Here is a 144,179-nt window from a genome sequence, read left to right on the forward strand (position 1 = left end):
AAACTTCTAGAGGGGTCTATGCTTCATGAATTTCTTGAGTGGGCATTTGAGTCAGGATCAATGAAGCATTGATAGTTGATGCCCTCAACAAATCAAGTGAACACACCAGATATTATCTGATCCAGATTCTGGATTACGTTACATACAATCCAGACTACAAACCTGTAGAGGGTCGGAGTCATATGTGACTCTCAATTTGCTGTAAGATGCATGATATTTGTCAATCTGTCAGCAAGGATAAAGTTTCTTTTGTTTGTTTTCTCTTCTTCAGACTCAACTAGAGGAGAAAAATGTCATTCAAGCCCCTCAGACCTCCATGCAAAGTTGTTCTGATATACACATAGACACGCACTTGCGATAAGTTGATGTTGACTTTATTCCTGTTCAGTGGGTCAGACCAAGGAACCACACCATTTATTGATGCCAGCATTAGGTAACATTCATTCGATGGAAAGGACTCTGGTAATTCTATTTAATTTCAAACAACACCTTATGCTCTGACACGGCAGAAGGGCCCGGAGTGGCAGTTGTACTCCTCATGTTCCAGTATGACATTCCCAAGGTAGGATTTGATTACAAACAGCAATAGGGAATTATGGGGAAAGAGATGAAGCACAGAGACCAGGAGACATAAAGAGATGACAATAACAAGGTTGTGAGGCAATCTGTGTTACTTTATCAGGCTGTCATCAGGCAAAGGATCCTGCTGGAATGCCTCCTTGCCTTCAGGATAGACACTCAGACCTGGTCAAGTCAGGACACTTCACAGGAGCCAAACTGTGCAGTTCCTCTGAAATGCTCAACATCCCATGCAGACTCAAATGCAATTACGAGAAATTTCCTGAGAAAACAAAATGAGAACTTCTAAGCTTCTGTGTATTTATTTATGTGCCATTGGAGATGTTTGGGATACAAGACACATGTCTCCTCCTACAACTCAACTTCAATCACATTTGAGCAATTATTCAAAGCTCAGCATACTCTAATTAGTTCCTTATTCTATTTATTTATTTATGTATGTATGTATTTTAAAGATTTGTTTATTTTTTATTTGAGAAAGAGAGAGAACAGAGCAGGCAGGGCACAGAGAGAGGGAGAGAAAATCTCAAGCAGACTCTGCACTGAGTGCAGAGCTGGACTGGGGCTGAAGGCAGGGCTCAGTCTCACAACCTGGAGATAACAACCTGAGCCAAAACCAAGAGTCAGAGGCTTAACTGACTGTGCCACCGAGGCATCCTAGTTCCTTACTGTATTTAAAAGTATTATTTATTTATGCATGTTCTCCTTACCTCCATTTTTTCTCTTATGATTTATACTAAATTTGTTTACTGGTAGCTATCTTTTTTTTTTCTCAGATAACTCTAAGTTTCAAGAGTTTCTCTTTTGAAGTCTTAATGCCTAGGATCATATAAGCAATAGTAATCATCATCACCATCCATGCATATATATATGCATATAATAACATACACTTGCACATGTGTCATATTGTGTGACTTACAAAGCACTTTCACACACGTTATCACATTTAATCATAATTACAACAATAACATCCAGCCCTCTTTCTCTTTCTCCTGGTTACCATGAGGTGGACACTTTACTAAGAGCTCTCCATGCAATGTTTCCAGAGAAGAAAGAGTCAAGGAATTCGAAAGGCAATGAGGAAATCCTTGAAGGGTAGTTGAACAAGCACTTAACTAGGCAGGAGTGGTCCCAGGAGGAATGGTCACACTCTGCTGTTGGTTTCTACTTATTTGGCACCGGTCAAGTGAGAACCTCAGTGTGCTCATATGCAAAATTAGATTAACACACACCTGCCCTGACTCCTTACAGAGTTACAATGAGAATCAAATTAGATAATATGTAAGAAAATATTTTGTGGCTTGCCAAATGAAGAATACATATTTTTATTGATTTTCTTTCCTGCACTTGACTTTTGCCAGCATTTGTAGCATTGTCTTAAACAAAAGCTTCTATTGAATAATAGAATAATAGGAAATTGAACATTAAGTAATAGAATTGGTTCTATTGAATAATAAAAAAGATGAAAATTTGTAGAATTGTATAAGCATGTTCTAATAGTCTTTTGGCCATTTTGCTTTACTTATAATCAATACATATAGGTATCTGTTTGGCAGCCAGATACCTGAATTCAATCTATGGGAGCTGAGCTCAAAAGGAAAATGAAATCTTGTTTCTTTTTTAAAATCTTTAAATTTTTTTCAAAGTGAAATCTGCAGATAACTTGCATACAAATCACATGGCATGATTATAAGCATTTCTGATTTCTCCACCCTACTTTTGTCTACTGAATTAGAAGCCGCAGGTATCTGCTTTGTTTAGAAAACACAGCATCTGAGACTTAGCTAGGCCCACTAGTCCAGGAGCCCAGAACATACTGGCTGAGGTTTGCAAGTTGTTAGAGGACATTCGTTGTTTCTTTTCAGCAGTAACAAGATTTTCCTATCAACATTATATTAAAAGCAGATACACATTCCTATGTGAAATAAAAGCAGCACTCCATTTGTGTACAAAACTTGACTTCACTTGCTTGAAAGCACTTTGAAGTCATGTTTTCTCAGCTTTCTTTAATTGGATGGTGCATTTATAAGAGAACTTTGGAAAGAGTATTCTATTTCAGTGTTATTTCTGGCCTCCATTCAAGAAACCAATAATCTCATAAGCAGTTAAATTGATAACCAAGCAGCAACTCTCCAAATTAGAAAGGGGTCTCAACTCATTTCAAGCTATGATATTAAAATCCACAAGATGTTAGCAGTCTGTACTATATGTTGAAATAAAAAAGTAGAGATTTTGCTTTTGGTCATTAGTGAATATGGGATGATAGAGTATTATTTCAGAAGTTACCAATCACCAACCAGCTTCATGGAACAGAGAAATAAAAGAGAAGAATCAATACTTATTCAACACACATTTATTGAGTAACAACTGTGTACCTGGCACTGGTCCAGGTCTAGAGCTGGAGGAGTAAATGAAGCAAATCAAGGTTCCTTACTTCTTAGCTCTAGAAAGGGAGGCAGAAAATAAAGAAAAAGCCAATATTTAATATTTCTAAGATCAAATGCACATTATAAGATGATAAGTGCAAAGGCCAATGGTTTACTCTGAATCTATTATGCTGAAATTTAAAATTCTGGAAACTGCAGAGTTTGAAAATGATATGCTTAATCACTCACATTTATAGTCATATTTACAGTATAGTCAAAATGCATATTTCATATATGATTGATCTTTTTTCCCTGAGGCCAGATCCTGTCTCCCTTGTCATTCCTGCCCTTCTATGATGATGCCCCAGAAAAGCAGCCAATCAGGAGACTAGTTTGTTTGCTTGTTTGTTTTCTCAGCACTTTTAACTCAGGAACCAAACCAGTATGAACTGGATAGAGCATCAGAGTCATGTCTGAACTGTACCCAGGGTCTATGCATAGTTAGCTAGTTTCAAAACCGCAAGCTAATACCCATACTACCAGCATGCCGTTCTTTTTTTTCCCCTCTGCTGTGTTATTCATATTTAGAGTCGTAATATGACCCCATCCAAAAACCCTGTTGCAGAAATTTCTTGGAAAAGAACATACAGTTTATCTGTGCCTATGAAGAACCTGTTAATTGGGGAAGGGAATGGGATGGGGGGTTGTAAAAACAAAATGAACCAAAAACCCGATGAAGAGCTATACATTTTCTTTGTATAACCTGACATCATTTTAGTCCAAAGTGGGAAGTCACCTTTTTTTTTTTTTTAGAAATATATCAGCAGCAAGGGAAGGATATTGCTATTCTGATCAGAATTCGGTCAGTAGGTATGTTTTGGGTTTGATTTAATTTTTCCTATTTGTCTTTCCGCCTATATAAAAATTTCCTCTAGGGAAAAATATGCCAAGGTTAAACTTTACATGGATTAACCAATTACCTACGCGTCGTAGCCTTCAGCAATTTTTATAATAAGACACCATCCACTTCATGCTAAACTGCAAAAAGTGATCCCTTTTTCATAATATTAATGCTATTCCATGGAACAGCACTATTAGAAAAAATCCCAGAAGCAAACATGGTACAAATTATGGAGCAGCTGCGGAGAGGTGGCTTCTAATCATATTGAACAAGAATAAGAACAAATAAATCAAGAAAGAAACTCCTCCACTTCTGCTGACCCACGGATGTCCATTTTAACCCTGGGTAAATATCTAGCAGCTCGCAAGAGGAGGGACACGCAGCCAGCCGTGAGGGTGACAGTAAAGCTCACCTGGGCTCGGAACACTCAGAGGGTCCAGAAGCACAGGAACTTTATTTTGAAATCCAGCTTACGTAGTTGAAACTGTCGGTTCCCGACTTTAACTCCTTGGCAGAGGTGCTAGCTGAGTGTGCACATTGCACAGACACATGGCAGCAAACAACCTCTGGGCTGTGGGCGAGGGACTCACCTCACCGCCGCTGGGCCCTGGGCTGCTGCCAAGGGCAGGTCGGGCAGGCAGTGGCACCAAAGCAGGCAGACAGGCATGACTTTGGGACAGAGAAAGGGCTGGAAGTTCAGGGTTTTGTCATCTGTGTTTGTTAATATAAAAATAGATTGTTGAAAGGTGATTGGAATTGGATTTTCAGCTCAGGCCACGTTATTAGGAAATGGCTTTGTGGCAGTAAATGTCATCTTTAGCTAGAGACCTTCAGAAAGCTGAATCGAGGTCAAAATCAAAACTTGGCAGAGGTCCCCGTGTGCTGCCCTTCTCTTGTGCCTTTTTTTTTTTTTTTTTTTTTTTGGTCCTGAAAGTGCTTTGCCAAACACTCCTCTCTCAAGAGCCACTTCTAGGGGAGAAGAGGGCCTCAAATCAGCAACTTTTAGGCGTAGAACAGCAGATGCTCTGTCTCAAACCTAAACATCGTCTTCTTGTTGCTCTATTACCTGAGCCCCCCAAATACTGCTTTCCATCAGCCATTTAGTTCCAACGAGTTACTGCAATGATAAGACGGTGTCCTTGAGTCTGGGGTTATTTCAAATAGGTGACTGTGTTCCACCCACATGCAGAAGGCCTAAAAATTGCAGAATCAGAGCATTTGCTGTGCTTCTCTGTGATACTATCTTCCAGGCACAAATATACTAATCTGTTAAACAAAGAGTCTTATCCAGTTCTGAAATGCTAAGTGTGTCTCACACTGGAAGAAATAATTTACAGTCATCTTTCCCTAAGTTTCATTTCAAAGAAAATGTCTTCCATTATTTCAAGAGGGAAAACTAGGAAATAGAAGATTATTTCACAAGGAGCCGTGGTCCTTTTACAAATTTACTCTTGCATCTCCATTTCAGGGAGGGATGCACGTCCCTTTGCCTCCCTGAGGTCATTGCCCTGGTTTGTGCCTTAGATGTGTTTATCCCATCATCCAGACAGTTCAAATCAGGAGTGAGGTGCATTCGAGCTGGGTTTCTCCTGCCAAGAGGATAATCCTCTACTGACCGGTCAGCATTTCCATCTAGCAAGTTTGACCTTTCAGAAGGAGATGCCGCTTTAAGTTTGCACAAAATAACCTTAGTGGTGAATGAAGCCCAAGTTTGGGGTGACAATGTTGTCCCCCTCACCGCCTCCTATTTCCAGCTTTCCTTGCCTGACGTGGACATTGCAAATACAGCGTCTCTTCAAGGCAGTATTTCGTTTTGAAAACATATAGAGTTAGAGCAAATTTTGCATAATTCTATTAAAAGGCTTATACCTCAGCTTTGCAAAATATTTGAGAAAATGTGATTCAGGGGAAAGAAAGTCTTATCTTCTGGCCCAGGAGGTGCTTCCTGGAACTAAGCTTTTTAATGTCAGGAGTGCATGGTAAGCACCAAAAATTAAAAAAAATTCGAGAGACTTGAAGGGCTTCTTTGATGTCCCTTCAAGTCCCCAGTGGTCTGAAGCTTAAGACAGAGATGCATTTTCTGTTTCTTTCACCACATTGCAAATTTAGACACTGGCGTCATATTACAGTATGGAAAGCATAGGTGTGTCTCTGTAGAATCTAGAATAAAATTTATTGGCTCTTTCCAGTTGAGGACAGTTCTTGCTTTTTGGTGTCATTGCAGACTTGAGAACATCTTCCATAGATCAAATGACTCTGTCCTCATGCTTATTTTGATCATATGATGCTGCCGGGTGTTCACAGGTTGACGGCCAGTTTGGCATCCATTTTTCATATTCAGCTTCTGAGATCATACTTACAGAACCAAGCACCTCCAACAGTGTAAACATTACAATGAAAATGCTTCTAAGTATAGAGCAGGTCTCCATTAAACAGGCTGCTGTTCCAGAAGCCAATGGCTATATGTTCAGATGATGTCATACAGTCAGGAACCCTGTAAGAGAACTGCACTCGTACTGTGAATGGAGAGTGCCCACAGCCCTCAGAAGCCACCATTCTAGAACTCTCTGGAGCCTTAAGCCTACCTTCTTCTTCTTTTATTCTTTTTTTTTTTTTTAAAGATTTTATTTATTTATTCATGAGAAACACAGGGAGAGGCAGAGACACAGATAGAGGGAGAAGCAGGCTCCCTGTGGGAAACCCAATGCGGGACTCGATCCCAAGACTCTGGGATCAAGCCTTGAGCCAAAGGCAGATGCTCAACCACTGGGCCACTCAGATGCCCCTGAAGTTTATCTTCTATTGGGACCTTCTATTGCATTCTTGGGGGATCCCTGGGTGGCTCAGCCAGAACATGTACAGTCTAGAAACCTCCCCTGATATTTGTCTTAATTTTCACTTCCTATTCACCTTAACTGTTGCCAGGACCAGACCCTAGCTTTTTAAGCACATAAACAAAAATTCAATTTTATTTTTTGAAATTACAAAATTTATAAGTATGTTGACAGAACAACTTTTTTTTTTAATCCATAGGTGATTTTGTGATTATAAAGTTCTGGGTAGATTTATCAAAATGGAAATTTCCAAACATTTCTTTATCTGTGCTTCTAGGATTACCTAGCAGCCACTGCTGTGATAGCATCTAGTTAGCAGCCACTTTTGTCTCCACAGTCTCTTCTGCCTACCAGCATAGCAAGGTGAATCATACTTGATTGTCAATTTTGAAGATTTTATTGGGTCTTAATTGTATTTCATATCTAATTTAAAGCCTTTCCGGATGGTTTTGTGATTCTCCTTATCTAATTGACCTTAGGCTGCATTCCTCTTTCCTGCCAAGTGATCTTCCTTGCCATGTTTTCCTCCTATCTTGCTATCCACCTATCTTGCTATCTACCTCCAAATTATATTCAATCAACCTTTAAATTATTTAGATAAAAAACACTTAGGAGAGCTTTTATGTCATTTTAAAAAGCAACTTATATTTAATTCCTAATTGCTCTGGGAAGTTATATACATTTGATCATCCATTCATAAATGTGTATGTAGTGCTTTGGTGCTTATAAGTAAAATTCACATGCTGAAGATTATGCAGACAGAAGAGTGCTATTACCTAGAGTTCCCTTTTTAGGATTAACATTGAGAATTGTGTTCTGATTACATAATTCATAGGCAAAGTTATGTTACTCTACCTGACATGGCACAAATATTTATAATATCCAGCCAAAGTTGCCACCTGGGGACACAAAGAACAAAGAAACAAAAGTCCCAATCAAATTAGAGTTTAATGAATCCATCTCAGGCCAGCTGTGAACTTCTGATGCCAAGGCATTCTAATGAATAAACAGAGGAAAAACTTGGAGAACAAAAGTCTTCATAATTATTTGCATTCTTGGGGATCCCTGGTTGGCTCAGCGGTTTAGCGCTGCCTTTTACCCAGGGTGTGATCCTGGAGTCCCAGGATCGAGTCCCAGGATCGAGTCCCAGGATCGAGTCCCACATCGGGCTCCCTGCATGGAGCCTGCTTCTCCCTCTGCCTGTGTCTCTGCCTTTCTCTCTCTCTATGTCTCCCATGAATAAATAAATAAAATCTTAAAAAATAAAATAAAATCTTTAAAAAACATTATTTGCATTCTTTTGGTAGCTGTAATCACAGAATCTTTTTTATTGTCTGTTGCAACCTACAACTACACTCATGTTGGTGTATTTTTAAGTTGTGCTTTATTCTCTGTTGTGAGTTAGCTATGATAATTATTAAAATCAGCAAAATCTCCTTCTGAAATACATGAAGTATAATAGATATATGTATTTCAACTTAACCAGAACTTGCAGATGAATAGCAGTTCCAGGTTGGTTTTTATATAATTTAGTATAGCCATTACTAGACTGAAAGACACCACACACAATATACTATATTATAAAGTATGTAGCTAAAATAGAAATATTAGAAAATCTCATAGCTAATATATTTATATATTTGTTCTTTATTCTTAAATTCCAATTTCTAAGGTAACATTTTTTTTCCTGATTATTAAAACAACACATCCTTGTTTTGGAAGAGATGGAAAAGACACAAAAATAAAAGAAAGTCAATAAGAATAATATAATGCTACAACCCAGAGACATCCATTCTGGTATTTAAGAGTGCATGTTAACGTTATTAACTGTTTTTTGTAATTTTAAATATAAATATAGTTAATTTAATTACATATATATTTATTTATTGGGTTTTTTCCCCCTGCCAGTTAGTACTTTTCAAATCACATTTTTAAGAGCTGCATAGTATTTTGCAATGCATATACTAAAATTTTTAAAAATGACCCTTATACCCAATAAAAATTACTGTGGGTACTTACAGCTTCAAGTCATAGTTGCAATGGCAGGTCATTTGGGCCTTCCGTTTCTTATTTAAGGTAGAGCTATTCTTTTCTTTGATTTGCATGGATTACCATTAGACATTCTAGCCTTTTTCTATTTGTTCTTCTCCATGTGCGAGGTCCCACCATTGTCCATTGTCCTATTTCTGCCTATTTCATGCATTTCACCTTTCTGCCTGAGTATGCCACCTTTGGCATAGTGTACAAGAGTTAAGGTAAACATCAAGGGAATTAAAAATGATTGAAAGTGACTTTTCTGAATTAAAATGACTGTTTAAGTGAGAGGTACACTTTCTTCACTATTCAGCACAGCTGTTTTGTCCCATATAACTATTATGATTTTTCCTCTGTGGCATTAAGTAGATGGATATGTGCTATTTGGAAAGAAAAGAGAACAAGAAATTAGGACAGTATGTGGTGATGGCTTGGGCTCAGTTCTCTTGGAAGCATTTTACCCAGAAGTCATGGTTTCTCTTTAGTCTTGGGCAGGGTAGGCCATGCTGTAGTAACAAATTAATCCTGAAATCTTTGTGGCTCAGAGAAGAATAATTATTTACTGCTCACACAGAGCAATGATGGAGACTCATGGAGACTCCCCTTCATCCATAACTCACTGATGAAAACTCCGCCTCCATTTTGTGGTGATGCCATCTCAATATGCGGCTTCCAAGATTGCTGTTATAGAGAGAAGAGGGATGTAAAGTCACACCAGTTCTTAATGGTCTAAGCCATTAAGACACATTACATGTGTCTCTCAATCTCTTGGATAGAACTAGGAACATGGGAAGGGGTGGAAGGCTGAGAAATATCCAGAGTACATGGATATTTGATAAGTGCAGTCACTGCACCTTGTCACATATCAAACTACAGAAACAAATTTTATACTTCTCTCAGTGAACTAGACAGGGAATCAAAAGATTACTGGGATCAGAGAGTCTAGAGAAACCAGTAAATCCATTAAGACCTAAGAATCAGAACGGTCCAAAGAGTACTAATGGTCAAAGTGGGAACTAACTGACCAACATGACTACTGGATAGTAGTTAACCAGATAGAGTGAAACCAGAGAGAAGATGTAGCCCATAAAGCCATGACCTTATGCCTTGACTTGGATTCTTTGCAAGTGTGGTTCCCAAACCTGGTTACTTAGGTTTAGAAAACTTCAGAACGAGCTTTAGAAAATGTTGAGTTCTGGCCTCACTGGAGAACTACTGAATTAAAATCTCTTAAAGAATATCTGACATATATTTTAAAGGCTCTTCCTGATTAGTCTGGTATATCCAGGGTTTGAAAACCATTGCTTAGAGAAGAAGAAGAAGAAGGTAGATGATATCCTTAGGAGGAGGTTCAATGACAGAGTACTTTATAGAAAAGCAAAGGGAAAAGCCACACCAGAAGTGGGCCCAGTTTATGGTCCCATTATTGGGTGAAGATTTGTATTATAAAGGGAGGTATATTCAGCTCTGAATCATGGTAACCTGAGAAGAATCACCTCAACCAATTATCTAGTCAGATACTTAGTACCCACATGGATACCATTCTTGACCACCCAGTAGGTTGGAAGGCTTTTCACTTATTTAGTCATCTGTCTCTTGGTCAAAAAATTACTAGGTAGCAGCACTGTCAAACATGCAGAGGTGTCTAAAAACAAGCCAATGCAGGTAAGTCACCAGCTTCATACAAAGTAGGAGAAGAAAATCTGACCTTTGCCTGATGGCTGGAGTTTTTACTCATCATACCTGTTTTTGCATATGACTTTTTTTATATATGTCAGGAGATAGCAAGACCAAAGCCTAGGGTAAGTGCCTAAGTACTGAACAAAGTAGTAAGTAAATATGTTCAAAATGGAGAGCTGAGTACAGAGTTTGAGTGATGCTAAGGTCAATTAATGGATTCCAAATACAAGATCACATAGCTGAGTAACAAATGCATTAAATCAGAGTTGTGAAATGGGAATCAAAACCAGGACTGGACAAAGACAGATGAGTTAGCTGGAGTCATGAACTCAAGGAAACATGAACAGCCTGTCTTAATTACAGTGAAAGTCCAGCTAGTATGTAGTTGCTTTAGTGTCACCAAAGAATGCCTTCCTACTCCATATTTTTTAAGCTGCTGGAAGCACAACTGACTATAGAATGTGCCCTTTTAGACTTATGGCTTTTTCTAGAAGACCATTTCCATGCTTTAGTTATAACCACAGTCATGGTTCATTAAGACCACAGCAGTGGGTTTTGAAAGTAATTCATCTGTTTTCCTTTTACTCCATATCACTCTGCATTTGCTTAGAAGTCCTGCAGATGGCTGGCTGGTCAAACTGGAACATTAAGGTTTGGGAGATGGCTGCTTCTTAGCCATGTTCTAGGGCATTTGGATATTTCTAGACTAAAAGAGAGAAGCCCAATAGAAAACATGCAAGGAGACTTCTTCATCTACTTGAAAAGAAACAAACTTGTTCTGTGTTGCTCCAAAAAGGCCAATACTGGGATTGCCCAGGTGGCTCAGCGGTTTAGCGCTGCCTTCAGCCCAGGGCCTGATCCTGGGGACCCAAGGTTGAGTCCCATGTTGGGCTTCCTGCATGGAGCCTGCTTCTCCTTTTGCCTGTGTCTCTGCCTCTCTCTCTCTCTCTTTTTCTCTCTCAATCTGTGTCTCTCATGAATAAATAAATAAAATCTTTTTTTTAAAGGCCAATATTTTTAAATTCCAAAGGGGCAAACTCAAAACAAAACATCCTAAACATTATCCAACAATTGTCATTGGCTTCCTAGGTATTATTGAGCTACTGTACTTGGCCAAGTTCTAAATTTTAGGGCTGCTCAGATTTTAGTTTGGGGATCTCTTTTCTTTCTACATACTTTTTCTTTAGCATGTTGTTCAGTTCCATTGCTTTAAATGCTTTAAATGTGATAATGAACCCATTACTTTCTCCATCAAATATCATCTCTAGCTTCACATATTCAGCTGTCTTTATGACCTTTCACTTGAAGTTTCATGAACATCTCAAACTTAATATGTGAAAAATAGAATTCTTGATTTCCCTTCTTCATCCTCCACCCCAAAGTCTTGTCATCTTTGGTTTATTCTAGCTCAGTTAATTATACCATCATGTACCTGTTATTTAGCCCCCAAATTCCAGGCCTACCCTATACTTATCCCTCTCAAGCCATGGCAAACCAGTTGCTTCCAAATGGACAGAGAACATAAGTACATTATTCATTGGATTCCCTGAGACCACTGATACACAGTAATAAATATTTGAAGAATGAATGATGCAGAATGAAAATCTGGAAGAAATAATAATGATCCCCCCCCCTTTTTTTTTTTTGCTAAAAAACGAGCTTTTTTTTTTTTTTTGCTACAACTTTAGATTGCACTTCCTAGCCCTCCACTTTAAAGACCAAAAAAAAAAAAACTTTCTAAATTTCATAGAAAATCTAAAGTTGTTCTAGACCCACACAAAAATTTTACCGGCTATGATAAATCTCTCTCTCTCTCTCTCTTTTGGTGAGTTCTAGCACACAAATTCCACCTGAGGTGATGATAAAAATTTCCCTATTTTTATAAGTTTTGATACATTTCAAGATAAGATTCCCATCTTCTTAATATCCAGACTAAACTAAACAGCTTGGCAATGATTCCTGAAGCCATGCTAGCAGATAAACACCGCAGGACACCATCCCAGGACTGACTAGCCACACAGACTATCTAGTGACTCTAGAATATTATTCTCAATAATCCCAAATTTACTGAGAGCTATTTTAAGTACCCTTGAACAAAAAAGACCTTATTACAATTAGCATATCTTTCAAAATAGACACACCAATGCCAAAATTCTCTGCCAATCCATATATAGCTCTTTTGAGTCCTTGATTCTATTCCTTAGAGTTATACAATTATATGGAATTATTTCATGCCAACTCCACTATTCCACCATCATTTTTAAAAAGGAAATTAACAACGATGCCCCATTTGACAAATGTTTGCAATAGGAAAGGAGCACTGTCATAGTGAAATGATAATTGAAACAATGGGAAAGCAGTGTCAATTCTCAAAGCAATTCATGATGCTCAGATGCTTCCATGTGAAGTCAGGAGATTGGGGTTGAGGAAGAAGCACCAAGAAATCTTGACTTCTTTTCTACATAGCTCAGAGAGTTTTGCAGTTCTTAAGCATAACTGTTATTTTTACTGTTTGTATATCTGCACCAGACGCCAAGCTAATCATGACAAATTGCTCTTTAAATTCACAAGGCAACACCATTCTGAAACATTTTCAGAAATTATTTGCACTCCCATAATGATAGCAGGTACTTACCCAATGCTTACCAGGTGCTGATCTCACTAGAGCTAGGGTTGGACCCCAGGGGGTCTAGCACCATAAAGTGCTCTTATCCTTCACACTGAACTACCTTCTCCAAGACAGGCTATTTTAATAAGACCCCTACTTAGAGGCCTCATCTGTTTGCAGCTCACAATCGTGTGAAAGCAAAGCCACAAATCAGATCATCTCCACCACTGACAAGGGGCTTTTGAGTCACTAACATCACTTACTGGTCAACTGAAATCCACAACTTTGAAAAGAATATCACAAGCCTGGCTCATTTCAGGGGTAAAGGGAAGATGAGAGCCTCCTACCCCACCTGTCCAGGTGGACAGAATTGCAGAGGAGAATCTTGAAAGAGGTGCGGTGTAAGAGGCTAAGAATTTTGACTTGTCCTCTCCTATTTTAGGGAGTGTTTCGAATTAGAATTTTCATAATTATATTATGCAAACAGTCTTTTTCTTCACTTCTCTAGATAGCACTTCATTACCCTACCACTTTAGAAAAAGTTGATTTTTAAAATAAAGTTGATGTTTAAAATAAAGGCACTTGCTTTATTTAAATGTTTGGTGTTTCTACTTTGGGCCAACTGTGTAGACAGGATGGTAACAGAAGGGTGTTTATCCCATCCTATGGCTTCAGTGGCTCCCATAACAGGGACAGGCACCTATGGAGTAGACGAAGACTCCCAGCCAGGGAGGTGTCTGACATACAAGAGTGCCTAAAAGGCAGAGCTTGGGGAGACTGAGCCTCCACCTGCCTCTACCTGCACATCAGAGCAGCACTTCTCCAGCTTCGAGATGCATGCAAATCACCTGGGGATCTTGTGAAAATGCAGGTTCTAATTCAGCAGATCTGGAGACAGGTCTGAAGCTCTTCAAAGCTCTGCATGTCTAACAAGCTCCCTAGTGAGGTCAAGGCTGCTCAAGGCTGCTGGCCTATAGACCACACTTCTAGTAGCAAGGAGCTAGAGGCCACAGTGACTGGGACGCAGAGGGATTTTTTACACCTGTACATGTATTTTCATTGCCCCTCCTTGTTTATTCTCTTGGTCTCATATCCAATTGCATTGGGAAGAACCTCCCTCCCTCTGGTCATATGTCCTGAGGGAACATTCATTCATAAAAATAATACTGAGGCCTCTCTCTGCCTATCACACTCAAGTCATCTTAACCAATTGCCTCCAGACTTCCACAACGTGAGTATATTCTCCACGGTTACCCTCAAACCACTGGCACAGAGAGAGGAAGACTGTTCCTCTTCTCTCTGCTGCATAGTTTGAGTCTGGGTGGATGGTACTTTTATGTGGCCCCAGGGACATCAGCTCCCTGGCCCTGGGACAGCTCTATAGGTTCTGTCAGCTCCAATATTGCTCTCCACTGCTATGGGTAATAGAGGATATGGCCTATTCAAAGGTGATGCTGGGGGGCGCCTGGGGGGCTCAGTCAGTTAAGTGTTTGCCTTCAGCTCAGGTCATGATCCTAGAGTCCTGGAATCGAGCCCCACATTGGGCTCCCTGTGGAGCTCTCTCTCTCTCTCTCTCTCTCTCTCCAGCGTTCTCTCTCTCTCTCTCTGTCAAATAAATAAAGTCTTTAAAAAAACAAACAAACAAACAAAAGTGATGCTGGGCTCAAAGCTGAAGGAAGACTCCAGAACGAGTGGTTCTTTGGTCCCATTGCCCAGAAAGATCAATATGCTTCTGCAAGCACAACGCGGGTGAACCCTCTACTCTGTGTCTCTGAGTTTACCAAGGGAAATGTTTGTGGGTGTGCCTCCATATCCAACTTAAGTTCTGGTTAAAGGAATCATTTAAGAATCTTTCCCTCATTGAAACGTCAGCAAAGAGGATAATTATTTGCATTGTCCAAACTATTTTCATAAAATCTCCAATGGAATTAGGAAACCCAAATATAGATGAGGTGCAATGGAACTGTCTTCCTGAGAGAAAAAAGGTAATTATAGAAAGGCCCTTCAAAGAAAAGTGGTGGAAACACTTGTTAATTTTTCCTTGAGACCTTCACAGGGCCAGGTTACACAGAGAGGAAGCTGGAGGTCTGGATAACCTATTACTTCTTTTCCCAAGGCAATTCCATGACCCGAGCAACCACCTTAGAGAGCCAAGACAATGAGTGGAATCAGGCCATGCTGAAGGCCAAGATAAACTGGGCTAATGCTCTGACTGTTCTAAATGGCTTGGAACCCAGCTGCCACCCCTATGAACATTGGCCCCCCAGACCCAGTCCCACCTTCCTGGCAGGCAAGATTCCCCCACATGCTACCACCTCAGAGAACCGTAGGACAGAAGCTTCTATATGTTGCCAGATTACAACATTTTTCTGTTTCCCTGGATCTTCTTGCATTTCTCTTCAAAATTTTTTTAAACATGGCTCAAAAATCAGAATCATGTAAGAATGTACACTGAGCAGCATTGTGCTCTCCTTGTCCACACCCACTCCTGCCCTCTGGTCCACTCTAAGTCGTCATTGAGTTTCTGTTTATATTATTTCATTATGCACATATGAATAAATATTCTCATCCTTTTTCTTATTAAAAAGATAGAATTTACTGTTCTTTATTTTGCTTATTTTTCACTTAATGTATTCTAGAGATTTCTCCATAGCAGTATGTAGAAATCCTCCTTACCTTGATAGATGCATGGTATTCCAATATATGAATGTGTTAGGGTTTTCTTTCTTTCTTTTTTTTTTTTTACTAAGCAAAGATCTAGGAGTTTATTTTTTTAATATTAATTATTGAAGTATAGTTGACATACAATGTTATATTGCTTTCAAGTGTGCACTACAACAATTTGACAATTCTATACATTACTCGGTGCTCACCACAGTGAGTGTAGTCTATCACCATACACCGTTATTACAATATTATTGACTATATTCCCTATGCTGTACTTCTCATCTCCATAACTTCATTATTTTATAACTGGATATTTGTGCCTCTTAGTCCCCTTTACCAGTTCTGCTCATCCCTTGCCAGGACCCCTCTGGCAACCACCAGTTTGTTTCTGTATTTATGAGTCTGTTTGTTGTTTGCTCTTTGTTCTGTTTTTGATTCTACAAATAAGTGAAATCATATGGTATTTGCCTTTCTCTGACTTATTTCACTCAGAAAGGTACCCTCTATGTCCATTCATGTTGTAACAAATGGCAAAGTTTTATTCTATTTTTTCTATTGATTTCATTGTACATACCTACACCCTATACATATACATATGTATACATTGTACATATATACACCCTGTTTCTCCATTCATCTACCCATGGATATTTGGGATGCTTCTCTATCTTAGATATTGTAAATAATGCTGCAATAAACATAGAGGTGCATTTATCTTTTCAAATTAGTGTTTTCTTTTTCTTTGGGTGAATGTGTTAGATTTTATTCAGTTTACTGGTTGCTGTACAGTCTCTTCTATTGCAAGCAATGCTGCAAGCAGCATCCTTTTGCATATGCAATTTTGTTTTTGTACTGTAACCAAAGGCCAGATTCTGAGACAGGTTTTCTTGACTTAAAAAGTAAACGTATCTGTAATGTTGATAGATATTTCCAATCTCCCTTCCTTAAGAGTTGTAATATTTTATTCTCCTCCAGTAATGTGTAAGAGTATCTGTTTCTCTATAACCTTGTCAAGTGAGTGTGCATCAAACATTTGGATTTGGCAAATTCAATAGAGGACAAATGTTATCTTGATTTTAATATTCAACCTCTTATCATGAGTATGACAATATATTGTCACATCTATAAGGGACATTTAAATTTATTTTTTCTGTGAACTTTTTGTTTATGTCCTCTTTTTATGGCTGAATAATATTCCACTACATATTTTATATATATAAATAGAAAATATATATCATATCTTTATCCACTCATCAATCAATGGACACTTAAGCTGCTTCTATATCTCAGTTATTGTAAATAGTGCTGTTACAAAGATAGAAGTGTCAAATATCTTTATATTTGCAGAAATGATTTATGGAGTTTCTCCTTAAACATCATTAAATTTGACAAATTATATTAATTTATTTCCTGATGTTGAGTAATCATGGAGCAAAACTAACTTGGTTATGATGGTGACTTTTTTTAATGTATTGTTAGATTCTGATTATAATCATATGTGATATTGATCTATAGTTTTTTTATGTTAAACTTTAAATTAGATTTTGGTATCAATGCTATATTTGCTTCATATAAAGATTCTGCTTTGGACAATCTCAATAGCATTTAAATTATCTGCTCTTTAAAGTTTTAATAAAATTCTCCTTTGAACCTGGCCTCACCCCATATGTTTTATTTTCTAGCCAGTAAAGGAATCAATATTGGCTGTTGTTTAGCATAAAGTTTTGTTTCTTGCCAAAGCGAATTTGCAGAACCAGATATCAGTAAAGTCAAAGTAATGAAAGCCAAATATAAAGAGCAAATCTAGAAAGTGGTAAGAGGGGAAAAGAACACTTTACATGTGAGAGAACTATTTAATTCAATTAATAATCAATATCTTTGAGAAACTATGGAGGCCAGCAGAGAGTACAACATCTTTTTATTTTAGTTGTAATATATTTGACATATAACATTGTGTAAATTTAGTGTGTACAATATGTTAACTTGATATATTTGTATAATGGAGCATGATTGCCATTGTAGTGATAATTAGCACCTCTATCACATTATGCAATTATCAATTCTTGCTAGGAGACTAGAACTTAATTATTCCAACCAATTAATATAATGAGACAACATCTTTAAAGTGCTGAAAGAAAAAAAGAAAAGTTTCAACCCAAAATTCCATATACTTTATTAATGGAGAAATAAAGACATTCTCAAATGAAGAGAAATTAAATAAGAGTACATAGTCCAAGCAGATCTTCACAGCAAGAAACCCTTGAGGCTGGAGTTCTGAAGGAAAAAATGATAAGTGATGGAAACCTGGATCCACAAATAAGAATGAAGAACATCAGAAATGGTCACAGAAGAGCATCAGTCTGAGTAAACAGAAAAGACTTGATTTTTGCTTTTTCATCTTAATTTCTTTATAATCAATATCACTGTTTAAAGCAAAATATATCATTATCTTATGTGGTTTGTAACCACATACTATATATAATAACTGAATATATATAATAACTATATATAATATAGTTGTAATATATATAATAACTATAATATAAAGGATCAGAATATGTCAATATGGACCTTGTAAGTTGTACATTTTCTATATTTTATATGAAGCTTTAATGCATAAATGTATGTGAACTCTGACAAATTAGGGATATATATATTGCAATCCCTAGAACAACCACGAACATGAATAATGCAAAGATGTACAGCTAAAAAGCCAATAAGAAAAATAAAATGTGGGACGCCTGAGTGGCTCAGCGGTTGAGTGCCTGCCTTCAGCCCAGGGCATGATCCTAGAGTCCCAGGATCAAGTCCCACATCGGGCTCCCTGTAGGGAGCCTGCTTCTCTCTCTGCCTATGTCTCTGCCTCTGTGTGTGTGTGTCTCTCTCATGAATAAATAAATAAAATCTTAAAAAAGAAAAAGAAGTGTAATTCTGAAAAATAAGAAAAATCAGGAAGAGGGAACAGAGGAACAAAATACAGAAAAGACAAATAGAAAACAAATAATAAAATGACACATCCAATTACAAACATATTAATAAATAAAGGTCTAAGCACTTCAATTACAATATACAGATAGAATGGATTTTAAAAAAAGCATGACCCAAACATATACTATCTGGAAGAGCTGCACTTTAAATATAAAGACAGAAGTGGATTGAAATTGAATAGATCAAAAGGAAAAGTACCATGAAAACAGAGATATAAGAAGGCTGCAGTGGCCATCTTAAAATAAGATTTTTTCAGAATAATTCTATATTTATTATTATTGTGGCTATAAACTGTCTTCTTATAGTCAGAGGTTGTTCTGTGCTATAAAACAAGATGGCTTATGATTAAACTTAGCTAAAATTTAGTACAGGAAAGAAATAACAATGACAAATCAGAAAAAATAAAAGGGACCATAATAAATAATAATATAACACTGAAAGTAATGGCAGCTCTTTTTAAAAGATAAAATAAAATTGGCAACGCTTTAGCTACATTAGCTAAGAAAAATTAAAGAAGCCTCAAAAACCAAAATGGCTGCATTACTCAGCCATTAGAAATGACAAATACCCACCATTTGCTTCGACATGGATGGAACTGGAGGGTATTATGCTGAGTGACATAAGTCGATTGGAGAAGGACAAACATTATATGGTCTCATTCATTTGGGGAATATAAAAAATAGTGAAAGGGAATAAAGGGTAAAGGAGAGAAAATGAGTGAAAATATCAGTGAGGGTGACAATACATCATGAGGGACTCCTAACTCCGGGAAACGAATAAGGGGTAGTGGAAAGGGAGGTGGGCGGGGAGTTGGGGTGACTGAGTGACGGGCACTGAGGGGGGCACTTGGCGGGATGAGCACTGGGTGTTATCCCATATGTCGGGAAATTGAACTCCAATTAAAAAACAACAACAACAACACCAGAATGAGAAATGGAAGAGAAAACAATACAGCAGATAACCGTAGAAATACAGAGTGATAACAGGTTACTATAAATAAATATATACTAACAGTAAGATTCTTAGAAAAAAAAAACCCAGATAATTCTTAAAAATTTACAAGTTACTAAGATTGAATCATGAATCTTGGATCCAGGAAGTAGGAAATCTTAGATGAATAACAAGAATGGAAGTTGAATTAGGAATTAAAAATCTGCCAGCACAGAAAAACCCAAGACCACGTGGTTTCATTGGTGGATTCTACCAAATATCTAAAAAAATTAATGACAACCTTTATCAAAATCTTGCAAATAATGGAATAGAAGGAACGCATCCAAAATTAAAATAAGATTTTAAAAAGACTTAAAGAGGGCAGCCGGGGTGGCTCAGTGGTTTAGCGCCTGCCTTCGGCCCAGGGTGTGATCCTGGAGACCCGGGATCGAGTCTCACATCGGGCTCCCAGCATGGAGCCTGCTTCTCCCTCTGCCTGTGTCTCTGCCTCTCTCTCTCTCTGTGTGTCTCTCATTAATAAATAAATAAAATCTTTAAAAAATAAAAAAAAGACTTAAAGAATGTCACCAGAGATAAGAAGGACATTACATAATAATAAATCAGCCAATTCATCAGAAACATGTAAGAGTAATAAATGTTTATGTGCCTGATATCAAAATTTGCAAATACTGTAGACAAAAATTATAATTCCCCAGTCATCGTTGGAGATTTTAATACTCCTCTTGAAAATTTTTTTCAAAACCTAGACAATATAAAGTCAGAAACATACAGAAGATTTTTATAAAACTATCAACACCTTGACCTAATTGACATTTATAGATCCCTACAGCAGATATTTTAAAGAATATATGAGAAGAATCCTTTCAAATGTAATATGGCATAGTACATTTGTCAAGGTGGAGAATATATCCAGCCACAAACAAGTTCTATTCAGATTTTCAAAATGATGAAATCATACCAAATATGACAGAATTAAGTTAGAAACCAATAGTCATAAGGTATCTAGAAAAACTCCAAATATTAGGAAATTAAACATTTTAATAAGACATTAATTAAAGAAAATAATCACACGGAAGTTAGAAAATATTTGGAACTAAATGATAATGGAAATGTAATACATCAAAATTTGTGGTTGATAGCTAAAGCAGTGCTTAGAGGGAAATTTATCACTTTTAATACTTTTTTAGAAAAGACAAGACCTAAAAATCAAAGATCTGCATTCCAATCTTATGAAATTAGGGAAAGAAGCAAATAAGCAGAAGAAAGGAAATCATAAAGATAAAAGCAAAAAATCAATCAAATATAAATTAAACAGAAGAAAAAAGTGTCTCTTTGAAAAGATTAATATAATTTATAAAAATTAATACAATTTATAAATATATGAAACAATGTGTATAACTACAACTTATAAAAAATATAAAATTGTATACGAGATACAAATTGCCAATATCATAACCACGGGGCATGATTTTATATTCTACAATTATTAAAAATGCAAAACAAGACTACAATGAGATATCACTTCACATGTTAGAATGGCTACCATCAAAGTAGATAAGAGATGACAAGTGTTGGTGAGGATATGGAGAAAAGAAAACTCTTGTGTTCTATTGGTAGGAATGTAAATTAGTGTGACCACTATGGAAAACAATTGGGAAGTTCCTAAAAAAATTAAAAATAGAGCTACCAGATGACCCAATAATCCCCTTCTGGGTATAGAAATAAAACAACTATCCAAAAGAAATAAAATAACTATCTTAAAAAGCTATCTTACCTCCCTGTTTATTGTGGCATTTTTTTTACAATAGCCAAGACATGGAAAAAACCTAAGTACCCACTTATGGATGAATGGACAAAGGAAATATAGTGTGTATATAGTGTGTATAAATATATATATGTATATATATACACAATGGAATATTATTTAGTGACAAAAAGAAGGAAATCCTGCTATTTGTGATGATAACATGGGATGTATCTTGAAGGTATCATACTAAGTGAAATAAGTCAGACAGAGAAAAACAAATACTGTATGACCTCACTTATATGTGGAATCTAAAAAATCCAAATTTATAGAAACAAAACAAATTGGTGGTTGCCAGAGGTGGGAGGTAGGGGTGGGATGGGAGTAATGTGGGAAGGCAATCAAAAGTTACAAACTTCCAATTACTTTTTTAAAAAAGATTTTATTTATTCATGAGAGACTGACAGAGAGAGAGAGAGAGACTGAGAGACAGAGAGAGACAGAGAGAGAGAGGCAGAGACACAGGCAGAGGGAGAAGCAGGCTCCATGCAGGGAGCCCGACGTGGGACTCGACCTGGGTCTCCAGGATCGCGCCCTGGGCCGACAGCGGCGCTAAACCGCTGAGCCACCCGGGCTGCCCCAAACTTCCAATTATAAGATGAAAAGGTTCTGGAGATACAATGTACAGCAAGGTTACTACAGTTAACCATGTTCTACTGTATATTTCAAAGATGCTAGATGTGTAGATATTAAAAGTTTTAATCACACACAAACACATACAAACTATAACTTTATGAGGTAATGGATGTTAACTGAACTTGTGGTAATTATTTTGCAATATATACTTACATCAAATCATTATTTTGTACATCTTGAACTAATACAATGTTATATGTCAGTTATATCTTAGTAAAACTGGAAAATATCTGAAATAAATAAATGAATAAAAATAGTCATACTTTAAAAGATCATAAGACAGTGTTATGCACAGCTTTTGCCAATAACTATGACAATCTAAATGAAATAAAAAATGTTCCTAAGAGAGGCGTGTGGGTGGCTCAGGCAGTTAAGTATCTGATTCTTGGTCTCAGCTCAGGTCATGATCTCAGCGTCCTAGGATCAAGCCCTGTATTGGGCTCCATGCTCACTGAGGAGTCTGTTTGAGATTCTCTCCTTCTCCTTTTGCCCTTCCCCCTGCTGGTGCAAATGTGCTCTCTCTCTCTCTCTCTCTCTCAAATGAATAAATCTTCAAAAAATTCTTAAGAAACACAAATTACCACACCTGATCCAAAAAAGAAATTGAGAATTTAAATATCTCTGTATTAGCTACGGAAACTAAATTCAAAATTAAGAACTTTTGCACAAAGAAAACTTTAGACCAGAGGTCTTCACTAGTCATTCTTATTAAATGTTTAAGGAAGAAATAAGACTATCTTAAACAAATTCTTTTAGAAAACAGAGGAAAACGCTCAATAGTCAACAAGGTTAGCATTATACTGACACTAAAAGACATCACTTTGATATGCCATGTGAACAGAAATGCTAAATTCTTTAACACAATTTTGCCAAATTAAATCCAGAAATATGTAAAAAGGATCATACTTTATGACCAAATGAGGTTGAACTTTTGAAAATAAATTAATATATTTCACCACTAACAGTGTAAAGACAAAAAATCCAATTATTTCAATTGATGCAGAAAAAGCACTTCATGAAATTTCAGTACCAATTATGAAAAATACTGTTTTCCTAAACTTGATTTAATATCTATGCATACTTACAGATCACATCATATTCAGTATGAAAACAGAATGGTTTCTCTTAAGATAAAAAGAAGATAAGGATGTCTGACTACTTTCACTGTGTCTATTCATCATTTCACTTGAGTCTTCACCAAGGTAATAAGCAAGAAAAACTAATAAAAAAAAGCATACAGATTGGAAAAGGAGAAGCAACGTTCTCTTTATATATAAAATGATGTGTATATAGAAAATTTTGAAGAATCTACGAAAAGTTTCTGGAACTAGTAAATGAATCTGATAAAATTGCATGATACAAGTTCAATAAACCAACTCTATTGTGTTTCTACATACTAACAATGAACAATTGAATTTTTAAAACTATTTAATTTAAGATTTGCATAAGAATAGTTTGGGATAAATTTACTAAAAGATGCGTAAGATCTCTACACTAAAAACTACACCACCTTGCTATGAGAAATAAAAGCAGATCTAAATAAAAGGAGAGATATACATATTCATGGATTAGGAGATTTAAGATCACTAAGATGGCAATTCTCCCTAAATTGATTATACATTCTAGACAATACACATCAAGGTCCCAATAGGCTTGTTTGAAGAACTTAAAAATCTGCTTCTACAATTTACAAGGAGAAGCAAAGGTATAGAAGAACAATAATAGTTTTGAAAATGAAGAGCTAAGTTGGAGGCCTTACACTATCCAATTTCAAGTTTTACTGTAAAGCTATAGTATTTGAGACAGTATGGAAATGGTTTAAAAATAAACAATTACATCAATGGAATAGAATCAAGAAATAGAGCCACACCCACAATTTCAATAAAAGTGCCAAGGTAATTCAATATGGGAAGGATAGTCTCCTACACAAAATATGCTGAAACAATTGTATATCTCTATAGGCTTTTTAAAAATTAACTTTGACATTTGCCTCAAATTATAAGCAAAAATGAACTCAAAATAGATCATACATCGGGATGCCTGGGTGGCTCAGGGGTTGAGTGTCTGCCTTTGGCTCAGGGCATGATCCCGGGATCCTGGAACCGAGTACCACATTGGGCTCCCTGCGTGGGGCCTGCTTCTCCTTCTGCCTGTGTCTCTGCCTCTTTATCTGTGTCTCTCGTGAATAAATAAATAAAATCTTTTTAAAAAATAGATAACAGGGATACCTGGGTGGCTCAGCGGTTGGGCACCTGCCTTGGGCTCAGATCGTGATTCCGGGATCGGGGATCGAGTCCCGCATTGGGCTTCCCGCAGGGAGCCTGCTTCTCCCTCTGCCTATGTCTCTGCCTCTCTCTCAGTCTGTGTCTCTCATGAATAAATAAATATATCTTTTTAAAAAATAGATCATAGATCTTAATATAAAAGCAATAAGACTCATAAACACATAGAAGAAAAATATTTGTGATACTGAGCTAATCAAAGATTTTTTAAAAGATTTTTTAAATAAGTCACAGAAAGTCCCAATTATAAAAGGCAGCACTGATAAATGGATCCTAACAAAATTAAAACTGAATACCCTTAGAAAGACACAATGAGAGAAATTAAAAGGCAAGCTGCAGATTGAGAGAAAATATTTGCCAAGCATATGTCTATCAAAGGGCTTGTGCCCAGAATCTATGGAGAATTCTTGTGATCCAATAGTAAGTGATCCCAATGAAAAATTTGGCAAAAGATTGATTTGAACAAATTCTTTTTGTTTGTTTGTTTTATTCTATTTTGTTTTGTTTTCGACAGACAGTGAGAGAGCACAAGTGGACGGAGAGGGAGAAGCAGGCTTCCCACTGAGCAGGTAGCCCAACGTAGGGCTCCATCCTAGGACCCTGGGATCATGACCTGAGCTGAAGGCAGACACCCAACTGACTGAGCCACCCAGGTGTCCCTGAAGAAATTCTTCACATAAGCAGAGACACAGATGACAAGTAAGCATAAGAAAATGTACTCAACATCTTTAATCATCAGGGGAATGCGAATTAAAACCACAGTGGTATCCTACCACATACCCTTTAGGATAGCTAAAATTAAAAGACTGGCAATAGCAAGTGCTGGTGAGGAAATGTGGAACCATTGGACTCTCATGCAGTTTTACTGGACCTACAAACCATTACAGTATGTTTGGAAAACAGTATGGTAGCATTCTTGAAGTTTACACATAAATTTATCATCTGATTCAACAATCCCATTCATGGATATTGAAGTGATAAATTAAAGATATGTCCACATAGAGACCCTTATATGAATATTAGAGCAGCATTATTCACAGAAGTTGAAACAACTGAATTCCAATTGATGAGTCCACATTATGAAATACTCAGCACTATCATGGAACACAGTATCAATATACATAGCCTGAATGAGCCTGAAAACATCATGTTAAGGGAAATAAGTCACACCAAAATGCTATATATAGTATGATTCTTTTATATAAAATTCTAGAAAAAACAAAATTCTAGTGTCAGAAAGAACAGTAATTTCTGAAACCAAGAATTGAAGGAAGACATGAACTTCAAAGAAGCAAGAGGGACTCTTTGAGGGGGATAAACAGTGTATATTTTTATTTGGATGATGATTATATGATTATATAGAATTGCCAAACTTATCAAACTGTGCAATTAAAAGGGGTGCATTTATTTTATGTAAATTACATGTCCATAAAGCAAGGATGGGGTGGAGGAACTTCAAACTGAATTATATTAAAAGTATATCATCAAAATTTGTGGGTTTAAACTAAATAAGTTCTTGAGGGAAATTTAAAGCTTTAAAGACTTACATAAAAAAAAGGTTTTAAGTCAATAATCCAAATTTTTGTCTTAGAAAAAGAGCAAATTAAGCCTCAAGAGGAAAGGAAATACTAAAGAGCATAAATATATAAAGTAGAAAACAATACAGAAAACTTTACAAGCTCAAATTCGATTCTCTGAAAAGATTCTTAAAAATTGATGAAGTCCAAGCAAGACGGAAAAAGAAAAATACAATGAACCAAAGCTATGACTGAAAGAGAGAATATTCCTGAGATCCATCAGCCATTACAAGGATCCTAAGAGAATACCATAAATAACTTTATGTCAATATATTTAACATCTTAGATAAAAGCTAGCCAGGTGAAACAGTAGTGGAGACTATCCTGCAGAAGGAGCAGCTCGTGCACAGACGAAAATGTGGCCCTGTCTGGAATGGCATGTAATTTTGACAGGAAGGTGGAATGCAAAGGAATGAAAAGTCGGACTGGAGAGTTCCGTGGAGGTTGACTCACACGCTTGGTCCTGCAAGCTGCGTTCAGGTCTCTGAATTTTATCCTGGGACCTTAACATATATGTGTTTTGGAAAGATCTAGGCAGCAGGATTAGGGAGAAAGGGAGAGTCAAGCTTCTATTGCAGTTATGCTGGCAAAACAGAATGGGTGCCTGAAGCAAGATGCCGCAGCAGAGAAAGAGGAGAAAGGTGAAGAGAACCAAGTTGGCCTCCCCATCTACCTACCAAGTAGTTTCTTACTTTCCTCTGCTGGTGCAGAAGAGGGTGTAAGGGGCATCAGTGAGTCGCAGGCTTGGACTGACATAGCTGATGGTGCTTCCTGAGAGGAGAGACCAGAGGAGCAGGGCTATGTGATGCTCCTTCCTTCCCTTGGATAGAACCTCAAGCGTGTGCACTTCATCTGCTCCTAACAAGGATGTGATGCTCAGTGGGTATCCACATCGTTATTTCACATGTAATTCTGTCGTGCTTCAACAGGAATATACCATACTCTTGTCTACTTCTTTGGTCAGACAATTATCCACCCAGGAATAATTCTGATATGAATTTGCAAATTAAGTTCGATGGACAGATGAAATTGACTGATTCTCTAACCAAAAGCATCTTCCCTGGCCAAATGAATTCTGTTAGTTGAGCTATGTATTTTTAAGAGCAAGAAAATATGCATGCACAAAAAGCCCTGTCCCTTTTTCTTTTTTTTCCTTTCTTTTTCTTTTCTATTTTTTTTTAAAAAGATTTTATGTATTTACTTGAGCAAGAGAGAAAGAGATAGAGAGCAGGAGCAGTGGGAAGGGGCAGAGGGAGAAGCAGACCCCCAGCTGAGCATGGAGCCCAACATGGGTCTCAATCTCAGGACCTGAAGACCATGATGTGAGCTGAAAGCAGATGCTTGGCCAACTGAGCCAGCCAGGCACCCCTCTTCTTTTCTTTCCATTCTTTTTCTTTCTTCTTTTTGATCTTCATCTCTTTTCTTCTCTTTCCTCCCACTATCCCTCAATTTCTCCTCCCAATTCCCTCTCTTTCTTTGTTAATCTGAGAGAAAAATTTCTCCAAACTGGAACTCTTATCATTGATTGGTTTTAGCACAAACATGAGCTCTAAAATCTGGAGTCAGGTAGACATGTGATACTGAGCTTGACATTTCCATGGGGAGTTCCATCAAATATCTCCTTCTTACCAGCTCCTGCTCTTCACATGACCCACAGTTTAACTTCTGCAGAGATTACATTGTCTCCCCCAGGTGATATGCAGATACAACCTCATGGAAAGAAGTTTAAAAATAATTGTAAGCTCATTAGACATGGCAGGATCCAGAGGAGAGGGAGCTGAATGGATGAGGGGAGAGTGGATTCAGGAGATGAGAAAGGGCACATGTTTCCACTTACAAGCAAGGGCTTTAACACTGTGCCAAACAAAGCTGCTGGTGGATCAACGTAGAGCAAGCACATGAGCACACACCACTGCATTGGACTTTGACAAAACAGTTTGGCTGAAGCAATAAAACAATTTTAAGGTAACCTTTGTGGGGACTTTCAATCATTGCTCCATTGCAATCAACACATGATATACAAGGCTGATGAAAAGAGCAATGTGCTGGGAAGCCGGCCATGAACTCAAATTATGGGTTTTCCATTGACTTGCTATGAGAATTAAAAAGACTTTTTAATTCGCCCGACCTTCAATGTCCTGAGCCATCAAAAAATAAAACAATACTTGCTACCTCACAAGATTTTATGAGAATATACTGAGATCTATCTTGTGAAAAATTCCCCAGTATAAATTATTTCTATTACCATTATTATTGAGAAACAATGTTCAGACAGAGAGTATTTAATTTTAGAAAAGCAAGGCACAAAAAAAATAATTTGTGGCAAAAAAAATTCTTCTGTATAAAATGCTGACCTCCTCCTAAAATCTGACATAAGATAGTGAGCATTTTAATACTCAGTGGAGACCATTACTACAATAAAATCTTCCTGCACAGCTAATTTTTGGTTTGGTTTTTGTGGAATAACCATCACATGGAGTATCAGTTAATGGAATAAAAGCTGGAACTATGAAAATAGATTTTAGTTTTTTTTAAAAAAAATATTGCAAAAGTCATTTTGGCAGTGGAATGAACTTCTTGGCAGATATGATAGTAATAGCCCTTTGCTGTAATTGAATTATAAGAAGCATTTAAAAATTTTAGCTTTGGAGGGGAATTCATTTTTATTTTTTTCAGCATGTATTTAATTGCTGAAAACAATATTACCTAATTTCATTTCAGCTTCTGTAACTCCTAAGCAAAAATCACGATACTTATGTAAATTTACGTAAATAAGATACAGAAGGTCATTGGGAATCAAGACCTATTTATGCTTTCATCACCAAATTGGAGCTGTAGCTCCAATTCTGGTAATGAATTTGGACAACTCTCAAGTTTCAGTTTTTGCTAATAAAGGCTACTAAAATAAACCCAAAACCTCTGAGTAAATTCAGTACATCCTAGAACATGGCCTCCAGGCAGGCAAATCTGGTTCACTGGGGATGATGATTTGATCAATGATAAGTGAACAATTACAGTCCATATAACTAGACCCTGAACATAGTCATATTCAAATATTTAATGGAATAAATATTAAAACATTCCTTTCTAATAATGATGACTAGATCTCAGAAACAGAAATAGATAGCTAGGGTTTAGTTTCTTTAAAATTCATATGCAGAGATGTAGGTTATATTTTCCATAAGACATAGCAACCTACTTAATGTTAAACTCGCTAGAGAGATTAGTGTCTAACTTGACAATTAAAATGCAGACACACAGGCACGCACACAGAGTGTACTGCAGCTGCTGCCCTTTGTCACTTAGCTAGTTAGAGCAGAGGACAGTTAACTCCACACCACTCTGCTGAACTGAATCTGGCTTTCTGTAGGAAATACCACAGTTATGATCTTTACAATGAAGAGCTCAAAAGCAGGGAAATTAGTTGTTTTGTCTACTTCATATTGCCATCTTCTGATCAGCATTGCACATTTAATAATAATAAGAGAATTATGACCATGTTAGGGGCAAGATAGTTTTATTACATCTATTGTTATGGGAAAACTTAATTTAACCATCGTGAAAAGAGACACAGCAGCACATGAACAAAGCCTGGACAAAAGAACACAGGAAAAGGAAAAACAGTTGGTGCTGCAGTAATGCGGCTGGGAGTGAATTTCATTTTTGTACATTTTGTTGTTGTTTTTAATGTTTTTTGTATCTTTAAACCCCTAATAGAGTAAGTAGAAAGTGCCTTTCAACCTAGGATATATACACAGAGAATTTTTAGTTATGGAAGCATAAACTCGTCTTGTTTAATTTTGTACCAGCTGTGAAAGAAATGTTAACACAAATGATACATAAAAAAAGTTGTGTTTGGGGAGTAGGTGGTTAGCTTAATCTGAGAACAATTTATTTTTGAGCATTACCTTCATCCATTTCTATAAAAGCCTCATGGTAGGAACACACAATCTAAATTCTTTGCTTCAGCAGATTTGTCAGGATGGAAGGAGACAGTTATGTTTTAATCATGAGATCACATTATTCTAAGAACTTGAAAACGATATATTTGATTTTCTTTAAGAATCTCCTATAATTGAGGGTTATTTTAATAGCTCGATAACTTGCCTTACCAATTCTGGGCTCTCACTCTCCATTCCTCTTGCCTCCCGATGTAGCAATACAGGATACATCTTCTCGAGTCCTCTTTCCTCATGAATGCTCTCCTGCTAAACACTTGGGTGACTTCCCAGTGCCTGTAGAACACTTTTGATAATTGGTTTTTTCCCCCAAAAGCTTTCTATAATTTGTTCCTGCAAAAACTATACAACCTTCTCTTCTAGATTTCCAACAAAAAACTTCAATTTCTCCTACTTGAAAATCTTCCCACAACTTCCTGCTTCCTTAAAAACTACCCTGTCTTCCACTTTAATTTCTGGACCATCCAACATGAGTCTTACCAGAGAATCACAACCCAAATTGATAGTTCTTATTTCTGAATTTCATGAAAATGTGTACACTTTTATCACCATATAAGCATAAATAGCCTTGGATTATTTTTAAAAAATTAGTATGTGTTTTCTTATTACTTTTTTTACCAGATCAATGTTCCTTAAAACATCTGCTTTTTTATTACATTTATATTGTATCTTTCTAACAGCTATTATTTCCCAAGAGTTGTTAAATTGTAATAATGTGGCCTAAGTAGACACTCAGTGAATGCACTTTGAATGAATGAAGGTGAAGATACTGTACCCAACTAGCAAGAAGGATTCTGGCTTCAACTTTGCTCTATTTTAATCATAATGATGTTGGCCAAGTCAGTTACTATTTTTGGTTCTCCTTTTTTTCATCCCTGAGAGGAGCCAGGTGTAAGAGCTAATCTTTATTCAGGCCCGTCTCACTTCTAGTGACTATCTGCATAACTCTATCGCCAAGCCTTGTCTTACTCAGCTGACTCACCTTACTCACATGGGAGCATTCAAATAGCTGGAACAAATTTAGGGAATAGGTATGAAGACACTGACCTCAGGGACTCTGACAGTCTGGCTGTGTGGCCAAGGTAACAGGCACTCTGGGACCGAGCCAGAGATCAGAGTTGGAGGTGAAGTTTATAAAACAGATATAGGGACTTTAAGCTCGAGGGAGAGAGACAAGATTGAATTCTTTGGTGCAAGCTCTTCTGAACTTTGGTACAAGCCAAAGTTCAGACTTTAAGCTGCCTGGCTGCTTGGAGAGTGCCAGAGGTCAAGATCCATCAGAGGCTAAGGTGGGGGTGTGGTTATAGGGTGGGGGTGTAGGTGATACAGTTGAGGCTGCTTCTTAAGACCCAGAGATCCCAGCTGCCCTGACTCATGCATACTCTCGGAAGAATAAAAGTCTGAGGGCCTGGGCATGCAGGACTCAAGCCCAAGCTGGCCTAAGGAGTCAGGGCAAGAATGGAGTTCAGAGCCAGCCCAAGCAGGCCCTGCCTTGACACCAGTGAGGGCCACCGGCCACAGCCACAGAGGCCCGAGCTTGCATCATGACTTGAGTTTACAGATAATGATTAGCAGGTAAGCAGCAAGATTCTGCTAATGCTGGAGAAGGCAAGGCCCTTTATATCCTTAGAGAGCTTTACTACATTTACCAGAGGCCAGGAAGGCACAACCGTCCCCCAAATTCCTTTACAGAGCTGTTATCTGGCGACAGGGATGTGCCAAGGGTGTGTGAGGTACAGTCCCAACAACTGCCAGGGCATCTTCAGCTAAGTTCTGGCTAAGCATTCCTTCCAGGGGCAGGGCGTCTCTGGTGATGATGGGCTCACCTCCTCAGCTAGCCGGTGGGCACACGCACACTAATGTGAATCAATGACCACCAAGGGTGCCCCGTAGTCTCCCTCTCCTGGTGACCCTCCCCTGCTGCCTGTGGGGAACTCTGGAATGGAAGAAATAGAGACACTGAGGGGGTGGAGAATGTGGCAGGGATCCTAACTTTTTGCTTAAGGAAGCTCTTAATGAGTACCCACCTGCCTTCAGGGAACAAAACATAATTCACTTTAGTCTTTCAAATGCAGTGCTCATGACCAAATCCTGCCACCAACAATCTGTGTCCCAATGCGTTCTTCAGCAACAGCATTTTCCTGTGGACCCAGTTTCAGAAGTTCTTTCCTACAGAATCTGTTGAAGATGACAAAGAATCCAGATACTTACTGACCACATTTTATTTCTTTAGTGAGCAATTATGACATTTCTTGAGCTATTTAAATATGTTCTCTGAGTCAGGTAAAGGAGATCGTCATAGTTAACCAACAAGTCATTCTTGGGTACTTAACAATATCCTAAGCACTTAATCATACTTAAAAGTGACTATTAATGAAGCTTATAAACCATTTGCAACTCTGAAAGTGAATTTCTCTGTAGGCTTAGAGAGTATTAAGCCATTTAGATTTTACCACACAAATATTATTCATGCTTTAATTCCTGAGAAAAGAGATTCAGAAAATCAGGTTAATACTCAGTTGTCTTTTGCTAAGTTTCGCAAATACTTACTCCATCTGGGAAGCCCTGAGCTTAGGTTAAATGTTCCTGAAGTCATTCCCAAACTTCGTAACCATTAGTGACCAGTTTTTAATGATTATTAAAGAAAATGAGAATGCAAATCAAAGACATTAAAGAATAGCTTTGCTAGAATGCTGGCATTTTAGGCAAATAGGTTTTTTCTTTTTTCTCAAGAATTACTGATACATAGGAAAATGAATCAAAAGACAACCTATCCAAGATCTATAAAGAACTTATTAAACTCAACAGCAAAGAAACAAACAATCCAATCATGAAATGGGCAAAAGACATGAACAGAAATCTCACAGAGGAAGACATAGACATGGCCAACAAGCACATGAGAAAATGCTCCTCATCTCTTGCCATCAGGGAAATACAAATCAAAACCACAATGAGATACCACATCATGCCAGTGAAAATAGCAAAAATTAACAAGACAGGAAACAACAAATGTTGGAGGGGATGTGGAGAAAGGGGAACCCTCCTGCACTGTTGGTGGGAATGTGAACTGGTGCAGCCACTCTGGAAAACTGTGTGGAGGCTCCTCAAAGGGTTAAAAATAGAGCTGCCCTATGACCCAGCAATTGCCCTGCTGGGGATTTACCCCAAAGATACAGATGCAGTGAAACGCCAGGACACCTCACCCCAATGTTTCTAGCAGCAATGTCCACAATAGCCAAACTGTGGAAGGAGCCTCAGTGTCCATTGAGAGATGAATGGATAAAGAAGATGTGGTCTATGTATACAATGGAATATTCCTCAGCCATTAGAAACGACAAATACCCACTTTGCTTCGATGTGGAGGGACCTGGAGGGTATTATGCTGAGTGAAATAAGTCAATCGGAAAAGGACAAACATTATATGGTCTCATTCATTTGGGGAATATAAAAATTAGTGAAAGGGAATAAAGGGAAGGGAGAGAGAATGACTGAAAATATCAGTGAGGGTGACAAAACATGAGAGACACCTAACTCTGGGAAATGAACAAGGGGTAGTGGAAGGAGAAACGGGCGGGGGGTTGGGGAGACTGGGTGATGGGCAATGAGGGGGGCACTTGGTGGGATGAGCACTGGGTGATATGCTATATGTTGGCAAATTGAACTCCAATAAAAAAAAAATTAAAAAAAAAAAAGAAAGAAACAGGAGACAATGATGGTTAAGAATGAAAAAAAACCTATTTCATTTTAGTGGTGTTTTGTTTTTAAAAAGGAAGAGGATTAAAATAAAGCACCTTCTCACCTGTTTCTTTTAAAGGTTTATTTATTTATTTATTTTAGAGAGAGCGAGAGTGTGTGTATGTGTGCTCGTGAGCAGGGGCGGGGCAGAGAGTGGGAGACCAGCAGACTCCTGGAGGACCCGGGAGCCCGACAATGACAGGGGTCCCTCCCCGGACCCTGAGGTCACCACCTGAGCCAAAACCAAGAGTTGAGCACTTAACAGACTGAGCCACCCAGGCACCCCCACCTTCTCATCAGTTTTTAAAAAAAAAGACTGAATGGTAGAACCCATTTAACAAACATAGCAACACATTAAAGCCTTCAAGATGGTAGTGAGGAGCAGGTAAACAAAGAACAAAAGAGGATCAAGGGGAAAGAGGACAGACTAGGAATGTGATCCACAGTTCCTCAAGATGTGACAAATACTGTTTTTTAAAAATAAGCAATGCTTTGGAGCAAGGGTTGGCAAACTTTTCCTATAAAGGGCCAGATAGTAACTGTTTTGTATTTTGCAGACCATATAACCTTCTGTTTCATATTGTGGTTTCTTTCTTTCTTTCTTTCTTTCTTTCTTTCTTTCTTTCTTTCTTTCTTTCTTTCTTTCTTCTTTCTTTCTTTCTTCTTTCTTTCTTTCTTTCTTCTTTCTTTCTTTCTTCTTTCTTCTTTCTTTCCTTTCTTTTTTTAAACAACCCTTTGAAAATATTTAAGACATTCTTCTCTCATACTTGTACAAGAACAGACAGTGAGCTAAATTTGACTCACAGTTGGTATAGTTTGCTGACTCCTGCTCTAGATTTCAGAGTAGGACAAATGTTGGCCAGAATCTTATGTAAAATTAAAAAATAATTATAAAATAAATAATCTAATAATATAAATAATAAAACAATATTTTATATAAATAATAAGTAGTGATTTCATGGAGATTGGCAAATAAAAGAGTTCTTGACATTTTTTTAATGGAGAAAGGTATACATATCCACTTCTTAGAAAGTGGAAATCAACATGCAAAATTTCACTTTCCCAAAATAAAGGATCCTCTTTCAAGGAATGCCTTTCTATCTGGTGACCTTTCACTAGGCCAGCTCAGAAGGCTTTGAAAAGCTTGTGTATTTCCAATAAAATCATCCCTGAGTACCGCCTCTGCAGGCAGGGTACTTTCTGCAGCTTCTGTCAAAGCCTTCTAATCTGAAGTATTGATTTCCTAAACTGGACTCTGAGGGCACACTCTAGAGGTCATTCAAGTTCTCCCCCAAATATTTAAGTTTTTGTATTTTCATTCCTAAAGATAATAAAAATAATTGATCGTTTGGGTGATCACTGTCAAAATGAGAATGGTCATAGGAGTCCAGTGCCCACTGAATTCTGGCTAATAGGAGTAAGAATGAAGAACAATGATATTATAGCAGTATTGTACCAAAACCCAAAAGCTACAGGTCAGATACCTTTTTAATACTATATGTGTGTGTGTGTGTCTGTGTGCGCGCATTTTATATATAGTATAATACAAAATCTTAATACATATATATATATATACACACAAATCAATAATAGGCTCTTTTGAGTAATATTTCATAGAACAAATTTTGGAAGCTCAATAATTCAGATCAATCATTGTTGAAATTTACTGCAATTAATGGAACTTGACTAAACTTAAGCTACCACTCTCACCACTCTTCCTTATACTATCAAATGTTCTTTTTTTTTTTTTTTACTATCAAATGTTCTGAAGAAATGGTGAGTACTTGCTCATTGCATGACTTTTCAAAATTTAGCTTTATTTTCTTTATCTAAACATTGTATGTGATTATAACAGTGCAAAGAGATGTTTGTTTAATTCTTAGCCTTTTTATAACTGAATTTGGTAGCATTAAGGAATACACATATTTTCAAAGTATGAAAGTCGGTTCAAATTAGATAACTTATTTTGCACTTTTATTTTTTATTTTTTATATTTTTAAAATTTTATTTATTCATTCATGAGAGACACAGAGAGGCAGAGACATAGGCAGAGGGAGAAGCAGGCTCTATGCAGGGAGCCCAATGTGGGACTCGATCCCAGGACCCCGGGATCATGCCCTGAGCTGAAGGCAGACGCTCAACCGCTGAGCCACCCAGGCATCCCTATTTTGCACTTTTAATGGTAACAAGTATTTATGTAATTATTACTTAGCTTAAACATAACTTAGTAGCTGACTGCATTCATATGCTATGCAGGATTTCTAGTTAAAATATCAATATACCAGAAAGTATTTTGAATATGTGGATCTCTAGTTTACTTGTCTTTCTTTTTTCTTAAGATTTTATTTGTTTATTCATGAGAGACACAGAAAGAGGCAGAGACATAGACAGAGGGAGAAGCAGACTCCTCGCAGGGAGCCCGATGCAGGACTCGATCCCAGGACCCTGGGATCACGCCCTGAGCCAAAGGCAGACGCTCAGCAACTGAGCCAGCCATGTGCCCCAAGGGAAGAATATTTAAATAGCTTTTTCAGATAATTATGGATATTCTTCTTTGATACTATGTCAAAACTCCACAAGAGATAGTTTCTTAAAGATTAGTTGCAACGTGAAGTCAGAAATTATATTAATGCATAGCTATATTAAAATTCACTCATCTAAAAAAATTCATTCATATATCTGGCACCTTAAGCATTTTACTCATGGCTTTTGTAATATTAAGTATTGGTCACCTGGAAAATTTGGTTCAAGAATTACACAGGTCTGGGATCCCTGGGTGGCGCAGCGGTTTAGCGCCTGCCTTTGGCCCGGGGCGCAATCCTGGAGACCCGGGATCAAATCCCACGTCGGGCTCCTGGTGCGTGGAGCCTGCTTCTCCCTCTGCCTGTGTCTCTGCCTCTCTCTCTCTCTCACTGTGATGCCTATCATAAATAAATAAAAATTTAAAAAAAAGAATTATACAGGTCTTATAAATGATCATACATACCTTTATACGCTATCAAGAAAATGACATCTGTTAACATCATCACTAATCTCGTCAGAACAAAAAGCTATGTGAGTTTTGGAAAGTTGTCAAACTCAAAATGGCAGCTACAAATTTTGCAAAATTCTAATTTTCACTTGAAAGTTCAAATTTTATCATTCACAACAAATACTGCCAAGTCTTTTTTTGAAATGACAGACATACTTTGTTCATTTTCAAGAAAATGTCTGCCAGATGCCAAAGTCTGAAGAGCCATAGTTTGTCTGCCAGTTGTTCTTTCAAGTACAAATAGTGTTCCTTTTAAAAAATGGCTAGTTCAGTGTGCAAGTAATCTCCCAGGTGTTTTTCCTTGAGACAACTCACACTGCAGTAGGCAGTATTAGTGTGTTCCCGTACTTCTATCGTATCAGACAGAACATTGTCTCAAAGGTTGAGATTTAATAAAGTGAATAATGTTTATTCATGTAGGACTTTCTTAAATAAGACTGGCTCTTTTTCCTGTTTTAAATATGAACGTATGGCAGTACATACCTGCTGCAATGACAAATGGCATAGTTTGTCACCACCTCTCTGCATCGGGGGAAGGTACCCACCACTGTATTTGCACCAGCTTTGGTGCAAATGTCCAACAGTGAGAAAAGCAGATCCTAGTGTATGGATTCCATAGACCATCTAGTAGGATCTTGGAGACTTCTAGGGATCTGTAGATCATACTTAGAGAATTGCTATTTTCTACCATTGGGAAATAAAAATTACAAATTAGGAAGGAGAAGAAATAAAAAGTAGAAAATATTGAAATACTGAGAACTCTTGAAATTCCTTTCTTCCCAGATATTTATTCAAGCACCTGAAATTTCTTTCTTTCTAGAAATTTCATTTAATTCACTCATGCAACAGACATCAATTGAGTGCTTTCTGTGTCCTGGCTCTGAGCTATATTTTCGAGACACAGAGGTGAATCAGAGTTCTCTGACTGGAAGTAAATTACAATCTAGAAGGGGTAAATGTGATAAGTAAACAAATTCATCCTAAAGGGCATTACTGGTTCTATAGTAAAAGTATAATATAAGAAAGGGAATGGATAACTCAACCTGAGGATGATGAGTGAAAGTTTTGAAGAAGTGGTGCAAGTTGAATTTCGTTGGTGTAGGTACCCAGCTGGCCGGCAGGGGCAGACTGGGAAGAGTAAACTGAGGGCCAAAGGCAGTGAGGCTGGAGTGGTAGAAACTACAGGTCACAGAGGCTCATGAGGCATTTGCAGGAATTCTGTGAACATCCAGGAGCCACAACCAGATTGAGGAATAATAAGATTACATTTGAGATTTAGAAAGATTACTTAAAACACAAATGATGTGTCAGAGAAAAGACAAGGGTCTTTGCAGGACTATTGCTGCCCTTCAAATGATAGATGGCCCAAGCCTTGTTTCCTTTAGCTGTTTTCTTGCAGAATTCTTCAAGCAGGAAGTGACACTGAACTCCATGCTCACAAAGACCTCAAACACAGGAGACACACGTCAAACTCTCCTAAGGGCTCTCTTACCCTGCTCCACCTTGGTGATGGAGCTTCTGCAGCTCAACAAATATCAACCAGCTATGGAGCTGCTTGTCCCTCCTCTCCCCACTCCAATCCTTATCAGGCATTGTGGTGGTTAATTGTGTCAATTTGGAGGGTGTTTTTGGATGTGATTAACATTTAAATTGGTGAACTTTGATAAGCTGATTGCTCTTCATAACATAGGTAGGCTGCATCTAATTAGCTGAAGGCCTGAATAGAACAAAATTACCAGTCTCCCTGAGCAAAAGGAAATTCTCTAGAAGACTGCCTCCAAAGTCCATGTGCACCATCAGCTTTCCTGAGTCGCTAACCTCCTAGCCCACCACTAGAGAACTTAGCTAATGCAACTATTATCTTGGGGGTTGCCTGTACTTGGCATGGGTTCCTTGATGGAATAACAGCACCTCCTATTTTTATTTTATTTTATATTTATTCTATTTTAGCATGACCACATTTTCCTCTGACATCTTGGTCCCAACATGGCTGTTCAGTTACTTCGGCTTTTAGTATTTCTAACATGGATTTACCCAGTATGTCTCCTTAGAATGTAAGTTACTTATTCCCTATTTTTCTCATCGTTCAATTTTTAAGTTGAACTAAATCAAGTGGAAAAGTTCCATTTAATAAGCCTTTTTAAAACCTGATATCTTACCTAGAAAAAATAAGATATTTTAGATAATTGTTTATGTGGGCTCTTTGGTTGCAAAGAAGAGATTTACTTATGCTATCTTAAGAGACAGGAACAGAGTATCATGCTCTGTGGAATGACACCCATGGAAATAAGGAAAACAGGAATCTTGACCAGCTTTCTTCTTCAAACATTTAGAATCTAAATCAGAATCTAAAAGAAGCCTCACAACCAAGAATCACAAGAACAGAAGTTTCCTGTGAAGACTAAAACAAGTTTATGTTCTGAAAAGTGAGTCAGGATTCTACATGGTTCTAATGACTGTATTATTCCCTTGCCTTCTCTCAAGTATTCTCTGTGTAGGTATATTCTACTACCATCTAGCTCATTTTCATAAGATAACTTGTTCAAAGTCTCAAGAGAGAGCATCAGATTGTCTAATTAATCACCATCATTCTTAGATGCCAGAGCTTTTGCTGTCAGACCACCACAGAGGCTGTCGGTCTAAGATTGGCCGCCTTTGAGTTAGGCATACACCCTAGTCCAAATTTTTCATAAAAGATTTTATTTGCTTGCTTATTTATTTATTTATTTATTTATTTATTTATTTATTTATTTCTGAGGAAAGGACAGAGGGAGAGGGAAAGAGAGAATCTCAGACTCTTCGATGAGCATGGATCTGATGCAAGGCTCCATTTCACAAGCTTAAGATCATGATCTGAACCTAAATCAAGAGTTGGACACTTAATTAAATGAGCCACCCAGGTGCCCCCACCCTGGTCCAATTGTCTATGGGTAGCACACTGATGTGGAATAAAAAATGGCCACCTAGAGTAACTTCCTCAGCAGAAACTGTGGATTTAGCAGTCTCCATCTGAAGAGATCATAAGCATGGCATGGCAGCCATGTCAAGGTTTGATGTGTTCTATAAATTGACCATTTTAATAGATACAATCAACTTTAGAGAACCTTAGGCAAAAGAATGAAGGAATCCTCTATCTCCTCTCTGGGGAATAATTTATCTCTTCATGCTTTCTTTCTCTCCTCTGTTCTATTCCATCCTTCTCCTCATGTTCAGTGCTCTGACCAGAGTTCCAGATGCCATTGCCGTACCTTCACCTTCCTAGCTTCACAGTACACCTCTTGTCTTCCATCTCCTTTTTGCCCAGAATCCTGCTTTCTGTGATGCTAATCAATGAATGCCTAATGAATCCATGAAAATGTTATCAGCTAGAGCTAATGAGAGTATGAAGTGGATACTCCTGAAACTGGGGGCAGGCCAATGTAAGAATTGAAGACCAGGAAATCTCAAATGGGGGTGTGGTGCTCCACAGAGGAAAAAGAGCTACATGTAATGCCATATAAATAGCCCCTTAGTCCACCCACATGTCGAGTATGCCCAGATTGGGTGCAGCGGAACCTAAAAAGTTAGCAAAGAACTATAAAATTGTTTGTGTTCTTGTTCATGAAGTAATTAGAAAGTTGGTAACTTCATCATTCATTATAAGTCACTCATTAAGTCAATTATTTTGTTCTAGTATATTACTGCATATCTAAAAACAATCCAATGGATATCTTACTTTTAGGCCCATTCTTTTCCCTTCTCACCTATTGTAAATTATATGAAATTAAAATAAATAATTGTTTCATTGATCTATTAACATTTAATAGAAACATTCAATGAAATGCTAAAACAAATAAAAAGAACACCAACTATTTGATCATGACCATGATTTTTCAGATGCATATATTATGTGTGTACAGTAGATAAGCTGGTAGTGCTGTTGAAAATTAGTATGATGGTTATTTTAAATTTAGATCTTTACACACTTGTCTCTAGATTTGAAGTTACTGTAAACAGAATAAGAGTTTGTCTTCTCTGTCCTTTGCAGAATTTGAGAGTGATGGAGGGGGAATAATTATGTGTGTGACAAAGGTGGGGGCTGTTATGCTACCCCACACAGCTTTACCAAATTTTCCTATTCAGGGAAACTCAAAAGGAAAAGAACAGTAACTATTAATGAAACTCTCCATGACTTGTGCTTTTTGTAAGGAGATTATAGATTCTCTGATTAAGAAAGCAAACTTTTCATCTACTTTTTAATTAAAAAAATAGGTAGATAATAGTATGGGGATTTTTTAATATAATAATTATATTATACAAGTTTGGATTTGAATTCCATATTTACCAGACATGAAGAAGTTATTACAACTTCCTGACCTTGGTTTCTTCACATGTCAGATTGGGATATACTTGTCCTGTATGGTTGATATGGAATTAGAGATAATAGTGTCTGTCAAGTGCCCGGCACATGGCAAGTGGTCTTGGTATTGTTATTTGGAGAAGTGATATGGTAAACTGTTTACACTGAAAAGATATTCACATTCTCTGAGTTGGATGTTGCTTGAAAGCCTTCTTTCCTGCCTGGTGGCTGACTTTCCCTTTTCTTATTGTTCTAAGAATATTTCTCCATTTGGCCCATTGTAAATAGTAACAATTGTTTAGTTGTTCTATCAGAAGAGAGAAGCCTTCCTGGAGCCTGGCTGACAGAGCTCCCTGTCTGATCTGTCTAACAGCTTTGGAGCTGGAGACAAAGCACAGGGCTCTCACTTCCTCCTCTAGGAAGAGAACCATGTCCCCAACCAAAATAGATCCTCATAGTCTTGCAAACACCACCCAGAATAAATACAAAGGAAATGAGGGCAAAAATCTACTTTGGAGAATATTGAGACAGAATTTTTCCCAAAATAAAGTTTTTCAGGGCTTGTAGGAAGCAGTAATGGGTATTACAGCACATGAATCATTGTTGTGTCAATTCCAGATTATAGATTAGTAATATGCTATGTGCAGAATGGTTCTATTTTGACTGCTTGAACATGTATACATATATATATATATTACATCTAGAGAAATATGCTGATGTGGCTGCATTTATAAACAAGGATAGCTTGGTCAAAAATCAGCTTGTACCTAGTACTAACTCACCCATGGAGTTCAATATAAAATTGGTTAAGATCTTGGCATTAAAAAGAATAATAAACTTCAACTCTTTCTTGTCCATAATAAAGCTTGAAATTAAACCACATGATGGGGACACCTGGGTTGCTCAGTTGTTGGGCACCTGCCTTCAGCTTAGCTCATGATCCTGGGATCCAGGATCGAGTCCCATATCGGGTTCCCTGTGAGGAGCCTGCTTCTTCCTCTGCCTGTGTCTCTGCCTCTCTCTCTCTCAGTCTGTGTCTCATGAATAAATAAATAAATCTTAAAAAAAAAAAAAAGACGACATGATGCTTTCTGTATCTTCATACATTTTAAAATTAAAGCTGGATGCAAATGCAAATTAGTGATAAAGGTTAGGGTAATGGGGGGAGAGATGCCAATGTTAAACATTGCATTATAAGAATAATAAGTATTTAACTTTTCAGTTAAATTATTGTTAAACTCAATTTTTTCCTACTCAAATAAGATAATGATCTTTATCAGTCATAAATCTGAGAGCTTTATTCCCTAATTGGCTAATTTTCCTATTGTCTGGACTTTAGACAATATTTAAAGCTGAAAAAAATGCTAATTTTAATATAAATTCAAGGTCAATGCATTGATAATATTATTTGACAAAATTTGAAGCATGTCAGATCATGTAAGTTCCAGACGTAAAAACTCCATTTGCCTAAAAATGTCGTATTTCTTCATTCATGAAAAAAAAAAACAACTTATAAGAGGGTAGCATCATGGCCTACTGTGATATTATGAAATATCTGGAGAAGAGAAACATCTACTATAGTTCTATTATAGTTTTGTTTCAGAAGCAAGGGGAAATATTTCATTGAACAGATATCAAAACCCACTATAAAGCTACTAGAATCAAAGCAGAATCAAAACAGACAGATCCATGGAAAAGAATAGTGTTCAGAAGTGGATCCAAGTATCTGGGAGTAGATGTCATTGGAAAGGATGCATAATATTAATTATACATACAATTCAAAGTAAATATAAGTGGGATTGGAATAATTGGCCATATATAAAGAAAATAATGTCAACCCCTGTCTTATATTCAAAAGTAGTTCCAGACATATTGAGAAACTGATATAAAACAAGGAACATTATTAGAGAAAAATTAGGAAAATATTTGTATAGGATTGGGGAAGCTTTCTTTAACAAGATGAAAAATTGAAGGTAAATAACTGAATAGTTTTTAAAAATTACCCATACTATAGATTGCTGTGTAGCTTGTTTACAAAGGAAGAAAATGGGAAGAGTCAATTAAATAAATATGTGTAACTTTCGTGTAGATGACCTTCCAAGAGAAAATATTTACAACACATATAAAACAATGGCTTAATATACCTGCTACACAAGGAGCTCTTGAATTAATTTTAAAAATGATAGCAGTGAACAAGCAATTCACAGCAGAGGAAATACAAAGGGCCAATAAGCCTAAGAAAAGATGTTTGACATTCACGTCAGTAATGAGGGAATAAATATAGAAACACCTGGTCATCATTTAGAGGTGAAGGGGCAGTGTTCCTGCCTGCTTGATTTAACTTCAAACAAGCCCTGGTATCCAGCATTGGTAAGGCTTGGGGGTAGTCATTACTCACGAATGCTAGGGGAAGTCCAGTCCAAAACTGCTTCAATCCAAAAGTAATCTGCCAACATAGCTTAATATATAAAAATGCAAAGAAATTTTGGTCACATTCTCAGTTCTGGGCAGTTATTGGACAGAAATAAAAGTAACGTATATAAACATATGTACAAGTATGCTAATTAGAGAAGAGAAGGAAGACCTGCGTGTTGGGAAGAGCATGGCCTCTCCAGATGGACTCACTGAGGTTCAAGTCCTAACTTGCTGTGACTTTAAGTAAGTTATTTAATCCTTGTAAGTCTCAATTTTCTCATCTGTAAAAAGGAAACAACAATAATATCAATCTCATGGAGGTCGTTTTAACACTGAATGAGATAGTGCTTAGAACATTGTCTGGTAATTTTAAGACCGTAATTAACATTGGCTGTGATCATTATTATTTGTAATAACAAAAATAACCTGGATATCCATCAACAAGGAAAATAATTGAACAAATGCTAATATTAAACCATTGTAAATAATGAAACATATCTGTATGCATGTATTTATCCAAGTTATATTAAGTAAAAAAGTACAAGTTGCAGTTTGATGTATAATGCCAATTTTGGAATAAAAGCAAAATTAAATAATTCCTCTACAAATGTGCCTATTTTGTGGTAAGATGATAATTTGAGATATAGACTATATTTTTTTCTTTCTAATGGTTTACTTTTTACCTCCTTCTACTCTTACTCCCTTCAAGCCCTTGGGCTGCTCTGGGCTTGTTCCCAACAAAGTATTGATAGACAAGAGAAGCATCTCAGCAACCAGTTTCCAAAACGTCAAATTTGCAAACATTTGAGGCTTTGAGAAGAGAAGGGGCTTCCCACTGCCGGACTGAAATAAAAATACAAGTATATAAAACACTGTACAAGGATGCTCATGAAAGGTTAGAGAGGAGATGCTCCCAGCTTGGAGAGAGACAAGAATGTATTGAAAGGAGAGTGGTGAATGTTGGAGGTGAGCCTAGAAGAGCGAGGTTGATGCCAGAAGTCACAGATAGACCCTGCACAAATGGAAAGTTCCAGTGAGGCTGGTGGGATCTAAGTCCAGAGGAAAATTGAGCCTCAGTGGAGGCCAAGGAAGTTGGCAAGAGTCCATGGAGGAAACGGCTACAGTGAGCTGGGGCTGGTACGGCCTCAGGCAGCCTGGCAGAGATTGCCATGGCTCAGGCACAGAACCACTGCATCAGACAGGGTCTGACAACAGGAACCAACACACCTGTAGGGACTGGTGGCCAAGGCTCAGATTGGGTGAAAGATGTCTCAGTATCATCCTGGTTACCAAGGAGCAACTGCTGTCCATGCTCGACTTCCCACTAATTCCTTGGTACTATATAAAAACCCCTGAAATATAGACACAAGTACAGGTAAAGAGAGTGTATTTCATACCAACTGAGACTGCGTGGCCACCTGATGAATGGGATAGAGGCTTGAACTAGAAATTAACCTGAGTTAAAGAAAAATTGTTATATGTCTTCTTTATCAAAATTGAGATTCATCAAAAAAAATTGAGATTCATCAGTTTCATGCATGCTTTCTAGATAATTAAAATACAAATTGGTAAGAGTGATCACCTAGGGGCAAGAGATTATATAACTGGAAGGGGAAAGCAGAGAATATTAGCTTTACTTTAGATACTTCTATAGTGTCTAAATAGTTAAAATTAGTAGATATTATTTTTGTAAGTTAATCAACTGAAATAGCATCAAAGGCAAAGAATAAAAAACAAAGTTCAAAATCATTTTGTAGTAAATTATAAAAGATTCAGAATTTTTATTTTGGGCAAATTGTGCCTCGATTTATTAATTCTTAAAATGAGGGTATTGAGTTAAGTGATTTATATAATCCCTTCCTTCTCTAGGATTCTCCTAAGGCAGTGATTTTCCTGTTCTTGAAAATGTACAACAGAAATGGTAGAAAAGAGCCATATTTGTGAAAGATTTTGGATAAGCAAAGAAGCTTCTAAGTTAATGTTCTAGAGATAAGGACTACAGGAACCATAGTGGAAAACCAAACTGTTCTAAGAAATAGGGTTTTGACCGTCAATCTCAGCCCTGCCAATTATTCTTGGCATGACCTCGGGAGCAAGACAGTTTAAACACTTTGGGTTTAAACTCTTTAAACTTCTCTAAAGCAGTTTCCAAAACTGTCTGTATGTTAGAATGAGCCAAAGATTAAAAAAAATACACATGCCATACATCCAGCAGAACATGTACATGTTCATGGTGGAACATTTGGTAGTAACTCAAAACTAGAAAAATTCAAGTGTCCATCAAGAATAGAATGAATGAAGAAATCTTGTGATTGAATACTACAGAGCAGGTGTCAGCAAACTTTTTTTTCCGGTAAAGTGGCAGATAGCAAATATTTCAGCTTTGACAACTATATGGTCTCTGTTGCAACTAAACTTTGTCTTTGTATTGTGAAAGCAGCTGTAGACAATGCAGAAACAAATTAGCCTGGCAGTGCTTCAATAAAATTGTATTTACAAAACAGGAGGTTGACCTCCTACTACGCAGAAATGAAAACAAACAATATGCAATAACATAGATGAACTTCACAAATACACTGTTGAGTAAGAGAAGCCAGATACAAAAGAACACACACTGTGATTCCATTTATATAAATTTCAAAAATAGGCAAAAGCAAGCTATGGATGGTAGAGTCAGAATACAGTGGTTATCCTGGGAGGGCGGTGACTAGTACAAGTGGTGACTCGAAGGGATTGTCTTCTGGACTGGAATGCTCTACTACTGGATTTGAGACTGTGTTCACTTCATGAAAAGTAATTGAACTATATACTCATACGATCTGCACTTTTTTTCTGACATAAGCTAAGCTTTACTTCAGTGAAAAGTTTACGTAACAGCAGATATTTCAGGGTCTCACTGTAGGAGTCTGGGATAGTTGGGCAAGGTTGTGGCCTGAGGATCTGTCCTAATCCAGCCTTGAAGAGGGAAGCAACCTACACAAGGTTGCTTTATTGGCAGAGCTGACACAGAGCAAGCGGGTGGTGTTGGGCACGGGGGTGAGTCAGTTCTGCAGAAAGAGAGGACACAGTACCTGTTCTTGAGAATGGACTGGTAATTAGCTAAAGGAAGCCAAGCTTACATTCCAGACTTCAACGCAGAGTGGTATTTGCACTATCGCCTAAATATTCTCATTGGCTTCTGCCACCTGGGCAGCATCCAGTTCAGAGCTTTGCAGATTTGCAAAATTGCTGGGAAACTGCCAGAAGGCTTTCAGAACTCAGCATGAACACAGCAGCCAGTTCTCAAGGTCGATGGTCTCTGTATTCTTTCCAGCTCCTTGTGGCTCTTATCAGCGCATTGTGGTAGAGCAGGAGCATCCCGAAGTTTGGGCTCAAACAAATACAACTTCCCATTTTAGTTCTACAACGTAATGGAGAATTACTGAATTTTACTGGATCCTAATTCTTCTCATACGTAAGAGAGGCATAAAATCATCCTCTCTAAAGGTTTTTTTTTCTCTTTTATTAATTCAGTATTCATTGAACCATCATTTACGTGCCAAGCACTATTAAGTCTTTTGCGAGGATTATCTCACTTAATCCTTGTCAGTGAGGAAGGTTTATTTATGAACCTCATTTTATACTTGAAGAAATTAGAAATTAGAGAACTTAAGTGACCTGTCCAAAGTCACACAGGTAATAAGAGGTAGAACCAATTTCCCACTGAGCAATTCTGACTGGGAGCCTCGCCCTAAACCACAGTGACAATGCCTGGCAGCTATCCCTGTATCTGGCCCATAGATGCAATGTCATAAGTGTTAATTCTGAATTTCCTCTTTCCCCAAAGAGTTATGAATTGGAGCTGAGGCTTAGCAATCAGAAAATCTGGCTTCTAGTGGCTTGGTAAATCACTTTTATTTCCTTACCAGTATAATGAAAATATTGGATTAAGTAAATCTGAGATGTTTCTTGCAGGATGAATGAATTTGTACTCTACAAATGCTTGCTCCAAACAATGTTTTCATCCTCAATTTTGTGATAATTTTGCATTTGCTTCCATAATCTGAATTTGTTGGGATATTTTAAAGATAGATACTAATGCTTTACTAGCAAAACCTCTCTCTATCACACACACATCCACCTACAGTCACCTCACCCCATGCTACAGCTCCTATTTGTCCCTTTTCTTGTGACACACCTCACCCATGGCTGCAAATTCCACAAGGGCATGCTGGAAGGGGCACCTTTGGCTTGGTTTGAAAAGCAGAGGTTTTTGTTAATTTTTTTTCTGGCCTCTGTATCTGTTCTATTTTATTAATGTATGCAGTGTGGAAGTTTCTGACAGAAGCTCTCCTCAGACCTAACATGGGTCCTTAAAATGCATCTACAATTGAACAAGTGATTATTGTTAAAACAATCAATGTATTTTTGACATCTTCCCAACTTGGCAGATAATACTGGATTTTCTACAAATTGAAAAGTGATGATGGTCATGAACTTGGCAGTGATACTGCTGATAAAATAGAACCCTATCCCTTTATGGAATAGTTTCTAAGAGAAGCCAAGTTGAAATGTAAGCATCAGATTTGGGAAACACTGAAACAACAAGTAGAGGGCAGGAATGGTAAATTCACAAGATAGACTAAGGATTGCATTCATATCACTTATTTCCCTGAATTTGCCAACATCAAAAACTCAATATTTAAGAGACGATGAGTTTTGTGCAAGACACTTACAGAAATAAAAAACCAAAGTAATTTGAATAATAAATCAATATTTCCTTCTTGATACAGGATTAATAGGGTTTTGCTATAACATTTGAAATAAGTTGTAATCTGTGGAACGTGCATAGAAGCATTGCACTTAAAAAAGCATACCATAGGAAACACTGTTAATGTTGGAAAGCACAATAGCCAGTAGCGTTGAAAGATTTAGCATTCCAGTAACAAGACTTGGAATTCCCAAACACAGAAAAATTGTCATTTTTTTTCTTTTGTTTAGTTTGGTTTTATTCCAGGAAGTTAGGAGACACTAAGCGAGACAGTATAGGGGACAAGTCATGATGTGTACACTTCCTGTGAGACAGGAAACACTCTCAGGCCCTGCACACGACTCCCTACAAAGTTTGCTCTTTGTTTTCAGTTCATCCATATGTTTCTTTGTGCTTAATTCTATATACTGTGTCCAGAGGAGACAGAGAGAAAATTGCAATAGGACAATACGGCTGCAAAAGAAATTGCTCTTATAGGACCAAGGGATCAATAAAGATGCTTAACTTGGAGTTATAAAGAGATATTCAGTATAAATAGTAAGGCTACTGTAGCTTCACAAAGGAATGCATAATGCAATTTTTTAGCTCCCAAATGCTAATGATTTTACACACACACACACACACACACACGTACACACACACCTATACATATATACATATACACACATATGTGATTGATTTTCAAGTGATTGCAGATTTTTTTAAAGGCGAGCACTAAAAATAAATTTTAATAATGAGTAAACTTTGAATTTGTGTTTCTGAGCCCATTTTGGCCATGTAGACCTTGTGAATTAATAATCCAGAATACTTGCTTCATCATTTTGACACTGATTCATCCTGTTTTTTAATTTACCTATCTGGACATGCTATGAAAATTTCTTCTTAAAAACTGGAATTGGCTTTAGTATAACTATCAGATTCCATTCAGTACACTAAAGGTATGCTCCTGTTGCTACAAAAAAAAGGAAAAAACAAAATACATGTATGTATATGTGCAGATATAATGCATTTTTATATCACTAAATGATGCTAGCTGAAACTTGCAAATTTATAGTAATATGAGCACAAAATTATGGTAAAACTCTTTCTGCCTAAAAGTATTTCTGATGAAATTGTAGCAATATTATTTCAAGCCAAACCAGAGAACTGCAATAGAATGGTATGTTTTAGCCCATTTGCTATAGATGGTTTATATTGTAAAAATCCCACTTTTCTTTAGTTTTATTTTTAAGGCACATATTTGGCCACTGGTTAAGGTAGTGAAAAAGCAGCCTCCAGCATGTGAAAAGGGAATTGAAGTGTTGGCAGGGCCATGCTCCTTCCAAAGCCTCTAGTGGAGGATCCTTCCTCACCTCTCCCAGTTTCTGATATACCCAGAGATTGCTTGGTTTATTGCAGCAAAGCTCTAATCTATATCTCTGTGTTAACCATTTTCTCCATGTGCCTGTGCCTTCATATCATGTTCTCTGTGTGTTTGTCTCTCTCTTCTTATAAGACAGTGGCCTTTTGGGATTATGGGCCACCCTACTCCATATGACCTCATCTCAACTAATTGCACCTATAACAGCTTTTATTTCAAATAATGTCACTCTGAGGTGTTGGGGTTAGGATGTCGACCCATCTTCAGAAGGGAGATACAATTCAACCTGCAACAGCTGCTTTAGTAGGTACTTTAGATGCTGAGATTATAGAACAGGTAAGACAAAGTGCATACTCTTTGAGTGCAAGGAGATTGACATTAAATGAACAAAACCCAAGAGTATTAGTTGGTGATAAGTGTTATGTAGACAACTATATAATAGGGACCTACTTAGATTGAGTGGTTAGAAAGATGACTCCAGGACAACCTTTGAGCTAGAGTCCCCACAGGAAGGAAGCAGCTGTGCAAAGATGGACAAACAAGGATTCTGGGCAAAGGAAATCCATGCTCCCGGGGAGTTAGGGTGAGGGGGGTGGACTCTGTTCTTGTCCCACTGCTCACAGCAAAGTCTGTTAGCACAAATAATTTTCTTTCTTTCAATGAATTTATATATTCCTTCAAAAATTAGCTACCTAAGTTTGCACTTCTGGTAGATAGTTTTCTGTCCAGTTACTGACCAATGGAACCACAACTCTAGCAATGGGATTGTCCACGATCTGAAAAAAAGCATTCATCTTTAGTTTGAAGATGACATATTTTTTATGGGCTATGAGGCTATTTTTATAGTTTGACAGTTACATTCCAAATATAATTGTCAGCTGGAATATCATTGTGAAGAGTTATAGAAAATAGGGAAAGTATTAGTGGCTAGATAAGTTCTACTCATGTCTCCTCAAAGATGTCAGATCTGATTCTCATCCATGCATTCATAAGAGACATCACTATCATCTATCAGACAATGATCCTTAAACTTATCTTTAAATTAAAAAAAACTATGGAATATTACTCAGCTATTAGAAATGACAAATACCCACCATTTGCTTCAACGTGGATGGAACTGGAGGGTATTATGCTGAGTGAAGTAAGTCAGTCGGAGAAGGACAAACATTATATGTTCTCATTCATTTGGGGAATATAAATAATAGTGAAAGGGAATATAAGGGAAGGGAGAAGAAATGTGTGGGAAATATCAGAAAGGGAGACAGAACGTAAAGACTGCTAACTCTGGGAAACGAACTAGGGGTGGTAGAAGGGGAGGAGGGCGGGGGGTGGGAGTGAATGGGTGACGGGCACTGGGGGTTATTCTGTATGTTAGTAAATTGAACACCAATAAAAAAAAATTAAAAAAAAAAGAAAGATCATGGAAAAAAAAAGAAAAAAAACTTATCTTTAAATTAGAAGGGATATAGAAATCACCATTTGAGTAAATATGACTATATTTCACAAAAGCCACATTTTTCTAAAAACCCCCTTTCCTTTTTCAATTCTAGAAATTCTGAAGTATAGGGCATAGCAATCAAAAGCTGAGCTCCAAATTGTTTCCTCTCAAGGAAAATGAAAACACTGTATGACAATGAAAAATGGCAGAGAAGATTTAAGGGCCAAAATCTTTTGCACCTTCTCTGTGTCAATCTCAGGTTTACATTTTTAATACTCTTTGGAAGATTCACAGTAAAAAAGAGCACCTTTTTTCATCTCTGTTGTATGCAGACATAAGCGTATTTTACTCACTGAATTATTAGCTTTTCCATATGCCTGTCAATTTTTAGAAAAAAGCCAAGAACTTGTAAAATCACATGTCAGAATCTGTGATTCAGGGAGAGAACAAATGCATCCAGCTCCCAGAATAACCTCAGAACTGACCCAATTGAATCTCAACTAAGGCACTTTCTAAGAACATGGTTGCTTCCTCTAACTTTCTATGAATTTCCTCAAACAATATTTCAAAAGGACCAAGGCCTTTCTTCAGATACTCAAAATTTAAAACTGCTCACCTCTTCATCAATTTTTTTGGAGTGGTGGGGGAGGAATATCATGCTACAAATCCCCCCAAATTGTTCAAATAAGGAAAGGCTTTCCTATGAAATCAGCATTTCAAGAAACTTTTGGCAACCTAACTCTTTTCTATTGAGTTATATTTTAAATAATTGCATTAAAAGAAAGACATTAGAAGAGTGAGCACAAAGTAAAGTCTACTCTATGCCTTTGGGTCATTCTAGAGTAGACTAAACACACTGGACCAGAATTCATTCATTATGGAATGGTGAAAGCTAGTCCTTACTCTCTTCCCAAACCTTGGCCACCCCCACCTGTGCTTTCTGGAAGCATTTGACTCAAGCTTGGGGCATCCTGTGTCCTAGTCCCGAGTACAAGCACTATAAAGTCTGTAGCTACCAAGTGTGATCTACCAGGGCAGTGTGATCTGGTGTGATCTACCTCCAGAAAGGAGGTCATTTGTATCAGTTGGGTTTTTTTTTTGTTGTTGTTGCTTCTTAAAGCCCCACAGTGACAATTTTCAGAGGTCTGAGTGAAATGCTATTTCCATGGAAGAGTTAACAAATGAATTATGAATATTTAATAATACTAGCCAACCAGATAATTAAAGGAGACTGGTAGGACCAAAGCTTCCATATAAATAAACCATGCAGAGTCCATTGTTTGTGGTTGCTGAGAATGATGATCTATTCCATGTCTTATTCCAGTGAAAGGATATTGGTATGAATATGCTTCCAGGGATAGGAAGATAGGAGTCCCAAAACACAGAGGACCCTTTTTCTTTTTCTTTTTTTTATAAATTTATTTTTTATTGGTGTTCAATTTGCCAACATACAGAATAACACCCCATGCTCATCCCGTCAAGTGCCCCCCTCAGTGCCCGTCACCCATTCACCCCCACCCCCTGCCCTCCTCCCTTTCCACCACCCCTAGTTCATTTCCTAGGGTTCAGAGTCTTCATGTTCTGTCTCTCTTTCTGATATTTCCTACCCATTTCTTCTCCCTTCCTTTCTATTCCTTTTCACTATTATTGATATTCCCCAAATGAATGAGACCATAAAATGTTTGTCCTTCTCTGATTAACTTATTTCACTCAGCATAATACCCTCCAGTTCCATCCACGTTGAAGCAAATGGTGGGTATTTGTCATTTCTAATGGCTGAGGAATATTCCATTGTATACACAGACCACATCTTCTTTATCCATTCATCTTTTGATGGACAACTGTAGAGAAGGTATCACTTTTCTCTTCTGCTTTTTATAACACAATCAAAAAGACACCTCGTTTCTTTGGTTCTAGAAGTACATTACAGAAAGATGTATAAGAGCCTGTTGGCATTTTGCTTGGTGGTGTTTTTTCCTTTTGGGCCTCTCAAGTTCTGTACATGAGCAATTAAGTGAGGACTGAGTATGCATAGGGGGAATAAATGATTTGCCCTTGAGGTAGTTTGTAGCTTCAAGGAGCAAAAGAAAAATGCTAACAAAGGAAAGGAAATAGTGGCTTACTCAGGGTCAAAACAAACACATCGGCTGTCTTAGGGGGAACAACTTGTTGATACAGATGAAGGAGTGCTTTCTCACAGAAGAACCACAGCATCTTGGCAAGGTATTTCAGGGAATGGAACTGTGGTGAGGTGTGTTCCTCCTGGGACCTTTCATTGCACCACTCTGACTTGCTACCAAAGGCTGCCTGGGCATGTCAATTCTAGTGAGTTCTGTGCATCAGTGGGAACTGAGAATATAGAAAAAAGAAGAAAAAATCATAGATGTGGGTTATTTCAGAAAACTGGAGAAAAGAACGAGGAAAGTTATGAAGCTTGGGGAAAACATTAATACTATGAGTCACACATACCTGAAGTTTCCATCCATGTTGCAAATTCAATTTATGTGATGAAGCACACATCTTCTTTCTTTGTTTACTATTTCAGATTCTCCTTCCCACTTGGCAATTTCTTCTGCTGGATTTCAAAGCCATGATTTTAAAGCAGGCTGCGCTGACCTTGGCAGATTGGTTTGGTCATGATGGTTTCCTAGACAAGGACTACACCAAGGGGAATAGCAAGTAAGATATTTCCAGTGAAAGCAACACTGTGGTGGAGAAGTTATGAATGGTCCCCAACTTCTTGAATATGAAGCTCTACTTGGTTCAAATTTACCAGGTATATATTATCTCTTTACTGCATTTGACCCTGGCAGGTCTCCCTGGTATGAATGAGAGGAAGCTAAGTCTAGTAACAAATATTCCCATTATAATCCAAGTAAGTCAGTTGCAGAGCCTGGGGGATGGGAGGCAGTCAGGAAGACTCTACTTTATACTGACGTTCTGAAATTCAAGATGTCTTTACCTGGAGGAGGAGTTGGGAAACTATAGTCCACAGGTCAAATCCAACTCAATTCTGGAAGCTAAGAAAAATTTTTTACATTTTTAAAGGGTTGTAGAAGGCAGCAGCAGCTGAGAAGCCTTAAGATACTTATCTGACCCCTTACAGAGCAAGTTTGCTGACTTCTGATAGGAGCCTGCAATTCCCCAGAGCACTAAAAATGTTTCCCTGAGACCAAGGTAAGCAATCACTGATGAGAGAAGAAAGTGGGCGTGGAGGATTCTTTGGGAGGTGTTAGGGCCAGGCCAGACAAGGTAGATGCTCCTGGTGTCTGCATTCCTTTTGGCAGAACACAATCTCATGGCTACAGCCACCTGCAAGGGAGGATGGGAACTACAGCCTACTCTGTGCCTAGAAGAAAAGGAATCCAGTTGGTGAAAATGCAGGTGTTATAAGGTACACAAGGTTAACTGCTAGAAGAATTAAATAGGCAGTCGCTAAAGAGTTCAGGAAAAAGCCAGAACACTTCAGACTGAGGTTATGAGGTTATCGCGGTGGTTTCCCAGAAGAGGTCAAACTAGGATGGTCAAACATCAAGAGAGTGGAAAATGCAGGTAACTGGAATGAGATCACCAAAAGCACAAAGCTGGAAAATTAGGCTTGCCCGGGGAACTATGTTTAACAAGGGAGGAGGCCCACAGGGGAAGTTCTGAAAAATATTCTTAGAAAGATTGGATTCAGCGAGGAAAAGGCCTTGAGTGTCAGGCCGTGGCACTCAAGTGGATGCCAACTTTTAAAAATCATTCAAACAGGGATTTTTTTTCCTGATTTTTATTTTGTTTATTTTTTGCTTAAGGGCAGCATTGTCTCCGAGTCTGGAAACTCTAGGTCTTGAGGTCAATCATGTCAAAGGCTTTATACTTGTCTCTGGGCAAAGGCTACACTAACCTTCAGAAGATAAGAATGTTAGAATTTCGAGAAGAGAAATGAAATGATAAAAACTGACCCATCTCTTTTGAAAAAAATTAAATATGTAAATCACACATTTATAAGAATATATGAGAACATTTATACTTAGTTTAAGGAACAATAATAAAACAAACATACCCACCACCAGCATAAGTAATAATAGGACATCGCCAGTATTGATGACATAACCCCACACAGCCTCCTCTTTTTTTTTTTCTTTTTTTTTTTTCAGCCTCCTCTTTGATCACATGTCCCTCTCTCACTCCTTCCTTCCAAGAAATAATAATCCTGAATTTTGTATTGGTTGTTCCTTGCTATTCTTTATAGCTGCACCACTTATGGATGGATTCTTATAAATGTATTTTTTAATGTTACTTACTTTTGACCTTCGTATAGATAGAATCACATTATACACATTCTCCTATGACTTGTTTTTGCTCTCAATATTATGCTTTTGAGACTCATGCAAGTTATGGCCACTTGTAGCCAGAAGTTAATTTATTTGTAGACTATCTTACTCTCTGTTATCCATTCTATTCTTGAGAGCCCTTCCTCTTTCTTTTTAAATTGAAGAAAATTTGTTTTCCAAAGAACACATTAAGATGGACACAAAAACATAACAAAAACAAGAATATGGTTTAAGTGAAGGATGCATTGCTTTTTGTAGAACATTAGAAAAATCCAATGTATCTCTCCTTGGAACTCCTTGTTCTGTGGAGTGTGACTTATCATATTCAGCTTGATTTGCTATGACATTATATGTACTCTTTTTGGTGGTTTGTTTTTAAATCACCAGTTTTTGCACATGATTGAAGGTCTCTAGCTACCTTAAAGACTGTCCCTTTTCCCTTGTCCTCCTCTATCAGTTAAGAAGATTCAAGGCCCTTTTGTACTAACAGGTGTCTGATTACATTTCATGACATTTTTCACAAGAGCCCTCTTGAGACCATTTCCTTGCATACTGCAGGCTGCTGACAACATGTGGCTTGATTTTTCTCATTCGGTTCTTCTGGACATAATATAAGTCTGATAGTGATAATTCTATGTTTTTTTTTTTTATCTTCATTGGACTTTTGTTCTTGAGTTTATTAATGGCGTTATTTAATAATGACATAAGCCATTGTCCCCTTCATGGCCTGGCTGAGAGAATGTTTCTCGGTTCCAGTTGATGCATGCATTCCTCCGTTCACCCAAGACAGTGTGAGGATTTTGATTCAACACCACAGGAACATCCACACACAGTCCCATGAGAGAAATTTAACTGTTCAGTCTCACTTTCTAATGGAGGTTTCAAGAGTATAAACAACCAAAAAAAAAAAAAAAAAGAGAGAGAGAGAGAGAGAAGGGGGGGAGTATAAGCAACCATCTGATCTCTTCCTACAGAAAGAGACAAGAAAATATTTCTGAGAGAGGTGGAACATTTTACTTCTCAACGTTCCTGTAAGTTTCTTCTCCTTTCTGTTGTATATTTCATGGGTAGGTTTCAATTCTGAATAATTAGTATGCATTTGCCTCATGAGAACCACCTGTGTTGCAAAAACTCATTTTTAAGCTTCTCTGCTTAAAGCAATCAGTTCCATAAATTATACATCCGTTATTTGGTATGCATTTTCCAATAGGCAGTCCAAAGCTGTCCCACATGAATAGTCATTTTCACATTAAAGGTAGAAGCAGCCTGGGAGCCTGATTTTCTAGGGTTTTTTCCCCTCTCTTTTTAATTCCTTTTTTTTTTTTTTTTTTTTTTTTTTTTGCCAAGAGGAAAATACTCTTCTTTTGAACATCCTATTTATTCCTGATGAAAAGCTTTGTTTCTATCTTCAGAAACATCATTTTAGATTTGTGTAATCAGTTCAGCACACTGCTTCTTAAAATGATAAATAACTATCAAATTAAACTTGCAATTAAAGTTTACTAAAAATATAGGTTGCTGTAATTTTGTTGGCGATAGAAGTACAGAAGTAGAAATGATTAATGATGATTACTAATTATGCAGCTGTGCTCAGAACATATAAGTCTACAGACCCATGGTTCTAACGCTAAAATAAGGGCTTTATCCGAGAAGAAACCTTTGTAGACAGTATCTAAATGCAGCTCATTTCTAGTTAGTAAACACCCCCAGCTCCTCCTATGGCTGAGCTTGACAAAGAAAACCAGAAAAATAGAGTGTTGGAATGACCATCTCAGTTCTCCTTTCTTTTGTTGGTACTTTTTTGTTGATTGTTATATTTGAACTGAAATAATGCCATCAACATGAGAAATTATCAGGTATTAATAATGGTGAAGAAAGGATCATCTTGTTAAAACCCTGACTTCTCTCTTTCCTAAATCTTGGATAAACCATCTGGTATTTCATGTGAAAAACGGCTTATTGAGGAGACTAATAGAAATCAACTAGAGAATAAAATCACTAAATATTTAGCTTATAGACCAAAGACCTGGGTTTGATCACTTTATCTGTAACTTTAAAATAAGGAAACCTACAAATTAGGTAGTTCTCGAAAAACATTTCACTGTAAACTTTTTTTTGATTAGCACAAAAATCACATTTTCCCTTTTCTATTCTTCACTGCTGCAGAAAAATCATTATTTTAGGAAACACAATTTTACAAATAAAATTACAGAGATCTATTAAGGTTATATGAAATTGGGGGTGCCTGAGTAGCTCAGTTGGCTAAGTGTCCCATTGGTGATTGCGGCTCAGGTCATGATCTCATGGGTCCGCTCAAGGCAGAGTCTGCCTGAGATTCTCTCTCTCCCTCTGCCCCTCCCCCTACACTGCTCGAACTCTCTCTCTCTCTCTTAAATAAATAAATAAATAAATAAATAAATAAATAAATAAATCTTTTTTAAAAAATAAGGAGATATGATGTTGTAAAATCTCAAACCTAGTTCTCTCATATCCTGATAATGTGTTACTTTCAGCCCCCAATACATGAGCAAAAAACAAACAAAATAAAACAGAGAGAGAGAGAAAGGAATGGGGAAAGAAAAGGGAGAGAGGGAGACAAAGGGAAAGAAAAAGAGGGAGAGAAGAAAGAACCAGAAGAAACAGAAGAGGATGTTTTCGCTTTTACAAATGGCAAATGGGATCCTGACAAGGGAAGAAAATAACAGTGATAGGGAAAAAATAACATGGAAATATGGAAACAGCTATCACCCATTAAGCATAGCTACTGAGACCACCACACTGTAGTTGTATATTTGCAGAGATTTAACCTATTGAGTCAGGATGATGCATGCACCTGTCCTTCAGAGGTGATAAAATAGATTGAAAAACTGAAAAAAAAATAGATGCTTCTGTTGGAATCTACTTCCACCACTGAAGTGCAGAGTGACCTTGGCCATGTTATGAAACTTGTTTACCCTTCTTTCCTCTGGTGAGAAATGGTGACAATCTATCCACCAAACCCACCTCACAGGATTCTCTGAAGACCCAATGAAGTCATTTTTTTGTGTAAAAGCTCTTTGAAAGCTGTAAAGCACCAAAGTAACATATAACATTTGACCACAAAACAAAACAAAACAAAACAAAACAAAACAAAAAAAAAAAACTGCATACCCTCCTGGGCCTGGCAGTCTGAAGTCAAACCCAAAAGGAAATGGAGGAGATGGATCATTCCCTTTTTAAGAAAAATGCAGCTTATCCTTAGCCAGATATTTAAAACCACCTTTGAGATTATCTGAGTGTTTAATATTAAGCAACGGAGTAAGCAATTTTATTTTATTCTCATAACCATAAAAATCTAAAGACTTTTTTTTTTTGACAAAGTGGTTGAAAGAAATGCTGGAGGAAGGAAGCGCTCTCAAGGGACCTGGGTCATTTGACTCCCCATTACAAAGCACTGGGAGATGCCTGCAGGGAGCATGGTTCAAGAGGAGCCTGCATCTATCCTCTCTGCCTTGTCCTGAGTGATGCAGAGCAAACTGCAGAGCTGGAGAAACAGCATCTGGCCAGAGGGAAAGTGCCTGCCCTCCTGCAAGGACCAGCCAGGCGCCTCCTGTCAGAGCCTGCCAGTCAGTGGTGGCTGTCGCACATGGTTAGGACAAGGGCAGATGGACGCAGGAGCAGAACTGCTGACGTGTGGCCTTTCGCTTTGGACAGCAGCTCAAACTTCTGAGGCTTCAGAAAGGAAATAGACATTTGGAAACGGGACAACAGGATTTTCCCCTTCGACTGTTCAGGATGTGGTACTGAGTTTTGGAGGATTAAGAAAAAAAGAAGAATTTATTGCTTATTCTCTTAGGGCTCTCAAGGCTTATCAAATGTTTTATCACGTTTTTCTAATATACAGCCTTTACCCAAAAGCCTTGTTTGCACAAGGGTGTGTCCAGTCCATGGGTGGAGAATTTCCATGATTCTTTCCACTCTGTACTATGTTCCTCCCTCCTTTGTCCAGTTGTCCGGGGTCTCCGTCCACTGTGATCCTAAAATGCTTTGATTGCAAGGGTCAACTTTATTTGAGCTTTTAAAGCTTCAAGGACCAAAATGGTGGGGAAAAAAATCAGAATTATTTTGGGATAGGACCAAACATTTGTTAAATGTCTATATAAAGAGCAAATGTGGCTCTTTCCTTACTTCATCAAACATCCAATTGTATTTGTTAAGTAATTATTCAGCCAATACCATGTCATAGACACCACATACCTTTTTTTAATCCTTCAATTTGGCACATTAGCTGAGATGATCAATTCTGTCACTGCAGTGGTAACATTGTTTATGCACTTAAACATCTTTCCCACTTGTGGTCTTTTCCCAACTCTTGTGTCTGAGACAGTTGTTGATAGTTGTTGTGTGCTGGGAATTTTTAGAAACACCAGCATGATTGGGTGGGCAAATATCTTCATCAAGAAGTCATGAATTGACTTGAGATAAGGAAGGGTGATTTGAAAACCTTCTTTCCGGGATCCCTGGGTGGCGCAGCGGTTTGGCGCCTGCCTTTGGCCCAGGGCGCGATCCTGGAGATCCGGGATCGAATCCCACATCAGGCTCCCGGTGCATGGAGCCTGCTTCTCTCTCTGCCTCTCTCTCTCGCTCTCTCTCTGTGACTATCGTAAATGAATAAAAAATTAAAAAAAAAAAGAAAACCTTCTTTCCCTTTGTCTCATTTGTACTTTCTCTTCCTTTAGTTCTTCTCTGTTGTGACTTCTGTCCTATAAGTCCCTGCAAATTTGACATGTCACACACACATCTATACACTACTTCCTTGTACAGAACAATTGTCTTATTATTTTGTAAGAGAAAATCATAGATTCATATGTAAGAGATAAAAGTTGATGTCAGCTCCCTCTTAGACTACAGACTTCAGAAACAAAAGAAAAGGAGAGCTGTCTGCACAAGAACATATCCACAGATTGGGACAGTCAATTCTCTCCGCTTCAGGAACTAGTCCATTCTGAAATCACAATGATCATTCACCGGCACCAGAATGACCAGCATTCCAGGCATCCTGGACAGCAAATTCTGGGACTTTCTTTTCATTAAAATGCAAAAGAATATTGCATTGCATTGGCCTGCAGCACACTTTTTAACCTAAAAGCAAATTCTAATTCTTTGAAGATGAAGCAATAAAAAAGAAATCTCAAACCAAAACAAACTTAAGTCTCTCTGGAAAACCAATTGATAAATACATTCAAACTGTGAATATATTTTCAAGCTTCTAAGCATTTATTTATTTAAAAATAATATGTGTTTCTGAAAACAACTGTCTTTTGATAATCTCCCCAGTACCAGAGCACACATAGATACTCCATGGAATCAAGGCCTTGTAGGTAAAAAGAATCATTTGTTAGATGGATTCTTCGGGAAAGAAGATCATACCAGAATCTTTTTTCTTTTTTTAATTGTATCCTCTACACTATAGTGATCTACTATAGCAATCTATTATAAGTTGTATTTGTAGTGAATTTGTAATGTGTCAACTTGGCTAGGATAAACTACCTTTCCCAGAATTCCTGTTCCAGTATGTTTCTGGTTAAGGTGGGTCATAGGAAAGATTCTTATGGAAGTGTGAACACAAATATTTGCATGGGTCCAGCTACCCATGGCCCCCACTCCTGATGGTCTTTTCTCTCTTAACCTGTACCTATGATCTCTTGGGGAACTCCTGCAACCAGGTGATGGAGGAAGAAAAAACCCAGGCCTAGTGTACACATGATTGTGCATAAATGGCAGATGCCACTTAAAGTGGACAGCTGAAAAGAAAATGCTCAGGTGAAGCATGACAGCCCTGTTCTGAGATGGCCCTGAAGGATAGTGCTGAAGGGAAACACTCTCAGGGTGTGGCACTTTGAGCAGGCGCCTGATTGTCCATTTTGCTTGGAAGGAGATGTGTCTAGAAGTGTAAGTCTACACTGATTCATGGGCCATGGTTAATATTTAGCTGGAAGGTCAGAGATTTGGAAGGAACATAATTGAAATATTGGTGACAAAAGAGATCTAGAGGAACTGATAGGCCTCACCAAATGGGCATGACATGTGATGATATTCAGGTTCTACGTGAATGTTTACTAAAGAGAAAACTCAACAGAGGAATATTTACTAATCAGGTGGATAGGATGAGCCATTCCATGGAGCCATTCCATCATTGCCCAATTGGTTCATGAATAAAGTGGTGATGGTGGCAAAGATGGAAGTTATACGTGGGCTCAGAAGCATATACTTCTGCTTACCAAGGCCATCTGGCCATGGCCACCATTCAGTGCTCAGTCTGCTAACTGCAGAAATCAACACAGAGCCCCTTACATGCCAGCATTCCCAGCTACCAGCTAGCCACCTATTGGCAGGCTGATTACACTAGATCAGATCACTTCCTTTATGGAAGGGACATGCTTTGTTCTAACTGGAATAGACACTAACTCTGAACACAGATATGCCTTGCTTGCATATAGTGCATCTGCCCCAGGAACTTATTTCACCAATGAAGTACAGCAATAGGCTCATGCAGTTTATTGGTCTTACTATATCTCTCAATGATCAGAAGAAGCTGTCTTGATAGACTGACAAAATGGCTTTTTGAAAACTTGGTTATGGTCAGTTGTCCAGAATGCAAAGTATGCTTTAAGTCATCATCCAATATATATTTCTTTTTCTCTCATGGCCAGGATTCATGGATCTGGGAATAAAGGGTGGCTATGGGAAAGGCTCCTCACACTGTTATCCCTAGTGATCTGCTAAACTTTTGCTTCTCATCCTTATAATATTAGACTCCGCTGGTCTAGAAGTCTTAGTTCCCAAAGGAGGCATGCTTCTACCAGGGGACCCAATGATGATTATATTGAACTGGTGCGCCCCTGAACAAGTTGACTCATGCCACTGAATCAACAGGCAAAGAAGGGAATGACTGAACCCAGGCTGCTTCTGCGCAGAGGTAAAGGGGAGTGTGTCTCCCGTGCTAAAATCTTCTAAGTTGTCTCTCAGGAGTCCCATATCCTGTATTAGGTATATCGACTCAATTAGTAGGACTGCTACTGGCCCAGACCCTTCAGGAATGAAGGTTTGGTTCACCTCCTCAGGCAGAGATCGACAACTAGCTGAGGTCTTTGCTAAGGACAAAGGGAATGTGGAATGGGTACTGGAAGAAAGCAGTTATAAATGCCAACATGACCAGTTGCAGACATAAGCACTGTAATAGTTGTATTTCTTCTTTATTATGATACGACTATATAGTTACATATACATATATATGCATATAAATATATATATTTAACCAGTTACTTTTTGTTTGTTCTTTCTCATCCCCTTATTATCTAACATGTGTTAATAGTAGCTAACTTAGTATCTCAATATATAAGTTATAGGATAGCAAAGGGGAAATGTGAATCAGCTAGAACCCCACTAAGAATAAACATCACCCCAAGTCAAAAAAAAGAACTTTGAATCCTCTTTTTGGGCAAAGTTATGTGGTTTTGGTTGGACTTGGGATAGATGTATCAGGTACAGATGCACACAGACATACACACACACTCACACACACCCTAGTGTTTCTGCTTCTGTCAGAATCTAACTGTATTGACTAATACAATATTTTGGTTAAATTTTAAAAGGCTATATTCTTAAAAAATAGTTCTATTCAGATATAAATGACATATAATAAACTGCACATATTTAAATTGTACACTTTGATAAGTTGTAACATATACATGAAACCATCACTATATTCAAGCAAGTAAAAATATTCACAACCCTCAAAAATCATTTCCTTCTTTTTATAACCCCTTCTCCCTGCCTCTCCCCAGGTACCCACTGATGTGCTTTCTCTCATTCAAGATTAGTTTGCATTTTCTAGAGTTTTATATAAATGGAATCAAACAGTATATGCTCTTTTTTTTTGGTCTGGTTTATTTTACTCAGCACAATTATTTTGAGATTCATCTGTATTGTCATGTTCATTTTTAAATAGTTTAATCTAAAAGGTTAAATTCTTAATGAAAGGACTTTAAGAACAGATCACTCACAGGCATTTAGATGCAGCATGACTGGGCATAATTCAGAGAAACAGAAATTCGGCAGTCAGAGATGATATGCTGGGACCCTGTCCCAGTAACAGGAAAATCTAGAGATGCTGTCGACACGCCAGCCTCGCTGTTCGGTGGACAGCATGAGCTTCTTTGGAAAGGGCTTTGAAAGGCTGCATCAAACAGAAATCTTGGCCAGTGGAATAGGGCTGGACAGCACCATTTCCAAAGTTTGTCTAGGAGATTAGGGAGGGAATAGAATAGCCACTGAATTTTGAGTGTGGCATATTCTGAGAAAAACATGGAATGACATCCACCTGAATAAAGATGAGTCATTCTTGTTCTTACCTTTCTTCAATACCATCAACCTATAAATTCAGCAGCCCTTTGGGCTCCTTTCACCTTTTTCTGCTCTAGCCCCAGGTCCTATCACAGATAAGCCAAGAGTGACAGATTGCTCCACAGGGTCCCTTAAAGCCTTCAAATATGAGTCATGGAAAGCAACATAATGTAGCGGGCATTTGACTGAAAAGCAAGAGATCTGGATTTTAACCCAGACCTGGCACTTACTTACTAGCGTAGGACTGTGAATAAATTAGACTCACTGAGCCTCATTTCCTCAGCTGTCAACTGAAGGATCTGGACTATGTGATCTTGAAAAATCTCTTTATTCTATGTATCTAAGAGTGGAATAATAAAGTCCTGGAGAATTAACAGGTGTCATGACAAGAACCATGTAGATAACCTGAATCAAATCCCCATTTGGAACTATAGGCCCTATAGCATAACCAGCCAGCCACCTGTCATCCATGCATCCATCATCTATCCATCCAACAAATATCTAGTGAACACTAGTTTGTTCAAGACATTATGCTTGGCAAAGGAGACAAGAAGATGAACATGATCTAGCTCCTGTCCTCAAGATGCTCACGGTTCACTCAGAGAAAACAAATCTATGCATAACTAATTACAACATTTGATAATTTTAATAATAAATATATTAAGAACAGAAATGGTATTTTGGTAATACTTTGATCCTCAGAATCTTGTACAGAATTAGAGGGGACTAATTGGTTTTTTTTTCGTTGAAGTAACTGAATATGAGTACATTTAGGCCAAAGATCATTTCAGAAAGTACTTCATGAAGATATAAAAGGAAAAATTATGAATATTCATTTCAGGCATTGTCCCTTTAGGAAATTCATGACCACGCCTTTTTCTTAGCATATCTTATTGCCAGTTATATATTTCTTGTATGTACTGATTACTGTAACAAATCTTTAGAAAGAGGAAGAGGAAAGAGAACAAAACCTAATTCTATTCTCCATATAGCTAGATATGTAATCATCAATATTCCCTATTAGAAAAGGCCCAAGGGTTTCTGGGTATCTCAGTCAGTTAGGCATCCGACTCTTAGTTTCGACTCAAGTCATGATCTCAGGGTCCTGGGAATGAGCCCCATGTCAGGCTCCAAGCTCAGTGGAGAGTCTGCTGGAGATTCTTTTCTTCTCCCCTCCCTTTGCCTCTCCCCCTTCTCTCTATCTTTCTCTCTCACTCTCTTTCTAAAATTAATAAATAAATCTTAGAAGAAGAGGAAAGAAGAGGAAAGAAAGAAAGAAAGAAAGAAAGAAAGAAAGAAAGAAAGAAAGAAAGAAAGAAAGAAAGAAAAACGAGCCTAAACTGGGAAGCCATGAACTTCTAAGCAAAGGAAACATATTTAGAATTAGCCATATTTAGGTAATTTAATTTATTAACTTGTACTCTTAAATGCAAAGGTGATGATGTTAAACCTGAGGTTTATCGTCATAAAACAAGTATATTTCTGAGGTTCATTACACAAACACTAAAATGTTTACTTCCCATCCAAGTTGTCCAGAGATGTTTTAAGTGAATACATTTCTGTTTTCATTTTTTTAAGTTTTTTTTTAATTTTTATTTATTTATGATAGTCACGGAGAGAGAGAGAGAGAGGCAGAGACATAGGCAGAGGGAGAAGCAGGCTCCATGCACCGGGAGCCCGATGTGGGATTCGATCCCGGGTCTCCAGGATCGCACCCTGGGCCAAAGGCAGGCGCTAAACCGCTGTGCCACCCAGGGATCCCACATTTCTGTTTTCAAAACAATTCTCTTTTATTCTCTTCCATTTTACCAGAATCAAGCAGCTTGAGTGAATTGATCAAAAAGGAAGGAACAGCTTCTACTAACAGAGAAATCCTGACTGTCCTCTCTATGTTACACTGTTGAAGACACTAGTAAGTAAATGGCATATGCGTGTTTTAACTTTAAAGATTTAACTTTTCAGCGGTGGGGTGCCTGGATGGCTCAGTTGGTTAAGTATCTGCTTAAGGGTCCTGGGATCAAGCCCCTTGTCTGGGCTCCTTGTTCAGTGGGGCATCTGCTTCTTGCTCTTCCTCTCACTTTTCTCCTCTCCCCCCCTCCCTGCTCATGTTCTCTCTCTCTCTCTCTCTCTCTCTCTCTCTCTCTCACACACACACACACACACACACACAAATAAATAAAATTTAAAAATCTGAGCAAATAAAGATTGAGCTCTTCATGAGATCTGAGTGAAGACTGCTCCTCAGCTGACTTCCCCATAGCCAGCTATCTGGGTCATGTGACTGGCTGACCACCCCCCGCACCACCTACCTCCACTCTCTGACATGCCATCAGATCCCACCCAAAGGAGCCAGTCGTCTCTGTGAAACAATGAGCAATTCTTATAAGACACAACTGGCGCTCTGTTAACTGTGGCACAGGAAGGCTTGATAAGATCTCCCAGCCATAGCATTCTTTTGTGTCAGCAGACACAAGTGGGATGTTCCTTCTGCAGCTCTTACTGAGCAAGAGGAAGCAGCCTGTGAAGCACAATGTTCATTGAAATTGGCTTTCATCTGAGGAATCCCATGGTGGCTCCTGCTTCATGATGTGCATTCTGTCCTACAGCTGAGCTCTCCTGATGCATTTCCGCTGTTTGTTCTAAGGGGAAAGCAGCACCTTTATGAGACTCCCTCTTTTACTAGGTAAAGGGCAAAGCATTGTGCCGGGCCAAGCATTCGGTGTCAGGATGTCTCCAGTGAGTCTGGAGCCTAGGAGGAACGTTAAAAATAAAATAGAATAAAACAATTCAAGCCTCTGCCACCCTGGCTCACTGATGAGGCACTAGCTCCGTTAGGGGAGGAACCCAAAGCCGCCCTGATGAGCCTTGTAGCACGTGCATGCTTTGTCTATAGAGGCAGGAGGTATTTGTTGTTTTCCTTACTGTAGTGGGTACAATGCCACAGACCACAACAGGTGGACCTTAACTACAGATCTGAGTGCTGTGGGCCCTACAGAACGGCCCAGAAACAAATTGGACTCCGTTATCTATTGTATCTATTAAATTTCAGAGTAATTCTGGCTCTTAAAGGACAAATATGGGGATGGGGAAGTAATCCACATCAAATCATAAGTAAGAAGTCCCTCCATCTCATTGTCCTAGTTTTATAATTCAGCAGTTCACTTTCTTTTCAGAGAAAAACATTCTGCATCCAAGAGCATCTCTAATTAACAAGAGGTCTAAATCAAGTACATGGAGAAACAAGTCAACATGGGTTAGCCTAGCTTTCCTTCTTGCTGGACACCTCCTCTCATCACTCACAGCCCTTCCTTCTCTGCCCTGCCCCATCTGGACTGACCAGCCTATAGTGCAAAGGAAGATAAACAATGAACTCTCAATATGGATAGAAGAGTGAACATGTTATTTTTGTTTCCATGGCACTTTTGACTCTGTGTATACTTTTTCCTTCTGCCCCTAAAATCTGACAAAGTTAGGAAGGTGTGTCTATCTCAGCAGTAGAGGGAGTCACCGGAGAGACAGGAACCAGGTAAGAAACCCTTGAACCTCAGAGAGATCTGGCAGAAGTACATGAAGGAGAGGTCACTTGTGAGTTTCCTGGCTCAGGCCCTCTTCATGATGCTGGGCCCCTAGGCACGTGGACAAATGACAAATGACCAGTCTCCAATCTGAGCATCAAGGCTGGCTTTCCTCATCACCAGAAGCCTGAAATCCTATAGATGTCAGTGTGTTTGGAGGTAGATGTGAAAGTAGATGTGACAGGTATATAAGGAGATACTGACACCGGAGAACTTCAAAAACATGGAAGTTGTTTCTTGGAATCCAGTGTACTTGTTCTAGTCTGAGAAGAACAGACGTCAATCCTGTAAGTGACGCAGGACAAGGATGAAAATGACAACCAAACACAATTAACTCTCTCAAGAAGGAAAGATTTGAAAAAGTCCTAAGAAATGAAAAATCTGGCTAAACCCCATGAAGAGGGCCCAAAACTGTTTTCTTAATGGCTTTTCTTAGCTGAGCTAATGACAGAACTCTTGAACACATGGAAATTTTGTGAAGTGTTCTGTTGGGTATTCTTACAAAAGGACTTGTCCAAGTTTCTGGTGACCTTCCTGCTACCTCTGACGTGTGTAGCTCATCTTTGACCGGAGTAGGCTTCTGGAAAAGAGAATTTATATTAGGGATTCACTTTGGATAGAAAGGATCTATGAAACTCTCTTCCTCAATCATCCTCTTCCCCTAAATTTGGTTAAAAAAATTAAATTAAATTATAATATAAAATGGATAATTGGTGACCAATGTTTTGTAGAGGGAAGTCCTGCATCAAGTAAGATATTCTGGGGGGCTTTCTAATTTTAAGATTCTATGACTCTAGGGGGCACCTGGGTGACTCAGAGGTTGAGCGTCTGCCTTTGGCTCAGGTCGTGGTCCCGGGGTCTTGGGATCGAATCCTGTGTTGGGCTCCCCACAGGGAGCCTGCTTCTCCCTCTGCCTGTGTCTCTGCCTCTCTGTGTCTCTCATAAATAAATGACTAAAATCTTTAAAAGAAAAAGATTCTATGTCTCTAAGAATCCTAGAAGAATAATGTTGATAATTTATTTATTTTTAAAATTTATTTATTTATTTATTTTTAGAGAGAGAACATGATGGTGGGGGAGAGGAAGAGAGAGAACATCTTAAGCAGGCTCCACACCCAGCAGGCAGTCTGTCTCAGGGCTCGATCTCACATCTTGAGATCATGACCTTAGCCAAAATCAAGAGTCAGAGGTTTAACTGACTGAGCTACCCAGGTGTCCTGACTGATGCATATAGTTTCTGTTGGTGATCTCTGGATCAGAATTACATAAATAATATCCAGAGAGGTATCGCATATTAGATTAGAATACATCTAATTCAGTTCATTTTTTAGGCAACAAAGCAAAACAAAAGAAATACACACACACACACACACACACACACACACATATGCTAACTACCTGCTGTGTGCCCAGTACTATAGAACTTGCAGCAAATAAAAGATACATTGCAGTGTGGTCTGAATTCTATCATATAAACAGATGATTTTGGTGTAATATGCTATTTGCTGGGTAGAGCGATAGCCAGATTCACCTTGGCCCTATGGCTCTTACTTCACCTTGTGAAGGAACACGAAGGGCTTTTAGAGGAGGTAATGCCAGAGATGATACTTAGAGCTTGAAAAGTGATTATCTAGGTGAAGAAGATAGGGGAGAAGATTCTAGACAGGAAGACTCACATGAGGCAAGTAAGGGGACCTGAATCATAGGGCTTCTTCGAAGAATTCCAGTAACTTGGTGTTTTTGAACCGTCAAGAGTAAGGCAGATAAGGGCAGAGCACATCTGTGGGGGCAAGGCACAAAGTCTGTCCGGAAACTTTAAAGCTTCTGTTAGGACATAGATGAAAGAAATCAGAACGGAATTACATCTTAGCACTTTCTGATACTAAGACTCCAACAATTAGATAGCATGAGGTTGGGTTTCAGAGAAACTAAAAATTCAAGACAGAGGTTATGGTGAAATCAAAATATTTACTTAAAGATCATAAAAGGCCACTAGGGTTGAAGACAGGGTTAAAACATGATTGACATCTTGGTGAGTTCATTATGGCCTCTTAGGAGAAATTAGTTTATTTGTTTACTTATTTATATTTTCTATTTTAGAGAGAGAGACAGAGAGAGAGAGAGAGAGAGAGAATCCCAAGCTGACTTCCTGCTGAATATGGAGCCCAAAACTGGGCTCAATCTCACAACCCTGAGATCAGGACCTGAACTGAAATCAAGAGTCAGATGTTCATCTAACTGAGCCACACAGGTGCCCCTCTTAGGAGAATTTTAAAGAGAATTAGCAATGTCTCTCTCTCTCTCTCTCTCTCTCTCTCTCTCTCTCTCTCTCTTTTCCCCTTGGTAGCAACCAACAGGACATCTACAAAGGCCTGAATCCTGACTGCCATGAGGTATACCTAAGAATAAATGAGAACAAAATCAGAACATTAGGAAAAAGGGCGAAGGAGAGAGCCAAAATCGGCAGGATATGTGTAAAATGCTTTTAGTGACCTCAAATTATGGGATTAGAAATGGAATGAAAAGGAAATGGTTTGAAAGCAAATGATTGAATACAAGCATTTGAACTTGCCCTCTAGGAAGTAACAGGAGCAAACATGACTTAAGTTTTGTGTATTTAGAAAGTCAGAAACAAGGAGGAATATTGGGATCATTCTTTGGTTGGGAAGCCAATAGAAACTGCTGATAGAAATTGCTAAAATAATTTCAGAAAAGACAAGAAAGACCTCCATTAAAACGATAAAGTGGAGAGTTCACAGAGCCTCAGGAGGGAAGCTGCTTGAATTGTTCCTTAGCATCTTGCTTCTCCTTCCATTTGTCCCAAACCCCATCCCTTAATAACTGGGCAAGGTCAAAACCCAGACAACTCTGGAGCAGTGTGGGCCAGCTGTATCATTTGCAAGGCCTGGAAGAAAATGAAAATGTTAAACCTCTTACTCAAAAAGCAGAAAATAATTAAGATATAACACTTTTCCCATTCTTCCACAGTCTTTCTCTTGACTTGTCATGGTGTCCTTTTTTTTTTTTTTAACTTAATGTCACTATAAATAAAGGAAAAAATTAAATTATTCGTGAATTTTACCATTCATTTGTATATTGTGTATGCTAGTCTTAAACACAAATAGAAAAGCCTTTCATTTGTATGTAGAATCATCAAAACTACACAATTTGCATTTTATAGCTTATACATGCCTATGTATTTTATTCCTATCAGAAGGGCAAAATGCTGCAGAATACTAACTCAACTGTTTTATTTCCACTTCCAATGCATGTACATTCTACTGACACTCTACCTTCAACTTACAGATGGGTAAAGAAAGTCTAACAGGAAAGGCAACCATGGATTACTCTCTTTCATTTCGATCATGATTTCTATCATATATGATTGGCTAACACAGGGAAGTAACAGGAGTAAGGAAAGACATGATAGAGTTCCTTAGTTGTTTGTGTTTCTTAGAACTGCTTTATCTTCTATCTGCATTATCTTCTATCTGCATATGAAGCAAGTTCCCTTTCAGAAAGAAAAAGGGGCCTCTCCCGGTTGTCTGAATGCTCCTCCACATAGTCATAAACCTAATATGTTGCCTTGATTTGCTTCACATTTCAGTGAACTCCTGCACATCATGGGTCCACCTGAGTGCTGTACTCAGGGGTCTTTGTGACCTTTATATGAGAATGGGGCAACAAGGAATCACAGCAATCACTCACATTATATGTATCTTATCTGTTCAAACACATGTTCCATTGCCCTATTTGACTGCACTTAAAAGCATGAGTTCAAGGATAAAATTATTGAGAACCTTAAGATGGCAGGAGCAGTGCCTAAACCAATCCCGAATCCGTCCCGGAAGCCCCTGTAAACCTCACACTTTGCACAGTCAAGAAGCCAGCCCTGGGAGCAGTGGACTAATATTCCTAACTATTGTCGAAAGTAACTGCTTCTTCCCAATAATTGTTTCTTATTTTAACTACAAAGCTGTTTCAGAAAGCCTTCTGAAATTAGTAAGGTCTTCCCCAATTTGTAATTCAGCCTCATAGAAACAAGACAGTAAGACTAATAGTATAATTTATAACTCAACCTCATAGAAACTAAGGCATTAAGACTAATCAATGGCAGGGCACCACACCTGGAGAAAGCATTTAGCTGCCTAAGTCAAAGACTTTTTGTTATATTAAAAATGAAGAGTGAAATGATTTGAGCTAACATCCTAATGACTGTTATAAATTTTAACCTCATTCACTCAAGATCCTAAAGCAATGACCTATATAGCTAGTCCATTGTCTACTTTGGATTTTGAGTAGGGAAAGTTCAAATCCAGAGAGCTCCCCTAACAACCAGGGAGCAAGATGGAAAGGACAATTTAAGAGGGAATAGGTTATACTTTATCCTTGGATTCTTCAGTGTGGGGTATAAGACACTCAGATACTGGGGGCATCTGGGTGGCTCAGTTGGTTAAGCATTTGACCCTTAGCTCAGCTCAAGTCTTGATCTCAGGATCATTAATTCAAGCCAGATGTGGAGCCTACTTAAAAACAAACAAAAAGACACTGGGGCACTGAAGGGCTTTTCATAGGAATCACAGAGGTATTTAAAGATTGTTTCTTTTGCTTCCTTTGAATTTCAATGGCACCATTTTGAGAAACACTGCCTTGGAATGTGACTGGCTTTAAAGAAATTTCATGGCAATGGTATCAATATAGCTTTTTTGTATTATGTCAGTTAGTATTTATGACTTTGAGGTGTTAAAGTAGAAGGTCCTGAGGAAAGAGTTAATATTGAAGTACCCAGCATAAGGCATGCTGGACGCATTTCCTTACTAGGAAAAAAATAGGAAGGCACTCATCCAGGAACTCATAAAAGACTGCAGAGAATGTTGATTGGCAGTTTTAGCCTCTGCATCTGCAGAGTTTATTTATAGTTATTGAAATCTTGATAATCAGTGGTACAGGAGAAAAAGGAAAGAATAGATTATTGGAAACCATGCATCATTCGCAAACTTTATTTTAAACAGTTGCTTTTAAATATTGCTTTTCTATCAAAATTTCTACTAGATTGCTTAATAAAGAATAAATTTACAATTTAGTACTTAATTTCTTTTTATGTTATTTGCTGACCCACAGGAATAAATGTCAAAGATTGAGAAAGAGCATTGTTGAGTAGCCATAAGCAAATAAAAAATAACAAAAGAATGAACTACTGGTATGAAAAATGACTAACCTACTACTTTGACCCCTCCATGACTACATCATACATCTAGAGGAGCTCACAAAGAACAAAACTGGAGCACTGAGCCTGATAACTAGAGCAATATATATATTATTTATTATACATCTTGTAAATTCCAAGTCATACTTTATTATAGAAACACAAGTCCGCTCGAAATTAACAAAGAGTAATTGGCTAGAAAATACATATTGATTCTTCAGCTGTTTTTGCCCTTATTTTTTTTCTGAGTCATGATGTGTAGTTAAAAGGCCAACTCTTAATAATTCTAGAAGGGGAGTTTCTGAAAGGTCTGTTTCATTAAGTCTGTCTGTAAGGAACAGCTTCACAGAATGGATCATCTGTTTTGGACCTTGTCTGATAAAAGCCATAAGACCTTACTTGAGTGGCAGGAACTCCCTGGGGAGGCACCCCTGCTTTAATATTTAAATTAATTACTGATTGATAAGAATACAAAAAGCTTATCTGATGCCTTAGGCCTAATGGATTATGGCTAGGCCTACCAGTTCTCGGAATCAGAGTCAGCCACTGTTCTATGCCCTCCAATTTGTGGCTTGAATCCAGAAAGCTGCACATTGTACACTTGAGTTCTAAAATGCATCTCAACCAATCTTAAACACTTCCCCACATTTCCAAGGAATTGCTTTAAGTGAGGCCTAGGTACTGTACTCAATTTCCTTCTAGTTAGAATAGATTTGCAGTGTTATTGCTTCAACCTCTTTTGTACAGTATGCTAAGCACTATTCAGGCAGGAGCTCATGTAATAATGGCTTAAAACCTATGAAGCAAGTTCTATTATTACACTTACTTGTCAATGAGAAAATAAGGACTCAGAGAATAAATGTACTTTGCTAAGGACATTCACCTATAAAGTTGTAGAGATGGGGCAATAACCCTATGCTTTCCTGCATTGGAGTTTGAGTTCTACTTATTATTCTGCATTGAACCCTATTTCATTACACCAGAAAATGTTAGTTTTGATAGCATCAAACAGGCTAGGAATAAAACATTTTCAACACACAGATTGCCGAACCTGTATAGGCTTCTCTAGGTTCAAATGGTTGCAGTTGCCACAGCAGGAGCTCAAAAAGGTAAAATCAGTAAAAAGGGGCAAAAGAAAGAAAACATTGGTTCTGAACAATGACATATCCTTGGAGGAGCTGTAATGTAGTCAGACTGATCAAGAAAAAAAGAGGGGAGGTAATGAGTCTCCAGAAAGAGTTGGTAATTACTTATTTATGTGCTTGTGAAGGCACCAGCAGAATTTTTACTGCTACTTGAGTTGGTTGTTACTTCAAATACCTCCCCACTACTGCATCTGAGAGTGGATTGCCTATATGAAATGCCCATCCTCCCAATAGCAAAAAATCAACGTATTTCTCACTACTCTTTCCCTATTTCTTTTCATTTCCTATCCCTTTTCCTAGTCTGCTCAAGATAAAATAATCTAGCCCACATATAAAAAGTTGACATGTCACTTATTCAAAGTAGTTAATCTTTAGTCTATAAATTCACCAACTGAATGTCAGTCCCCAAATCATCATGGAATTGGCTAGATGCTCATCAATATGCCTCTTGATAAACTTAAAGTTAGAGTTAATAAAGCAGAACTATACACCCAAATGGCACCACTACTCCTAGTATTGTTTTCCTCATGATACAAAAGATTCTTAAGTTTTTAGGACAGAGAGCTTTCTATGGAGTGATATTTTCTATTTAAATAAGGAAAAGAGAACACACATAAATTGTAGGTGCTACAGTTTTGATGGGATAAGCAAATATTGAAGTATAATATTTAGTAGCATAAGAACCTTTTGAGAAACTTCTTTTTGACTTAAAAAAAGACAATAGAACAAAGGTGATTCTTGATGGTTGAATGTAGAAGATATTTTAACTATTGTCACTTATCTTTACATGGATAAAATCCCTCTAATCCTAGGCTTCTGGTTTAGAAAGTGAGCTGTAAAGTGGGCGATTTCAGAACATTCTCCCACTCAGAAACTCTGTTAAAACAGAAGCAGAGAGATTTGGGAGTGAAAAGCCTTATGTTCATATAGTAAGTTTTCATTTGGGTAATTAAATTTACTTTTATTGGCTGCATAATCTCTTAAAAAATAATTCATATTTACTTCAAAACCTCAGGTCCTGAAACTGATTTTAGTAAAATACAGTGTCTAAATGAGATCAGTGTCCAGATGAAAGTTTTAATTTTTGTTTTGTGATGCTTGAAAGTACGGGATAGATACACTTCTATGGTCAGAGAGGTTAAAACCTGAATTATTTTTTTAAAAACTTGAATATTGGCCAGTTTTCAACACTGTGTATAGCAATACTGTCATATAAATGTGGAAATAACATTTTCAATTCATCTCAACCACAACATCAAGTGTGACTTATTTTATTTTTTCATACTCCATGTCATCAAATGATAACATTTAGTAAAGTCCTACATTTCATCACGTCCTGTCATTTCATGACAGTATCTTATAACCACAGAACTTAACAAAACAAAGCTGCAATAAGAGTTTTGGCTTTGCTTCATATTTCATTTCCTTTATATAACATAGTGTTAACAGGATGGAGAGCATTTTAATATTCCTTAGAGTATAGAATTTATTTGCCATTAATAGACATTTATATCATTGAGTGAACAAATGACACTGTGGTTCTTAATAATAATTAAATAACCCATTTAAAATAGTCTTCACTTCTTTTACTTTGAGAGCAAAATAAGCTTGAGTTAAGATGGCTTGATCATTCAAAATTATTTGATTCTCTTTTCTTTTTTTTTTTCATTTTGACCCAGAATATCAGACTTTTCTCTTTATCCATTTTACCTAACACCAAAGATTATTTATTTTCAGGATAAAATTTTCAGTGAGGTACAATAATGGTTGAAGAGTTATGTCCAACAGAAAAATCATTGGTTTGCTAGAGTTTTGCTATTTGCTGACTAAAAAAGCATTTACTGGATTTTGAGGTGTATTTTCCAGTTGCAGAAAAAGCATTTATGGAAAAATAACATTCATGTGGAAAAAAATTGACTTTTTCTGCTTCATCATCTCTACATGGAAGGAGAGATAGGGAAAAACAGTCATTACTTTCCTGGCAATAATAAAGGAAACTAAGAGGAATTCTAAGAGAATATTTTTGTTTCAAAAAAGAAAGAAGAGGCAGGATTTGAATCTATCAAGGATTAGTCTAGAAGTCAGCTGCATACATATAAAAGCTGAGCTATGCTCTCTCCTGGAGCCAGACCAAGGTCAGAAATTTCAGTTTTGATTCCCAACCTTAAAAAATTCTGACACATTTTGTATGCATAAGTACAAATGCATGCAAATCCACCATTTTATCAGCAAAATCAGTGTTTCTGCTTATTAATTTATTTTAATTAAGGAAGAGCATAACTGGAGGAATTCTTATTAGAATACAATCTACCCCACCCCTACTTTCTCTTTCTTTAGTCCTTTTGGAAATCAAAATAAACAGCTACCATCACTATAATAAAATCTAATGATGTGTGAATACATAACAAAATGCATTTGCATTTCAAAAATAAATTATCTTTAAGACTTTCTATGATACCTATTCTCTTTAAGATTTATCTCAGTCTCAAGGCCAAATATTAGCAAGTGTGGATGTCAATATATTTAAAAATATTTAAGTCATTGCACACATTATGATGAGAATGTAAGTTGGTGAAAAAATTTGGAGGGCAACTTGCCAATATCTATCGAAGTATCTCCTCTGTTGGGAGACTTCCAGGTCACTCCTATTCTTACGACATAAAATTGAACAAACTGAAAATCAATGACCTTTCTTGGACTCATCAGAGAACTGAAGGCACAGGACAAATTGGCACCCCTAAATCTGGAATCTAGAGTCAGAGCTGAGATCTGCTTACCAGAAGCAGATGCCTGTGGAGCCAAACCAGTAGTAACACTTAAATGGCAACTTGAACAAACTGCTAGAGACTGAGTATGGTCTAGCCTGAGAGAGAGATACTCTTAGGGGTTACAGACTTAGAGCTGAAATATGTAAACTCTCTCTGAGGGGAGTAATTAAGGGTGACAAAACTCAAGAGGGAAGTCAAAAACTAGAGGAATTCAAGGCCACCAGCACCTATTGCTATTTCAAACATTAAACACAGCTCAACTTATAGCAAATTACCATAAAACCTCTTCCTAGAGGCCCATTTACCTCAGTTCCTATTACTCAATATAATACGTATAGCTTCCAACAAAAAATTATAAGACAAGCCAAATGCAAGAAAAAACACAATTTTGAGAGACAAAGCAAACATCAGAACCAGACTTGAATGCAACACAATGTTGGACTGATCTGACAGGGAGTTTAAATAACTATGATTAATATATAAGAGAAAAGCATGGAATATGGAAGAGTATGCAAGAAGAGATGGATAATTAGGTGGAGAGTTATAAAGTCTAAAAAAAATAAATATTAGGAGCTAAAAAAATCCCTATAAAACAAAAAAATCATGGTAGTAGAAATGAAGATTTCCTTTGAGAGACTTATTGGAAATGTTTGAGAGAAGAACCAGTAAGATTAACGTTAAGTCAATAGAAATGTCTCAAACTGAAATGCAAAGAAACAAATGAAGGAAAAAAAATGTCTAAGAACTGCAGGATAATTTCAAAAAAATACAAATACATATCATTAGAATACTAGAAGGAGAAGAAAGAATGAATCAGAAGAAAGATTTGAAGTAATAATGGCCAAGAATTTTCCAAAATCTATAACCAACACCAAGCCACAGATCTAGGAAGCTCAGAAAACACTAAGCAGGAAAAATACCAAAATATACACATCTGCGAATATCATATTCAAACAGCAGAAATATAAAAAACAAAAAGAAATTCTGGAGAAAAAGTCAGAACAAAAAAGGAATCCTCTATAGAGGAACAAAGAGAAGTATTACTGTGGACTTCTCAGAACCAATGTAAACTACAAGAGATAGATTGAATTATTATTTATTTATTTATTTATTTATTTATTTATTTATTTATTTATAGAATTTTATTTATTTATTCATGAGAACACACACACACGCACAGAGAGAGAGAGAGAGAGAGAGAGAGGCACAAGCAGAGGGAGAAGCAGGCTTCCCGCGAGTTGCCTGATACAGAACTCAGTCCCGGATCTCAGGATCACACCCTGAGCCGAAGGCAGACGCTCAACCACTGAACCACCCAGGCGTCCCTGAAATTATTTTCAAATTCAAGAAGAAACAAAGTTTTTCTTATAAGCAAAAACTGAGAGGATTCATTGACAGCCCTGCAAGAAATGTTAAAAAGGTAGAAAAGGGGTGAAAAATAAGTATAATTTTATAGTAGAGAAGTCTGACAAATAGAGCCTCAAGATTAGCATCAACAGTGAGAAGTCATGTTGATTGCATGCATTGCATGTCATGTTGCATTGCATTGATTGATATGACATGGTGAATATGACACTTTCCCTTTGTAGTCTTCCTCCCAAAAAGAAATAACTCTATCCTAAGAGAAAAATCCCATTTGAGGACCATTCTACAAAATACCTAGCCACTATTTCTCGAGACTGCCAATGTTACCAAAAACAACAAAAGTCTAGAACCCTGCTGAGTCAAGAGAAGCCTAAGACTAAAGTTAATGCGGTATCCTGGATGGGGTCCCTGGAATAGAAAAGGGACATGAGTTAAAAACTAAAAAAAGTCTGAATAGAGCTTGTGGTTTGGTTAATAAAAACTTCTCAATATTGGTTCACTAATGTAAAATGTACCAAACAATGTAAGATATTAATAACAGGAGTATATGAAAACTCTCCGTACTATATCCACATTTTTTATTTAAAAAACTAGTCTAAAATAAAATGTTTGCTTTGTAAAAATTCAAAAGATAGAATGAAACCGTCTTTCAAATTATTTTTAAAAATACAGTGCTAGGAATTTATCCTATACATATACAAGGAAAAATATGCCTATTTGCCTAAGGCTTTGTAATTAAAAAAATCTGATTCTAAATTAAATGGCCATCAATACAAACTTGGTTAAGCAATAAAAGAGATGATTCTGCAGTCATTTAAAAAAAAAATAGACCTGTATGTACTGCTATAGGAAGAACTCCAAGGCATAGCAAATGAAATGCAAAGGCAAGCTGAAGAACAAAGAGCTTTGAAGAGCCCATTTGAGTACATTCAAAAATTTTAATTTTCAACTTAAATGCTTGGACAGGCTTATCACAAAAAATTAGTAGCTCCATGTCCCTTTCCCTCTCTATCTCTTCTCTGTCCTGAGACAAAATCATTTTCAACCCTTTCATAATTTTTTTTATATTTTCCTCCATATTTTTAAATAACATGTTTATGCTTTTCTTTCTTGATTTTTCCAATTTAGATAGCTTCATTATTTGTATGCTATGGATGATGAAAACTTAACTCTCTTACACCCCTATCTCATTCCTCATGTGTATTTTGTTTCCTCTTTCAATGAATTGAGGAAATGTAATAACTGTTAATAAAATTAATATTCGATGGTTATATAATGTTATGAACACTCAGTTTTTTTTTTTTTAATTTTTATTTATTTATGATAGTCACAGAGAGAGAAAGAGAGAGGGGCAGAGACACAGGCAGAGGGAGAAGCAGGCTCCATGCACCGGGAGCCCGACGTGGGATTCGATCTCAGGTCTCCAGGATCGCGCCCTGGGCCAAAGGCAGGCGCCAAACCGCTGCGCCACCCAGGGATCCCTGATCACTCAGTTCTTAAGCAGACTTTACTCAGTCTTCCTGGTTTCAGCTTGATATGCTCCTCTGTGTCTGGATTATCTGAGCCTTTCTGGGGTTCTATATATGCTTCTATGCTTCTACTACTACCAGTTTATGTCTTAGCTTAAGATTTAGGAATCCTTACTGTTTGCATGGGCACTTGCTGGTTTGCTAAATCAGCAACTACTTACTCATCCATCAGCTTTCCATCTTCCAAATTTTATTCCTGATGCCCTTCTCTCCTGTTCTCTGGGGTCAGATCTAGGTTTCAATTTTGTATAAAATTGTACAAAAAAGTTTGTACAGTTTTGAAAGCACTCTTCAAGAAAATGAGGATAAAATTATGAATACATAATTTGATTTGAAAGTGAATATTTATATTGAATAAGAAAATAGGATCTAAAAGTAACAAATTTTTAAAAATACTACAAATATCACAAAAGTTTAAAAGACAGAATATTTTTATTGATTAGTGGTGTGATGCAACTCTATGATATTTTTCTCCCATAATTTTTCTGACTACATACACTTTGTTTCTTTATATGAGAACAATTTTGTAACACCACTTTCTTTGGAGAAAATAAAACAGTATTTCAACCTTTTCTCTAGCATGGTTAAGCTCTTTTTCTTTTTCTTTTTCTTTGAGAGTTGGGATGCACAAAACATGTGACTTTACACACAGACATAGTTGACATTAGATGAAAATATTGTTCTGTGTTCTATAAACACAAGAAATCTTACAAGTCACAATTCAGAAAATTCTCATCAAAACAGAAAAAAATACGGTCTATATGACAGCAAATTATTCATTTACAATTTTATATATCTGATATTTGGAACAATTTTTTAGAAATTAATTTCTAGCTTTGTGTATTTTAACTATTGTTTGGGCACTACTTGGATGTGCTGGTATCATAGGAAACAATAATATTATAAAACAATCTCTGATCTTGAGTATTTGCTTTGTGATGCCTAGTGTGTTAATAAAGTGAATAGCGAAAGTATTCCTAAAATTATGACCAACACTAGGATGGATTGCAATAATATATCTTATTCTCAGAAGTTATTGCATGCAGCACAAATATATTCTAATAAACCAAAATGCAACATTCAGTCAAATAAATCCCTTAGATCTCAAAAGTGACAATAGCCACCATCCAATGCAAGGCACATTGTGATGAAGGAGAAGTCAGAGTAGAAATACACATCAATCTTAACTAATTATAGTTAAAAAGACTTACTTTTGCAAATCTTACAAAAATAAATGACCACTTGAACACCTTGCTAGAGTCCCTCTTAGAACCTTGGAAGGTACCATGCAAGCAAATAGTAGGCCCTAAAGGGAATCTAAAGCTTCATGGTAAATCCATCAGTGCTTTTTGTCTTTTGAATTTATACCCTCTAAAAAATTCCTTTATTTTTCTCTATCATGAATAAAGCTGCCATAAACATTCACGTACAGGTTTTTGTGTGAACTTAAATTTTTATTTTTCCAGATTAAAAGCCCAAGCTTTTATTGCTAGGTCATATGGTAAGCACATGTTTTTTTGTTTTGTTTTGTTTTGTTTTGTTTTGTTTTGCAAATAATTGCCATAACCTTTTCCAGATTAGCTGTACCATTTTGCAATCCCATCAGTGATGAATGGCTGGTCCAGTTTCTCCACATCCTCACCAGCATTTGGTATTATTAGCATTTTTTAATTTCAACCATTCTGATAAATGTGTAGTGCTATCTAATTATGGTTTTAATTTGTATTTCCCAAATGACTAATGATTCTGAATATATTCTCATATATTCATTTGCCATCTGAATACCTTCTTCAGTGAAATGTCTTTTCATGTCTTTGGTCTATTTTGTAATTGTTTGTTTTTTAAAGCTGAGTTATGAGAGTTCTTTATATATTTTAGATGCAAATCCTTTGTTGGATAAGTGGTTTGCAAATATTTTCTGAGTCTGTAGCTTGTCTTTTTATTCCCTTCACAGCATCTTTAGCGAGAAAAATCTGTTGTTGTTTTTTCTCTTCTGGACACAACCCAAATATCCTTCAATGAGAGAACAGTTAAGCAAACTGTGGTACATATATGCCATGAATACTAGTCAGCATTAAAAGGCGTGAACTGCTGATATGTGAAAAACTAAAATAATCTTAGGAGAATTATGCTGAATGAAAAAAGCCAGTCTTAAAAAGTTACATATTGTATTATTTCATGTAGGGTGACATTCTTGAAATGACAAAATTATGAAGATGGGGTATAGATTAATAGTTGTCAGAGACTAGAGAGGTGGCTGTGGCTATAAGAGGGTAGCATGAGGCATCCTTGAGCTGAAACTCTTCTTTATCTCAGTTGTAGTGGTGGTCACACAAATCTACACATGTAATAACAAGGTACAGAATAAAATACACACACACACACACACACACACACACACAAATGTTCTAGGGATGGTTTAATAGCAGTTATTTTGGATGAAAAAAAACATGGGGAAAAATATATGTGAAAAATAATAAAAAATTTAGATAGCAAAATAAAACAAAATGATATACTTAAATTCAACTATATCACTAATAGCATTGAATATAAATGCATCAGCTAAAAGGCAGGGAGTGTCATATTGAATAAAAAGCAAGACCCAAGCTATCTCCAAGAAATTGGTTAAATATAAAGAAACAGGTTAAAATTTGAAGGATGGAAAAAGATATGCCCTGCTAAACTAGTCCCTCCCAAAAACTGGAGTGACTATATAAACATCAGAGAGGTATGTTTGAGAACAAATAATATTATCAGGGATAATTAAAATGCAATTTATTACGATCAAGGTTTCAATTAATCAGGATGTGTCAATTGCAAACATTTATGTGTCCAATAATAGACCTTCAAAATACATGAAGCAAAACCAATAGAATTATAAAAAGAAATAGACAAATACAGATTTAGACAGCAATATCTCAATAATTGATAAAACAAATAGAAAACCAGGAAGGATAAAGAAGTTTGGGTCATTGAGGAAACTTAACTAACATTTTTAGGGTGAATGATATCCTTATTAAATATACATGTGTTGACTGTGACCATGAAGAAGTTAGAAAAATAGAGGTACTATATTCTAATCATTTATACTATTTGTTGTTGCCTATCTTTTTTATCAATGTCAATTTTTGTGATCAAATGGGTCATCAGAAATCGAAAACTGTTAATGACCGTGCAGTGGCCTACCTCATGGTCTCTGTTTATAACTTTATGGTCTGCTCATTGCCTATCATACTTGCAAGATCAGAACTTAAGGGCAGCCCCAGTGGCGCAACGGTTTAGCACCGCCAGCAGCCCGGGGCGTGATCCTGGAGACCCTGGATCGAGTCCCACGTCAGGCTTTCTGTATGATGCCTGCTTCTCCCTCTGCCTATGTCTCTGCCTCTTTCTCTGTCTCTATGAATAAATAAATAAAATCTTTAAAAAAAAAAAAAAGATCAGAACTTGAACCAGGTAATCGTGGACATCTGCATCCATTTTCCTCAGCCACAGTCATAGATGGCTTTTAGAGTCTGCAAGTGAGAGAAATCTGCAAGGTCTGTGGCTCAAATTTTTCTATATAAGTTAGATCCAGAAAAGGTAGTAGAAGATTAGGGTATAATATTTATTAAGATAAATTAAAGTGAAAACTTCAGGATTGGCAGACATGTGACACAACAAAAAGATGCAAAATATGAAGACACAGGAGGTAAAGTTAAACATAATTTTTAGAAGCAAGGAGAAGGAAATGTGATGCATTTCTACAACCACGTGATAATCTTTCTTTACTTTTGATGATCTCGTGTAAGAAATCTTAAGTGGGGAAGTTAGATTATTTTGGGAGACTCATTGGCCGCCTGTTTTGAGTGTTAAGTTTTTGTGAAAATACATTTGATAGAAGTCCGATGACCCTGCTTAAAATTAGATGACAGTTTCAGTTTTTTGCAAATCCCCACTCACTGTGTCACCTTGACAACTCTCTTAACTTCTTGAAATCACAACTTTTTTGCCTATAAATGATACAAACCTGATGAGGTTGCTCAATGCAAATATAAGACATTAGAAATAATAATTTATACTGCAGAGCAACAATGTCCAGTAGAACTTTTTCAGTGATAGAAATACTCAAAAGCTTTGCTATTCAATATGATGGGCACTACCAAATGTGACTATTGAGCATGTTTAAAATATGGCTAGTATAACTGAGAAACTGAATTTTTAATTTTACAAATTTAAGTAACAAATTTAAGTAGCCACGTGTGGCTAGTGGTTACCATATTGGATATTGCAGGTGTAGAGCTAAGGAAAAAAATGCCCAATTCACTTTTTTGGGGTCTTGTTTCATATACAACAGGGAACATCAGAAAATCTATCAACCACAGCTTGTATTCTCTTCCATTTACATAAAGAAACGTAAAAATACCTGGCTTTTAACTTCCTGAGTTCATGCTCTGGAATATGGTATTAAAGAGTCCCTCTCAGAGCACTTGGGTGGCTCAGTCAATTAAGCCTTGGACCCTTGATTTCCACTAAGGTTGAGTGATCTTAGGGTTGTGAGATGGAGCCCTACATTGGGCTCTGCCCTAAACAGGGAGTCTGCTTGAGATTCTCTCTCTCATTCTGCCTTTCCCCCTGCTCATGCTCTCTCTTTCTCTCAAGTAAATAAATCTTAAAAAGAGAAGATTCCATTTAGAAAGATTTCCCATTTTCCCTCTGTACTGTAGCTAAGATATTGCACTCAGAAAGCCAGATGGAGAAGTACATTCTTATTTGGAAGCAGGCAAGCAGTTTTGAGTATTTCTCTTATAGGTCTAAGATTATAGCTCACAATCAATACCTTGGATACAATAACCATCACTATGGTTCTGGGTATAAAGAAGGCTCAAAGGCTATCTCTAATAGACCGCTACATGGAATAGGAAGTAATTTCTGAGCAGATCCCTAAAAAGGGTGCCGAGGTTTCTTTCCTTGACAATGCTAAATTTACTCCTCTAGAATGGCTTAGGAATGGTTCCAACAAAAGAAAAGTAAATATAACTAGAGTTTTTCAAATCAATTAAGTTGCCTCCATGTTTCCAGAGGGTTAGTTTGACCATTAGTCAACTGTTAAACTTTGCCCTTGATTTTATTGGAATGTTTTTTTGATAGATAAATTACCTGTGTCTTTAGTTTTTAGCCAAGTGTGTAGTAGTGTTTTTATTTCAGATCATGTTAGTGGAATAATTTCCATACGATTTAAAAATATTTGTCTGAGTGAAAGAAAGGTAATAACTAGCAAGGATAAAACTAATCATTCATCCATCCTTTTGTGTTCCTTTTTTCTTCTATCCAAAAATTATGAAGTAGAATCTTCTTTTTATATTAATTTATCTAGCGATATATTTTAGTTAGTGAAGGAGGCTTAGAATCACCTTTCCTGTGAGTACAATGGCAGAATTTTAGTTCTTTTTTTAATTTAATTTAATTTTTTAAATTTATTTTTTATTATAAATTTATTTTTTATTGGAGTTCAATTTGCCAACATATAGAATAATACCCAGTGCTCATCCCGTCAAGTGCCCACCTCAGTGCCCGTAACCCAGTCACCCCCACCCCCCGCCCACCTCCCCTTCCACTACCCCTAGTTCGTTTCCCAGAGTTAGGAGTCTTTCATGTTCTTATCTGTGTATCCAGTACTGGATATTTGATGTTAAATATCTAAGTCAGTTCAAATGACCAACTCAATTTTCAACCTTTCATAATATAGATAATATAGAAAAAAAATTCTCTAGATTTGCTAGCAACTTGAATTTCAAAGCTTTGTATTGTAATTGCATTTACTTTGTTTCATGCTGGGAAAGAAAATGCAATATGCCTATGTTAACCTCTTCACATATTCTTACTGACTTTCGATATTTACTCCTGTTTCCAACATTCTTGTGTGCTATGATAAAATCAATTTTAGAAGCTGTCAAATAGATTTTTTTTTTACTAAATACCTTTAATAATTGCTTTCTATATTTTAGGAATTTATCTCTTTAATTACAGTGCTTTATTGTTTATTATATTCCTTGACATTTGACATTTCTTACTAGAAATGTCATTCCTTGACATTCATCGACATTTCTTATTGGAATACCTTTCTTCTTAGTACTATTCAACTATGATATAGTCTGCTTTTGTTTTTTGTTTCCTTTAAGAAAACATCAATAAAACAGGCCTCAGTGTTGCCTTGAAGATTCATTGGCATTATAGCATTTTGGGTATGTCTCCTTTTATGAGAAAGATAAGAACAATTTCTGAATTACTACTATGAATACTACTTTAAACAATCCGATTAACAAAGTTCATATTGTAAGGTAATGTGATTGGTAGACGTGATGATTCTGTCATTCTGATTGCCACGTAAGCACAACCAAATTTCTTGACGATGAAAACTCTTAAATCAAGGACTAATTAAAGCAATGATCAGGATTTTTTTAGATGGTTTTCTTATGTATTTAAGGTGTGAATTGGCTTTATTAAAGAACACTCCCTTCCCCCACCTGTCTGCTCCTAACCACACCTACTGTATAACCTTTCCATGACATCTTTCTGGTACTTTAACTTAACAAAAGGTATAACCCTATATATTGAATAAAGAGACAACTAATATCCATGTGTCACTGTGGTCATGATAGAGATAAGAACTGAAGCTGACCAGCTATAGGTCATAGGCAGCCCAATAAGAGCACTGTTTGTGCAACCTTTCCATATTCAGGCCAGAATTCATTAATATGATAACAGCAAATTGCAGTACTTCACTTTTAAGTAATGTAATAATCTCCAGAATACTTATTTAGAAGGAAACTGCTTTTGGTAATTGATACCCATTCTTAAACTAAAGCTTATTATTAGACTAAACTTGTGTATTCTTCTACCAACATACAAACCCATTTGGCCTTCTGGGCATAACCAGGCAGGAAATGACATGCTACTGGCAAAGTCCTATTCTTTGCCTTCCAAGGCCACACACAGAAAATAATTATAACCAACCATTGATTGAACCTGATGTCTCATTTTTCTTTACTGGAGTCATTTTATTCAGTATAGTACTTGGTGATAAACTATCAGAAAGATCTAACGTATCTCATGTTCTTTTTAAAAATCTCTGCACATTTTTGTGATTATGATCAGGCCTTTGACACATTGCTAATAACCTACTGTAGTACCTATTGTATCCCTAAGCATGAATAGTAATTTATGGCCCAAAGTAGGACTCTTTTATAATCAAGTGTATCAGCTGCCCAGGGCTCTCTTTATTCCTGTGCCCTTTACCATTGATTCTTAAATTATTCTGGCCTGAAACCAATCCAACCATGAAAACCTTTCAAGCAACTGTTTGAAGGCACGTTGGGGGAGGTAGGCTACTGTTGAGAGAAGAAAAAAACATGATATGTTCAGGTCAATTGATGTTATAGAATGAAAACGAGAATCTAAGTCCTTCCATTTTGAAGAAATCGTTCACACTGAGCACAGAAAGTAGGCAACAGAGGTGGGAACGGAGGTGCCCTTATGACACTCTTGAGGCAAAGATTAATATTCTCTTAAGTATTTTGGTAATAGACACTTCTGCATTTTCCTCTGAAAGAGGACTTTTGTCATCAAAAACTGAGCCCAAAGGCCTAAGACTACAGGAACAAAACAAGTTTGCTTTATGCAGTTTGCCAAGTGTGGTAGGATATCATACATGTCATTACTGTGGGGATAAGAGCAGTTCATGTTGTTAATCTATCAACAATACTGCTGAAACCAGTAGCATTTGTAAAATATCTTAGGGTTCCTAGATGAGATGAAGCCATTTTTGTTTCTTTTTATCACAAACAAATTGAGGCATACCCTGGATTATGCAAATTTTAAGAACTGCAGTCCTCTTTAAAAGACAATGGCCAGAAGTTTTGTGCAAAATAATAATATTGTATTTGCAGCTAAACAGATTTGGGCCTACATGGAGATGAACTGGACAGTGAACAGAGTGCATTTGCCCTTTACAGATTCCTTCTCTACAAAAATAGCTGGTAGCAGAGGTTTGGTGAAAGAATCTAGAAAAAAATAGGAAAAAATAGGGAAAAAATAGGAAAAAAAGGGGCACTAGAGAAAAAGATATGCGCTCTTTGGGGGTATCAAAACATGTTTACTTGAGATCTCTTTTCTTTAATCCAATAAGAGTATTGGCAAAGTGTTATGTATTTGAGGCATAGTAGTGGGAGTTCTGTCACGATGTAACTAAAGATGGTAGGAAAACCAGTTTGAATAAAATGAGATCCAACTTGAACCTTTGCCCATTCCTGGAACCAAAATCAAGTCAACCCACTGTTAACGTTGAGTCATTAGGCTTTTTTTTTTTTTTTTTGGTTCGTCTGTTTCTGAATATCTGTGTGTGTCTTCTTTTTTTATACTCTTAAAAAATAAACTTGCTTGTGGCATTCAGGGTGCAGTTCTTAGTTTACTACATCCTCCTGCAGTTTTAAAAGATGAGTATTAAAATTGTTATAAAAATATATTTGTGAATTTAGATGTTTTTGATTCGTGATACACTTCTTAGAACCCATCTTTTGGTGTTTCGTATGGATTCTGGAAAGAGCTAACTGCTAAGAAATCTGCTTTGATAGGTTTCATTCCGGAGAACGTTGAGAAATTGAGTTGTGAAACATATTTAAGACTAGTCCCAAAGCCTTTGGGTAACCACTAATTGCTCAGCACAGCAAGGTGATGTCTGGGTTATTGGCTCATTCCAGTTTGTTCTCCCTCTCACATCTTTCACGTGAGAACATGTTCTTTTCACTTTCTGAACTTTTCAGTTCCCTTTAGACACTTTGGAGAGACAAACTACCTCAGAGTTAATCTACCTCAGTCTCCATTAACCACTGATGTAAAACCTTTACCAGAATGAGTAGAGAGAACTGAACTATGTAGGAGAGGAATGTAAGGGGGAAAATGATTAATTCATGCCAAAAACAGAATTGAAGTTACTGACATATTATACCTTTGAATATATTAAATAGACTATTAATCAACTTGATGAATCCCTTCTAAAAGTATACTGCCTGTTAAAAAAAATGAATACATCTTCTGAAAAAGGGAAGGTCTAAAGAATTTAGGAGGTCAGAGGCACTCATTGCATTTAATAGATATAGGATCATATACAGTCAATTTTATTTTTACTAATTAGCGTATATTGAAATCTTGTCACACATACACACACACACACACACACACATACACATACACACATCCATGTAATTTTCTAATCTTCTTTGGTCAAAAGAGTTGAGATGACTGTTTGTGAAACTTTCTCTCAGTGCTCCAGTCAGAATTTGTAGTTCTTTTCTCTGTTTTCTTAGTTCTTCAGATACCCCTAATGTGGAACTCATATTCTTATAGTTATCTATTTATATTTCTGTTTACCTTCACCTCCAACTAGACTATGGAAGCAAGGACCATATCTTATTCAGATTTATTCCTCAGCACTAGTGCAATGCTTAGTACATTGTCTGTGCTCAGTAAATGTACAAGTGAATGGATGAGTTAATGGAACTCCTGTGAGTCCAGTAGCCATATATGGGTTCTTATGAAAATCTTCTAACTACCCAGCCAGATCTCTGCCACAGAGAATACTGTTCTGTGTCACTAACATATCATTAAACACAGCCCAATTTGATATTACCTAGGTGGAAAGAAACTCTTCATTTAGAGCAGGTGTGAAGAGATTGACTTTCCATGGCTAGCCCAAAAAGTCAATGGCTTCAATATAATACAGGTAACACCACCAGTTAATGTTTACACTTTATTAAGCAGAGAATACTTTACTACCAAAACTGAGAGCTAAGTTTTGTTTTTTATACCTCAGAAATTAGGACTCAGAGAAGTGAAATATTTCACCAGATCACACAGATAGGATGGAGAGCTTATTAGAACTTGGATCCCTGACTCGAAATTCTATCTTTCTTCAATGCTGCACCTGATCTCAGATTGTGAGAGTGAACAGAAAAGCCACAGATATACTTTAAACTCCCTACTCACCAAGTCTTGGAAGGTCTTTTAGAATCAACACGTGTGTGTGTGTGTTGTGTGTGTGTGTGTGTGTGTGTAGTCCATTATGCTCCCTAGAAACAAAATGATGTATCCATTCTGGCTTAGGTTTTATTTGAAAGGGTACTGAAACGTCTACTCATTATGAAATTATATTGCATCCACATGCTACACATTCCAGTAAAATCCTTTTCCCCATGCTTCAAGAAAAACATAACAGAACAGGTTTGTGGTTCCTGACATTAGAGAGACCTACTCTTTCTTCTTCGGCATAGCCCCAGAGTTGGAGCAAGACCAGAGAAGATACAGATCCACAGTGTGCATAGGAAGAGAAGGCCCTAGACCTCCAGGCATCCTGGGTCTAGTTTGAGTGGAGCAACAGAATCTAAGAAGAGTTCATGCCTTAGGGAGTCTCATAGTCTCTTCACATCACATCCCAAGTGGTTTGTGACTGAGATCTCCCCTGCACATGGAGGTGGGCACTGAGGTGGGCTGACCTTGGTAAGCTCAGGGAGTTCACCATGGCTTGGCATGACCAAGCAGCACTTGAATGGCTTCTGTGCCCCCTAGAGGGGCCTTGGTAGGATGTAAGAGATTGCTGAATGCCCTGTGGCTTTTCATTTGGGAAACATAGGATGGAAACCCAGCATGGATCTGCATGGGACAATGATGAAAAGTCAGTAGGACCAAGGATATCCCAGGGGATGCCCACATTAAAAGATGATCTGAGGACCAGATGTCACTACGCTTTTGAAGTGTTAGCTAGGGGTAGGCCCTCCCAGAACGTAGGCACAATTAAGAAGAATGCAGGCTAGAAATAAACCTTCTGTCAATTTGTAGCTAAATAAAGTTATTTCTACACACTTGACTTTGAGGATTTTGAACTCACTATGTGCTGCAAGCAACATTCCAGAAAATGGCTCTTCCTCAGTTGTACTGGTTTATTCTAATCAAAAGTTGGAGAGATGTGTCAATAGCTCACAAACCTTGGGATATTCCTCAGAACCTAAAAACTCTCTTCCATCTACCTGAATCACTACTCTAACTTGGAGAACTTTGTATGTTCAATGATAATGAGTAGTAGTACTTGTACATTTTCTAAAATATCTGTAATGACATCTCATGTTTTATTTTATTTAGTTTGTTCATCTTCCAAAAAGAGCACTGTATGTATATGTGCATATATAAAAATATATTTTATTGCAGGTCATCCTATTATCCCAGAAGTCAGGAACAAGAACTCCACATATCATAGGCTTTTTGTCTAGTGGTAATAAAGATTTCACTCTGTACATGGGGAACAAGATTTGGCTTGCAATAAACCAGATCTGTAATAGAGAACACTTTTATAACAGAGTTGCATTGTATTCAGAAATAGAGATCACTAATAAAGACACCAATAGAAACTATTCAACCTCCCGCTCAAATATTTGCTAAATTATTGGTCTCTCTGTGAGAACATTTTCCTCTGGCATAAACAGGAGCCATGAATAGGATGAGTGTTTGAATAGTACAAAAGTACCAGATTTCCTCCTGTTACCCAAACAGCAATAAACACCAGTGGTACAGCACCCCACACCACAGCCCCTGTCAGACAATGGAGCTCACATACAAGGGGCCAAGACGTTCAGTTCCCTGATAACATGAATGTTCAGTCCCACGTGGGGAGAAACCAACAACCAAAGTTAACAGTTGCAAAAGTGCCATTGAAGAAAAACGGAAAGGCCTCCTTTCCCTCCAAAGCCATGGCGGAACGCAAAGGAGCTACATCTGGGTGTCTGGGCATGAATCACGTTACTGTATTAAGGAGCCGGGCACACACCCTACTACCCTTCCCTCGCCACCACAACTTGGTCCCAAGGAGTTGCCCTATTGACTTCTCTTATCAAGGCCACCTGCATTGGTGCCTGTTGGTGCCAGTACATGAAGAAAACAGACAAAACCTCTGGTTTTCTTTAAGGTAATTCTGAAGAAGTTAAAGGCAGAAATGATGATTTACATAGTCTATAAAAAGCATTTGTATATACCTTTTTAACATGTAATATATATATTATGTAAATTTCAGAAGTAACTGTCTTTGTTTCCTCTATTTTAAATGGGGAACTTAGCCACAAAGAGGTTAAATAAAAGTTTTGTGACTGAGATGCTAGTCCAGGTGTGTCTGGCTCTTGATTTTCTCATGGGAATTATGAAGATAACTAAAACAGTGGCTTTCATACCTTTCAGAGCCTGGAAATGACCATCAAATTTCTCATGAATCATCTCTTCTTGAGGCAGTTTAGATATTCCCATTTTCTTTGTTCCTTGAATGAAGTGGTTTCCATTTTGTCTACTCAGAATACATAATATCTCAATATTAAAAATCAAAACATTTTTGAGATACCCTCACTGTCTGGAGCAGATTTCAACTCCAACCCTTTGACCTAAATATCAAACTTAGATTTTGCTTTCCAGAGAAATATTTCTATTTACAATTTAAAGTCATATTAACCTTTTTGGCAGCTACATTCACATGCCCGTCAGCTACAGCCAGAGAGTTCATTTCCTTATGACAAGGAAACTTCTGGTAGCAGAGTGCGATTTGATATAGATGCTTTCAATCATGAGTTAAATATTGACAGGTTCTGAATACAGAAATTGTGCCACTTGTAAGTCATGATATGCAAAGGACTCCACTTTAATCGTTATTTTTGAGGTTAAATGTTGCATAGTATCCCAGAATGTTAAAATGATGCCTGCTGTATAAACTATTTCTTTGTAGTTTAACAGTTACTTCTTTTGTATGAATATGCCTTTGATACGCTTTTGTGATATAAATTTGTTTTGCTTTTTTTCCCTTTAGTCAGGAAGATTTTATTATTGAGGAATTTTGTTACACGGTTGTTTTATTTTGACATTCCAATATTGATTAGGTATTTCATCTTAGGAACTGTGCTTTTGTTTATATATATACATGGTTAATTTATATGCTATTTATTTCCCACATCCTGTTGAGATAGCTTCCTAGCAGACCCTCCCTTTTCCAAAAATAATATTCCCTTTCTGTTTTCAGTATAATGTTTGCAATAAAAATGAAACACAGATATACTCCAAAGATATAAGTTGGGAGTTTTGTGAAATTCTTGATTTCAGTCAAGGGATCTCAAGATAAAATGTCTTAGTGTGGTACCAAAGAGTGCTGATGTGTGGACATTTCAGAAAAACAAAGCGTGGTGGTACAAAAAAAGGAGGAACTACCCAAAGATAGAACATGCTGCTTTAGAGAGTGAGGGATTTTTTTTTCCCTGCACGTGGGTAGCTATGTGACATGGATTTTAAAGAAGGGGATAAGGAATTGGTAACTGGACTAGATTAGCATTTTTCAAATTTTGTTCTCCGAGCAGGGAATGGGTGCTGGGAGGGAGACAAGCCATCTGGCAGAGCTCCAGGGTCTTGGCTCCTGGGCCCAACTAAACATTCCCTTTCTGCGCTTAAAACAACCAGTTTGAATCTTTTTTTTTTTTTTTTTTTTTTTTACATATGGTGCCTCTGTATAAACTGCCCATGGTTAAAAGAAGTTTCCAAATCAGTGGACAAGATGGTTTCTGTTGGGATGCCATTTTGTAAGGGCAGGAAAAAAGCATCTGCAAGATGACTGATATTTTTACTTGCCATAGTCCAAAAGATTCTGGAAGAACAGCAGAAAACTGAATTTAGGAAAACTAACTTCATGAGAGATGGAGGAGGCTGAGTTTAGCAACAGCTAAGAAGGGTAAATGATTCAGCAAGTTGATATACATCAGTATTTATCCACATCAGCTACCAGCTGCCTTTTGCTTCACTCCTTTGCTTCTCGACCTCCTCAGGCTCCCAGGAAACTCTTCAGTTCCACTTACCTCTTAGGTCTTAGTATTTAATGACTTCTTGAGACCCAGAAAGTGAATTTCAGCTCTTATCTGCAGCATTGGTTCTCCTTTCTGCCAGGTTGGCCTGACCTTAGATACTGCTGACACTGGGCTCCTTGGCAAGCAGATCACCAGATCTCCTATCTTATAGGCACCTATTTCTGGGTTGGGTTTACTCTGAGTTACCCTTGCAAGTTCCAGATGAAACTTTACCCTTTCCTGAGACCTGGCACTGTTTTTAAACAGGCTTTGTGACTGGGTTTCCAGAGGGCCAGGCACTATGCTGTGACATCTGCCTACCTGAGCCAGGAATGTCTGGCCTGGCTGTGAATGCAATGGTTAAGCCCCGTAGGAACTGCTCCTTTCCCATCTGGCTGTCCTCTGCACCTAGGTGCAGGTTCTCTCTCTCTCTCTCTCTCTTTCTCTCTCTCTGTCATCTTTGATCACTAAAGATGATCACTAAAGAATTTTGGAAAAAGCAGATAGAAGCAGAGTTTAGTTGTTGTTCTGGTTTTCTGTTTTATTTTATCTATTATAAATATTAAAAAATGTTTCTAACAGGATTTTAGTTCTGTTGCGGGTCAACTTTCTATTTTTCCACCTAGTTTAGTTTGTGATCAGTTTTTTAAAAAACATTTTGTTTATTTATTCATGAGAGACACAGAGTGAGAAAGGCAGAGACATAGGCAGAGGGAGAAGCAGGCTCCATACAAAGAGCCCAATGTGGGACTTGATCCTGGACCCCAGGATCACACCTTGAGCCAAAGGCAGTCACCAAGGTGTTCCTGTTTGTGATCTGCTTTTATTCCTTCTTCATACCCTAATCAGATGAAAATAAAACTCTATTACATGTCACCTCTTACATACCAATCAGAGCCTATGTTAGGCAGAGTCTAAGCAATTTATATATATTAGGTCTTTTGTACCTCATCATAGACCTGAGAGTATCACGAGTCCATTGTTTTATGGAAAGACTAAATATAAGAAAACTGAGCTACTTTTCAACAAAACACAACCTACATGTGGTAGAGTTGGAATTGGAATCCACATTTGAAACTTCAATATCTATGACATTTCACCATGTACCTCTCCAATTAAAAGAAATTAAAAAAAAACAAAAAAACAAAACAAAAAAACAAAAAAAAAAAAGAAATTCATCTCTCTTTAGAGTATTTGCGACTTTAAAACATCAGTATTTATAGGGACTTTCATTTTTTTAGGCAATCTGGTTCATATGGAAGCTAAAATTTAGGATAAGCCCCTCACCAAAATAAAATTATGAAAAAATAAAAGTATAATTTATAATCTGCACAAATATAAACAGTGAAATCCATTCCCAAGTCATCATGCTGAGGCTGTGGAGCTGTGCAAATGCCCCAGCAGCTCTCAACCCTCCCACTGCCACTACCACCACTTTCTCTCCTATCATAAACCACTTCAGTTGCAAATAGGAGTGACATCATTAGAGTGACAGCTCTGAATTTGTGATAATTTGTTTAATAAAATAAAATCCAAAATTTTCTTCGTACATATTTCAGTTGATGGCAACATGGGAATTTGTCTTGACATTGGGGTTGGCAGGTTGGAAAATGTTGTCAGATGATTATTCAAGGATCCATTTTAACTACAAGTACTGAACACCTTCCATGTATCAGACATTGTTCTATAATCAGCATAGAATTAGCTCTGTTTTTAGACCCAAATAGCCAGAGTGCCTCCCCAGATTCTGTGTTTTAGAAGTCCCCCTCCTCCAGCATCATCCCTTTCCATCAGGTAAAAGGAACATGTCTACTCAGGTCCCATCCCCAAATAAGACCATGCTCTCATCACTTGAGGCCTGGAATTCTCTGCCCTGATGACCTGAGCCTTCCTCCAGGGAAGGCACATCCTCTCCCAGGTCTATCTTCTAAAGTCTGGATAGCATCTCTGGAAAGTCAGCACTTAGGTCCAAGGAACAACAGCCAAGGGGTAATAGTTTTCAGATCAAATGGGAAGCTTGGAATTTGGACAGAGTTTGTATGTGTTCTCATAAAAAATAAGTTAACTAGGGGGTAAGAAGAGGAGAGCAGAGGGTCAGGCTGGGAGGGTGCCTCTATTTCTATGGTTGCCTTGACCTTGGGCTGCCAGGAATTCAAGGATGATCAAGTTCTGCACTCTCAAGGAATTTTCAGTCCAGTTAGAAAGACGAGCATACAAATAGATAACATTAGTCCAACACGGTGAACACGATGCTTAGAATTCTTTTAAATATCACCAGAAGGCCACTTAGGCCAAGCATGAGGATGTAGGGATTGACCAGAAAAAAATGAATCTAGAAGGATGAGTCAGGTGGGCTAACAAAGAGGGAATTGGAGTGAGAGGGACAGGGGGCATTGCAGAAGTTGTAAGAAAGAACAAAACTAGGAAAGACACTGAGGCAATACCCTGCAAGTTTGACTTATGCCCTCATATCTCACAAAAAATTCTGCACACATCTGGAAAAGAGTAGAAGCCAAATATATGTGCATTTGATACAGTCATGGTCTGGGAGAGAGACTTACACATTTCTTAGTGTTTTTGGAGCAAAAATCCTATGTGGAGAGACTAATATGAAGTAGAGTAGAGATGTCAATACATCCTGGAACAGGTTGTTTCTGACACTGTGGAGGTTAACCTTATTTTAGAAGTGACAGAGCTTTAAGCACAGACTGATAGATATGATTGAGTTAATTTTAGTTAGCCATGTGAAGGATGATTTGGAAAGCAATGAAGACTAAAGGCACAAAGAACTCGTAGGCAGTTGTTATAATACAGGAGAGCAATGATAAGGGCTCGAGCTATACTAAGTTGTAATCTCAACACACACATGGTTGTATCCCTTGCCTACCACATAGTAGGTGCTCAGTCACCAATAGTTGAATGGATGAATAAAGTAAATAACAATAGGAATGGACAGGAGGATATATTTAGGAGAGACAGAAATCATAGGAATCAAATGTGGAATTGACAGGGTCAGAAGTCAAGGATAATTCTAGGATGTCTTAGTGAGTATGGGACAGATGATGCCAGTGACCAAGAAAGGATGACTTTCTGAGGGTATGATAATGAAACAAGTTTGGGGTAAGTTCAGCTCGAGGGTCAGTCCAGTACAGATGACTCTGCGGCAATAAATAGAAATTTAGAAAAGTGATTACAAGTTTTACTGTAGATCAGAATACCTGGACATTTGTTACAATATGGACTCCTGAGTGCTATCTCCAGATATCCTGATTCATATAAGATGGGATGAAGTCCAGGAACCTGCATTTTAAATAAGCATTCCAGGTGATACTAGCATAAGCTATTAGGATGATTTTTTTTTTTTTTTGAGAAAGAAAGAGAATTAATTTAGCTCTAAAGTTTTGGTGACAGATTAGAAATACAGATTTGAGAATCAATGACATAAAGATAATAACCAACACTGACCACTTGCAATGTGACAAACTGTTCTAAGCATTTTTAACACGTATAAACCTCACACCTCTATCAAGTAGGTGGGTATTACTACAGATTGAAGAACTGAACCTTGAAGAGGTTTGTGAGTGGTAAGAGGAGGTCTGAACTCAAGTAGCCTACATTCATGCCCAGAACCCGTGTTCCTAACAATTATGCTCTTCTAGCTCTTCCATTCCTGTAATATTTATTGAGAGTAATCACTAATAGCAAAAGGGGTGACATTGCCCAAGAAAGTGTCATATCTATGAGCCATATACTGAATGCTAGAGAACATCAAACATGAGTATCACATAAAGGCATAGGATTACATAAGATTGGCAAATATTTAAACCTATCCCAGAATCTTTAAGGGGTACCATATTTTCATAACACCAAGAGTGAAAAAAAATGCAGATAAATTCTTAATAAACATTCTTTATAATAATATTGATGATGGGAACTTAAGTATTTTCAGGTATCCTAAAGGACTACTTCACCAAGTTATCATTTAATGACAAAATGTAGTATTTCTTCATAATATTTTCAACTCTACTGGATTTTTTAAATTGCTGACAATGTAAGAAATAACCTGGGGACATTATAATCTACATTAAGATTTTTAAAAAATAAATATGCTTTACAGGTAAATGTTTCCTATTGATACCAATAGGAAGAACTGCTTTTAATGCTGTAGAGTCATCTAGTTCCAAGGAAAATGAGCATCAGAATGGGGATTTTAGATTCTGGTCTTTTTTGCACAATTCATCCTCAATGTCTCAGTTTGATCTCAGACTTGAAAATGAAAATGGTTTTAATACTTTCAAATACTGGAATCTTTCTAAAGTATTCTTAAAAAAAAAAACAAATTCTTTCACCTTGTGGGTCCATGAATTCCCAGGTGTGCTTAAAGTTTGAAGAAATAATCAACTTCTTTTTTATTACCTTGCTTCTACTCAGTCACAAGGTAGCCTTGACCAATTTGTTCAGTGTAAAAAAATCTCTTTTCCCTAGAAGGAGGTCCATCCCAAAAAGATATCCCTTATTATAACTCTGCGGGACATTTTTAAGCAAAGGAACAAGAAAATGCTTATAGTAAGCATCTATGTCAGAACCTCGAGGTAGAAAATGCAACACTGGTATAAAGCCTGTTCCAGTGTCTGCTTTAACCCATCGTGACTTACCTCTGTCTTCTTCTGCCAGAGGACAGATAAGTGAAAAAGGGTATTTTGACACAGAACATGTCACAGATGCTGGAATGACAGGTGAATATTATTTTTAAAAAACATTTTGAACTTAACTGATCACTAAATTGAAGATTTGGGGTAGGAGAAAAAGAGCATAGGAGTGATATTAATATAGTGAGGAGCAAGACCCTCATTTCATCATAAAGATGAATGTCAATGTGCAGCAATTTACAAATAACACATAATTAGGGATAGTTTTTGTAATGCAAAAATAAACCCTCTAATTATATATAGAACTGATTGTAGATAATGATAGTGATCTACTAGGAATAGATTAAAGGATTGAGATCATTTTCTTTTTTCCATCCCATTCAAGCACTGAGGTTTTCTACATTGACCTGTAGAAATGGTATTAATGAAAGACACTGAAGAAAGACTGTCTGGACTGCTGCAAGGGTTTGATTTACAAGTTTCCCAGAAACTTCCTTGTCAAGGACTTTTTAGAATATAATCATTCTCAAATCCTCAGCATATCCATCAGTCAAAAAATGAAAGAAAAGGGAGACACGTGGGTGGCTCAGTCAATTAAGCACCCAATTCTTGGTTTCAGTTCAGGTCATGTTCAGGGTCTTGAGATGGAGCCCTGAGCTCAGCAGGGAGTCTGTTTGAGATTCTCTCTCTCTCCCTCCTTCTGTTCCTCTCCACCACTCATGTGCACTCTCCCTCTCAAATAAATAAATAAGTAAGTAAATAAATAAATACATAAATACATAAATCTAAAAAGAATGATAAGGAAAAACCCGTCATTTAGATTAGTCTTGTGACACCTAAGCAAAGGTCTTAGAACTTTGGAACATTTTTCAGAAAACTTTTTTTCCTCTTTAATTTCCATTCATTTTCCTCCCATTTCTCTCCTCTCTTCCTTTCCTTTCCTGTTTCTTTTCATGACCCCTGTACAAACTCCATCAGCCTTTTGTTTCTAGGTAAGTTATGGCAGCCAGAAATATCTAGAGAGTACTTGAGCTCTTCAGAAAACAAGTTCATCTTAAGAACCCCAAATACTCCTAATTTTTAAAAAACTATCATATATTACTCCCTGGTATGACAAATTATTCCTTTATTCAAAATGGAAAAGTGAATTAATGTAATGGCCTTGGCCAAGGATAGTGTCTCCTTTGAGCAAGTTGGGGTCATTTCCACTGAGCACATAGAATCCCAAGATGTCAGGTTCTCCTGGCCAGCTGTTACCACTGTTTTCCACTAACTGCCCACCTGAGAAGTCGCAAGAAATACAGGATGCTGAGCAGTTTGCTAATCTAATTTATAGTCTTTTGGGACAGTGTGACCTTAATTCAAAACTTTAATGACCAAAATGGATTGATTTTATCACTGGGGGAATAGAAAGATACTTAAAGTGAGATGAAGTTCTCATAAGTGACTCAAACTGGCAAAACGATAATAGTAGAAATTAGATAAAATAGAATACCCAAAGCAAACACTAAAAAATCTATGCAAAAGGATACACTCAAAACACTACAGATAAATTAAAATGGAGTTCTAAAATATTCAAGTAACCCACCCAAAAAAGGCAGGAAAAATAAAGCAGAGAAACAAGGAACAAAAGGAAACAGAACAAAAAATCAAATGAAAGATATAAGCCCTAAACTATTAGTAAGTACATTCAATGTAAATTGCCTAGATATATTAAATAAAAGACAGAGATTGGTAGAACAGATTTTAAAAATCCTAACTATATGTAGGAAGGTTGAAAAAAAGATATACGATGAAAACATTAATCAAGAAGGAAAGAAAGAACATATTAACATCATATAAAGTAAATTTCAAAACAAAGAAGTTATCTAGATCAGAGAGGGACATTAAATAATGTTGGAAGAGTCAATCCACCAAGAAGACACAGCAATCTTAAATGTGTACACACCAGACAAAGCTGCAAAATACATGAAATAAAAATAGAAAGAACCAAAAGAAGAAATAGAAAAATCCTGCAAAATACATGAAATAAAAATAGAAAGAACCAAAAGAAGAAATAGAAAAATCCACAAAAATAGAAAAATCCAGCCTTCAACACCTCTCTCTCCACAACTGATAGAACAATCAGACAATTGGAAAAGGGGTTTGTGGTAAATAATATTATTAAAGATTATGGTTGTGATATCCACTGAGATAGGGATTACTGAGAAGAAGGTTTATATTGAGGAATGGAAAAGGAAATGAGCTGATTTTGGTCAAGTTAAAATATTCAAGAGCGATGTCAGAGGTGTAGTTGGATATATGAGAAGGTGAAAAGTTTAGAAATACAGATATGGAATCACCTACATACATGTGGTAATTGAAACAACAGATTTCAATGAGTTTTCCAGGAAGAAAGTATAGTGTTAGTGTTACCCATATAGTTTTTAATTGTAGGCTTGAACTTTGAGTTTTTCTTTTTTATTTTTTAAGATTTTATTTATTTATTTGACAGAGAGAGCACGCAAGCACAAACAGGGGGATCAGCAGAGGGAGAGAGAGGAGACTCTTCACTGAGCAGGGAGTCAGATGTAGGGATAATGACCCGAGCCAAAGGTAGATACCTAACCAACTGAGCCACCCAGGCACCCAAACTTTGAAGAATTCTGACATTTGATGTCTGTGTAAAGACCAGTCTATTGGGGAAAATGAAGAAGTGGTCAAATATGTTAGAGAAAAGTAAAGTGTGTGTGATGTAGACATTAAAAGCATATTGTATTTTAAAAGGAATGAGGATCCCAAAGTGAATGTTCCTGAAAGGACAATGAAAACTAGAACTAAAAAATAACCACAGGATTTCTTGACAGTGAGGTCATTAATGACCTTGATGAGAGGAATTTGTTGGAAGGAAATGGTTAGAAGCTTGGAGTAGATAAAAGAATGAATGAAAAATTCAGGACATGTAGATGAAAAGTAAAGATAGTTATTTTTGTAAGTTTGACTAGAAAAGAGAAGGATGAGGAGAGTAAGTGGAGCTGAGGGAGAGATTTTATTCATTCATTCACTCATCTATTCATTTGTTGTTTAAATATGGTCATAAGTTGTTCTATTGTGTTTTTTCCCCCTGCTTTTCATTTTTCCCCCCAGAGAGAAAGATTGGACAAAATTGAGAGAAAGAGGTGAGAAAAAGAGAAAGTTGATTCTGTAACTTTTTGTTAAAGGAAAGAGGAGATGAGAATCAAAGCAAGAGCAGAGGGATTGCCCTTTCATAGGAGGGCATGCCTCTTCTTAACAGGAAAAACAAAGGAGATGCATATAAAGGTGACGTGATTGGTTGTTTGGAAGGGGGAAATTCGGGGAGTTCTTATCTGGTGTTTTTGCTTTTCTTGAATATCTTAAAAATCCCCACTTATGGAAAAACACAGACAAAGGAACAATATTTTCTGTACCAAAAAGAGAATGAAATTATGCAAAAAGGTGGGAGGAGATTTTGCTGCCATGTCCTTATATGAAAATTTCTACAATTGTATAAAAATTAAGGCATACTGAGTATCATAGTTAGTGAACACTTAACTAGTTGTCTACATTGCAAAGAAGAAACTATCTGGAAATCCAGGATGTGTGCAGACTCTTGGTTGACAGTGACACAAACTTCTGGCTAAAATAGCTTAGGAAAAAGAAACTGCTATTATTCCTGCAATTTTTAGTTTTAGAGGATGGCTTCAGCATGTCTGTAGTCAGGCCTGAAATGATACCATGGAAACCTCACCTCTGCCTTCAGCTACATTCCTGCAGTCTCAGCTAACCCATGAAATAGCACCAGTGGAGTCTTCTGCTTTATCCTCTTAGATCCACACCCAGTAAGGAAGATCTAGGACATCTTTCCCAGAAGACCTAGAAAAATCTCCTTGGCTTTACCTGGGTCATGGGCCAATTCCTGAAATAATAACTAAGGAGGATGAGATATGTGGATAGGCTTAGGTTTGTGGTCGCTGTGGGAGGTGATTGTGGAGTCTTACAATGGGAATAGACAGATCCCCAAATATCAAGGAAGGTCACATTTTGACTATTCAAAATACAACCAAAGAGATTAACAATCTCACTTTTCTGCCCTGTATAACCTTTGAGGTTAAAAGCTAATGGATATGACAAATTACTGATTTGAGAGTCTCTTCTGTCCTCTTTACTGTAAACTTGTCCTGAAGGTGCTAGACCCCCGTGAAATGACCAAAAGGAAATTCTAGGTGGATGAGCTCTGAATCATGTTAACCAATAATTTAAAAAAGAAAATAATGATTAGGGGAAAAAAAGATTTAAATTGTCTCTTTTTATTTAACCTTGAATATGCAGAGTTCACTGTGATTTAATATGTGAAAAGTTATACTTTCAAGTTTATTAAACATAACTCCATCAGCATATATTTCTCTGAGTAACATCCTGATATATTGAATTTCCCAAATTAGTTTTTATCAACCATAGTCATTAAACATATTTTGGCATATGACATGACTTTGTTTATATTTAGTAAAATACAAAGCAAGCTCTCTATCCAGTAAGGCTTAGGTTGAACCCAATGCAACAGTATAAAGATATTAGCAATATCAGCCCTAGTAGACTATGAGTTCCTTAAGAGTCCCAATTAAGCACTCATCATTTCTGGTGTTCCTCCTACTACTCCTGGACTTAGGGTGTAATAGGCATCAGCAAGACTATGTTGATTTGGTGCTTTAGCTGGCCTTCTCTTAAGGATTCACAAGCATCATCACTCCACTGAGTTAAAACTTTTAAAACTTCATTTTGATTAGAATCTCAGAGGTAGGGTATAATCCCTTCCTTGTTTTCCTCTCTTTATTACTTATGTACATGTATTTCTTTCTCCTGAACTATACGCTGCTTTCAGAGCAGAAACCATATCTGAAATTATAAATTCATTTATCCATTGGCTAATTTACTTACAACAAATATTCATTAATTGTCCTCTACATGTTACGAACTGTAACTATGAAAATAAAACAGATACAACCCCACGAGAACACATGTCAAGGCTTAACTTGGCCTATTGTGGCTTCTTCCTATCACTATCGTAGTATCTAGTGAAGGATGTGGTGCATAGTGGAGGTTTTAGAAATGCTTCCTTAAATTAGTTGATTCAGGAGAGTTCTACCAAATATAACCTACATCTGTAGTTACTATCATATCACTATGTAAATTATTCTTTATCCTCTTCAGTTAGCATCTAAATAATAACCACCATTTATTCAAAATCTATCAGGCAAGAGCCTTATATACATCATTTTTTAAAACATTACAACAGCCTTAAAAATTTCCTCATTTTATACGGGAGAATGCCAAGACTAGAAGAAACTTCATAAGTCTTACATGGTAAGTAGCAGAGATAGCATTTGAACCCTGGTCTGGAAATGAAGCCTACAGTCTTACTCATTGCCACATATTGGTTTCAACACTCTTGAAATATCTGCCTCTTCAGTCCTTACATTCCAATAGGCAGAACCCTGATTCTGGAAGTTCTCTCTCATTGTCCCCAACATACATTAACTTTGGACAATAGCAACATAACACTTCTAGCAGCTCAATATAAATTCATATGTTTGTTAATGTTAATAACTATTGATCCTCTATAGTAAAAGACTGCATGCTCAGCACTGCACTCTTTTTCATCGATGAGTCATTCAACCACCTTTTTATAAATTCTGTGTTATGGTTTTATATCTCTGAGCTCAATGGAAAAAGAAGTACTTCAAGTACTCTAAGAGAAGGCCCCTCTTTGCTTACAGTTTCTGGGCCTCGAGCAGATATTCAGTCAGTGGTCAGACATGGTCTACACAGTGATCTTCTGCTCAGATGGGAATCCCATTCTTGTGCCAGTGAGCTCTGAGAACTCTGAATGATGGCAATTCTTCTCACTCTTTAGAAATTCAAGAGAGCTTTGTTCTCACTGTTCTTTTACATACACAATACCTATATTTTGCTCTTGTTTATGAAACCTATTTCTGTTGTCTGTTTTTACAACCACAATGAGGCCCTTTCCATTCTGAAATATTATCCCAGGGCTGTAGTGGGAGCAGATTCAACTGAAAGCTGGGCTTTGTGTAAACAGTGTAAAACATGTAAAATCCAAAGCCTGGTTGCTAGGCTATCAACACAATGAAAAATATTCACATTGGGTTTATCATAAAGGACCAAGGTTATGGGGGGAAAAAAAGCAATTGCCAGTGGTTCCATTGAGAGGTGGTCTCTGAGGTCAGTGTCAATGAGCATCTTCATCATTGTCTTTTTGAAAAGGTTAAAGGTTCTGAGTCCAAATGTGGGAACAAACAAAAAAATGTATACCCTGAAACAATAATCTGCAGAGACAAGACAGCGCCACAAAGACAAAGCCAGTTCAGCTGTGTTTCCTGACAACCCTGCCCAGCACACTTCCACCTCAGGCAGAGAACGGAGTTTCTAAAGAATAATTATATCAAGTGATGTCATGATGGATGGCCTCTTTCCAATGGCTTCATGGCTTATCTTCTGAGCCAGAGAAGGGAGGTAGCCTGCTGTGAACCATTGTGGCAATATGATGATGGGAGGGGTACGACAGGTCAACTTGTGGTGTTCTAACTCATGGGAGTGCAGAACCTGAGTTCCACCCGCCCAGTTCTCTGAAATTAACCTTACATGGATGTCACTCCTTTCATAAAACAAATCTCAATATATTATCAACGTCATTTATGCATATAATTTTTTTTCTAATATTTTTTTAGCACTAGACATTCAAAGTGCTTTACATATACTTATCAATTTATTCATTCTTACAGCCTGACATTTTAAGTATTATTGTAGATCCCATTTTACAGATGAGGAAACTAGGCACAAGAGGTGAAGCAACATGTGCAGGTCACATGATAGGAAAATGGTAAAGCCAGGACTCAAACCTGACCCTGGAGCCTGCCCTTAGTTCACTCATAGTGCTGCCTTTACAGTGATTTTTTTTAAAAAAAAATTATTATTACTTCTAATAAATTTTTAGGCAAAGCTTATAAAAACAAATCACATATTTCTCAACAAAAATTCAGTCATGAGCTCTTCTTATAGGATGCCATAAACCTGATAATCGTTTATATATTTAAATCACACGTGATTAATGCCTTATGTCAAAAGTAAAGCAGCTTATTCTTTAAAACACAGCAAGAGTCCATCTTCTGATACCCATAGCTCACACTTAAACTGGAATATGCACACCGACATAAACCACAGCCAGCTCACAGGAAGTATAAAATATGCCTCTTGGGAGTATCCACATTTGTATGAAGATTTGAAGGAAATTCTATGAAATCAAATATGAATATTAATATAAAGCAGAAAGAAGTGTTCACTTTGGCAGCACATATACTAACGCAGAAAGAAAAATCAATAAGATAAAATAGGAGATGTCCAAGAAGTGTTGAGCTTATAGCAGCTTGTTCCAAGTTCTAACTGAAGATTGAGGGTTTCTGGGTTTGTATTCATGACCTTCTGCCATCTGGAGCTGCTTGGGTAGAAAAGTCTAAGAAGCGCTAAAAAAGAAAACACAAGTGCTGTTTGTGCATAAGTAAAGTTTTGCAAAACTTTTCCTCTTGTTTTTTCTTCACAGAAATATTTATAATGATTTTAATCACTTTTATAATTTGAAGGGATGGCTACAAGAATTAAATGGTACAAGTAGAAAAGAAGTTCCTGATGTGAGAGCCATAAATAATTCATCTTACACAAAGTAGAAACAAAAGCAACCAACCAATCTCTTGATTTGAAACAAATTTTTTAGAGTTATCATTCTTCTCATATTCTTAGAAGGGTAGGAACACTTAATCCTCTCTCAAGGGACCACAGTGCTCACTGAACCATCTCTGTGGGCACAACAGTATCTCAAGCACTGTGGGAAGCTCCCAAGGAAAGGAGATGACATACTTTTAACCCATTAGCAGCTTCCAAGAAAATGGCACAGATGAAATGAACATAAATTACAATGCCTGGAAATACTAATACAAATGAGTATGCACAGCAGCTAAGGACAGAGGCTTGTTTTGGTAATATGATTATTTATATATGTAAGAAAGGAACTATAGAGTTTGGGTCTATTCATTTAGGACTTCAATGGCTAGCAGGTGTAACCCTCACCAATTCAAATAGGTAGGCTTACGCACATCCCTATAAATAAAGTATCTGTCAACCTTTGTATAGCAAAGCAAGTATAGACTAAGGCCTTCTCTGGATGAAAGGGGTTTGAGCTGTTATCAGATCTTGTTATTGGAGTCACAGGAATAACTCAAGTTAAATGTTCACAATCTCTCTATAAAGGAACTATCAAATACATAATTAAAGCAGTGAATGGTTGTCGGCTTTGATGGTTTGCAAATTTCACACACCTAGCCCTACCTTCCTTTGCTGCTATTCTACTCTCCCTACATTTTTTAATCCATGTGCAATGTTAAATGAATGTTCTACTCAACACTGCAAGCCAACTCAGGAGTCATCGTAGTAATATATGTAAATGTTTCGTGTTTTTAGATATAATAATACTCTTTTAGACTTTAGTGGTTAAAATATGAAGTTTGCTTTCAGGTTAAGGAAAGCCTCAACCTCAAACATGGAAAGAAAATCACCTTAATTATCTACTTTTACCAGTTTCTCCTTCCATCTGTTTGACACCTTGGTCTGGTCCTTGGTCAGGTTTTACTTAAAAAGCAAAATTGAACTAAAAGTCCATTTCAATGTTAATCACATTTAGCCACTATTTGTTTATATGTTATTGATCTCAAGAAAAACTCTAATTCAATGCAATTATATAATTGATATAATTATATAAATCTAATTCTAATGCAAGTATATAATTCTATTTTTCTTTTTTTCCTTTTTTTTAAATTCTACTTTTCAAGCAAAGCTATGACCTAATACGACTTTTTCAAATTTCATACTCAATAAATTCATGAAGCACAAGAAGTGTCGACCTTTGTCCACTACAAAAAGAATAGTTGTTTTTAAAAATTCATTAAAGACTCCTCAGTTACACTTTTAAATAGGTTGACTTTTTAAAAAGATTTTCCCAAATGAGAAAATTAATGCCAAGAAAACATCAATAAATTTACTTTAAAGGGACCAAATAAATTACTATGAAAAAGAAGCAGAGACGATGTTCAAGGGAAGCACAATTATGCAAATATTATTTCTAAATAGTTTGTTGGTTGGAAGAGCAATCATCTTTTAATTAGTGTTTTATAAATCTGTTGCTATGCATAGCATTCTATTTGTGGCGTGATTTAATACATTCCTTGGTCATGTTTTTGCAGTTATAAAAAAAACAAATACAGTGTTATTTCTCCATAAGCATGTAACATAACTGATCTTATAAAAACATCGTTAGTGATGGGAAAGATGCATGCCTATACTATGACTAAGGGTAGGAGCCCAGTGACTTCCAAGAAAAAGGAGATGTACGCATCATTATGTGAATTTCCAAAGATGGGATCCATCCAGAAGAAGGCAGGAGAGTGTAAGTATGACTTGGAAAAAGAGTCCCAAGTTAGCCTTGGGGAAGGTGGGAGTGTGAATATTGTTTGGTTTCCATTTTTTTCTTCTATCCTGCGTTATGTCTAAAAAACCTCTTGAGAAACAGTAAACTGAGAACTTTGACTATAGGGTACAAAGTTATAAGATCTAAAAATATTTTTTTTGCAAGGAGAATTATTCACATTTGAAAAAATCTTTCAGAAATTTGTTAGTGAGCAGAGGTCTACAGAACTTTACTGTTTTAAGTAGTGCTCTTTGAACTTCAAAAAGCAGAGACTTACTTGACATGGGGGAGAAGGGTGGTAGTACCAGAAAGTATTCAAACAAATCAGAATGGATCAGAGGACAGACCTTTTCAGGGCTTCTCTTCAATTCAGTTTCTCTCAAGTTCATTCTTCTTCTACCAGCTTTTTCTTTCTTCTTTACATCACTTCATAACATCATCCTGCATATGTCTTTGACTTCCTCAAGCCTGTGGCAATTTTACAGCTCCAGTAAAATTGCTTCTTGGGAATTCATTCCTTGTTTCTTACTCTAGATTTCCCAGGGGAAAACTCTAGTTGGTCCAGGTCATCTCTGTATGCCAGCCTCTGAATAAATGATGGTAAATCTGTGAATGAGCTCTCCTTGGGTCAAGCTTGTCCAATCTCTGAGCATGTGTGGGGTATAGCTCCTAGAATGACCTAAGACTTTCCAGAGCGAGGGCTATAAAGGGAGCCCATTCCTTAGAAAGCCTTGCAGCAGAACTGACAGTGACTGATAACACTAGGACACTTCATTTCTTTCTTGCTTTTTCTCTCTCTCTCTTTTTTTTTAAGATTTCATTTATGTATTTGACACAGAAAGAGAGAGAGAGAGTAAGCACAAGCAGAGGGAGCAGCAGAGAGAGAGGGAGAAGCAGACTCCTCACAAGGCTGGGAGCCCAATGTGGGGCTTAATCCCAGGACCCTAGGATCATGACCCCAGCCAAAGGCAGATGCCTAACTGACTGAGTCACCCAGGTGCCCTTAAGACACTTCATTTCTAATATCTAAGACTTTATTATCTTTTATTTTTTTAAAGATTTTATTTATTTATTCATAAGAGACATACACACACAGAGGGGGGTGGGGGCAGAGACACAGGCTGAGGGAGAAGCAGGCTCCATGCAGGGAGCCCGACGTGGAACTTCATCCCGGGTCTCCAGGATCAGGCCCTGGGCCAAAGGCGGCACTAAACCGTTGAGCCACCGGGGCTGCCCTATACTAAGACTTTATCACTAACATTTCCCAGGTTACTTCATAGTCTTCAAATTTTCCATTGAAAAGCCTGTGTAATATTCCACCAGGTAGATATACCACAATCTAGTTGAATAACATTTCCAATTATCATTTCAACCACCGAAGAGTCAGATTCCCCCTACACCTGTGTTACCCAGCCAAAAGTTGAGGTGATGACAGTAGTGTGCTTATTCCTTGGAGAAGCATTCAGTGTCTGAACTTTTTTTTTTTTTAAAGATTTTGTTTATTGAGAGAGAGAATGAGCAGAAAGAAGGGAGCAGGGAGACAGAAGAATCCCAAGCGACTCCCCACTGAGCACAGAGCCCACTCCCAACTCCTGGTCTTGATCTTGTGACCCTGAGATCATGACCTGAGCTGAGACCAAGAGTCTGACAACCAACTGACTGAGGTACCCAGGCAAATTTGAGGTCTGATCTCTTGACCTGAAGCTCCTGCTAGGGCCAAGGAGGAGGAATGCAGAGCCCTATTCAGCAGTTTTCACACGGCGGAGCAGAAAGTGCAGTTTCTGGCACTCTGCTGGGCTTCATTCTTCCCCTTCCAGCTCTCCTGATGCCACACTCTGAAATCACACCTCAGGCCTCTAAACCACTCATAAAAGAAAAAACGAAAGTTGCTGCTCTTAGCTTTAGCATCACATGTCTTAAAACTGAAATTTCTTCCTGGATAGGAATTTGAAAGAGTAATAACAGGTGAGAGAGGGAGTGCTGGATATTAAATCACAAAGCTGCGATGTCTCAGAAGGTGGAGGTAATGTGTTATTTGTAAAATGTCATCATGCTGAGCTCATCACTGAAAACTGTCAACTCTAGAAAGAGACACGCACGATACATCTGGCTTCTTTTGTGTGTGTGTGTGCACAGCATGTGCACGTGTGTTTAAATCACAAGTGATTAAATGAGACTTGCTATTCTTCCCAACTTCACAAGTCAAGCTCAAGTTCAGTTTTGTTACAGATAGAGATAGGTAGAGAAGCACACTTACCACTACTGTAAAAAAATATTCTGTGGCAAAAGGCAGTAGAGACTAGGGGCTGGTACCAACACGTGTAGGAGTGATCACTAAATTGGCAGAATTTACGTCAGGGAGATGAAAAGCATGAGTAATGTTCTTGTCAAAAAAAGACATTCTGGACTATCCCATACAAACAAGCAATAGAAAGACGCTGGAGTCCTGCCCATGCAGCCTCATGAGTAAACATTTGTGAGGTCAGTCCCAGCAGGGAGACACAGGCAGTTCCTTTCTTTGTGAATTGGAATCAATACATAGAGCCCACTGCTCATCCCAACAGAGAATAGAAGAGTCCAGGAAACCAACACAAAGCAAAAGATGTCACATCAGTTGGCTCTGATCCACTGCGGTGACTGTGAGCTGAGACGCAGGTGGGAAGAAGTGTGGTATGGAAGGACAGATGCTTACCTTCTGTCTGACCACACTGGTTCAGGCCTGCACATATTGGGAAAACCATTTATAGGGAGGGGACTGGACAGTACGGAGAGCTTTTTCTAGTTAGACATAGTAATTATCTTTTTTGTCATTAAATTGGCTTACTTTGCTTTAGATAGGATTCCTTTGTATGTCAACAGACCTCAATCCATTACTGGAGAGTTCATAGTATTGAAAAGTCCATGCATTCCTTTTACCGCTATAATTTTTTCTGTCTTTTCATATTTTGCTATTTCTAGATTCTTTCTCCCTATTCAAAAAATTCTGGTAATATTTTTCTCTTTAAATGAACAAAAATAAGGCAAACTTATAACTTATTTTGTGTAGTTCAGCAAGCCTTACAGTCCAAGACTTCTCTTTCTTCATAGAAAGTTAATTTGGGTGTTCAACAACCTGCTTGATTCATAGTGAATTTCAAACTCTAGTCCAGTCTAATAAATCAGCCTCCATATCAGGTTTATTGATTTGGAAAAAGTTGCATTTTTATTTAACTTTTCAAAAATATCAGTTAGTGAGTTCCTAGGATACTATATCTGCCCTATCCATATTTGTCTAATCCTTAGGGCCTAGGTAAGATCTTTGTCTATAACAGGAATTCAATAGTATTGAATTAAGTAGAAAAATACAGCATTGATTAAGGTAAAAGAAGAAAATGGAACACAGTTAAAATATGAATTTGGCTAAAAATAGAAATCCAACACATGTTTCTTGAAGGTGGGTTCTCATGACATCCTTCTCTCTCACACTGGGGGTAGTTATAGAGAAGTCTGGTGCTCCTACCACAGACCTAAATCCCTTTCTCTGGCTTCCTGGGCTGGAATTAGGGGCCAGGTTGGAGAGGGATGGGCTTGGCAGGCCAGACAAAGCAGAGGTAAAAGTGTTATCTGAAATCATAAAGAATGCCCTGGCTGTAAAGCTTTTAGAAGGTGATGATATTGCCAGGTGGAAACAATCTTGGCTGGGAAAGCAGAGGCTGGTTTATGGCCCCATATGTCCTTTCTGCAAGACCTCTTCCCATAGAGTTCAACAATACACATGTGAAAGACCTGCCAGTTCTGTGGTAGAATGTCATGTGAGCAGACATCAGCTGCTCAGACTGGGGACCCTGCTCAGCTTACACAGGTACTTTTAGTGTCATTTAATAGATGAATCCATCCAAAAGTAGCTATCAGATGGAGATACTCCTGAGCCTGATGAACCAGGACTCTGCCTTCTAAATTACCAAGTGGCCCCAAGATCAGAATTGGAGGCAAGTACACGAGATCTTAGTTCTACTGGGACACAGAGGCCTCAACTCCATATGGGCCAGGAAGGAGAGATGTCACTGGGGGCAGTATAAGACATGAGTTTTCCTTTCCTGAAGGGCTTGTTTTCCAGTTTCTATTATTGTTCTCTTCTGGCTGGGAGCCCAAGAACAGGCAAGACCGACCTCCCTGGGAGTGGGCTCGTCTGCCACACTAAATAGGAAGACAGTGAGATTGATAACATTGCAAGGACAGCTTCCAGTATGGCCCCCATGGAGGGGGTATTTCTAGCAGTGAAATGTCCTGCTCAGATATCATGATGCACACATTAAGCCTTACACACAGGTCAATGTGTTTGGGAAACCAGAGGGCTTCTACTGATAATCCATCTTGCAACACCCCTCTCAATCCCCAGAGGACTCATCCTAACTGTGACTGTGGCACTGGGTGAAAAGGAACCCCACAACTCAGTGAGGTACTGCCTGCCCAGAGCTGGCCATTCGAACATAGGCCTCCATATTTATAGCTTGTTCTAAGCCCTGATTAGAACATTTTTGAGCCACTTGATATAGGGGTCTTTGACAGATACTTCTATTGGCTATTTAGAGTAACATGTATTCACCACTGGCTGTGCAAAAATGGGAACACTCTCAGATCAAATTCAAATCTCCAGGGTTTACTGAGTGAGTTATCACTGATTTGGGGACTTGAAGAAATTCTAAGATCTTTTTAACTTTAATGTATTAGTAGGAGAGAAATTAGAATTTTGTTATTCTCCCAACCCTACTTTGACTCTATACACCTTTTATGTGTGGACATTTCTTCTCTTTGCCAGTATATTGTCATCTATTTATATAAGCTGTATTGGAGATTTTTCCAATATTTGTACCAAAGGAGCCCATACTCTCCTAAAAGGTGTTATGCTTGTTTGCACATAGAGTTATGAGCTATTAATTCTAAAGCCAAGTCTTGAAGATAGAGAAGTCTTATATTTAAAAAAGAAGCAAAGCTGTAACTAAAACATAACACTTCATTTTATCATCAGTGTTTTTGTCTGGAGTAGAGCACTACATATTTTTATTGGGTTTTCATTTCTTCAATTTCTCTTCCATGAAGGTACAGTGATGGCATACAGTAAGTACCTGGTTAAATCTGAGTTCCCTTGAAAGCAGACTGTAAGACTCAGGTTTGCAGACAGGCAGTTCATTTGGAAATGTACATCTATGGTGCATATACTGCATACTGGGTACTTCTGCTTATTTTATCTCATTTATTTTTCACAACAATCCTGGAAGGAAATAATAATAACAGGTAAACTTTAAATGGCACGATTCCAAGTTGTTCATAGACATTTACTCAATAGTAACCATCATCAATACTCTAAGTACTCTGTTTTATAACTGAAGAACCTGAGTAGGAAGGTAGGAAAGTGCCCAACATCTTGCAGCCAATAAACAGCAGAGTCAAGGTCAAATCCAGATAATCTGGTACCAGAGACCTTGCTTTTAGCCATGAAGCTCTACTGTCTCCTGAATAGTGGGATAGTATGTTTGTTTGTTTGCTTGTTTTTTGGATTTTCTTAGGGATTTTTTAAAATTGATTTTATTTTTTAGAGCAGTTTTAATCCATAGCAAAATTGAACAGAGGGTAGAGATTCCCCATTCACCTCCTGCCCCCACACAATCAGAGCCTCTCCCATTATCAACATCGCCCACCAGAGTGGTACATTTGTTACAGTTGATGAACTTACATTGACAGATCATGATTACCTAAGTTCATAGTTTTACCTAAGTTTACCATAGTTTACCTAAGTTCATGTTAGTGTTTACTTTTGGTATGTATATTCTATGAGTTCGTACAAATATATAAAGACATGTATGTTCATGTCTTTCGAGTATCATACGGAGGGGTTTTACTGCTCTAAAAATCTTTGTGCTACACCGATTCATCCTTCCCTCTACCTTAGCCCCTGGAAACCACTATATTTGTACTGTCCCCAGAGTCTTGCCTTTTCCATATATGTCATGTAGTTAGAATCATGCAGTATGTAGCCTTTTTAGACTGGCCCCTTTCACTTAGTAATGTGTATTTAAGTCTCCTCCATGTCTTTTCGTGGCTTGATAGCACGCTCTCTCGCTCTCTCTCTCCCTCTCTGTCTCTCTTTTTAGAACAGAGTAATATTCCATTGTCTGGATGTGCCACAGATTATTTACTCATTCACCTATCAAAGGACATCTTGGTTGCTTCCAAGTTGCAGCAATTATAAATAAAGCTGCTATAAACATCCACCTGCAGGTTTTTGTGTGGTTATCGGTTTTCAACTCCTTTTGTTAAATACCAAGGAGAGTGATTGCTGGATTATATGTTCCGTTTTGTAAAAAAGTATCAAACTGTCTTTCAAATTGTCTGTACCATTTTGCATTCTCAGGAGCAATGAATGAGTGTTCCTGTTACTCTATATCCTTGTCAGCATTTGGTGTTGTCAGCGTTCTGGATTCTGGCCATTCTAATAAGTGTGTGGTGGTATTGCTGCTTTAATTTGCATTTATTTTTGATGGCATATGACATAGAACATTTTTCATGTGCTTATTTGTCATCTGTATATCTTCTTCAGTGGGCTACTTATTAAAGTTTTTGCCCAATTTTTAATCAGATTGGTTTTTTGTTGTTGAGTTTTAAGAATTCTTTGTATGTTTTGGATCACAGTCCTTTATTGGATATGTTTTTCTTTTTGTAAATATTTTCTGCCAGTCTGTGATTTATCTGCTCTGATAAGGTTTGATTCTCTATATCTGCCTGTCTGTCTCTCTGATATCGGGGCAGCAGTTTGCTATGTGACCTCATTTCTTTTACAGAACTAAAAGAGCTGTTGACTTTTCAGTTTTCAGTTTCAGGTCGTTTTTTGTTATGACCAAGTGGCAACTTCTAAGCTGATTATAAGCTGTAAAAGAAACCAGAAGTGAGTATGTTTATTTTACAGATCAGAAAACTGAGTCTCAGGGTAGCAGAGATATTTGCATTAACTGTCTGGCCACAACTTTTCTATCAATCACTCCTAGAGCTGCTGCAGTCTACATGGCCATATTTTGTATTGCATGCTCCGTTTCCTCCCTGATCCTCTTTGTCTGGTCATAGATAATTAGACCAAGGATGGATAAAAGGAAAGCAACCATAGACTTACTGACAGACAACCCCTGGCTTAGGGACTGGTATTAAAAACAAAATGACCTGGGCCAACCTGATCATTCCTTTTAGAAAAACTGAAATATGGACAAACACAATTTTAATCAATGAGAAGTAAGAGAAATAATTAGAGTAGACCTAAGGAATGGACCCAGAGTCACATTAATTACAAGATGGTAGGTTCACAAACAAGAGTCTTCTGAGCTGGCCCAACTGCAGCACAGCTCCAATGCCAGGCTCAACAAGACCCAGCACCATGTGGATTTTGCCTCTGGCTTTCCCCTGAGATTTATCTCCCTGAAAATCTCTACTATAAACTCTGCTGATCTGAGTTGGTGTGGGTGGAACTTTACTCCATATCACCAAGGTTTAGATGAAAACTACTATGTAGTTACTGGTGGGGCTAGACTTTAAATCCACATTTATCTGACTCAAAAGTCTGTGGACTGCCACCACCTTCCATTCAGACCAACAAATAGAATGTCTACTCTGATATGATTATATTCCCAGGTGAATTTGAAACTGCAAAAAAGCCAAAGCAGGTAGGATGTGAGGCCTAGTTAAGAAATTCTAAGTGGACACATTATAATATTTGCGATACATACACCTTAAAATGAAAGAAATATTAAAAGTGAACAGAATCTTCAGTAGTCAGAGGTCTTTTGCCTCCAGTCTCAGACTGGAGGGGCTCTACTCTGAGAGTACTTGAAAGGAATCTCAAGTATTGGAGAAGGTAAGTCTGGCAAGAGGTCAAAATAATCCAGACATGGTAAACTTTCGGTTTGCTCTGCTTCCTTATTGCAATAAAAATAAAATCTGGCTTTGTTCCTGAACAAAGGAATTTTTCTGCATAGAACAATAACATATACTCTTGTACTCTTGAATTGTTTTGTTTTCTTTTTTCTAGTTTTCTATCACTTGATACTTTTATTTCCCCTTTTGTTTTTTCATAATCGCTTTGCATGATCATTTCTTACATAATTTTTACTTTAATTTTCTTTGAATCTTTTTGTTTTATATAATCACATATAATTTATTATTTTTATTTAATTTATTAAAAGACAGGAAGGAAATATAGCTGAAAAGAGAACAGCAATAAACATAGTCTTGTAGCATCTGTCATGAAAAGAAATGCTTTGCAGGAATGACACTCTTTCCTCATGTCGTGTGCCAGACAACCCCTTCATGAGCAGTTATATCATGGAAATTTATTCACCAAACAGACCACCCTTCAAGCGGGGACACAGGGATCAGCAGAGATACATCATTCACAAAGCTTCATCAATATATTTTTCTGTTTTGTTTTATGAAAGACCCATGGAGTAGCGATTCTTCTATTATTACTCCTCAGAAAGGGGCACAGTATAAAATATAAGATTTATACCAGGTTTCTGGAGTTCAGCATTTAATCTTTCTGCTTCCAACCTAATACTGATCTGATTAGCTTCTTCTAGAACAGTTATATAAGAATGACTTGAACCACTGCGGTGTTGGTCATAAGGCTTTCTTATTCAATTAAACACACACTGACAATATGATCCAGCAATCCACTTCCAATCCCACCTTAGAGAAGTGAAGACTATGTTCACACAAAACCTAAATATGGGCGTTTATAACAGCTTTGTTTGTAAGGGTTAAGAGCTAGAAGTAACTCAACTGTCCTTCAACTAGTGAATGGATGCACAAACCATGATACATTGATACAATGGATTCAGCAATGGAAATTCAGCAATGGAAAGAAAAAATTACTGAGACAACATGGAGAAAGCTTACATCTGCATTATGTTCAGTAAAAGAATCCAGACTTTAAAAGCTGTGTACTCTATGATTCAATTTATTTTTTTAAAGTTTTTATTTAGTTAGTTAGTTAGTTATTTCCCCATTAGACACACACACACACACACACACACACACACACAGAGGCAGAGACACAGGCAGTGGGAGAAGCAGGCTCCATGCAGGGAGCCTGACATGGGACTCGATCTTGGAACCCCAGGATCAAGGCCCAAGCTGAAGGCGATGCTAAACTGCTGAGCCACCTGGGCTGCCCTATGATTCCATTTAAATGACACCCAGAAAAAGGCAAAACTATAGAGACAGAGAGTAGATCAGTGACTGCCAGGGCTGGATGTGGAAGGAGAGGTTGCCTACAAAGGGGCTGCAGAAAAATTTCTGGAGTGATGGGATATCTACATCTTGGTTGCTATGGTAATTACCCTACTGTATGTATTAGTCAAAACTCAACTGGACACTTAAAGTGATGAGTTATTCTGCATGTAAACTATACCTTAATTCGAATTTTTTTTCAAAGTCCTGGTTTTGAAATCAAACCGTATTTAAAGTTTGGCTCCTCCATTTCAGCTATGTGACCATAAGGTTACATAACCTTTCTATATTTCATTTTCTTAACTTGTAAAACAGAGCTAATAACAGAAGGTTGTTGAGAAAATTAAATAAAATTAAATAAAATGATGTATGAGATTGTTTATCATAATCCCAGGCCATACAAGTGCTCAGTAAACAGTAGCTGTTATTTTTATCCTTCCATTAAAGAGCTAAGAGGTTGGTGGGGCATAGGTTTCTAGATAGAATTATGTGGGTTTCTCTTTTAAATAGGAAGTTGAAGCTTTTTTAAAAAGCTTGTTAGAAACACTGGCGTCCCATAAAGAGAGGGCATATCCTTTACTTTTTAAGCAAAATCTTACTGTCTACATGAATTCTTTTCAATTATTTCTCTAAAATATTAGGGATGAGTTCCAAAAGTCATTTATTCATCTCTCTTGAAAGAATAAAGGCCATATTAGGTAAATTTAAGGTTTTGGAAAACATGAACAAAGATAAATAATACTTCAGAACCTAGACCACAGTATCTTAGTTCCTGAGATATAATTCATTCATTCAATCATCCATTCAACCAAAGAACACCTATATGCACCAAATACCACTGCCCTAAGTGTTAGAAATTCAGCAGTCACCCAAATTGGCAAAAAGTCACTGTCCACAAGGACCTTTAGTTCTACATCTAATGAGATTCAGAATCAGCTTCCTATGTATCCTATCCTCAAACATTTGAATGAGATTTCTCTAGTCCTCAGTCATTTGGAAAAAATCATGAAGACATCTCCCTTAATCACCCATACCCTCCATTGGGTCTCACAATATCTATTGCTCTTCATTTCCTCCCTCTTGGGGCTTAGATCCCCTCAGACAATGCCATACATTCTCCTTTTTTTGTTAACTTTTTATTTTGAAATAATTATCAACTCCTCGACGATTATAAAAATAATACATAGAGTCTTGTGTACCCATCACTCAGCTTCCTCCAGTGGTAAGAATCTTATGTAACTATAGTACAATCAAAACCAGGAAATTAACATTGTACAATCTATAGACTGCTGGCCATATTCAGATTTAAACTCATACTCTTTGCCCATTAGTTGAAATTTTCCTCAGCTCCCTGACCTTCTAGTACCTTTCTAGACAGAAGAGAGTTTCTCCTCTCTTGAAAACCTAAAGTTGAGTCCTCTAAGATTCACCTGGGATTTTTCAGACTCCCCTGATCAGAGATATTCTACTCAAATGCTGTTGTCACAAACTCACAATCTCAAAGTCAGTTCTGCAATGCCTCTGCCAAATCGTCATGCCAGATTTTGTTTGAAACCACAAGGACAGTTATTTCCGCCTTGTGTGAAATCATGTCCCTGCATGTCACTGTCTGAAATGCAAGCTTTTTCTCCTCTGTTTTCCCATGCTCTCACCTTCAGATATCTTGGTGCTACATCCTTTTCACCAGCCCACTCTCTCACCCCTTTCCTTTCTTCAACATTTCAACTACAGTCTCTGAAATTCCTGTTTCATGGTAACTAAATTCTCTTACAAGCACATACAGACACACACACACACACCCCACAACAAAAACACACCTTCACAGAAGGATAAGTTCTTCTTAAGAATAGACTTCACAAAGTTACAATCTCTTTCCCTAGAAAACCTTACGTGAAAGATGTTAACTTTTCCTTGCTTTACATCAGCAGAATCTGGCCAAATAGTAATGCCATCAGCTGACTATGTGGCCACAAGATGATATCAGGATTCTCACAGCTGCTCAATGTTTCTTCCCAACTCTTATTCCTCCATCTTTGCATACTAACCCCCATAGCATCTGACTCTGCCTTCTATGCTCCTGATTGCTGGCCCCTACCAGCCACTTAAAATTTAACTTTTATCTTGGTACCCTATTTATAGTTTACTTCTCTATTCCATGTTCTTCTATCATACTGAATAACACTGACATCCATCAATGTCCATGTGGATGACCTTTCTAACACTACATTCTACATCCTACAGCCACAGCCACATCATGGACATGTTATAAGCCAGACTATCCTAATATGACACCTTAAATTCCAATGCCCACTCTGATCTCTCCTCTATTTTTTGAAGTATTTCACATCTACTAATGTCTTTACGTCTACTTTAAGCATTCTATCTCCTTCAGGTCCCCAATTACCCCAATTCCTCCTGATAACTCCATTTTCACTCAACTTACCAATTTCTTCTTAAACTTACTTAACTACTTCCCTAACTACTCTGGGCACCACAGCAGATGATTTGAATTCTTCATCAGCAATCCAACTCCCAGCCACCTACTTTTCTTATACTGCCGTGTTCCTGCTAAAGTTCCAATACCACATCACGTCCAAAATCTGTGCTCCATTCTTCCACAGCCAGAATGTCTAGCATTCCTAGAGAAAATGCTGAATAATCAGATTGTTGCTACTACAGATTCCTCGTCTTTAGCTGAACTCTCAATGCCATTCAATAAACCTCTTGCTTGTTCACAGTAATCTGAATGCTTCCTTCCTCATGCCCTGCAACTGTGCCAAACCTTCACCATTCTGGGCAGTGCACCTGTACAACTTCCACTTTCAGTTGTCATGTATAAATTTAAGTGATCACTCTGATAGCAATGAGGAGGATGTGGGGAGATAGCCATCCTCCAAGATGATCCAGATGATCCTGGCTTTCTTCTAGGATTCTGTTAACATTTGTTAAGTACATGGTGAGCCAAGATTCAACAACAGACCACAAAAGAAATTGACATAGAGAAGTTTATTAGTTTCAGGTGCTGGAGAAAGTACACTCACTCCCCATGTGATCAAGGCAGAGTGTGGACAGAGAAAAAAGCAGGACTGGGGCAGATGCCTTTATTAGGAGTCAGGGGTGGAGTGCTTGGGATTTCCAGGCTAGAACCAGATTGTTTAATTTAAACCAAAAGAATGGAGTTCTGTTAAGTTCCTGAGGCCCTTGTCTAAATGGTACATAAGATATACAAGCACTGAAAGGCAGGAGAGATTGCTGATCATGAGGGCTGTTGGGGGAGTCCTATCAGGAACTTACATCTGCTTGTGACTCTGGGGCTACTGTCTAGGGCATGTGCTCGTGGGAGGAATTGGTGTCAGTTTAAGGTCCCTGCAGTCCTCTTGGCCACAAAATGGATACCAAGGCAGCAATACCATGGAGTAGGTTAGGAAATTTTCCACACCTTCTGATTGTCATAGCCCGTGTGGTCTCCTCTCTCCAACAGAGTTTGCATAATCAATAGAGTAGAGTGGACATGAAAACATGTGACTTTTGAGGCCAGATCACAAAAGAAATTACAGCTTCTGCCTGTATTACTTGCTCTGGTGGAAAGTGAACTGCTAGACCATGAGGTGATTCCCCACTCTGTGGGGAGGATTACCAGAGAGGAACTGAAGCCTCCCACCAGCAACCATACTGGCAAACGATGTGCAAGGGCCACCTCGGAAGTGGATCTTCCACCCAATCAAGCTTTCAGAAAACTGCAACCCCCAGACAACATCCCTACTACAACTTCATAAGAGATCCCCTGATAGAACCACACTGCTAAGCTTCTCTTGAATTCCCAACCCAGAGGAACTGAAAGAGAGAAGTGTTTACTGTTGTTTTAAGTCACAAACTTTAGTGTAATTTGATATGCAGCCATAGATAACCAATACAGATGGAAGTACAGGAACAGGACCAGAGGCAAGGAGATTGCGTAGGAGGTCATAAAATAGTCCAGGCAAATGCTAATTAGGGCCCTAATTTGGGTTGTGGGGTACAGATGGATGGAAGAGTAGGATCTGAGAAATATTCAGGAATATAAATGTGCATGAAATTGAGTGGATGTGGGTGTTCCAGAAGCATATAATTATTCTTGGCTTTCTAGCTTTGGTGGCTAGATGCCAAAAATTAAAATAGAAAATGCAGGAGGAAGAGTATGATTGAAGAGAAGAACAATTAACTCAGAATTGCAGCAGAATTTGAGGTCGACAGAGGTCCTACGTGTTTATTCCACCAAAGACCCCCATGGCGCCTACACCAAATGTGTCTTTCAGTCCTTAGCTTCCTGATGTGTTCTGTTGTATTTGACACCAACTACTCCTTATTTCTGCAAATTTTCTACTATATTGGCTCAAACTCTTCTGGTTTTCCAGTTCTCATACATTTTCTCTTCAGTCTCCCTCACTGCTTCCTTTGCTCATCCAAACATTGGTAGTACTCCACAGGATTTCACTTCAACCCACTACTCAACTTTCTCTAATTGCAGATACTCTACAGTGGGTGTAAGATTTATCTAAGCTTTATCTCGTGGGATTCAGCAGAATGAGGTTTTTTAAAAAAATAAAACTTGATATATTATCTCTTTTTATGGATATATTCAAATTAGTTATTTGACATATTTGTGAACTTCCCTATGCCATTCTAATTTTGTTATTACTTGTGATATTATGACTTATAATAAGAAATACATATTTGGTTTTCATTCCTATTCCTGGCTCACAGCTCCCCAAACTATTGGAATTTCCTAATTAGAGCAACAGGGGCACCTTTTGTTATATTTAGGTTTTGTCCTCTATTCCTGAAATAGCTTCAGAGGAATAAAAATGAAACAGGTGTCTTTTTGTTATTCATGACAAATTCTTTTCAACCACACCTGCGTTTATGTTAATGGGGTGACTTTAGAAAATTCCCTAAGGATTGTGGTTTGTTGTCAGGGGAAACCAACCTTGTGATTAGGGTTGAAATTTTTCAGGCCCACCTCCCAACCTTCAGGAAGAGGAGAAGGGCTAGAGATTGACTTGATCACTAACAGGCAACAATTCAATAACTCATACTTATGTAATGAACTCTTCATAAAAATCTCTAAACTACAGGTTCAGATAGTATCCAGGCTGGTTAACATGGAGGTGCTGAGACAGTAACATGCCTGGAAAGAGCATGGAAGCTCCACTCCCTTTGCCCATATATTACCCTGTGAATCTCTTCTATCTGGCTGCTCTTAAGTTATATTCTTTTATAATAAACTACTAATCTAGTAAGTAAAATGTTTTCCTGAGTTCTGTGAGCCTCTACAGCAAATTAATGGAACCCCAGGAGTGGGTCGTGGAACCTCCAATTGAGAGCTGATTGGTCAGAAACCTGGATTTGCAGTTGGCATCTGAAGTGGATGAAAGGAATGGTAGTCCTGTGAGACCAAGCCCTTAGCCTGTAGGATCTGCCACTATCTCGAAGTAGACAGTGTCAGAATTGAGTTATAAGACTTCCAGGGTTTCCATTTGAAAAATCTAAGAATATATTGGTGCGGGGAAAACACCCATACATTTGGGAGAGAGTATTGCTCTAAGTGTAGAGAAGGAAAATGAGAGTTTTTTCTTAAACATTGTTGTAATGCCATATATGAACTTTTGCAAACATTCCTGCTGCCCTTCTGGATATATGTTAAAATTAAATTTCCGTGCTTCTGTATCTTTTAACCTGAAAGAGTGTTTTTTTTGGTTTTGTTTTGTTTTGTTTTGTTTTTGCTTTGGTCAATAAAATGTGAAGAGAAGTGGCACTTATAACTTCTGCATGAAAGCATTGAGAGTTGGGGCACCTGGGTGGCTCAGCGGTTGAGTGTCTGCCTTTGGCTCAGGTCATGATCCTGGAGTCCTGGGATCTAGTACCACATCGGGCTCCCAGCAGGGAGTCTGCTTCTCCCTCTGCCTGTGTCTCTGCCTCTGTGTGTGTGTGTGTGTGTGTGTGTCTCTCATGAATAAATAAATAAAATCTTTTTAAAAAAGAAGAAAGCATTGAGAGTAATTGCATCATTTGCCAAGTTCTCTACCTTAATGACAATAGGATGTAGAGCTCCCATCAGACATACATACAGCATGAATATGGGGAAGAAATGAATTTTGTTATGTAAAGTCGTTGAATCTTTTTGCTATTATCATACCATGACTTAGCCCATCTTAACTGATACAACTGCAAAAGAATTCAAGGTAACATAAGAGTATGTCTTCTCAATTTCTGAAGCCCCTTATGTGAATTTAGCAATATCTGAATGTGGATCTCAAATACCTAAGTCAACTAAGCACTGCTGATGAATACACTCTCTAACATACCAATCTCAGGAGTGGAAGCTGGAGACTCCACTTGGGACACTCAGCAAATGAGAGATCAATAGTTGGTTTAAAATTATTTCTTTCAGCCTCAATTTTAAAATGTAGGCCAACTACACAGGATACTTGAAACCACTTTTGAGGGATCCCTAGGTGGCGCAGCGGTTTGGCGCCTGCCTTTGGCCCAGGGCACGATCCTGGAGACCCGGGATCGAATCCCACGTCGGGCTCCCGGTGCATGGAGCCTGCTTCTCCCTCTGCCTGTGTCTCTGCCTCTCTCTCTCTCTCTCTGTGACTATCATAAATAAATAAAAATTAAAAAAAAAATTAAAGAAACCACTTTTGAATATCCTTTGAGCGATCAAGAGGACATAAAATCTTCAAGATACCATCTAACTGTGAAAATTGCTTGGAAGATACAGTGAAACATTTGGCTCCTTGTTAGTTGTAGGGCTGAAGTATGAGAAAGTTGTGAGAAAATAATTTTAATGTAGTTCTTCTATTATCTTGATTACTTATTAAATATTACCCTTTCATAGTAAGTTGCTATTATCAATTTCTTAGTAATCTGGGTAGCTTTGGGCAATATTGACCCTGAAAAATATTGGCTAGTAATTTACATTAAAATAGATTTTTCCAGGAGTTTCCATATAATACTACATGCATATAAATTTTGAAAAATAAAAGCTGGTATCAGGTGGCATGGTGAGGCCATCCTTTCAACACTTCACCTTCTTACTTACTGCCATCTAAGGAAATTATGTATGTGGGCAAAAATGATAAATAATGGAACACTCAAGTAAATAAAACTTTCCCTAATTACTGATGGGATCTTCAGTATACCCATATAATTCTTCAAATAATTACATTAGCTACATTTTTTTTTCTAGAAATATTGAAGGACATTTTTCAGCACCCTGAAGAATATAAGATGTGTCTTAGTCATCTCACACTACTATAACAAAATATCATAGACTGGGCGGCTTAAACCACAGACATTTATTTCTCACGTTTCTGCAGGCTGGGAAGTCCAAGAATAAGGTGCTGTTAGGATTGGGTTCTGGCAAGAGCTATTTGGCTTGCAGATGGCTGCTTTCCAGCTGTGTATTCACATAGTCTTCTGTGCATGTGCATAGAGAGGAAGAGACTGAGAGAGAGAGAGAGATCTGCCTTCCTCTTCTTATAAGGGTACCAATCCCAACATGAAGGGCCCATCCTCATGTCCTCATTTTTTTTTTTTTTATTTATTTACTTATGATAGTCACAGAGAGAGAGAGAGAGGCAGAGACACAGGCAGAGGGAGAAGCAGGCTCCATGCACCGGGAGCCTGATATGGGATTCGATCCTGCGTCTCCAGGATCGCGCCCTGGGCCAAAGGCAGGCGCCAAACCGCTGCGCCACCCAGGGATCCCTCATGTCCTCATTTTAACCCAATTACATCCAAAGTCCCTGCCACCATACTATCACACTGGGGATTAGGTCTTCAATACATGCATCTTGTGAGGCCACAAATATTCAGTTCACAACAATATATTATAACAATCTTTTGAACAGTCATAGTGTAATGTACACATTATTAAGTGAAGAATTTAATATGTAGATATTGAGGTAAAAAATATTTGATCCTGAGGAAGAAACATTTTTGCTTGCATTGTTAGATTGTTTAAGATAGAAATATTAATCAGCTTCACATTATATCCATAAATGTATTGTCTGATGAAAAAGGACCTGGACAAGAAAGTTTCCAGACACCAGGATACTAGATCCAATGAGCTAAGTATGAAGATACAATCTAACCATGTACACATCTTGATCCCTGAAGTTCCTTTTCATTACAAAATTAGACAAATGTTGCATTAAAAAATTATACATAATGTCAAAGCTGCTATTGGGTGGCATGGTGAGACAATTGGTTTTAATACAAATAATGCATAAACTTACTTATTATAAATAAATCTTTGGGATCCTGGCAATTTGCTTGGCATCTGGTATTTGCACAATATACAAGATCCTTACTCTAAGTAATAAGCAAATCATTTGTTCGACAGTTAAATAGTGAACAAGATTCTAATCAAGTGATGACAGCAGACAAGTGAATTCAGGAGGCACCTGACCTTGCCAAGGGATTTTAGGGAAGTCATCTTAGAGGAAGTGCTGCTTTGTGTCTTGAGATTTTGGTGTGCTATCCGTTGGCATTTTGGTTGGGATTTTGTTTAATTTAACCCACTTCTATTAACACATTGGAAGAATCGATCAACTATCAGCTATAATGACTTCCTATATCTTATATTCATGTGAAATGTTTGACATTTTACTATTATGAATAGCAAACACAAAACAGGGAAAGGAAAATTCATTCATTCAGCAAATTTTTACTGAATGCCTACTCTCTGTCAGGTTCTGTTCTAGCACCAGAGATACTGCAGTGAGAAAAAAAAATTGAAATTATGAACTTTACTTTCTAAAAAGCAAAGAAAATCCAAAAAGTCCAAACAAACAAAAAAGCCAAGATAAATGAATAAAAGTTACATGTTATTGGCAAACACATCAATGAAGTGATCAGGTAAAAATCACCAGCGATGTCATGTAGCTAGCCATCCCATGCCATAACGAGAAAGCACATTTCACCTCTGTACTATTCTTCCCTGAATCCATAACCCTAGTTTTATTATGAGAAAAATAGCCAAACTCACACTGAAGGATGTTCTATAAAATATCTAATATTCTTTAAAACTGTCAATGTCATGAAACATAAGGAAAGACTAAGAAACTGTCTCAGCCCAGAGGAGACTAAGGAAACATGACAACTGAATGCTATGTGGAATCTTGGATGACACTCTGGAACAGAAAAAGGACATGAGTAGAAGAACCAGGGAAATTCAAATAAAGTTTGAAGTGTAGTTTATAGTATTGAGTCACTGTTGATTTATTTGTTTTGACAAACATACCACAATGATGAGAGGTGATAACACTTAATGGAAACTGAAACTGAATGAGGAGTATATGAGAATTTTCTGTACTCTCTTTACAACTTGTCGGTAAGGCTAAAGATTGCCCTCCCCCCCACCCAAGAAAAAATATCATTAAAGAATTCATATGTAGCATCTATATTAAAAAATAAGGTACCTAGAAATAAACATAACAAAACTGTCCATGACTGGAAGAGAAAATATAAAGCTTTTATTAAACAATATTCAAGAAGACCTGAATAAACAGAGAAATGCCATTTTATGCACAGGAAATTTGAATGTAATAAGGGTGTTGAATCTCCCTAAGTTAATAAATACATTCAATGTAATTTCAACCCAAATGCTGGAAAAATTTTTCATGGATCTCAAGAAATTGATTCTAAAATGTGCGTGAAACAGCAAACAGACAAGAAAAGCTAATTCCAATGTCAAAGAAGAACAGAGTTGCAATAACCTGTAGAAATTAAAACAGATAATATTTTCACAAATATTGGCAAATAAAACCAGTGGAACATGATAAAAGCCCAGAAACAAACAAATATGTGTACCTATACTATATCTCTGGAGAGAGATGGTTAACTTTTTTGGTAAATATTTTATTTATAATAAGTGAACAGACACACCCCAAATCAATATTTTATCATCTATCTGGGTGTCCCATGCCATTTAGCATCAGGTACGCGGTGCTGTTAACTACAATGTGACAGTAGCCAACATTGATTACTTTTTTTTTTAAGATTTTATTTATTTATTCATGAGCGACACAGAGAGAGAGACAGAGACAGAGACAGAGACACAGGCAGAGCGAGAAGCAGGCACTGAGCCAAAGGCAGACGCTCAACCTGCTGAGCCACCCAGGAGACCCAAGAGATGGTTAATGTTATGTATCAGTTTGACTGGGATAAGGGACACCCAGATAAATGATAAAATATTGATTTGGGGTGTGTCTGTAAGGATGTTTCCAGAAGAGATTAGCATTTGAATCAGTAGACTGAGTAAAGATCACCTACACCAATGTGAGCAAGGATCACCCAATCTAATGAAGGCCTGAATAAAACAAAAAAGGCAGAGGAAGGGCAAAATTGCTTTCTCTTTGCTGAACTGTGCCATCCATCTTCTCTTGTCTCAGGCATCAGAGCTTCCAGTTCTCGGACCTTCAGACTCAGACTGAGATTTATACCATTGACTCTCCTGGTTCTCAGGCCTTTGGGCTTGGACCTATACCACCAGCTTTCCTGGGCCTCCAGCTTGCAGATGGAGACAAAGAGACCTACTGAAGCTCCATAATTGTGTGAGCCAACCACTCATAATAAATCTTTTTCTACATATCCATATATATCTTACTGGTACTATTTCTCCAGAGAACTCAAATACAGAAAGAGAGGAAAGAATGTTAGATTTGCTAATAGATAAATGAAAATGTAAATAAGGGAAAAGGGGTCTGAAGTAGAAGGAGGGGATAGCAAAGCCAGGAAAAGCCTCATGAGAAGGTGACTTTTGAGTAGAGGCTTGAAGGGAGGAAGTGAAGGAGAGAGGGTGGGAGCCACACTGATATCTGGAGGAAGAGCATTCAGGCAGAGAGAACTAAAAGTACAGAAAGGCCCTGGGGCACAAGCATGCCAGCTGAGTTTGAGGAACAGGGAAAAGGGCCAGAAAGTTGGAATGCAGTGGAATAAAGAGAAAAGTAGCAGAAGAATCAGGGAGGTAGTGGAGGAAACAGGCCATATGGGGTCTTGTGGGTCATACCCTAAAGTAAGGTGGGAATCTGGGAGGCTGAGCATAGAGGAGTGGCATAATCTATTAAAATGCATTCTGACTGTGTATTCAACATAGACTAGAGGAAGGAGTAGAAGCAGGATTGGTCCAAGGTAGCAGGGGGATGGGAACAATCACATTCTGACTACATTGAAAATGTAAAGCTGATGGGATTCCCGACAGACCAGATATGGGAAAGAGGCAAGAACAGGTCCAAGGATTTTGACCTGAGCCATGGAACAATGGAGTCATGATTAATGAAGAGAGGGAATAACACTGGAGAATCAATGGGAATGTCAGGGCTCAGTTTTGAACAGGTTAAGTTGGGAATGACTATAAAACATCCATGAGGAAAAGTTGATAGGCAGTAAGGTGAATGAGTTTGTATGTCACTGGAAATTCTTAACTAGAAATACAAATTTGAGAGTCAACTTACCAAATCCATGCCACCTTGAAGCCATGAGACAGGCTCACTTGGGGTGATCCTAGATATTAAAGTGCAAACAGATGCCTTGAGGATCTTGTTAAATGTAGACTCTGATGCAACAAGTCTGGGGGATGGAACGTTTCTAACACTCCACCAGGTGAAGTTGACATTGCTGGCTCCCAGGGTTGAGGAGGATGGACATAAGAGGTGAGTGCAGATAGTGAGGGAAAAAGATGTATAGTCTGAATCTGGAGGTTCTCTAACATTTAGAGGTTGGGGAATCAGCAGCAGGAGACAGGAAAAAGAACCAGAAGTAAAGGAAAAACCAGGTATGTGCGTTGTCCTGGAAGGAAGAAGAAGTGGTCAATCTGCTAATGCTCTAACAGGTCACATGAGATGAGGACTGAAAAATGACCATTCGGATTAGCTGTGCATAAGTCACCTGGAACAGCCCCAGCAGAGTGGTAAGGGCTCCAACCAACTGGAAAAGGTTCAAGAGAGAATGAGAGAAGAGAAACCAAAGCCAGCGTACATGGCCAACTCTTTCAAGGAGATTCAGGCTAAAGGGAATGATTATATTTAATCATTATAATTGAAGGACTAAAGAAGGTCAGACTATCTTTAAAGGTGGGAGAAAAAATAAAATACCTGTACCATAATGGCAATAAGCCATAGAAAGAGAAAAATCAATGATGCAGAGAGGGGAGAGAGAATGCTAGAGCAATGTGCTCAATAGGACAAGGGGGGCAGGTTAAGTGCTTGAGTGAAGGGGGAGTTTTCAGCCAAGGACACAGCCATCCTTCTGTGGTTACAGGGGAGAATATAGAACATACAGGCTTCTAGAAGAGGAGAAGGTGTGGGGTTGATGAGAGCAACCTCTCCTGATTGCATCCTTTTTTTTTCCTTCATGGAAATAGAAGCACAATTATTAGGTAAGAGAGAGAATGGGGGGGACGTTTGACACTGGAGAAGAAAGTATGAACTCCTCACCTCAGCGAGTAAGAGCATGACTAGTTAGAGTCACAGTATGTATGATCACTGGGCAGTGTTAAGTGCCCACTTGAGATTAAGGATCAGGGGTGTAAAGTGAAGCCAGTCAACACAGTTGTTCCTCTTCTCCAGCCACATTCAGCCCTGCAGATCAAAGCACAGAGTGAGCAGAGAGCTAGATAAGCAGGACTCAGTTTAGCCACAATAAATCAAGTTTTAAAAACATTCTGGGTCTCCTGTGAGTCAACAATCACCTTAGACACTGGCATCACAAAAATAATAACAATAATGATTACAAAACTCTCTAGATGCCAGGCACCATACTAAGCTCTCTACTTGCATTGAAATCTTCACCAAAAAAACCTAAGACTGAGAATAAATACTCTTATTGTCACCATTTTAGAAATGAAGAAAAGAAACAGAGGCTAAGGTGGGTGAATGATGCCCAAACTTGCACATCTAATAAAAGAAATAACTGAAGAGTTAAACACAGGGCTCTTGATCTGCCCAGCGCCTAATGGGAAACACACTGGAAACAGGGTTAGTCCTGAGTCAATCATGGTACTTGAAAGGGATATGCAGTAGCCTAGGGGACACAGAGGAAAGCCACTTTTCTTTTAAATAAACTTAAAAAAAAAAAAGGAGAGGTTTCTTTAAGATTTTATTTATTTAAGAGAGAGAGAAAGCATGTGTGAGAGAGAGCAAGAACAAGAGCAGGGGGAGAGGTAAAAGGAGAAGCAGACTCCCCACTGAATAGGGAACCCCATGTGGGCTCAACCCCAGGACCCTGAGATCATGACCTGAGCCGAAGTCACACACTTAGCTGACTAAGCCACCCAGGGGCCTCAAAAAAAAAAAAAAAGAGAGAGAGAGAGAGAGAAAGAAAGAAAGAAGAAGGAAAGAAAAGAAAGAAGAAAGAAAAAGAAAGAAAGAAAGAAAGAAAGAAAAAAGAAAGAAAGAAAGAAAGAAAGAAAGAAAGAAAGAAAGAAAGAAAGAAAGAAAGAAAGAAAGAAAGAGGAAGGAAGGAAGGAAGGAAGGAAGGAAGGAAGGAAGGAAGGAAGGAAGGAAGGAAGGAAGGAAGAAAGAAAGAAAAAAGTTTTTAAACAAAAACAGGTAAACCCAAAGATTTTAACGGGTATGCACATTTCCATATGCATGAATATATTGATCATCCACGCTCCTGTCGAATGGCTGACTGCCCAACTGGAGAGTGGCCCAGAACGACCATGATTCTTGTTCTATGACTTCCTGAGTCTGTGACCATGGCCATCCATGCAGGCTTCCCACAAATTCCCTCCTCAAAGGTATTTTGGGAAACAACAAATTCCAGGACTTTGAGCGTGTGCCTTTATCCTGATATAGTTCCCATAACTTTGACAGGAGAGCCCATAATGGGCAAAAGATGTTTTTTTTAAAAAGGAGTTTTATTATGTTAAGTTTATTTTAAGTCCTCTTAATGTAAAGAGTTGAAAGTTCTTGTTCTCTTCTGGTTTGTGGTGCCTCCTATGGAAAGAAAATCTAGAAACGGATTCTCTTTCTGCCGTGCCTCCTTTAGAAGAGCGGCTAAAAACTTCTAGCACTGGAGACTGGGCAGGGCTAGTCCTCTGGGCCGCTCCGCTCACGCTCACGGGGTGGGGGTGCTCGGGCTGAGCGTGGAGCCACCGCCCGGGGAGCAGAGCCGGGATTCCCGCGCGCCGCGCCCCGGGAGCGGAGCCCCGGCTGGTGCCCGAAGCGAGCTCTGCCTCTCCTGCTCTCTCAGCTCCGTCTTTTCCCCATCGGGCAGAATCTGTTTCCACCGTTTTAGCGGTGCCCTAAGTCTTCAACCCAATTCCAAACATGCTTCAAACTTCATTCTTGTTTTCCCTAAACCAGAAAATCAAAGAGGCCAAGAGTAATAGCAACGGGCTCCTCCTGCACTCAGCAGAGGCGAGGGCAGGTCCCCGGGCTCCGCCGCGTGGAGCTGCTCCGGAGGCCCATGGCCCATCACCCTTCGACCGTGAAGATCCCCATCAAGGCAGCAGGAAAATGGATAAATGCCCTTTGGCGTAGCTGGGAGCTGCTCCACCCACATAATTAAGGGGCGCCCTAAATGTGGCTCCCCAGCCCTGTCACAGAACGCCCTGGTTAGACCAGGGGCTCCGTAGGTGTGTGACGCATCGAGTCCCGTTAGGGAAGCAAGCCCCTTCCCCTCCGGGTGGGCAGGAACGGAATCACACTTTAGCAGGATGTCACATCCAGGGCGCCATGCAAATGTGAAGATGTATACTTCCCTTGGGAAAGGAAGAGAGCCATAAAGGTGTCATAAAAACTGTGAAGGGTGTCCTGAGGACAAAAGGAATCCCCCGAAGTCCCCCGCCTTTCTTCCAAGGCTGCTCTCCTGGAGCGAGTCTTTCACGGTCCACTTGCGAGCACGTTCCTGTGGATCTGGGACCCCTCCCGGGGCAGGGAGCGCCTGCAGCCTCTACTGGCAACAACCAAGTTCTTGACAGGTTCTTAGACACCCCTGAGTCAAGCCGTGGGGCGCTGTCCAGGTGCCAAGAACATTGAGTCTCCACAGTGGGGAAATCGCACCCATTAACATAACAAGATTAACTAGGAGGACAGGTGAGGTAACCTCTGACTCTGTGCCAACCTGGCAACCCAGGCTGATGCTCGTGTGTTAAGACGCCCTGCCTAGCAACGCCTCTGATGGCTGGAGCTGCCTGCTTGCCTGAATATTTTTGAGCCTCACACAGAAAGTCCTAAGTGGCTCAATTCAGAAAGAACGCTAAGGTAAGATTAGAGAGAAAGGTTGTCAGTTCCCAAACCCTTCTTCAGGGGATCAAAGAGCTAAAGTCATACAGTAATAATAAAGCCCTTTGGGAAATCACAGGAGAGCAGAATAAACAAACAGGTGAGCCAGAGTGGATTTTTCCCTTGCTGGTGTGTGATTGAAAAAAACAAAAAAACAAAAAAACAAAACAAAACAAAACAAAAAAACAGAGCCATCTCTCAAGACTCTGCAAACTAGAGACTGACCCCTATGTGCCCGCACAGTGGCCAGCTAACCACCTAGTTTCAACACCTCCTGGATGCTTCTGTGTCTGCCAGGCTGACCACCATGAAAGCATCAGGGAGAAAAGCTCCATCCTTAGTGCGTCTGCTCCTGGGCTCCTGGACAATCCCCTGGTCTGATCTTCCCTGGAAAACACAGATGACTGACAGGTTGCCAGCTCATTTTGTTTCCACAATAGGACAGCTGCCTCATAAAAGTTTAGGATTCCAAGCACATTCTTTAGGATTCCAACTTTTTATTCTTAAGGAGAGTGGCAGTTTAATCTAATTACAATGTGTGGGTTTTTATAATTCAACTCAATGGTAACACTATCTACCTGGTAATAGCATCAGATCCCATAAAGGTTTCAGTCCATAAGATTGTTCTCTCCTCTCTGTCTTTGTCTCTCTGTCTCTGTCTCTTCATCTCTGTCTCTCTGTTTCTCTTTCACACATACGCACAAACACACGGACTTCAGACACCAATCACAATTCCAGGTTGTCACTTGTTCTTCTTACCGACTGGCTGTAGATTGGGGGTTCTGATAACCCCCTCCTTGGGTTCTATTGACTTGCCAGAGTGGCTCACAGGACTCAGAGAAACATTTTACTTACTAGGACACTGGGTTATTATAAAAGGACATAACTCAGGAACAACCAGATGGAAGAGATGCACAGGGCAGGGTATGAGGAGAGGGTGTGGAGCTTCCATGTCTTCTCCTAATGGGTCACTCTCCTCACATCTCCGTGTGTTCATCAAGCCAGAAACATTCTAAACCCCATCCTTTGGGGTTTTTAATGTAGACCTAATTATTTAGGCATGAGTGATTAAATTGTTGACTATTGAAGATTGAGCACAATCTCAAGCCCCCTCCCCTCCCTTGAAGTGGTGAGGTACTGAATATTCCAAACCTCAGAATCACAAAGTTGCTTCCCCTGTCAACCTGTCCCCATCCTTAAGTGCTTTCCAAAAAAGTTGCCTCTCTAACATAACAAAAGATACTTTTATTGCTCTCATCACTTAGGACAAAGATCAAATATATGTTTCTTACTCTGAGTCACAATATCACACAGCTCTTAATAAATGGTGTTGCACATCAGAGAAAAGAGATGAGTGGGGAGAGGGACCTCATGGTGGGTAAAACCTTTGATAAATGGACAAATAGTTCTGTTAAAGTAATTGGGGCAAAGGCCCTAAAAGAAAACATCTCAAGAAACTAGATTCAACAGCTATAATTTCATTGAATGTATTGCTGAGAAATTCTGAGCTTACTCAGCAGCCTGGTATCTTCTTGTGTTGTTTTTCTTGATATTTCCTTAGTGAACTGTATGTACTTACATTCCTAAACCTGAGAAGCTTGGAAAATAGTGTCACAACCAGAAAGAGTCAGGATAACTCTCTGCCCTAACCTCTACGTAAGAAATATGGCCTCATCCTCACTTAAGAAACTCCTTTATTGGAGCTTAGCATTCTTTCATTTTAAGGAACAGAGATTCTTGTGAAACTAGTTCTTCAGAAAGGCAGGGAGGACAGGATTATGTAAAATTTAGACCTCCCTGATTAAGTCCCAATAGTTCATTTTCACTTTTGTTTGCTTTGCCTTCTTAGATGTATCTTGCAGGAAGTTGTTGTGGCCAAGTTCAAAAAGGGTGTTGCTTGTGTTCAAGTTCAAAAAGAGTGTTGCTTGTGTTCTCCTCTAGGATTTCGATGTATTCTTGTCTTACATTTACATCTTTCATCCATTTTGAGTTTATCTTTGTGTCTGGTGTAAGACTATGGTCTAGTTTCAATCTTCTGCACGTGGCTGTCCAATTTTCCCAGCACCATTTATTGAAGAGACTCTCCTTTTTCCAGTGGATAGTCTTTCCTGTTTTGTCGAATATTAGTTGACCATAGAGTTGAGGGTCCATTTCTGGGTTCTCTATTCTGTTCCATTGATCTATGTGTCTGTATTTGTGCCAGTACCATACTGTCTTGATGATCACAGCTTTGTAGTACAACCTGAAATCTGGCATTGTGATGCCCCCAGCTCTGGTTTTCTTTTTCAATATTCCCCTGGCTGTTCGGGGTCTTTTCTGATTCCACACAAACCTTAAGATTATTTGTTCCAACTCTTTGAAGAAAGCCCATGGTATTTTGATAGGGATTGCATTAAATGTGTAAATTGCCCTGGGTAGCATTGACATTTTCACAATATTAATTCATCCAATCCATGAGCCAATCCATCTCTTTGTGTCTTCCTCAATTTCTTTCAGAAGTGTTCTGTAGTTTTTAGAGTATAGATCCTTTACCTCTTTGGTTTGGTTTATTCCTAGGTATCTTATGCTTTTGGGTGCAATTGTAAATGGGATTGATTCCTTAATTTCTCTTTCATCAGTCTCATTGTTAGTGTATAGAAATGCCACTGATTTCTGGGGCATTGATTTTGTATCCTGTGTAACAATGGGTTATATCTGAAAGTGTCTTCTGCATAGGAACATTCTAGTCTAGAACCCTTCATTTCTCACAACTTCTCTCTACTGCCACCCCAGAGCGTGAGTAGATAGGCACGTGTCACTGAGATGTGACTACAGTGTTAGCTCTAAAAGTCCTTTTCAGAAGACAGCCTTTCGATCAATTTTAACACAACTTGTACAAAATGTGTTAGTTTACTAACTCTACTTTTGCCATGCATTGGCAACCTCTTTAATATCTAGAGACTACATATTATAAAATTAAGACCTATTTGTCCAGTTTACATACAATATATACAGTTAAGTTAAATGCACATAACATATAGTGCAATTGATAAGCTGAAATTTCCTAGCACACACTAGCAAAGAATATTTTGCAATTTCTTCCCTCCCACTTCCCTCAAACCACTGAACAAGTATATTGTTCAGAGAGGTGGTTTAGCAATTCCATTTCCATAGATAATATTTCCCATCAGTTTTTAAAAGAACTGGTGCAGCCACTCTGGAAAACTGTGTGGAGGTTCCTCAAAGAGTTAAAAATAGAGCATACCCTTCGACCCAGCAATTGCACTGCTGGGGATTTACGCCAAAGATACAGATGCAGTGAAAAACTGAGACATCTGCACCCCAATGTTTATAGCAGCAATGTCCACAATAGCCAACCTGTGGAAGGAGCCTCGGTGTCCATCGACAGATGAATGGATACAGGAGCTGTGGTCTATATATACAATGGAATATTACTCAGCCATTAGAAACGACAAATACCCACCATTTGCTTCAACGTGGTTGGAACTGGAGGGTATTATGCTGAATGAAGTAAGTCAATCAGAGGACAAACATTATATGGTTTCATTCATCTGGGGAATACAAAAAATAGTGAAAGAGATTATAGGGGAAAGGAGAGAAAATGAGTGGGAAATATCAGAGAGGGTAACAGAACATGAGAGACCTCTAACACTGGGAAACAAACAAGGGGTAGTGGAGGGGAGATGGGCGGGGGGATGGAGTGACTGGGTGACAGGCATAGAGGGGGACACTTGATGGGATGAGCATTGGGTGTTATGCTATATATTGGCAAATTGAACTCCAATGAAAAAATATACAAAAAAAATTTAGACCTTCCACCAAGCACAGCAAAGTCGCATGTAGACTGCAGCTAGAAGACACAAGTTCTCAAGAATGGGGCCATTGTTCTGCCCTTTCTCCTTCTATGCTCCATTGCACCTCATGGGGCAGCTTCTCTTGCACATCCCTCTCATTTTCCTCACTGCAGCTGCCCTGGGCTTCCTAAGAGGCAGAGGAACACTCGTGGAAGTTTCATTAATTAGCTTGAGAATTGCCTTACTTGGGTTGCCTCCCAGCTGTGCCACTCACCAGCTGTGACCTTAAGTAAGTGATCACACTCAAGTCTTGGTTTCCTCATTTTATAATCAAGACAATGCTATTTCCCACCAGCTAGGATGAGTCTGGTGGTTGGCAAAGAAGCATTTCTTAAGCCTTAGCTATGAGTATTACTGTTGCTGCTGCTATTCTTACTACTTGTAGTTACCGTTTCCCTCTGATTCTGGTTTGCCCATGGCTTTGGCTTGCCACGCACAGCAGCAGCTTCTTCCTCTGTCACTTTGTGAACTGGTTTCCCTAGAGAGCCATCTTGGTCTTACCATATTCAGTAGTCCCCATGACTTTGATGCCTGCCTCAGTTTCATCAGCAATAGCCAGGTTACACTATAGAAATGTAGTCACTTAAGACTTCAGCTTCAGAAGGGTCTGTTGGAGGGATGGTCCTAAGAAAGTATGTTTTGGATGAGACACATCCTAAAACATAACTGTTATAATCCTCCGTGACTTGTTTAAAATCCTTGTTTAAAACAAGGCAAAATATTTTCAACATTTCATTTTCCTGTTAGGATTCTAGTATATTCCCAATGCTGTCAGTAAACACTTTTAATTCTAAGGATTTCATTTATCCTTTTTTTTTTTACCGTTAGAATGGAATCCTCTCAGAGGTTGACCCTGGGCTTAAAATATCAGTTGGCCCTAACCTAATGATATATTATCTTTTCTTTTAAAATCCACATAGTTCACCTCGGTGAGCCTTTTTCTGTTGGACACTTACCTGTTGTCATGTGATTGGTGTTGGACTCATTCCAGAGCATTGTTTCTTTTAATGCTAAGAAAAAAATCAATAGCTTTTATTAATACACATTTCTAAGCTCAAGATCCTCTATCTTTACACTGATTTTTTTTAACACTGATTTCTAATATGGGACTGGAAGTTGGCTGCTCTCAAGTTATTGGCTCAGTGATCATAAAGGATGCTCTAATTGAGTATGAAACACAGAGCTTAGCCACATGTTTTTCTTCCATTACCCATGTGATTTAATTGGCCTGTCTAAACATGCTATGACTGTAGGCACCCACACTGCTCTCTGTCACCTGGGTTACTCTTGACATCACATCTACAGCTGATAAACACCTGAACCTGGGATCATTACAGTAGTATGTTTGCGTTGGTTCCCATTAGATTCACAAGTACAGAGATGATTAGGAGAACAGATAACCATCAGTAAGCAGTTGGTTCAGGGTGGGGCCTAGGCATTGTTTTTAAATATGTCAAAACTTAGGGGACTTAAAAATTATTTTTATATTTAAAAAATTAAAATAATCTGCACAGTGTAAAATTCACCCTTCTTAGTGTGCCATTTTCAGAATTTGACAAACATATGCAGCCATGCAACCATCATAATCGAGATATAGAACAATTCCATCATCTCCCAAAATTCCCCCACCCCACTTTATAGCAGGTATCTCATTCTAAAACACTCCCAGGTAATTGTGAACCTATGTGACTCATCCAGGGTCACACTGCTAGACAGCCAGGACTAGGATCTATGTCAAGTTTTCTAAGTTTTAATTGTCTCTACACATAACACTTATTCTAAAGAATCTTCTTTATCCATGATGGTTCCCTAAGCAAAAATAATCCTATGAAAGAAACAATAAAAAAAAATAGCCACAAACTGAAATAAACCCTGAATTAAAACAAAAGGAAAAAAAAAAGCACATATATAATCCAGAGAATCCTTAAATTAGCTCAGAAGCAATAGCAAAACAGGAAGGATTGATTATACTTGATTCCCAGCACAAATTTTACTTTTTTCTTTCCTTCCTTCCTTCCTTCCTTCCTTCCTTCCTTCCTTCCTTCCTTCCTTCCTTTCTCTCTCTCTCTCTTCTCTTCTTTCTTTCTTTCTTTCTTTCTTTCTTTCTTTCTTTCTTTCTTTCTTTCTTTCTTTCTTTCTTTCTTTCCTTTCTTTCTTTCTTTCTTCAAACACTCTCTGTATTATACCCAATGCTAAAATGTACCCATGGGCAAATTACCTCTAAGTAATACCCTGTACCTTAATCTTCTCTTACTTTCCCTGTGACCTCGACAATGAAGGGGGACAGACTTGGAGAAAGTACATGCCATAAATATGTCAGGGTGACCGGCACATAGACCTGATCCAATTATGGCCTTAATGATCAGCCTTTAAGTAAAGCAGCTTTGCCTGTTTTAGATGAGCTTCCTAAAGATAGAAGCCATTTTGCTTTGGGAAGCAAATAGCCCCACCCAGGGGATAGGCCAAGCAAGACCAAGGAACTGTGAAACCCCACATATTTTTAAAAAGAAAAGCACTAGAGCTCCATATGGGTGTGCCCCCATATAGCAGTACAGTGTGTAGGAGAGATCCCTCCTGGGGGGGGAAGAGAGTTTGCTGCTTGGCTTTGCCTTTGCCAGAAGCCAAAGTCAAGAATCATTTGAAACCCTAGGCATGAACTCCAAAGACAGAATGGTGTACAACAGTCATCCCTTCTCACAAAGTGAACCTTTCATGAAGCCTAAAGTAATTTTCCAGCTAGAGACTTTTTTTATTCACCTTCTCCCTTGGCTCTATGTAAGAAATGATCCCTATGAGGGCCTCCCAATCCCAGTAGGTCTTCAGGAGTTCCACAGTCCTTGGGTCTGGATCCTCAGCAAGATCCTTCCTTTCTTTTTCCTTTGGTCACTATGCTCTCAGTGTATTGCTGAAGATGGTCTCTAAAGCCCTGGTTGGAATCCTTTATATAACTTTGAGCACAAGCAGTATTCACTGAAAAATCAACTTCCCAACCAGTAGCCTAGCTCTCCCTGAGCTGTATAGGCTGGTGTGTAAGTATCCGGATGCTGACACCCAACCACCAGGGTTTGAATCCTGATTCTACTATTTCCCTACCACATTAGGGGGCAAGTTACTTAGTCTTCTTTGGGTCTCCGTTTCCTCATCTGAAATTTGAGTGAGGTAATATTATTTGCCTCAGAGGTGTGTCGTGTGAAAATGAAAATGTTTAGCCCTCTACTTAGCACAGAGTGAACACTATCATCTCTTGGAAACTTGGAATTTTCTATACCATCATGACTCCCTTAGGAAATACTGTATCTGAAATATCTCTTGCTAAGGACAGGTGACTGAGAACCTGTAGTTACCAGGAATGTATTATTGATATAGTAAATATCTCACTTAAAAAATAGTCTTTGTAATGCTTCCCCCAAACTATTTTAAAATATAGAAAAATGAGCAATTTGCCCAGAATTTTTTAAAAAGATTTTATGTATTTATTCATGAGAGACAGAGAGAGAGAGAGGCAGAGCCATAGGCAGAAGGAGAAGTAGGCCCCATGCAAGGAGCTTGACATGAAACTTGATCCTGGGACTCCAGGACCATGCCCTGGGCCAAAGGCAGGTGCTAAACCACTGAGCCACCCAGGGATCCCCTGCCCAGAATTTTAAAGAGAGTCAGTGGCTAAAGAAATGATCTTTGGAATGCCCATATGGTTTTGCCATCATTTACCCTACGAGGACATATCACGTTTCCAGCATTCCTAACAAACCATGAGTGGTTTTTTAGATCACTTTTATTCATTGTCCTTGCTACCATTTACTGTGCCACACAAGACAAATGTATTTTCCACGTGTGCTGATGAGGCACATATATGTGATGCTAATGTTTGCACTATATTTAATTTCCCTGTAGATTCTCAGTTTTCTATGCCTTGTTCCTCAGAAATACTGAAAAAGTACCTGTGTGGAATGAAAAGTAAAATTACCGTACATTCAGACTCTGCTTCTTCTTCAAATTTGGTATGAGAAGAGACTCAGATGAAATGACTATACTAAATGAGTGATGCATTCCCTTGTTTACCTGAGATTCCTTCCATTGCATTTCACAGAACAACAGCATAAACAGATGTAAGAAAAGATCTAGAAGTGTCCTACCATGGAGAGAACATAGCTTTGAAGTTAAAAGGAGCTGGGTTGGAAATATCCCAACTGCTACCTACTAGCTGTGTGGCCTTGAGTTAGAGACTTAGTCTCCTTAAGCGTATTTTACCATCTGTCAAATAGTTGCATCAATGTCATGAGAATTGGGTAACAAATGTAAAGTATTAGTACATAGTAGGTGCTTGCAAAATTGAAATGTTTATCATTCTGAAACTCCACCTCAGTCCACTAGCATTAAGCCTCATTCTATAGATAAAACTGAGTTTTTAACTGAGTGAAAAATCAAGTTGTATGAGGTTAGGTTCTGCTCTAACACAATGGCATAGCTAAAAGTGAATAACTCTCAAGCCAGACCTCCAGAAAGAGCTCAAAGAAGGATTATTTGTAGCAGAAATTGAATGGGGTGAACAAATAGTAGCAAATATATCACATGAAAAGTTAATTTCAGGGATCCCTGGGTGGCTCAGTGGTTTAGCACCTGCCTTTGGCCCAGGGCATGGTCCTGGAGTCCCAGGATCAAGTCTCATGTCAAGCTCCCTGCATGGAGCCTGCTTCTCCCTCTGCCTGTGTCTCTGCCTCTCTCTCTCTCTCTCTGCATCTCTGTAAATAAATAAAATCTTAAAAAAAAATGAAAAGTTAATTTCAAATGTATATTTATAAATCCCGTATATAGAATAATACCTCTTTCAGGAAGACAGGTAACAATTTGTAAATAGATTGAAATGCTTTTTAAAAAAATCACTATTGCTTCCTAAACGATTAGTTGTTTGGCTTTTTCCATTTTCACTTGACTTGTTCTATGTATGTGATCAGACTACAAACTAGTTGGAGCTAGTTTTCTAAGCGCTAGTAAAACTTCCTACATCAACACGGAAAAGTTAATTAATCATAATAGCCATTCAGAACATTGTGTATGCACCAAATGAAAGGGCTTATTTTCTTACTATGATGCCAAAGACCTATGTTTTTATAGTAACCTGGTGACTGGGTACACTTGTCTAACGATATTCCCAATACCAACATTATCTGAATTTCTTTAGTCTGGCCAAGAAATAAAGAAGAGACAAGAATCCCAGTACAAAGAAATGAATTGGTATTGTACTTAAAAGCAGAGGCACCCCAGCTGATGGATGGGTAGAAGATTGATAAACAAGTCTAAAACCATGAATCCTGAGTACATATATCCAAAAACATAATTCCGTATGCCTTGTTTAATCTTTTTATCTGAAGAAAAGCACAGCATTCATCCTATATAAGAATAAGAAAACTAGGGACGCCTGAGTGGCTCAGCGGTTGAGCTTCTGCCTTTGGCTCAGGGCGTGATCCCAGTCCTGGGATCGAGTCCCGCTTTCAGCTCCCTGCAAGGGGCCTGCCTCTCCCTCTGTCTATGTCTCTGCCTCTCTCTCTGTGTCTCTCATGAATAAATAAATAAAATCTGTAAAAAAAAAAAAAAAAAAAGAATAAGAAAACTACTTGAAGTAGAAACCTTATCTATGATCAACCACAGAATCCTTCTGGCATGTTGCTGGGCTTCACAGAGGGCTATAAACAATTAATTTGACACATGTGGGATCATCTAACTTTCAATACAGATATGTAGTAAGTAAAATGAAAGACACAGTCATTACAAGTCCACAAATGCTTATTTTGGAGAAGTTACAGAAGTAGGTGTTCAGCAGAGTGGAGACAATGAATACACAATGTTCCCAGCTCCAAAATGAGCCCAAATCATGTGCTATGATTTGAGCATAGATGGAGGGGAAATACAGCTGATGGGGAAAGTAAATCACAGTTTTTCACAATATATCAGAATCTTTTAAAAGCATGTACTCTTATTGAGCAATTCCATACTTGTAGAAATTTATAAGAATGGCTATGTAAAACAATCCACGCACGAAAATATACTTCTAGCTTTTTTTATATAATGAGGAGAAATTGGGAACAAACTGAATTTCTAATGATAGGGGATTTGTTAAATAAATTGACATATCCTAAAAAGGAATAGTATACAACCTAGAAAAATTAGGCTTTGTGAAAACATTTATTGAGTTGGGGGAAATAGTCATGAAATGTACTTAAGTGAATAATGTAAGCTATAGAAGAGAGTATTCTGTATGATATCAACTTTGTAACATCCATATGGAACTATGGATATGACAGAAAACATAGAACTGTACCCTCCATGCCCCTGAAAGATGGGCCTTGAGGCTGACAGTCTGTTCGACTAAAACAACATGAAGATGACAGTGATGATGAGCCATGAAAAAGAGGTCTCATTACCCTTTTCAGACTGTGGAGCCCTGAACACCAGGAACATAAGTATCAGAAGGACTATATATTTTTGCAGACATCAAATGAACATTTCAGTAAGTATCACCTTCTTAGCCCCCAGAGTAAATAGATGAGTAAAAGTTCATAAAATATTTGCAAAAAAGGGGCACAGGAAAGAATAGCCCAATGTACTCTTGACTTTATCACCTTATCCAAATTAGTTTGTACCATAAGAACAATTATGGGGTTTAACTGAAAAATAAACAAGTTATTTAAATCTAGGACATCTGTTAGGAACACAAATAAAAATGCAACCAGGCTAAAGGAAATGCCCAGAGTGTGCCAGCTCTTGCGGGAGAGATCTTTCACCTCTGTGTACAAAACTCAAGTTCCTGCTAATCTTCGGTGCAATAAAAAATGTACTGTACATCGTGACACGAATCACCGCAAACACTGCCGGCTGTCATCCTGTGGAAGCGTGGAAGGCCACCTGTTCCTTATGCAAAGGACATAGACATGGGCTGGGACATGAAAGTGAGAAGGGCAAGGGAACTAGGTGGGTGCTGACCCAGACGAGGATTGGGTCAGCCCCAGATGGCCTCCCACTCCACAGGTTTTTATTTCTCAAGCTCCAGGGCCACTTGCTCAAAATTGGACACCATAGCCAGATAGGAAGAGGCTAAGGAAAGACAGCACGGATTACATGACTATTACCCTTGGCCTTCTCAGTCAGCCTTCCAAGATCTGAGTCAGATCTTCCAAGAAGATTATACTTAGGGAGCAGGGAAATTTCTACATTATTGACAGTGTGCAGTGAAGATCAAGCTTTTAAGACAAAGACTTGTGTCCTTGTCCAGCTCACTTATTAGTTGTTGGAGTTTATGCAAGAGTCCTATCCTCTCTGATTCTGTTTCCTGAGGCATAAAATAGTGATGATAATATCTACTTGGTAAGGGGTTTGTGAGGACTAAAAGAAACATTATATGTAAAATGCCTGGCATACAGCCTGGCATACAATAGATGTTTAATAATAGAACCTTTCCACTTGTCTTCTTTTACCACCTTCTCTAAGTATAGTTCTATTTATTAGATGCTTTGAAAGAGTGAGAAAGTAGAGGAGGAGGAGAACAAAGAGAATTATTTTAGTGAGTTCAGACATTATAAAAATCTCCCAATAAGCTGACAGATTATTACAGACTCTAGAGTTTTGCTATTTGTGTCTAGGTGCCAGTTCACGTCATGTGTATATGTCTGTGCCTTTTCACAAGGAATATAATAGTTAGAAAATTGTTTAACTGCAAAAGTTTGCATTCATGTGTGTTGTGCTGACTTGCGTTTATTCATTTTTATTTTGTTAATAGAATTAAGGAAATAAAACCCAGAGACAAAATCCATAGGCATTTTTCTAGATCAAGAAAAACTTGGGCTATATGTAGCTCTAAATAGGAACCATCCAAAGAGGGGCTTAATTCTAGTGCATTCGCATGAAGCAAATGGGCTAGAGGTGATTGAAAGTCTGAATTTGCAATGTGGTTTTATATTTGGACACCTTTACAGTAAATTTATTCATTTAACAAATATTCATTGGGGACCTTTCGTCTGCCAGAATTGTGCTATGTCCGTGTGCCAAGACGGTAATAAAGGCGTGGATTTTTACCCAGCCATGAATTGCAGTTGGTCTCCTCAGTGGGAGCTGCAAAAGCACAAAGCCACTTTCCTAAGTTGCTTTCCTGCTCTTTCCAAAGAAGTGTCACCGTTCAGGGCGAATCTGACACTTTATGCCAAACCAGAAGTTCCAGAATATAATGTTTCACAGCTCATAAGGATCAGGAAGGAAGGAAGGAACACCCAGAAGGAACAGCTAAAGGTTCGGTTACTCGTGTCAGCAGTGATGGCTGTGGACCCTGAAGCAACACAACAAACTGGTGGCTGATGCTAGGAAAGCCACTGGGAGTCAAGCATGCTTATCCAGGTTGAGACATGTGTAATCTCAAATCGCTGCAAAGTAAGTTTCCAGGCTGCTCATGCAGTGCACAGAGGCTCCTTTGTCCCAGTGGGAGATTTCTAAGCAAGTAAGATAGTTCTCCACAGC

The 144,179-nt window shown here is 38.0% G+C and overlaps 1 long non-coding RNA gene across 8 annotated transcripts; it reads right to left on the reverse strand.

Moving 5' to 3' along the window:
- Positions 1-352: 352 nt before the first annotated feature.
- Positions 353-108,039, reverse strand: LOC106558449. 8 transcript variants are annotated; one of them, XR_005353524.1, is made up of 8 exons: positions 107,574-108,032; positions 53,404-53,592; positions 53,058-53,283; positions 31,894-32,044; positions 31,693-31,802; positions 30,020-30,142; positions 22,202-22,278; positions 17,818-17,973 (listed from the first exon to the last, which is right to left on the reverse strand). It is a non-coding gene; the product is annotated as an uncharacterized LOC106558449 (long non-coding RNA). The 8 variants fall into 8 exon arrangements; XR_005353523.1 differs by lacking the exon at positions 31,693-31,802 and adding an exon at positions 43,556-43,667; XR_005353520.1 differs by lacking the exon at positions 31,693-31,802 and having other exon boundaries at positions 107,574-108,030.
- Positions 108,040-144,179: the final 36,140 nt, after the last annotated feature.

This window comes from Canis lupus, chromosome 1, assembly GCF_011100685.1.
Source record: "Canis lupus familiaris isolate Mischka breed German Shepherd chromosome 1, alternate assembly UU_Cfam_GSD_1.0, whole genome shotgun sequence".
Taxonomy (NCBI): domain Eukaryota; kingdom Metazoa; phylum Chordata; class Mammalia; order Carnivora; family Canidae; genus Canis; species Canis lupus.